This window comes from Scomber scombrus, chromosome 9 (assembly GCF_963691925.1).
Source record: "Scomber scombrus chromosome 9, fScoSco1.1, whole genome shotgun sequence".
Lineage (NCBI taxonomy): Eukaryota > Metazoa > Chordata > Actinopteri > Scombriformes > Scombridae > Scomber > Scomber scombrus.
In genome coordinates this window covers 22807085-22951263 of record NC_084978.1, presented here as the reverse complement: position 1 = coordinate 22951263, position 144179 = coordinate 22807085, and the positions used below count along the sequence as shown (strand labels likewise).

Sequence of the window (144179 nt, the reverse complement as noted above, 5' to 3'; positions counted from 1 at the left end):
TTTCTTTGTTGGATTTCATGGTGAAATACTTTGCTCCATTATGTATTGTACATGTATTAGGATGAATGAGCTAGGTTTGACATCCCGCTTCCCCTCTTTGCCTCTTCATCCAAACTGCAACTGAACATCATACCTGACCTTGTTACGTAAACCTTTTGGATTGTCTGTGCATTGCAGAATATTTTAAGATGCGCTGGTCTTCATGTGAAATTAGGGGGAGGGGAATTGTTTTATCTTTGAACACATTATTAGCTCATATAAATTATGGGTCCTGTATTAAATTCCATAAACAGCTAACTAGAGGCTTGTTGAAACACCAATTAAAAGCAGCCCAAAGACCAAGGTAGCTGCTGATGCTGTAGAGATCCCCTTTAGTTGTCCACATGGATCCATAAAACTGTCAACATAGTATTCAGCTCGGTCTTCTTAACAGACTGAATGTCGATGTTCAGATTTTAGACACTGAGACAAGGCTGAAAGCAGTTCAAAGGCAATGTTGTTTGCCTCTCAGTGTTGGTTTCTTTTTTGTTCTTTTATAACTAGTCTAGACCAGCTGATGTCATATAAACACACCTGGAGGTTATCACTGAAGTATCCAGGCTTTTCTCTTTCCCTCATCTGCTTTTAATTATAATGCATAATTTAACCCAATTATTTGTGGAATATATGTCATCTTTGCGCTGCAATGTTTGTTACAATCTAAGTTAGATAACGACCATTAGCATAGTAAATGGTTATTAGAGCACCTGTAAAGAGGAATGATACATGTTAGTTAAAAGTCCCACTGCTATTATACTCTATGTCAGCGCTCATGGAATGCCTCTTGTCCAATCAAATTACTTGATTGGAAGTAACTGTTGTATAAACGCCTTTTTTTAGGATAAACAAACAACATTATTTAACATTGCACCTTTTTCTCTGACACATTTGCTTGTCATAACAAGAAAAGCATTTGTAACATTGATTGTATGGTGGTGGGTCATCATGTACCCTGATCCTGAAACTGAAGCAGCTAAATGGATTTCAGCCATTTTTTAAAATGTATAGTTTAAATCTGCAACACATGTTAAAATGTCTTCCAATCATTTATCGTCATAGATTTCAGTTTTGTAAGGAGTTTGAATGTCAACATTACATTTTATTAAAGGATACAGTAGGTTCACAATATTTGACAAAGCCCACTGCCCCCCATCCTTACAAATATGTAGTTAAAAGTTTATTTGATTTTAATTGTTCAAAATAGTCAAATTAATTTAATATATTTCAATGTAACTGTCTTTTTAGCCAAATTCCCTCTTTTTGTTGTGTCTGGTAACTGTGGAAGATATCCACTCTATTTGACTAACTCAGACAGCTGAAGCCTCATATGATCTCCAGATAAAGTTTTAAATACTTTTTTGCTCAAAATGAGAACTGTGGATTCTCTCAGCCATCACTTACATTGTAAGCACATCTAGATAGTACACTTTGATGGTAAGTATGAACAGGAGGGATGATTACAGCAAGAAAAACCTGTTTCATTGTTTATCTGGGCACATGACAAAGACTTGAAAAATTGTGAACCTATCCTTTAATTTTTCTTTTTGAGAAATGACAACTTTGCATGTCTTTATTAGTTACATCAGGTATATATACTAACCTTTGTCTGCTACTCAAACACCTGAACTGGATGTTTTCAGATATTTTTTGGACAAGCAAAGTCACTGGACAGAAGTCCAAACCCAGGGAGGGCCACTGTTATTATTTACAAAAGGCAATTATTGAGCCAAACATGATGACACCTATGATCCAATTGTCTCTGCTACAGTGTTTGTGTAGATTGAAAGTCTGTTCTTGACCTTGGAAGAAACAGTAGTTGACAAAACAATCTCACCACGTTTAGTAGTTGGTCCGGAGCTCCCAACTGTGCCAAACAATCTTTCAGTTATCAAGGAATTGTAGATGAAATCGAATTTCTAATCTCCTCATATGACTGAAAATATGTTGTCAATTACTTTTTCCAAGGTCAAGAATTACCTTTCAATATCAACGTGGATGCAAATCCTTAAGGTGCTTAGGAAAATGGAAATGTACATTACAATTGTAGGATAAAGTCATAACAAACACATTTTAATCTGTTAGCCACTAACCAGCTTTCCTGGATAAGACATTATAATAAAGCAAAGTCTCACTTTGTGGCAAGTTCTACCTTTGCCTATCTTGCGTCAGTTTTCTCTAGCAGTTGCACCTTTGTCTTTTCATTGTTTGAGTGGTTCTGTGCTTTTCCCACTGTCACTTCAATTTCAAGGTGTGTGACATCACTGAATCCAACTAATAATGTGAGATAAAGACAGAGGACCCACTGAGCCCAACTAACCTCAGTGAAACCAAACCTAAGCCTCTGTCCAATTGTAACAGGATGTCGCCCTCCACATTGGGACGATGCCCAGCACTTTGATATCTAAGACTACGGTTCTCTTTTTGAAATAGATGATGAAATTGAAAGTCATTTTGGTGCAAGGACTACAAAATGTATCCCTTGCTGTTGTATCAGACCAGAGTGAACGGAGAGCAGAGCCGCAAAGCCAGATTCTCATTTTCCCACTCAATACTTTCTTCTGTTCCTCACCTCAAGTTTTAGACAATAACAGAAAGAATAAGATTTTAGACACACGTAAGCCAAAATGAGTTTTCTCCACAGGGTGATTGGCCTCATTTTCCATGAGAGCATGCGGATCTGAGAGGGCCTGACTGCAACTCCTTCAAACTAATAGGAGCAGGCAAGGTGGATCAGAGCCTGGGTAAAGACACTCCCTTTGGGAGGCCACCCCATGGGCAGAACCAGGCCACACTGGAGGGGGTACAACTTCCAGCTGGTTTAGGAATGTGGAGCAGCTGAAAGAAGCTTTTGTTGTCTGCTTGACACTAATCAGGACAAGACAGTAGATGGATCAATAAAGGATTTCACTGTTGCTACTGAGCTCAATATCGTGCTGATGTGAAGAACATGGAGCCAACACAGCTGATATTAATGCATGTCTGTTTTCTTTCTGCAAGTCACAGGGTGGTTGTATGTGTGTGAGTGTGTGTATTAGAGAAAGAGTTCATGCTTGACTGGGGCCTACAGGAGTGTGGCTCAGTGATACTCTGCTTATCTGCTTTGTCCACCATTTGCTAGCACATGGGAGACTCCGTATCTGGCTCCAGGGAAATAAAGCTGCAAGGGAAAAGGCCAAAATAGTTTGATTATACACTATGTGTATAGCACAGTGGCATACACACTCAAAAAACACTCACATACAGTCACCTGAAGGGGAAAATCTTTGAGTCAAAGTGAAGTTTAAAGCATGCTATTTCTCAACATGCAACACACACAAATCTGATTATACCCCTCCTTCCACATGCACATGCAACCACATACAAACACATAAAGACACACACACACACACACACACACACACACACACACACACACACACACACACACACACACACACACACACACACACATACACACACACACACACACACACACACACAGACACACACACACACACACACACACACACACACACACACACACACACACACACACACAGGGCAACTTTTATTGAACAAAAATTCAATTACTTAACCCAGCTTCAGGTTCCGTACCCTCTTTGCTCCTCCACCCGGGCAAGTCTGCGTTAATATCTGTTGACAGCCTATGGCCACCACGCACACGCACACGCGCACACACACGCACACACACACACACACACACACACACACACACACACACACACACACACGCACGCACACGCACGCACGCACGCACGCACGCACGCACGCACGCACGCACACACACACACACACACACACACACACACACGCACGCACGCACACACACACACACACACACACACACTCACACAACCATACACCTGATCCCCATAAGTCTGATTAAATGAAAACTGTGATGCCCATTTCTCCATCCCAGGGTCAATGAATACCAATGAGAGACAGATATCACAGTTCTTGGTATGAGTGTGTGAGAGGGAACTTCCATTTTCATGCATTCCAACAGTGCTGAATAGCCTATGTATCTTTGTGGATTTTTTTTTCATCATCATCTTTTTTTATTTTTTTATTTTAAATCTTCCCTGTTCATATGTCTCCATGACATCTGGATCTTTATTGTTCCCAGTCCATAGATCACTTATTAAGCCAAGTAATAAGGTGGTCATGCATAATTTCATTTGCTCTAGCGGTACCTGGGGACATTTTCTTACTTCACTAAAATCTATAATAGTTTCCTTTTGAAAGGCCATAACTCTCCTTCAGTAGCAGGCATTTGGGTCACAGATGCTAAATGGGACATTTATATATTCCTGGTTGAAGGAGAAAATTGTTTTGAATCATTTCAGACCTCTTATTGAGGCTATTTGACTCCACGTGGTTTAATCTGCTCCCGGTGATACTGTACATCTGATAAAGAATCAACCTTTCAAATCATTCTTGTAGCTTTCCTCCAAGACACACATACACACAGTCTCAGAGTGCAAGGCAGTCTATAACGGATGTTATTTAAGAAGAGCAACTTCAGCTAAGTAAATCGAATATCAATATTATTGTCCAATAGATATTCTTAGCAGCAGTGGCCCGTGGGGATTTGCAATGATTACTGGTAAATACAATTATATCCTGAGCAACGGGGCTTCAGCCAGTGCACAATTTTGAACACAGCAGTCCTGCATTCTGTTTTGCAGTTCAATAGATACAACTTAAAACCATTTCCATTTACACAAGATATCTGCAGGCATCATTATGATGCATGTATTTGGCTAGTGCATTAACTACCACCAACTGTATTGTTTACATTGGAGAAAAAGCCATGCGCAAAGCTATCATTTCCTTTGTTTTGGTTTGCTTCATTTCCCCTTGTTTATGTTATATACAAATATAATACATGTGATAACCCCACGTCGCTCGCAGACACACCACCCGACAGGCTTTCATATGGAGAAATATCAAATCACAGCAAACAAATAACATCGGCATGGCGCACGTGAAAAATTAATGTCCTTGGAGGCGGTTCATGTATGACAATCGGAAGGCTTTGAGAGATGTGGGCTGCTGTCTGTGTGATACGGCACGTGTTGTCCTCCTGTCCTTCTCAGCTTGAGAAGTGTGCCGCCACTGGTCAGTTGTCCTGCAGGGATGCTTGCCAAGCTTATTGGTCTGTTACAAATCAGGCAGAGAAATTGCAGCAGGAACATCTCTCCCTTGTCTGTCTGCTCTCCCTCACCAGGATCACCCGAGGGGATTGAAGTGCTGAGAACACAGCACACATCTCCCCTTCCCTCTTTGCCTTGCATCTACCTCTGATTTTCCTCCTCTTTCCCTCACATGTAAGCAAAGTCGCATGTCCATTTTCTGCAAAGTGTTAAGACGCTTTGATGATGCATTATATTTTAGATTAGATATTCAGTATTCAGAATTTTGCATAATCCATGTTTGAATTGTCTCAAAGGTTAAATATCCCCAAGCACTACGACCCCATTCCATCATCTGCATTTCCCCTTCATGACTACCGTGACTGTACTGATAGCACGTGAAATCAGTGTGCGCATATAACTTTCAGCAAATTTACCTGAAAGTATGATGAAAGGAAACCCAAACATTTAATAAGGTTGGGTAAAAAAATAGCTGTTGGCAATTTAACTTGGATTTGTGGGACAAATTTGTTTTAATGATGTATTTTCCCTTTTCTTGTGGATAATTGGCTTCATGAAAGAGGCAGATAAGAGGCAGAGATACCAATTTCTACACTGACAGTACCCTCTGTAGTCTATAAAGTAGCCACAAGAAATGTTATATCTTGTAGGCTAATTTAATCATATTATCAGTAATATTATTATTATTATGGATTATCATTATAATTATTATAATTGCACGTACTTTTGTCTTGATGGACAGTGGACTGAACGAACAGCTACAACCCCTGGTTAACTATTTGAGAAAATACTGATAAATTCCACACAATATTCGTTAAAGGTTTATGTAAAGCTTACCTCACCTTGGTCATGCATAATTGGCTGCTAAATGGAGTATCATACCTTTTAAAAGTCATACTATATATAACAGCAAACTAAGGGAGATGAAGCTGCAGCATGCTGAAGGAAAGTACACTACAGCCAAACGTATGCAGACAGGGGAGGGATGTCAGGACAGATACCTTTTGGTCTGGGGCTAGTTTTTATGGTTTGGACGAGGCCAATTACATCTAATTAAATTAATTTTTAATGCTACAACCTACTATTATATTTTAGAAAGGGGTCACGATAAATCTGAGGGGTGACAGTAGTATTAACAGTATAGATATGAGACAATGACAATATATGCCAAATAGACAATACTTTCTTTCCTGTTATTTCTCAAATATTTGCTTTTGTCCTGTTAAATAGTTGAGAATTTTACCCTTTAAAGACACTAAAAACTAATAAAATGAAGGCATCTGATTAGGGAACATAACACAGATTGAACCGCTCATACTGTAGCCCAGAGAAATATGTAAAATGTAACAAGGGGTCATGAGTAGGCATTGCTTCACCATAAAGGGTCACAAGCAAAAAGGAGAATTTAGAGAACTAGTGAGCTTCTAGCTGTGTGGCAGTTTGGTGATATCCCTTTCCTGTCCCAGCATGACAAAGTCCCTGTGCACAAAGCCAGGTCCAAAATGGAATTAGTTTTCCTGTTTAGTGTCAAAGAACTTGACCTGACCTCACCCCTATCCTGACCTCACTTTTGCTGTTGAGGCTGAATGAAAATTGCTGCAGCTAGCTTTTAAAATCTTGTGGTGAGCCATCCCAGATGAATGTAGTATATTAATGCCTATGGTTTTGTAGTGAGATGTTCAACAACACAAATCGGTATTGCGTCCATATACGTTTGGCCATGGGGTGTAGTTAGAACAAACATATTCTTCATACATGTCGTTACAAAGTAATGCGTCTGTTAAATTGCATTAAACATCTTAGGATGGTTATTTATATCTTATGCTTGTACATTTACAAAATGCAGCTTTACCATCATCAGAAGCTGCAGGTGGAAGCAGGTTTTTAGTGCCTGTTTTGCAGCCCCTTCATGTGAAACAGCTTAAGTAAGCACCATTTCCATATTTCTGATTCTGATAATGGACTACCTTGCCATCACCAAATTACCCCGACACCACACTGCCAGCCAAGTGAGTGAATTAGTTAATGTCCAAAAATGGCTGTGTTTCCCACTCCCTTTACACTTAATGTGTGTGCGCGTGCATGCGTGTGTTCGTGTGTGTGTGTGTGTGTGTGTGTGTCTGTGTGTGTGTGTTTAGAGTGAGTGAGCTTGTGCACTGGAGAGTGGGCTTAATGACTTTTTCACCTCTCACACGTGCCTTGAAGACACATTTCAGTTTACATTTGCCGTATTGAATTCATAATTGCTTGTTGGCCATATAACTTCCTGTATAATGAAATGCTTTCATAATAATCAATAAAGGAAATAGAGCGGGTCCGTTTAAATGTTGTGGCAATAGGAGAAACCCATCAAGCTGAACGGTGGCTCTCAGTGCTGCAGTGTGTTACCATATCAGTGAGTGTATACCATGTAGAGGAGGAGAAGTGGAGTGGATTCCATTTCAAAAATCTCCACTTGGGGACCGCTATCTTTCTTTCCTGAGTGATGACATGCAGAAGGCAAGGAAGGATGGATGTCTGTCTGCGGTATTGGAACTGGTCCTGGTCCTGGTCCTTCGGTGCCAGTCTCTAGGCAGCTCGCAGTGGATTGTGCTTACTCTCATTTAGTCAGGCCTATTTGTCTTCCTTCTAAAGTCCAACCTGCTCCAAAGATGTAATTCCATAAAAGCATGCAATCAATATACCAGAAACTGTACTCTCATTTATCATTTTTGATAATAATAAAAAAAAAAAAGTTAAAAAGCAAACAGGGAAAATTGTGTGGCTCTCTGTGTGAGTGCATGCCTGTTTGAATATGTCTATGTTGAGACACAAATATTACAAATAAATCAACGTATTGCAGGTCAAAGATGTTTGCTCAATCATGAGTGCAGGCACACACATAGGTGCATGGGGCAAGTCTGTCCACTGGATGGCACTGTTTTGAGTTTTGCCTCTTTTTTTGTCAAAGCAGCAACAATCAATTCATGTGTGGTGTACTGTGTCAAAAATGAGGAAATATTAATTTCTTTGCTTCTGGAAACCTTAACATTTCCAGGAAGATATAAATACAATATCCACACAGGCACACACACCCACACACACAGGCCTCATTAATCTCCTCTGTAACAGGACTCTATCCACTGGATCCAATATTACAGTAAATGGTGATGCTTATCTGCAAGCAGCCCTGCCCTTGAAATAGGTGCTGTTCCATTCCCAGCTAATTCCGCAGCCATTAAATGGTTGGCACATTTTTCACAGGTATATAAATTGCTTTAAGCTGCAGCTTACTCTCAGCACATTGAAATACAAACACGGATGTTCTCTCCTTTTTATCTCACTCTGCCCTCTGTCTCCTTAATACTTCCGTACCGCCCCCCCCCCCCCCCTCCCCCCTACCACCACCTTCCCATCCTTCTTCCCACCCTCTCTGCTGCCCCTCCCATCTCCTTACAAGTGAAATGAGCATGGATTGACTTCTAGCTTGCAGCAAGGTTGAGGTAATAGCTTATTAGCAGCCAATAAACATCAGTCATTTCCATTTAAGCTAACACTCCAGTGTTGTTCATAATCGCCAAGACATGAACAGGGCTGGAAATCAATGGCACATTTTAACGAGGCGTCCCCTGCCTGGTGTTTCATCTACCTGATCAAGAAATTGAGGAGCTGTATAGAGGGGGAAGCTTTTGCTCATCTGAACATATGCAGGAGCATAAATAAATCAACTCTAACCCTTGCAGACTAGATCAGTAAAACACAAAAGCAAATATTCCCCAGTTACTTGAATTTAGTTGTTCTGCACTGATCTACAGCCTCTCCTCCATAGAAAGGGAGTATAGATCAGACATTCACATCACACCTCTGCCCATCCAGACCTGACAGCAGGACACCTGCAGCTTCACTGATGAGGGGATGAAATACTCCTCCCTCCCCCCCGTACTCTCACATGCTCTCATCCATCCATTTTATATTCCTCTCTCCCTGTGTGCCCACCACCACAGAGCAGCTGGCTAGTTATTTGTGACCTGCCAGTCTGCGGGTGTAACAAGGTTTTGACGCAATTAAGAATACATTTCCCAGGTACCCATGCAACAAATCACAGGCTTGAGTCCCTGGATACGTGAACACATAAACTGTGCCTCACTAGTCACACAAATCAAACCGTACACAAATCGCAACATCAAATAACTAATCATTGTTGGAGAAGAAAAGGCAATTATTAATCGATTCCATTTGTGTCGGGCTGAAAGGGGTTCAAACAGTCCCATTCTTTAGAGGAAATATTTGCTGTGGCTGTGCAGTTTGGCTGGCACAATCACCACCTATTATGTGTGTTGATTTGAAAGTAAGAAGCAGAGTATTCAAATACATCACAGGCAGCCATTGTTGTGTCAATTCGCAGACAGAAAAACAATCCGTTGTATACGATAAATTATAAAGCACAAGGCCAAGGGAACTCTTCTCAACATGTTGATTTTACAATTTCAGAGGAAATGTGGGGCTGGTAGGAGCAATGTGTTTTGGTTTAACGTGGAAATGGTACACTGTCATATCAGAATTATAACCTAGAGTTTTCCTGTCCAGTGTGCTCCTCAAACCAAAGTGCAAAAAAAAGGCAAAGAGGCCAAGATAGAGAGTCATTTGCAATTATTAGATCTTTATTAGTTTTGTCTTGATTTTATTCAAGAAAGTTTGACAGCCGTGCCTCTTTTATTTCCAGTGTAACAAGAGAAGACAGGACCAGCTTATTTCAAGTTGCATGAATTTGAATTTGAACAGATCATTTGAAGCTTCTCTTATAGTTAGAAAATACATCAATTTAAAAGTATTGCTCCTGTTTCTTTTATCTTTTGGATAAGGGTTTGTATTTATGATAAACAAAAATTTCCATATAGATCTTTTTCACATTTTCATTAGTAGCCCATGCTGATAATAATTGCACATTTGATGGGGATAATGTATCATATCTCAACATTAAATTCAGCCACTGTCAGCAGAGAGGAATAATCACCACAAGCACCAATAAAGGAAGCACAGTAAACCATGTCATTTTGCCGAAATAATCTATAAACCTATCAATCCACTATCAAGTGTACAAATCACCCAGATGACAGATTATTATTACCACAGACTATACATGTCTACATGCGACAACTTGATTTTAACTGACGCTGATGCTTGTCTAGTGTCACATTATAATTTGCTGTTGGTTGATTAAACTTTCCATCATTTATGTTAATTACAGGATGGGTGATTTCTTTTTATACGCCGCTGTTTCCTGCTTGGCAATTTTCGGGAGTCTACTAAATCAAACTATGTAAAAAATCATAAATTCTGTCTCTTATTGTTGTTAAGAAAATACACACTAAACCACTTTTAAATTCCCCAGCCAGCAAAGAAAGATCCCTCTGATTACTGATTACACATTGTGCATCATGCAATTTAAAGAGGCAAGTTTACCCCTTTTAGATTTATTTTATTTATTTATTTTACTGCTTTAGGGCAGGGATACACATTTTCAGTTTGAATTCTCTGTCCTATTACGTTACTGATACGCTGCTCACACTATATACTGTCAAAGCGTGAAGCCCACAAAAGAGCACATTGATCATATGATGTGTTTTGACCGAAAACTGCTTGGAGGGCATCTCTCCCTCTCTTAAACCCCCCTCCTTTCCCCGACTATTCTGAACAACACAGTTGTCTCCACCTGATATGGTTTTGTACTGTAAGAAGCATATAATAAGCAAGCGTGCACCATTAGTGTAGGTGTGGGGATTTGTGTGTGTACGTGTGTGTGCCTTTCTCACAATCCAGACATGGTGCAGAGATGGAGGGGGGGCGAGTTCGACATCTGCAAATTGAATTCTGCCCAAACGTGACAGTGATGAAGTGTTGTTCATAGAAGCTGTGATTGTCTCTATCTTCACTCCTGTCCATGAGTATTACAGCAGGCCTGCCCACTCCACATGCCTCAACCCCAGCCCCAGCTAGCTCATCTATTAATGACAGTATAGGAGAATCAAATTCATACTAGATACATGCTTTATCAGCTAGAGCTGGCTGGAGCGAGAGCTGGTGTTTGTGTGTCTCTATCCTTTTCACTGCATGTTTTTCTCTCCTTCTGTTTCTCCTTGTAAGATCAGGCCTCCTTAGCCCTCAGGCCAGCTTTTAATAATAGGATAAGGTGCAGAAAATTGATCTGGCTTCACAGGCACAAGCTTTTAGGATTATGTCAATAATAAAAACAAAGTTTGGCCTTTCTGCATTTCTCTTCAGGCATGCAGAGGACCTTTGTGTTGCACTATGACTCTCTTTGTGGCTGATACCTTTCAAAAGAAGACAAAAGGAGGAGGGGGACACAGGAGAGGGAGAAGGAGAAGGTGAGGTTACCGGGGTAGATGAAAGAATTCGGAAAGGAACCCTGGTACAGGTATCTCAGCGGAGCTAGCTTTTCTCCGACAGGGTGTTAAAAAGCGGCCGTCACTTGAAGAGAGAGAAGTCAAAAGTAAAGAAGGATGGAGGGCAGGTCCTGGGGAGAGGAGTGAGTTATACACTCAAAACAGAGGTTGTGGTAAAAGGTCATGAATAAAAAAATGATTGATCAAAAGGGGAAAGGAAAAAATGGAGGTAGAAACATGGTTAACAGCTTACATTCAGCAGCAGTGCTGGATGCCCTCCAGGTGTGCTGAAAATAGTGCAGCACAGGAAGGATTTCAATACCTTTTCCTCAAACAAACGCTTGAAAAGGTAAAGTGGGAAAATATGACTCCCCATATCCAGTTTCTTGGAAATCAATGCCCTCTGATGGGCAACAACAAATAGTATACAGTCTCCTATAAAAGCATATGGTAGATCCTTCTCCATTCTCTGCTGACTTTCTTTTCTGTGGGTAGTTTTTTCCTTTTGGTATTCTGGACACAGAAGCACTCAGACCCAAGCTTCCTTCTGTGATATGTGCTGTACGGCTCTCGTTCCTCTTTTCTTCAGTGCCTCCACATCTCACTAAATGGCAGGCAAACACAGACAAGACTCAGCTGGTTGACTGACTCCTTCAGCTCACACCAACAATTGCAGGCAGTGGGAGACAGGGCTGCTTCGATGGATATAGCCCCCCATAAACTAGAATCATTCCTTTCTTTCTCTCTCTCTCCCTCTCTCTATACGTCTGTTCCTTTTTCTTTTCTTAGCAGAGAGAGCTGCCGCTGTCAGACTCTGAGTGATGTAAGGGTGAACTTGCACTGACCTTTCTTCTGGTAATAAGGATGGAGTGACAGAGCCTTCTGGAAGAGTTTGCGTGTGTATGCATGTGTGTGTGTGTGTAGGAGGGGCTACACAGATTTCTTAAAAGTTGGTGGCAGTGGCAGTCCCTGCGTCATGTTATATGAAGGTTAAGCAAAAATGTCTCTAAATTTCATCATTCTCAGCGAACGCGTAAGAGGACAAAACAAAGAGAAATAAACCTCTCAGCGGCTAGAAAGTTCTGCAGATTTAAGGGGAAAAGCCGCACGAGAGCGACAAGCACCCTGGGTAATTCTTGATGAGTATGGTTTCCATGGTGAAGTCCAGCCAGTCCATTCTGTCTCTGTGTCTGCCATTAGAGTAGTTGGAGTTTCGGGGTCCCCTGGTGGGAAAAAAGCTACTTAACATTAACGAAAGGCCCTCGACTTCACCACTCTGCTTTTCCCCTTAATTTGACTGTAGTAGCATTCTGCTGTCTGTTGAAATGTGCAGAACAAATTAGACCAGGCAGGCAGAGGGACTGAGCACAAGGATAGCCTACTTCAGGCCAACAATGGGAAACATTTTCATGTGTTTGTATGCCCCCGCTAAAGGCATCCTACCCCTCAGCCATTAGATTAAAATGAGGGAGAACAGCAGCAGCAGCACTGTCTCTTTCCATTTCCCTTTTATGATTACAAGTACACAAGACTAAAGCTGTAAACCAAACCATATCCTTACATCTCTGTTGAATAAGATGTACATAAAGACACTGCAGGACATTTTTGTAAATATGCATACTTTCTCGCCAAGACTTAGATTAGATGAATATCCCTGTCATCTAATTCTCATGTCTGTCTGTAAAATATGTAGCTGGAGCTAGCAGCCTTTTAGGATAGCATTTAGACTGGAGACACAGTGAAACACAAGCCTGGGCTTCCAAAGTGTGTCCAACTTTGTACAAACAATCCTTATGAAGTCTCCAACCCTCACAAAGTCTTGTCATTGTTATAAGGTTGCTAGGCAATCAGCTGAAACTTCCAGAGGCTACTGCTCCTAGATAAGAAATTGTTTTTGTTGATTTTAAACCATTTTGTTTAACATGTTAAACAAACAAGATATAATGTACTGTTGTATTTTCCTTACCTTGAATGAGACCTTCATATCTACATAACTAGCAGGATCTCTTCATGGAGTCCGCCATGTTTCTACAGTAGCCCAGAATGGACAAACCAAACCAAACAAACCTTTTGTGTTTTTCACAAATGTTGGTTCTCCTACACGCTTGGAAAGGGAGAGTGAGGGCTATTTAGTTGATTTGCAGTCTGCAACCTCAAAAAAAGATGCCACAAAATTATACATACTGGACCTTTAAGGCTAAATGATAGTGCAGTGTCACCAACAAGAACAGTGTGGCTGATGAAAGGTCCAAGTCTCTATTAGTCTAATAGTGCTTGTTGTGTTGACTTTGGCCTGACTTGTCTCTGTCCTAACTCTTGTTCCGGTGAAAGGAGCTTGAATGGCACACACAGTCATAATCACACACACACACACACATCTCCTCCTGCATGACAGGACATCATGAAAGCTTTTATCGCACACTCCCACTGGTCAGCAATAAAGAGAGTGAATGAGTCGGGAGTGACCTTTTCAGACACACTAAATACCTGAGGCTTGCTTATGCACATGCCCATGTCCTTATTTTTGTGTGCGAGTCGGAGAATGAAAGAAATGAGAAAGAGTGTGAGGAAGAAAGAGAGAGAGAGAGAGAGAGAGAGAGAGAGAGAGAGAGAGAGAGAGAGAGAGAGAGAGAGAGAGAGAGAGAGAGAGAGAAAGGACAGAGTTTTCAACAGTGGTGCAGCTATCAGCACCAATACGCATCAAGTCTAAAGCAGCCGAGTCCTGATTTCATGGATGACCTTTAGAAGATCAGACCTGCCACTATAGTTACAGATCAGTCCAGGAAGAGGCAAAGACACACTCAAACACACACACACACACACCTGTTCCCCCTTTACTAGCATCCGTCTACCCTCAATGTTCCCCACACATGTCCCATCTGTTGGTGTATGTCTTTATCCATGTGTATGTGCAGGTGTGTTAGTTTCTCCAAACCCGAACAATTCTTGGGAGCCATTTGACAATTTAAAAAGACAAATAGTGGCATTAAAAAGATCTACTTCAAGGTAACTGCAAACAAAATCAATACACAGAACACTTACAGCTTACGTCTGCTGCAAATGATTGTATAGTTGATTGAAGAAAACTATCATAGACTTGGAGTTAAGAGAAAGGAATGAGAATGCTTTCAAGAGTAGATAAGTTGCATGCTGCCTTTGCCTGCCTTTAGCCTTAAACGCAGGTGGTACACTCGCTTTTATCCATCACTTTGCTCAAGAAGCTCACAACAGCTCAGTGGCTACACAGGCATTACTTTGAGGTACCTTCCAGGGAGCTTTCTGTGATGCTCTTAGGAGATATAGGTTGGATCTGTTTTGTAGAGTAGAGAGTATGGTATATCTGCAACAAGTCAACCAACACAACATAGCCTACGGGGGATGTGAGAGTGAAGATGAAAAGAGGCGGAAATCAGAAGGAGGAACAACTTTCTTCCGCCTGAAAATAGCATGTGTAGAGTGAGTGACGCAGCAGCCTTTGAGATGAGGATACATTCCCCCCTGAGAGGGAGAGGAGACAGACAAGGAGGTGGGGGAGGATCAGAGGAGGCTGTAGTTGTGCTCTGCAGGCTAGCTTGTTGACAGGTCATTGCCTCGAAGGGCTCAGAGTTGCACATTGTTTCATTCCCATTTAAGCCTAATCACAAATACCCTGACAGCTGATTCCATTTTCTCGATTCGAAAAATCTTGTGAGAGAAGCAAAGCCTGATTTTCATTTTTATCTCTCCCTTTTCATATCCGGAGCCTGAACTCGTTTAGACTGAAAATCCTATTAGAATGGCTACAGCCAACAAACTTGTAAAGAGTCATGAAAGCGAGAGTCCTCGTTAATGATGTGAGATTGCAGTCCTATTTAATCATAATGATGAGAGATTAAGATGATAAAACATGAAACAATGGTTTTCTTGGGAAGTACAGTGGCCATATAAAAACATGATGGCAATTACAGTTAACGTGGGCAATCTACAAAGGCGTATTAAAGTGTTAACATGAGTCTGTTGTCTTTAAGATATTTTGAGGAAAAGCTCCCTGATGCCTTTTCTGGGCATTGTAAAAGAAAGCCATAGTCAGTTGTGTGGATTAATATTACAAGTGATCTACTGTTCAGTCTAGTATTATGTCCCAAGGGCAATTTTATATGGCATTTTCCATATGGCATTTTTCTCACCACTTAACCAACCGCAATATAGAATGTTATCATCCAAGGACCATCTCTCTCCTCTTCCTCCTTCCTCCTTCAGTCATTAGCATAAGCTATGCATAGCAGTGTTTACTGCATATGACATCAGCTGTGATAGCAGTGAAATTGATTGCTATTTCAAGCTCTGTCGTAGGTTCCTGTGGGTAATTTGTGTGACTTTCCAGCAGCTGATTTTGATGAAGTGGCTGCTGTTGGACCAGGGGACGACAGCTGCAGAATGTAGAATCACTAACTGGTGACCTGCAAGTGATACACCGCCTTACATTCTGTATGTGCATATGAGCCTTTATTTAATGAGGCAGTGTATAATATGCATACTGGAAACCAGTTAATGCATAGAGTATCTAAGACTGACCATTGCTGTGATTTGGTTCTGTGAATAAAGGATGAGCAATACTACAGTCATTGCAATGTCATTATCATATTAAAATACTGAGTGGGTGTGCCATTGTTCTTTAATAGTTCTCCAATGGAAAAACTTTTTTTAATGTTCTCTGATGGGAAAACATTCCTACAACGTTCTGCAATGGAAAACGTGTTTTTATAACATTTTCTAATGGGAAAACATTGTTACAATGTTTATCTAATGTTATCTAATGGAGAAATGTTTTTACAATGTTATCTAATGGGAAAAGGTTCTTACAATGTTCTCCAATGGGAAAATGTTTTTAAAAAGTTCTCCAAAGGGAAACCGTTGATTCAACGTTCTCTAATGGATAAATGATCTCACAGTGTTCTGTAATGGCAAAATGTTCTTACAACGTTCTCTAATGGGAAAACGTTACAACATTCTGTAATGGAGAAATGTTTTTATAATGTTCTCTAATAGAAAAAAAGTTGCATAATGTTCTCTAATATCATACAATAGTTCTCCATCTCAAGACGGAATTTCAGTGACAGCCCTGCAACTGCAGCTGAAAAAGTCCCTGCCTGGTATGTCACAGTTTGAGAAATTGCACACTGGTGACAATGATGTTGCTATTCTGTACGAACCAATGGTCTGACACATTTTAGTGCTTCTTGAAAAAATAATGTGAAGTTTCGATGGTTGAGCATTAATCATGTAGGGAAATATCTCTCCCTCCTGTGCCTGTGTCTTTGCCAAGGGTCCTGTTATTGGGGCAATAGTAATATTTTGATGCATCAAGGAAAGTAAAAAAACAGGTTAATAAAAAGAAAAAAAGATGATATCAAGCTTATCCTTGATTAAACAAAATCCCTGCTGTTTTGTACCCAGGTCAAGGCAGAGTGGAGAGGACTGGCAGCATTGAGGAGCACAGCACGACTGGCCACCTGAAGTACCATTAGTTTTCTCAATGAGTCCAGCAACACAAAAAAGTCTTTTTGGTAGTCTTCCCATAGACTGACCTGCCGGCTTGAATCTTTGTGTGTGTGGCAGGGTCATAAATTCATCATAAGCTACAGTCTATCTTTCTTCCATCACCACTTTTAGATTGTGCTGGTGTGCGAGCTTTTGAATTCCTCCCCAAAATATTAGGCTATATGCTAGATATGTCAGAAGCTAACCCTAACCCTAACCCTTTTTTTATTGACTTACAGTGATAGTTGTCTTAATACTATATGTGTATAGTCACAGTAAATGAAAAATACAGACATGTATTTGTATCATGACAAAATCAGAAATGACCTGGAGAAAAGAAATCCCAATCAAAATGTAAACCAGTTATCGTATCAACCAAACTGTAGCAAAGTATCCACAGGCTAACAAGCTAACAAACCCTTTATGACTATGAACAAATGAACATGATTAATATGAACAAATCTCGCAACCCCTTGGACCTTAGGCATTCTTCAGCATTCTTTGGCATACAGGCAGCAGATCAGCATACACAGGATGTGTCAAGGGCAGCAACTCTGTACAATAGCTGCTATCAGTACCAGCAATTTAGTTGAGTCAAGTCTAGTATATGAATTTTAGCACTGAATGTTTTCAGCACAGTAGCAAAAGTATACAGTTATGGTGATATCAAACGGACAAACATGTCAGTCAGTCATCGTTTGCAAAGCTTAAAGCAGCTAAAAGGGTTGTTAGACACCCCTTTAAGTAACCTTTTAATACAGTTTAGGTATAGTAATGCATTTTTCTGCTGACAGCTCATGTAGTGACACAAAATAAAGTAAGCAGGAGAAAGCAAGGGTTTTTTTTTTATTGTCGGACTTTAAAATGGGTTAGGGTTAGTACATGGCTACTTCCCGGAGGTATTACATAGCAGTGCAGACATACTGGGTAATATGTATTGAATCCTCAAATTAATCAGTACTTTAGATTTTCTAATTAATTTTATGCCAGCACTACTTTGCACTACTTAAACATATACACACTGAATTATGTTACATAAACTTCCCTGGTCAACCTGACGATGTTAGTAATAGTTGTGTGCCTTTTAGTTCTGTTTTTGGTCTCCACAAACTCCTGAGAAAAATGTTTTTAGCTGATAATGGCTCCTCTCTTTTCACCAGCTAGTCGCTAGCTGTTTGCTGCTGGACAGGTAGCATACAGTAGTGGATATTTAGACCTTTTTTTATTGACAACATCTTCAACAATTAAGTTGTGTATACAATTAATTTAAAGACTGTTAAAAGCTTGGTAGGGGTCTGAGGGGGTCAGGTGTTTATTTTTCTGTAGGTTTGTAATTATGAGGTAACCTGTAGTCATCCTTTGTTGATGCAAAAATATTTATAGCTTTAAACAAGGAGATAAAAATGTTAAGTCTCCTTGTTGTTAATAAGTTCTGATGTTGTGGGTGTGGGTTAGGGTTAGGGTTAGAGTAAAGTAAGTATGATCGTAATCATTAATAACACTGCTGAATAAAAATCCATCTTTTAGCATAAACCTATTTAGTGTAGATTACATTTTGTATTCTGGTCTTTTACTATATTCAGTACATGTACAATAAATGATGTCTGTATGGTTTGTAATCCATACACCATTCATTCTGTATGTGACCCAAGTGCAAATGGTGTAGACCCATGTATTTACACCCTTATACCTGCTGTATTTGATGCAACTGTATCTTGACATGTATTAAACATTAAACAAGATTTTTTTAAATCTAAATTTAGTTTACTGTTTATTCTGTGTACATGTATACATACTCCCCTTTGTCACTAAGTGCAGCAAGAAGAAAATAATCCCCCACTGGCTTACCACCAGCAAATACTGTCAATTTAAATTAAATCAGGACAATTACTTATTATACAGATGATATTGATGATTAAGACTGTACAGGGAGATTTTGAATTGAGGGACATCAGTCCTGAACAGCAGCAAGATAAAGTTCAGACGCTGACGGTGGCAGTGGCTGACGACTTCTGCTGAGACTGATAAGGCTGATGAGGTTGATGAAGAGATGAACTGATGAATCTGTGAAGACTGGGTGATGGGAGGGTGGTAGGGTGTGTGTAAAAGCATTGAAGCACTGAGGCAGAGAGGGAGAAAACATACTTTTAAAAACAGCCACAAGATGATTGTGCTGACAATAAAGGTGTGAATTTGCAATGCTGATTGGTCCGAACTGACACAAACACATAACCTGGCCTAGCAAGATGGATTCTCTTGCTTGAGATGTTATGATATCCAGCTACCTTGCAAGGTAAAATGTTTCCAGTCTGTCTGGGTAATGTTAAGTGGCCCCCATGGTGTAAAGAGCAAGGTTTAAAATATGACTACGATTTATATTTCAGCTGTGGGATTCATTAAATACCCCAATATTCTCTAGTGCTGTAGGTATAAAATCACCACACACTTGCATTTCAGTGAGGTGATTTCACATGCAGGTGTGAAGCAATGCAGCACATGGATTTAGCCTGATTTAAAATGTGTCTAAATCTATCTCAGTCAGAATGTGTGATCAGATACACCTCTCAATCCGTCCCGAGAATGTTAAAACTTTGACAGTGTTGTATTAATGTGTATATACCTATATGCACATCCTGTTTACAGTATGTGAAGATTCATGTATTAAGGTGTGTGCTCAAGCCTCCATATGTACACATGCATGCAGCCGTGTGGACAGCAGAGAGGGGCCTAGGAGCAGGTAATTACTGCACTGTGGTAAAACATCATCATTCACTCATCTGCCCACTAGCACCATCTGTCCTGCTGAGCACCATCTCATACACAATCAGCACCACACCAAGGACAACTCCACCCACACACATACCATCCATCTCCTCGAGCACTGGCTTATAGGACACCGCTCATCACTTCACCTTTCCCTCCATCTATCCTCTATCACTCTCTCGTTTTTTTAACATATGCAGTCGTTTCCCTTATACGCATGTAGCAAGTAGGTTATTCTATTGCTCATTAAGTAATTGAATTCACGACTGTTCTTGCCGAGTTTCATGCATCACTTTGATACATCAGGAGGAAACGCCATATTTCATTTTTCGCAACTTTCACCTTTTAGCGTGTGTTAGCCCAGATGAAATGACGAACAGTCGGCTTGTAAATCCACAGTGAAGCATCCCAGCTGGTGTTGGTGGGAGACTGTAAATAACTTGGATATGTGTGGTTGAAATTATGAAGGGGGAAAAAAGAGAAAGTAGTGATAAAGTAGGCAGAAATAGCACAGTCAGTTAAGACAAAGTGAGTACTCTGACTTCAGGAGCAGAGCGGCCAGTAAGAGGAAAACCACAACTCACACTGTGGGATACTCTTGCATGCCTGGAAAATTTGCAGGCTGCAATTAAAACCGTGAGATGGCTAAATCTATCCTAATGATGTGCCTTATTATGAGTGTCCATTACTCTCCACTTGCTCCCCATGCTGTAGAGGAGAAAAAGGAACTTTAATAGCAATTTGCAGTAATGTACCATGCCATAATTCTGACTCTGTCTGCTGGCTGCATCGACAGCCGGGTGTAATTGCCGTTTTACTCATAGCTGATGGATTAGAACATATAGTAACAAGAGAGGAACAATCATGTCAAGGAGATGGATGGATAGAAGTGAGTGTGTGTGTCTGTGTGTGTCTGTGTGTGTGTGTGTGTGTGTGTGTGTGTGTGTGTGTGTGTGTGTGTGTGTGTGTGTGTGTGTGTGTGTGTGTGTGTGTGTGTGTGTGTGTGTGTGTGTGTGTGTGTGTGTGCATGTCTGCGTGCATGCATGCGTGTCAGGTGCTATGGTGGGGGTGGGGTGGGGGTTGGATAGATAGATAGATAAAGGCAAGAGGCTTCAAGCTACAAGATTTGGATTGCTTCTGGGAATTTATCCCATTTCCCGACCTTCCTCACCCAGTGTCACTCTGATGTATAACTTGAACAAACACATGCTGACACACACAAAGACACACAGAGAGAGAGATACAAAGAAACCAATCAGCATCAAAAAGAAGCTTTCATGTGCATATTGATAATCTATTGAAAAGCCTCAGGCCTAAACTGGGCTTTTGTTTCCCGTTTTTAAAAAATGTCATTTGAAGCCAAAAAGAAAAATGTGCAAAGCTCATATCTCTATTAGATTATTGTGGTGTGATTTACATGCATGTAACTTTGTCCCTTCTTAAAAAACTGGACTCTGCACATCATGCTGCACTACATTTTGTAACAAGTGCAAGCTCATATATTCACCATTGTATTTTATATAAATTTAAAGAACGGTCCTCTCTATACCAGAGGAGAAAAATACACATGTTGTTATTTATTGTCAAGACATTGTTAGATAACAACTTACTTATATCTCCAGCCTTTTGTCCTATCATACCAGCAACTATAGCACTAGTCTACTAATCTTATTCTTTCAAATGTCCGCACTCCGAGCTTCTCTTTTTATACACCTATTGAATTTTTTAAAAAGCTATTGAATGAGCTTCAAAATACTATTACCTTAGAAGCACTCTTCTTTGAATACCTTGAAATGTCTTTTACAAACTGCCCTGAAGGAAACATGTTGCTGTTTTATGTAACCTTGACTTTAGATGGACTGTGTTATGTATATTAGTGGTATAGCCAGTATGCCTCTCTTCTTTTGCTCTTTTCCTTGTGTAGATTTTATGTATTTTGTTTTATCGAGTGAAAGTGTCTTATGTGACATTGTTTATGTTGCCATCTTGAACAGGTAGAAAAGATCCTGTAGCTCAATTAATAAAGGAGAAATAAAAGATTTCTTTAAAAGTCCCAAGATTTTCTAATTTTCCAATTATTCTTGTCATTTTTCAAAGCCACTAAAGTCAGATAGATTAAGGAGATGACATTTTTCAAAAGTGTAGGTATTTCAGTGCCCCCCTCCTTTCTTTCTTAAGGCCTTCAACTAAAGGCTAGTCTGCAGCAGAGCTTTTAAGTTGCTTCCCTGTCAAATAAATTTGATTACCAAGGTTTTCCTGCTTTGCTGTTTCCCCGAGGTCGGAAGGAAAAAAAGCGATGGAGGAAAAAAAAGGCAATGCAGTCATAAAATGCCACGCATTCAAGCATCAAGGCCTCATAAACCGTAATATTCCGTATTTTTCAAAATAGTCTAGCTGCGAAAGCATTGATAATAAGACAGCTATGCAGAGACTAGTAATTCATCACTGCCATAGATTATAAAAGACTGTAACAGTTCAGTAAGAAAAGACCCTGAAGCCTTAAAGAACATAGCAGTGACTCAATTATTATCTTCAATAAGCTTTAAATATTCTGCCTCAAAAGTATGCAGCACAAAATTAGATTTCATCACAGTGCAGGTAATTTCTTTTTGGCAAAGTCTAACTGAACGATCTACAGGTTTGTCTAAGCCCGTCTGCATCGAGTCTGGACTGACAATCGAGCCTGTCGATCCCCACTTTGTCCTGACGCAGCCAGACGATTAATGCTGCTTTAAAATCTACGGGTAGGTAAATAAATAAGAGGCCAGGGTAAATTAAAACTCTGATGCAATTACACCACCACTTCCAGTTAACCCCCTGGCAATTAACAAGCTGTCAGCTGGGATGGATAGGAGTGTGCGTGGCAGCACAGTGGTGTGTGTTTTGCAAGTGTGTGTGCGTGTCCATGAGTGTGTGTGTATCCAGCTGGCCATATAACACCCCCACTGCTGATTCAAACTCAATACGCTTAATTAAACTGCACAGAAACTCTATCAGCATACTGAGAAGAAGCGGCAGGGTCCCGGCACAAATGAAAAGTGTTCTTTCTGGTGCCTTCTGGAAAGGTCAAAGGTCATAAATACAGGCAGGTTGAATAAGAAGACATTTGAGATATAGAAACACACCTTGAAGTGGGAAACGCACGCTTTGAAATGACAAGAAAAAGACTGAATGAAATACAGAAAAAAATAATCTTGAGCGCTGATTCAACTGGAGCCAAGGATGAGTTGGAATCGTAGAATAGCGCTGATGCTCCAGCAATAGTCGTTTGCAATAGATCAAAGGCTGCAGCTATTTGGCTAGAGAAAGGGAGAGAATGAGCAAAAAAAGAGTGAAATAAAGAGAGGGGGGAGATAAGGGCAAGGTCTTGGCTTAGTTTCAGACACCCTGCAGTGTGTGTGTGTGTATGCGCACCCATCCCTAGGGCCTGGCTCTAAGGAGCCATTAAAAGCCAGATACGAGCCAGGCTGACCTCCTTGCACCCCTAACGATTTTTGATGCCAATGGAAAAAAGCAAAACATATCATCCTCCCTCACAGCCATATTGCTATCATAGCACTTTAATGAAAAAGAATGCAGGGTACTGTCCCAGAGGTCCAAGACAGATAGAAAGGTTAGAGTCTAGAGTTTAGGGGGAATTAGAGGGAGGGAGAGGTTCACAGGACATGGATGATGACATAGGACAACATCAGCTTCCTTAGGGAAGTCCTAGACAATATTTGACCTCCTCAGGCCAATGTTTAACACTGTCCAAACCAATGTCAAATGCCATTCGACACACATGCACGTACTGGGTGTATGTACACACTTTCACACTCAATCAATCTCGAGTACAGCCATGCAGAGAGCAGCAGATCAATCGTGAATCAAGAGCAAGCACAAGCTATTTGCAAAAGTCTCCCCTGCATAGACGGCAGGCAAAAAGTATGTCTTCTTTGTAATGTGCATGCAGATGTGCAAAAGTGCACACAAACACAAACACACACACACACACACACACACACACACAAACACACACACACACACACACACACACACACACACACACACACACACACGCAGTCTCTGAACCTGCTCTCCCGTCCAATCAAAGCAAAGCTAATTACTGTGTTTCAGTGGTGTTATTCCAGCGTGGAAGTAGCTCGCCTGTTGATGGCGTCTAGGCTTAAATTACTGCTTTAATTACTGATGCTAATGTTTTCCCTGCTATTAAACATTTATGCAAAGTGGCATCCGGAGTTGTTCAATCCTTATCTCCACGGATCCCGGGGGGCTGAGAGGCTGGAGGGGAGTAGTGACGAGGCCACGGACTGTAAGGAAAGTGCCATCGCTGCAGTTCTGCCCATGACTCCACAGCGGTTCATTGTAAAACGCCAGCTCTGGCCTTTGGCTCGGGGCCCAGGGTGAGAAGCATGACTTTATAGCTGCTGAAGAAGTCTGCACCCTCACAAGCATGTATGCGCTCTCAGTAGCACCAAGGAAAACAGACACAGGGGGTGGGAGAGCAGGGAGGTTGTGATGGGTGTTGGCTCAAGGCTGAAGGCAGTGAGACGAAGGGCAAAGAGTAAAATGTAAGGAGGGAGGCAGGACAAGGAAAAGGGATTTGAACTATACTTACTGTAGGGAAAAGAGAGGGACAAAAAGACAGAGAGAGATAGTGAGAGAAACAAAAAAAACATAATTACAGTAAGCCTGCTATTACCACAGTAAATGCTAATCAGACTTTTACAGACAACTTATCTTGGCCGGAGGTCTCCTGTACTGATACTGATGCTAAATCAATAACTCTGGGATTCAATTACTGTCCCCTACTGCTCACAATAGTCACCCCATTCTCCTTTTCTCTGTCTCTGCATAAGAAAGGCAGACAATTAATTCATCAGAGTGACATTGTAGCACTAAGGAAGCTACCTACGTGAAGGGCTGTGGCAAGTTTGACATTGACTTGATAAATGTGGGCAGACACTTCAACTCTCCAGATATCCTGAAATATAGTTTGCCACATAGACATTTTCTGACTCCTTTCTGTGAAAACACAAGAACAGCCACTGTTGTCTTGTGAATAATATATAAGAACTCCCCTGAACAAACTACTTGCGGAGATATCTGTACAAACCAGTTGACATAAACCACTAAAAACAACAAATGTGCTGCAATCGCCAGTGATCTCAAAATAACTTCTATATTGTTTCATTTTATTTGGGTCCATTTTCAGAAAGAATCCATTTGTTTTTTAAAAGTTCACGGCCGCGGTGTCTGGTTCATGGCTTATCTGTTATGATATGTCTCTGCTAAGATGTCTATATTTGAGACAAAAGCCTGTGAATAACTGGGGGAATTTTTATAGAAATGTTTTTCCCCATTCTGTACTCCTACTCCTAGTTTCTTTGAATTATATTCTACTTAATATAGAAACACTAGACTCTTCTTGATAATGTAACTACTCTATAGGAATACATAGTATCCTATGCTGTAGATTACATTGTTTGGAGTATTTTCACATTGCTGTATTGGTACTTCTACTAAAGTGAAGGATCTGAGCACTTCTTCCATCACTATTACACTGTGCTTTACATCCAGCATTACTGCACTTTTTCCCTTGAGTAAAGTTTTATAGGTGTGATAGCACCACTTACTGGTATAAACTTGATAATGATAATTTGTAGCCCTTCTAAACATATTAAGGACCAGTGTTTTCCTATAACTCATTAAACATTAACACATTGAATAGAATAACATTTTCCTAGCACTTCATAGTGTGAGTTAAATTTTGACATTAACATTCAGGATTTATTACCTTAATTAAGTAGCTCTCCATATAATTATCAAACCATTTAAATATACCATTTTGAATAGTGGTTTATTCTACTCACCACAGGGAGGACTTAGACATGTACCCGCTGAGAAATCCCTTAAATTCCTCAATCATCCTCTCCATCAACTCACCGAGCCCTCCTTTGCCCAAAGAGCAGCATTCCTTAAATCTGACACTATATGGTTGCTTGATGGATACTAGAATTCAATCTCAACTCTGTGTGCTTATGCAATGAATGATCCAGACGCAACAAAAACACAAGCATTGTGCTGACAGAAAGGAAATCTCTTTTGTGTTGGACTGGAGAAAATGTTTTCTACGTGCGTTAGGAAGTGCTGAATACAGAGGACTAAGAGGAAGCCTCTCTATAGAGCCTAAAGCATGCATAGCCATCGTCCTACCTGCCTGTATCTATTTCCAACACATGGACTCACAGCAGCATGACAGCGGGAAGTCCAGTCTAGTCCAGTCCTGACTCACGTGGCAGGGCCAGGGTCTGCAGTTAGATCAGCTCTGCACAGCATGGCAAATGAACAGCATGTCCTGCTCTCTCACTGTCTCACTAGTGCTGGGTCAGAACCCAACATGTTTGCATTGGATGAAAAGAGTTAGAAATGTGTATATGAGCAAGACTTTCTATGTTTTCTACAGTAGCTCTCTGTTTGTCTGAGCTGTGTGCAGATGTAGCTACACATATCCGCTGACTGTTGTGTATATGTGCGTGGGCAGAAAGATCAGTAAAGAAAAATACGTTTTAGACAAGCCTATTAAGACTGGTTGTTTATCTCATATTATATCACAGCCTGCAAAATCTGTCGCTTGTATTTTCTTTATTGGATTTTACTCGTGTCGCTGTTTCTCTGACCACCCCATCAATTACCCCCCAGGTATGATTAAATTGGATTGTGCTGTGATATTACATTATGTCCCAATGGTGTTTCATGTCATGTCATTAAATGACTGGTGGTCCTCTGCAGTCCTCTGTTAACCACTTATGAGTCTGCTCGGACACTTGAGTCTGGTCAGCTGAGACGTGGATCACTGGGAAAGAGGAGAGAGAAAGAAATAGCTTACGCCAATGGTACATGATCAGAATATATCTGTCCTTCCTGTCGACTGATCCTGAGTGATCCAATGAGGTTGACTTTTAATGAATCTATTTGCATCTGTGAGCTGTAAAGGTTCCTTTTGTCCAAACGCTTCCTTATTACTATGCACCATAGCAAACCTGACTGAATCCCAAGTCAGTAGATGCTGTAAGTAGATGTATTGTGAGAAGTGAAGCTTGTGCATATAGAATGAAAAGGGGATTTTTAAGTTATACTCCTATTTATATAGCAAGTAAATATGAGAAATAGAAAAGTTTGTGGGAAATAATTATTCAACAAGGCCTCTGTGCATCTATCTCCCCTAAATCCCTCCTCTGGTACTTCTCACTCTTACAGCTCACAGCTGTACACATACAGACACAGAGCACGTACACAGAGCTGTTGTGTTTGTATTTACCATATATTTCTGAGCACAGTGCTTTGATTTCCCCCCGTTATTCTTTAGAGTTATGTTTTCAGAGGGAGTGGAGTCAGCCTCTCAGGAGAGATCAAAAGTTCACCAAAACATCCCCAAACAAAGGAGCTCAAGACTGAGAAAACTGTTGAAGTACAAACAGGATAACAGAGGCGCCATAGTTGCAAGTAGTGAGAATCTAGGGCCTTAACAGAGGTAATACAGCAGATAAGACTTTTCAAATTTCATTATAAGCAAGGATGTAAGGGTTGCCTTGCTAGAGATATTTCCCTATCACAGTGTTCCTCAAAATGTGCCAGATCTATTTCAGAGGACATTTTTGCTCCCACCCACATGACTACAGTATATATCCTGCAGCTATACAGCCCAGTGGAATGGCACAGATACAGTCAAATCTGTCCCCCTCCCCATTCAGAAGTTATGAAACTGACCTTAACTAATGATTTCTAGTAACCTCAGGTAAATGTCACTAAGGGAATGGACTTCTTTTAGTGGCAGCTGAATCCATAACTGTGTCAAATGTCAGGAAAGGTACAAATACACACACATGAATCTGGTTGATTTGTAAGTGTGTGCGTGCGTGTGCATGTGTGTATGTGTGCTCTGTCAGACAGTGACCTCCTGCAGCCCTGAGCTAAAAGTGCATCCTCAGCACAACCACAAAAACGGCGCGAGAAGCCGAGTCTGCAGAATGCTCATAGTTTACACACACATACGGGCTCAAGATTTAGAGCATTAAATAACACGTCCACACGCTCTTGCACACACACATGCACACACACACACACACACAGACACATTCACACTATAGACACATAGGTCTGTGTTTTACACTTCCTCAGCAACATTTATCTCTGCTTTATTTCAGGTGATAAAGCTCCATGCTATAATTCAAAGGGAAGGGGCAGGCAGTAGGACAGCATGTAAATGCAGCCATGAAAATGAAAACTGGGCTTCTGCAGAATTTCAACTGCCCCCAAAAGAATCAACGTGCTCTTGAGGAGATATATAACTACTTCTCCTCTAAGTCAGCCTCTGCCAGCTTGGTTATGCAAAATGCATGCAAATGGATGTAGTTATTGCAAGCTCTTAAAATTGAGTGCTAATTGAGTATTAACACTGGACAACTGTTTTTTACTCATCATCTTGAGTTTGATTATAGCAAAATATAATGACACATTGGTAGTTAGTGCAGAATCGTCAAATATGCATCATTAAAATTGGGCCCATGGTTAATGATAACTATTGAAATTTATACTTCAACATCTGAGTTGTACTGGCTCAGGGGGACAATAAGGTCGCTGCTTTTTGCTATGTGTCACTGTCACGGACCAATGTGACTGACTCTAGCCTATCGCTATCTGCATGCAGCTCGTCAGGTTTTTGGATGCAGGTGTCTCAAGGACTTAAGTGTTTGTTTCTTGCAGCATATGTCACTTTGCCAACTGGAAAATGTAAAATCATGCAGCTGATGAGCTCATAAAATCCTGTTCCCACAGGTGTTCTATAAAGTTGTTGTTGCAGAGGCTGAGAGTTTTATACTAGGAGGTAACCTTCCATCAAGACAGTAACAGTCCCACAGCAATTCACAAGGACGAGGAGGTCACAAGAGGAGCCAATAAACGTTGTCTTATCTTCAGGTGAATGCTCAAATACAATCTGCTTGGCTGCATAGATTGTGTGATTTCTTAAGGTCATGACCTGTGTGTTTACACTTTTAAAAATGGGTTCACATCGCTGATTGGTTATAAGGTCCTATTTTAAACTACCCAATTATCTGGGCAGATTATGAGAGGCTTTGAAACATATCTGCCTTTCACTGTAACCTCTAGCTATAGGATTTATTAAATCAACTACTCAGTCACATGATGACACAGCCCAATAAAGCTTATCAAGTCCATTTATTGCACAGACTGCCAGGAAGTGTAACTAGCTGAATCTTTCTTTTTCTTCGACCACCTTCTAACCTTGTGACTGACCTACTGTCAACATAATGAGATGAGGATGAGGTAAGAAGAAAAATAAACAGCTGGAACCTGCCCTGATATGTTTATGGTGACCATATGACATCACCAGCTTTATTTAGATTTATTTAATACCATCACTCACAGTTATAGAGGCAAGGATAAAATGTGACGCTCACCTTAGATCCTGATTGTGATTAAAGATTGATGAGTGGATTGGATCACAGGGAGGCTACAGTCCAGATGAACATTTAAACATTAGAAAATGCAATGATGACAATAGCTTCATTTCTGGAAATTACAAAAGACAATATGCATGAACTTGTAGATTAATAATATACTGTATATGCAACAAATAATAATATACTGTATAAGCAAACAAAGGTCATAATCTATGGTTTAATTCTTTAACTCTCACCATACCAATATATTTAATATACAGTGACTACTGATTGGGGTCTCTGGGGACCCCAAGAATAAACTACTGTAAGAAACAACCATTATAGAAAAATATTATTTCTTCTCAAGATATTAGCAGTAATTGTATATTATGTAAAATATTATGTAATTAATGTCATCTGAAAATAACTCATTATTATTATTTAATGAAAGTTACAGTTGATTTGCATATTGTGTAAAATGAAAATATATACTTTTCTTGAATACAAATTGCAGCTTTTATCCCCAGTACAATCTTTCCAGAAAGCCTTCAAAATGATAGCGTGATCATTTAAATTAGAGCCCATGGCAAACATGAGCTCAATAAATAGTTCCATCTATTAAAACTGCTTAAGCAGAATTGGATGCTTTTTACTGGTGTCCCCCAGGACCCCAAGATATTGGTATTTTTTCAAATTAGAACAGAAAACAATGATATAAAGTTATTAGGAATAAATTGATTCACAACATCATGACAAATTGGAAGGACAGAATGATGCACCTGTGAGATATGACGAAAAGTATATCTCTGGGGCCTGTGGGTACCCCAGTTGCTAGGTTTGGAGTTAAAAAGGCATTTCCAGGAATGTAATGTTAATGTACCCCTAATCCTGTTTAATGATGAAACAACACTATCTATTGTGGAAGGCATAGGTCATAGTGACAAAACCACAGAGAATTATTAGCATCTTTTGGTTTTGCAGCCTGCAGCCAGCTCTCATCAGTTCTGCTTATTTTTTAGCAAAAAAAAGCTCTTATAAAATGTACTCTGTGTTACCTGTCCAGCACCAACTTGCAGCCATACAACTAGCATCATGGAGCATTTAGCCAGATGACCAAAACAAAGCTAAAAGGAAAGTGAAAACTGGACTTAAATCCACCAGGTGGCTCGACAGAACAAAACTCAAAATATAGCCAGATGTGCAAATGGGAATCTGTCTGCTAACATGTTAACTGTATAAAGAGATAATATATCAATATTATGTTTATTAAGTTATATTAAGTTATTATGCTGCCCCCAAGTGGCCAAAAAGTATTTGAAGGCAGGTTTAAATAGTGTATTTGTTAGGGATAATTTTCAGCTGCAGATTAATAAACATTCTGCGTGTATTGCGAGTATTAACAACAGAAAGTGCAAATTAAGTTGACTCAAAATTAAACTACAATGTCCATGTTTGTGGTAATGAAGAAACATGTCATCCAATGCAAACAATGTGGCTAAATGATGTTTGAATGTTTTTTGAACAGCAATGAAGGCACAGAGGAATAAATTGCCACAGGTTTTGTTTACACAAACTACAATCATTAGCAAAATAAATGTATTTTTGGTTTCAGTCTTTTCTTGGGATTTGTTGACAATGAGAAAAATATTTCCAGCCTTATCTTTTAAAGTGACTTTTGTCCAGTTCAAGTTTAAAGTTCAAATTTAAAAGCAAAGATGTCTTTTGTTCACTTTGAGAGTTCTTCCATTAAACCATTTAATTACCAAATGCTAAAATTTTAATGCTCCTATGATATGAAAACACAGGATATATACCCAAGTAGGAGGGATCCATCTCCTGCAGAAAATGGCCTTGTATTATTTAATTCATCTGTCAGACTAATGAGCAGCCAATGACAGCCAAGAGCACAACGCATCAAACAGTGTTGTCCCGGCACAAAATTAGTTTGGCAAATCCAACAGAGAAGGCAAAATAAAAGTCTCAAATTGCATGATAGGGACATCAGTTTTGTTCTTCCTAAATTTTAAATCTCATTTGCCAGAGATTACCCTTGCTGCACATGTTATTTTGTCACTGGATTGAAAAATGAAAAGCAAAAAGTTACTTGACGATCATCACTTTTAGAGGGAAGGCTCATTTAGTATGGTCTGAAGGCAAATGTGTCTGACTGTGATACAAACTAGTCATTTAACCTACACACAACATGAAAACTGCTTTTATTTTAAAAATGGACATTATATCATGAAAAACTTGCATCAATTTTTTTCTCCAAAGAAAAAATAACATTGCCAAAATGGGATGTGTTGTTTCTCTCAGTTGATGAGTCCTCCATAGAAGTGCTACTTTAGCATTTTCATTGTTTGACATTACACACCGCACACACACATATGCACACCCATGCCTGCACACAAACACTCACACATACAAACTGCTTCTAGAAAATTACATCACTTCCCCGCCGTTGAATGAAAATTACATCTGTCCCCCACCATTCCACCAATCACTCCCCAGGTCTCCTTTTTTCCCCCCTCTCCTCTATTTTCGCTTTGCCTTGCTATTTTAGGCTTTTCCCTCCACTTTAACTCAGCCCTAAATTGCCAGGCCTGAATTGCCCTATGAACAGCGTGGGGTGGACAGGCCGGCAGGAGGTGTGTGTGAATGCGTGAGTCTCCGTGTTATCACCATCTCTTTTCATTTTCCTCTCCAAGTGGTGCTGTCAGGAGCCAAACAAGATATCACTCCCTGCCCGCCCCCGACAGGGAGTCACAACACAACATCGAGGAAATGGAATAAAAGAATAAAGACAAAGGTAAACAAAATGGTTGCCTTCCAGACTCCAGCACCTCTACGGTACCCGACTAATCCCGTGATTCTCTTTGTTCCTTAATCCCATCAGCCAGTGGGGCCCGGCGTGGCTCTCTGGGTGCAGATAATGGCATCATGGTGTGTGTCTTGATGAAGTTCAGGACCTTATTAAAGAGAATTTGCACGCATGTGTAAATGCAGACATGCTCACAAAAGAAAAATTGCCTCCTGATCTCAGGATGATAGTATAGAGGTTTCTAACCTTTCTCCACATGATTCTGTAAGCGTACATTTCCAATTTATTGCCAGTATAGACAACAAAAACTTCTCTCTCTCTTTGCTTGGTTTCACTCTGTGTCCCTGGATAAGTGGCTCAATACAAAAGAAGACCTGCCTGATCTTTGTTTTCAAGGTAACTTTCTGAACACAACAACCTCTGACTTTTAATAGCTGCTGTGAATTTTTATTACTTAAATAAACTAAAGCCTGCGGTCAAGGAGAGATCTGACCATCACAGCACCAACGCTGTGAATCAGTGTGTTTAGTCCTGCGTGTCATGTTGTAATAGCGGCCTTGTGCGACACAAACAGCCTTATGCATAAAAGGCACCACTGACTTGTGTTTTAACAACTGCATCAATTGTAAATCTGAAACCACCTACGGTAAAAACATGCTACACTGTGCTGAGAGGCGGTTCAGGTGCAGCGCCTCTCTAACTATAAAGCATGTTGTCTTATTCAGTCTAGTGTGTCAGGGTGGGAAGCTAGATCATAAAAGTGTGTGATTTAAGCAGCAGCTATCAAGGTCCTGAAAATCTGGCCTTGTAACAGCTTCAGTATCAGGAAAGCTAAATGAGGGCACAATGATGCACAAGCTGATTCACAGAGCAAGTCTTGTCTCGCTTGGGAGTAAACACGGAGGAAGAATATTTTGAGAGAATAAGCATTGTCCAATATAAATATCTCACAAAGAATATGCCTGAATCCATTGTTTTGATAAACAGCAGCAAGCTACTGCATTGACTAAAATACAATCTAAGACAGATGCTGCTGTAAAGTATTCTCCGCTGCCCTGTTACATGAAGTTATAAAAACCATTGCAAGTAAAGCATGATAGGTTTTCTCACAGAGGCAAAACTGTTGTCATGTGTATTTTGGGAACAATGGTTTTGGAGATCTCTACGTGCCACCAGGAGGTTACAAAATCTGAAGCTCTCTGGTACCACAAACAGCTTGAGTGGTGTAATTTCACGTTCAGAGTAAATAAAAGCGTGTCTGAAATCAGCAACACCATCCACTAATGTTTCTGACTTGGCATCTCGCTTGCCATTTGCAGATGAGCAAACAGTCTCCACATAACATCCCCAGAATAGTAAAAGCAATGGAACAAGCTCTTCTGCTCTACTCTGTGTTTATAGGCACACAAATAGTCTGGTGCTGGAGTGATCACATAAAAGAACGGGACATTTTCAATGACCCTGAGAGGATTCTGCTCAGGGATTCACACATAAAGTCCATTCGTCCTCCTAGTTCTCTTGCAAACTAACAAAAAGACACATGCAGGTGTGTGTGTGTGTGTGTGTGTGTGTGTGTGTGTGTGTGTGTGTGTGTGTGTGTGTGTGTGTGTGTGTGTGTACATACACATCCACATGGCTAAGCATGTTACTCTTCTGCTGCTGTCTAAAGCAGCATCCATCTCTGTAACTCAGCATGCAGAGGTTGCTTTAGGGGCAACTTGCTCATTACTCCAAGTGTTGTTAGCCAAAGTACACACGCACCAATTCATCAGCCCACACCAATTTGTCAGAGCCACTCACTTTCGCTTGTTAGCAGAGTACTTCACGTCTGAGAGTTTGTTAACTGTAGTGTGCATACCAGTGTGTTTTACATGTGTGAGCATATGAATGTACTGTATGTGCCTGCCTGAGTATCTCTATTTTATTGTTTGTGAATCTGTGTGTCTGTATGGGTGCACGTTTTACATCTGCTCTTTGTACCTTCTGTAATTCTGCCCGTCCCTGTCTGGCCATTTCCAGCGGCCCACCATCTCCACACAGCAGACGATGTGTGTGCGTACGTGCAGACTGCTTAATCTGTTGCTGCAGAGCTATGGCTGGGGGACTGCAGAGAATATCCTTTATCAGTCTGATTAGAGAGGAGGGGAGATGCGATGGACGGTAGGAGGGAGAAAAGAAGGATAGGAAGGGAGATACAGGCCTCTCAGGTAAACACACCCCAGGCACTGTTCGATTCCAACATTTAAACATACGCATGCCCAAAGCCGCAATCCAATTATTCACCGCGAAATGATGCATTCTACACGCTCTAACCCCATTTAAGAGGTCTCCTCACCCAAAGGATCCTTTTTAATAAACACTAACAAACAAGTGTTGACCAAAAGGCAGTAAACCATTGCTCTGTGCTTTCTCTTTTAACTACTTAATTAATCAGGTACTTTGGCTATAATGACCTGAAGATCATTCTTCAAAGTAACTGTTTAGAAGTGAAAGTGTAAAAGAGAAGAGTAACTTGGGAAGCATAAAGAGAGACCTGGAGAAATTGTTGCAAATAAACACTGCAGCTTGGTTGTAATTTGCATAATGATGATATGGAGTATGAGGAAATGTGCCTAAGCTACCCAGGTGCTCACCTATTTAAACATTTTTTAACATTTTTGCTTCACAAAATCACAATTCATGTTAGCATCTGACATTATGTAAAAACAATCTCCTCTTAAACGCCCTCTTTTTTTGTGGGAATAAATAGCATCTATTGAGACCAGACCAGAGGGAGAGTTACTAGCCACCTCTCATTTACAAAAAACACTTACTGTTCAATACACAGAGAGCAGGCAGGCTAAAGTAGATTGACTCTAGTGTACCCATCTTATTAAACATAGTTAAAGCAAAGATGGGGTCTCAATGTAGGAAAACACAGTTAAAAAGCCATACAGAGAAACTGGAATAGACATTAAAAAAATAAAGATTGCAAGTCTATTTTCGAAAAGTGGAGGGAATTGAATTCCACCAACCTCTCCTTGCATCACACTGATATGTTGACAAGTAATGAATAGCCACAGTGCTTAGATCTCTCAATTTTCCTCTACATTTTTTCCTTTTACCCTTGCCAACAGCTCTCCTGTAAACCATGGCATTGTGAAACCAGGGCCAGAGGCCAGTCATCATCTTGTCATTATCTGATGGGAGCACCGATAACTTCCATACTGCTTCCTTGTTGAAGTGGATAGGGTCAAGAAGTCGGCCCGTGTCAGAAATGTAGAGGAAACTGTAGAGTTCGAGCTGTGGTATATTGATGGCATTGACATATGTAGCAGACTGTGATTTGAATTCGCAAATCCTCATTATAGCCTGAGCCTGTCTGAAGACAGCATTATTAACATAGTGAGAAGCACACATGCCCCCATGAATACTAAAGTCCTGTTTGCCTTCAGTGGAGGATTTGCACCCAAATCGATTAGGAAAATATGTACTCTGCATCAGTATGAGTTTGAGAACTTGGCATTATTGAAGTTAAGTCAGTGTTTTACACCTACTCAGCACATTAGCAAAAATGTCCAAGTCAAGGTTAACATATTCATATTGGCCAGCCTTTTTTTTAGTCAATAATTTATCAACTTGCGTTTTTTTTAGATATGTCTATTTTGATCTCTGCACTGTCAAAGATCATGTTATTTTACAGAAGATGATGATCTGGAAGTGACTTCCAGAATTTGAGTCAGCAGAGTTTTACTCATCACTGTTTAATTTTACAGAGATGCCATTATGCATGCACATTCATTCACACACACACACACACACACACACACACACACACACACACACACACACACACACACACACACACACACACACACAAACACACCCATGTGATCCCTTGTTTTAGCTTGCCCTTGCTCTTCTCACTGTTTGCAAACAGAGCTGCCCTGGAATCCTCAGGCTGCCCTCTCTGCTGCTAATCAGAGCCCCCACACCCTGGCCTTGGTAATGCACAGACACAAGCATCAAATCCAATATTAAAACATACAACCTTTCTGAGGAGGTCTTTTAAATATGTGGTGAATATGTTACGTGCTATTATTGTATTGCATATATCTAAGTCTTTTCACCAGGGTTTAAATATGTGCTTCAATATGTGGCTAGGAACAGTGATATTTTTGCTGAAGGCCAACTCCAGTCGCTCTGCTATGAGTGACACATGCACAAGCACGTCAGCTAGAACCCGTGCCTTGCATTAATGCATGACACAAAAGGGGTTGAACCAGGTGCTGACATGGTTAGTTATACGCAAAAGCAGCCTATTTTTCTCATATGTGTCCCATTCGCCCACCTTGAGAGAGCAACATCTTGGCCATCGATCGATCACAGTCCTGTTATGATGCTCCACCATGCCATCAAATTCGGGGTTCTAGGCAGTGGTGCATGTAGTTTTTATCCCCAAACATTGGCAGAGGCTGTGAATTAACTCCACTTCAAACCGACGACCCTGGTCGCTGTGCAGAACTTCCATCACCCCATGTGCTAACACATAATCCTCAAACACACAATGACCCACCATGTGAGCTGTCTAGTTTAGAAGGGCATACAGGGTAACAAACTTAGTGAAGTAGTCCTCTACAGCTAAAATGTATCTATTTCCTCGGGTAATCAACGGCAGCCCCAGGATGTCTGCAGCCACCTTATGCACTGGGCAGCTAACCTGTGACCCCTCCATGGGTGCTCTCAGGATTGCCTGGCCTTTTTCACACACATGATTAGCTGAAAAATGTGCATCAGCCAGCCACCCATACAACTGTTGATGAAGCTCCAGCACCATGAATTAAGGTAGCACAACCTGGATTTGGCCCTCTCCTGTGGGTACAGACAGCACTGGTTAAACTCAGTCCATAGCTTATGTTGGTGAAAAAAAGACAGTACTTGAAATGTGTTTTATGCAGGAGTTAATGGACATATCCTGAAAAATCCCAGATTTCTTAGTGGTGATGGAGGCAAGGGTTATGACATCAAATAAACTATATAATTAACTATACAATTATGTGCTTCCAAGGTGTTTAAGACACAAGTCAAACACAACACCTTCAGTTTTGTTGAGCAGCAGAACATTTTGGGTCATCTTTATGTCCTCGAGGTATGCTTGGAGTTTAGTTAACTCATGGTTTCATTTGACTTCATGGATAAATATAATTGGGTATCATCTGCATAACAATGAATATTTATGGAGTGTTTCCTAGTAATATTTCATAAAAGAGGAATATACAAGGTGAATTTAATTGGTCTAAGCACAGAACCTTGTGGAACTCTGTGTCTAACTTTTGCATGCTTGGAGGATTCATTGTTAACCAGTACAAACTGAAATTGATCTGATAAATAGGACTTAAATCCTCCTAATGCAGTTCCTTTAATGTCGATGAAATATTCCAGTCTCTGTGATAGGACGTGATGGTCAGTGGTGTCAAATGCAGCAGTAAGATCTAACAAGTCTAGTACAGACAGATGTCCTTTGTCCAATGAGGTCATTTGTAACTTTCACCAATGCCGTCTTTGTGCAATGATGTGCTCTAAATTCAGACTAAAAATAATCAAATAATATAAATACAAATAATATGTAAGTATTCCCAAAACTGATTGAAGACTGCTTTCTCAAGGATCTTAGAGAGAAAAGGAAGGTTAGATATTGGTCTAAAATTGTGTGGTGCATAGCCTGTTAATGAAGACAGATTCATTTTATCTTGGAAAAAATTACTAACAAAGGGTAAGACTTTCTTAAGTGGCCTAGTTGAGAAGGGATCTAAGAAACAGGTTGATGGTTAAGATGAAGAAATCGTTGATGTTAGTTCAGGAATGTCAATTGGGGAAAAAAACTGTCTAATTATATATCAGGTTTTACAGCTGTTTCTAATGTTTCTGGGTTTTGGGATAAGTTGGTGCCTGTTGAGGGCAGGAGGTGATACATTTTGTCTCTACTCATTAAAATGGTATCATTAAAGAAGCCCATGAAACCATCACTACTTAGAGCTATAGGAATACATGGATCAATAGAGTTATGACTCTTTGTCGGCCGGGCCAAAGTACTGAAAAGGAAGCTAGGGCTGTTTTTATTCTCCTCTGTTAATAATTAGTAGTACGTAGCTCTGGCATTACAGAGGGCCTTTCCTATGTCTTTTGCCAGACTAAGCAAACTTCTTCCAAATTCAAATCCTTTTCAAAAATCGATTTGTGGGTTTTGGAGTTATACCACAAAGCTAACAGCATTTGTTTTATTATTTTCTTTTTTACAGGGGCAATGCAGTCAAGTCATTCACATTTAAATTCAGCACTATCAACAATGATGATCAATTTGGGAGGGGACTAAAGTTAGCATAAGAGGCGCTCTGTTGTATTGAGACATGGCATTGAATTCAATGCTGATGGAAACACTTGCCTAAATTAAGCTACAGCACTGTCAGACAGACATCTGGTGAAGATATTTTTGTCTAATGGTGTGTAGTCCAGTAAGTTTTTTAAATAACAGTCAAATAGGATTTTGTAGAAAAACTATTATTTCAATGCCACATGTCAAAAGGAGGTCGAGACTGTGGTAAAGACAGTGAGTGGGTTTATTTACACTCTGAGAGAAGCCAATTGAGTCTAATAATAAGATAAATGCAGTACCCAGGGCTATCATTATCAATGTCCACATGAATGTTAAATCACCTACCATAATTACTTTATCTGTACTAAGGACTTTCAGATACAAATTCAGAGTACAGGCCAGGAGGACAGTACACTACAACAAATATAACTGGCTGTAAAGTTTACCAGGTTGGTGTGAAAGACTAAGAACAAGGCTTTTGCACAAGTTATAATTAAGTATGGGTCTAGGGTTGATTATTAGTCTTGAGTAGAAAATGGCTTCAACTCCACCACCTCAGCCTTTGTCTTAAGGAATGTGAGTATTAAGATGGAGTAGATTCATTTAGGCTCACATATTCTCCAGGTTTCAGTAAGACAAAATAAATTATTATGATAACCTGAGATTGGATAGTTTATTAATACAGCTTTAAATAAGATCTAATGTTTAACAGTCATTGAATGTTCCTATTTTGTTGTACTATTGCAGTGGTGGTTTTCATTTCTATTTCATTTTTATGTATAAATCCTCTTCTGTTTACTTTGGATTTAACTGATGTAAGTGGTTGGGAGCAGAAACAGTTTCTATGGGGTTTTGGGGGTAACTGATCTAGTGGAAGCACAGAGAAACATGTAGGACTGCAACTCTGCTTCCTGGTCTTAACTCTGGGTTGTCATGGTTTTGGTCTACTAATAAGCTCAGCCATAGTTCTAGATATGCAAGCAGCTTCATACAGAGTGGAGACCAGAAAGTCTGCCAATTATCCATAAAACACACGTTGTTCGCTGAATACCACCACCACAGCCAGCAGTTGAATGTTGACATGCATGCATACATGTTATCACAATTCAGATTTGGCAAGCGCCCAGAGAAAACTACGGAGTCCAACATTGTACACCCCCAGTCAACATTCATTTTAGTGACCTACAATTGGTGCAATTGGGAGTTGTTACTACCAACATATTTATGCAAAGGGAGGGAGTGGCCAAGTTCTCACCTTATCTGTATTCTGTGGGTTCAACTTGAGTCTATGTAAAGAAACCACTTGGCCCAGGAAGACATCATGGTCCCTTGCAAAGTGGCATTTCCTGGGATTGAGCTTCAGGTGCCCCAGCTGCACTTTGGACAGGACTTCCTCAAAGTCTAGGAGGTGATCCTTGAATGTGCAACTGTCGATCAGTATCAGTATCATCCAAGTATACCATGCAGATATGCCAAGGTAGGCCCCTTAGTATGAGCTCCATCATTCAATGATATGTGGCCAGAGAATTGGTCAGTCCCATAGGCATGGCCAACCACTGGTATTAGTCCGTCGTGTGTAAAGGCAATTTTTCTCTCAGTCTGCTTCCACCTGCCAGAAGCCATTTGAAAAGTCAAGTGTGCTGAACTGGGATGACCCTTCCAGGGCATCAAGGCTGTCATCCACTTATGGTAGGGGGCACAGATCTTGCCCTCAGTCCTCAGATTTTATCATACATCTCTTTCAACTCCACTCATGACATACATTCCTCTATTAATTTATCAAGAGCCCACTGGAGGCCATCAGAGACGGAGACAAAGACGGCACAGGTGGACTCTCGCCCAGGTAGGCACCTGCACATGTACTCACACAGTCTCTCGCCAAGGCCATTCTGGCATTCGCCACAGTCAAAGCCTCTTCAAGGTCAGTGGTGCCCCTGCTCGACACACTTGGCTTCAAATGCCGGGTCATGGCCACCACTGAAACTTCTCCTCCCTCTGCACAATGTTCGACTCTGCAGCCAGCCTACTCAGGTCAGCAGCATACACCTCCAAGCTCTCACCAGGAGAGTGTACGCAAGCCAAAAGGTTGGCCCTGAAGCGGTCCATTAACTGTCTCTGTCCAAATACCACTCTTTAACTAAAGCATAATCCAATTTGACTGCAGCAGGAAGGCTGTCCCATCGCAGGAAATCCAACTTGCTGAGGCGAGTAGGGAGAATCCTCACCAGCTCACCATTACAGTAACTACTGCCTCCCGTGGTCATGCTGACAGCCATGTACAAAGAACACAAACAACATCTTAGAGAAGACCCCTGCTGCCACCAATGTAACCAAGTGTCCTGGAGTGGACTTAAATGGGACAAGTGACGTTGTAGCGACTGTAAAGAGGAAGCCCTCTTTATTGTGTATCTGCCAATATCCTGCCCAACGGCAACTCAGAGGGACATAGTACCTTGCATACAGATTCACATAGTAATAGTGGATAAGACATCATGTTGAGACTTACATAGCAGTTATGACAGAAGTAAGAGAAAGATAAAAATATCACATTTCATTTTTTAAAATGATTTTGAATTGAATGTTTTGAATTTTTTCTCTCTAGACACTATTTTCCCCAATAAAAGTCATACTAGAAGATATGCAGGCTGAAGCTCACATTGATTTCTGAATTGATTCCTGTCTATAATGCAACTGTGACTCATGTTTTTTCTATTGTGCTAACTCTTGCCATCGGGCGGTTGCACATGATACAGCTGGACGCAACAAGTCCAGGCAAGCCTGTCAAAAGTCATCATTTGGAATTAATGGAAATTTCTTACTGAGGCATCTGGATTAAGTTACTCTTGGAACGCATTCATCATCACAGATTGATATGTGTACTACAGTGTCAGACAGAGCAAGGATACCATTTTTTCTTTTGTGTGTGTGTGTGTTTCAGGGTGTATGTGAGTCAGTGTTTGCAAGGGTGCTAGCATGTAGGTCTCTGTATGATCTCTTGCCCTCCGGGCTGTAATTAATTAGAGTTGCAACAAGGCCTGATTAAGATTCCTCTGTGATTCACAACCTCAGCGACCTTTCCAACCAGCCTGCAGAACTGATCCCAACCTAATGCCATAGCTCCTATTGCAATGTGTGCACTGCTCATTTAGCTGCTTGTCAAACATGTACTGTACACCTACAGGCCCAGTCACGGAGACTGCACATTTACTATTTAGAAATGTAGGACGTTCTAAAAAAAAAAATATATATATATATATATATATATATATATATATATATATATATATATATATATATATATATATATATATATATAAATGACGAAATAAGAATGACTCATCTCTCACATGAATGTGGTTTTGGTTTAATACATACATGGTTTATTAATGTGATTCAGCAAAAACAGTAAGTCCCTCTGCTTTGCAGTTGCCACCAGGGGATATCTTGAACACTACAGCCTCTTGTCATTGGCCACTAAGGATTACTTCCACTAGCCAGCTATTGAAATTGTTTTCTTTGATCTCACATTTCCAAATTAGGATTCTAATTCACACTATGAAAAATTAATTACCATTTTCTAGGGTTTCAAAGAGAACGAGTGTGATTAGATCCGCACACGGTTGTATTAAGTATGTTAACAGAAGCTTTCTTTTCTTTCTTGGGGACATTTTTGTTGCTTGGTCAGGGTGCGGAGTGTTGAATTAGTGATGACCTTCATGGCGTGACTCACTTAAAGAGACTGTCTAAAAGTCAGAGCCTAGGTTTAAGAGGGCTCTGCACTGCTAATACAAATGGTCCTTCAGCAATTATTCAGCAGTCTGGCTGAAGAACTAGATTTGAACAGATTTGTAGAATCTCCAGTCCTGCTGTTACACTTGAGGAAGGTTTTTTTTTATATATATATATATATATATATATATATATATATATATATATATATATATATATATATATATATGCATAACATGTTGTCAGGGAAGAGGGAAAACACAGTCATACTATCTGTTACTGTACATTTTACTCCTTAGAGAGGGAAGAATAAACTCAGCATACCAAGTTACACCCAGAATTTTAACATCTTCATATCATCCCATTCTGACAGGGGGTGGAAAAAACACATTTATACACCAGAAAGAGAATTTGGTACACATCCAGTGAAATGATGGAGATATTATTTGTTTAGCCTTTTCAAGCCAACACAATTTTTACAGTTTGACTGACAGGCAGGTAAACATCTACCAGCTACCTAAAATATGAGTCAAAATAAACACACCTGACCATTTACTTGAATGAAAAAGTGTGTCCATACTTTTGACTGTTATATATCTTTGTGGCCATGTCATCCTGACAATTGCACTACTGCATGTGAATGGGGATAATTGTACAGTTTGTTTGTTTTTGATGGAGTTGCTAATGTGAGTGCTTTTGTTTTATGTGAGAGAGCAAAGTTTCGGTCAACTTAAGAGCTTTGATCACTCGCACATGCCTTTACCCTTCACTGTACCCTTCAAACAACTACTCTTTTTGTTCTTGCTAATTAATGATGTTTCATTGAGTATTTAATTTATATATGACAATTAAATGCCTTTCTATCGCCAACAGATTTCCAAGTGTTCAACTCCTTTGTCTATTTCAATAAGCGATATGTAGGTATGTAATTAATTTCTTTTGCTGGAAACACAATTGATTCATTAAAAAGAGGGGATTCTCCTTATCATTTTCCCAGAAGGTTTGCACCCACAATTTCCTGTTCTATTTCAAGCATATAAACTGTTCATTTGAGGCCAATCCCAATCAGGACACATTTAATGATAATGGTGGACTCTCACTAAGCTATTCAAAGTTAGTTGACCTTACAAAATTGAAATGAAAGGAAATTAATTTTCATTGAAATTAACAATATGCTTAACAACCAATGGCAATTTAGCTAAGCTTGAAAGGTTTTCCATTGCTAATGGATTCTGAAAACACAAGACTTTTCACACTCATGTGTACATTTGTTGATTTATCATAGACAGTGAACACACCACAATTTGATTTAGAATTGTTTAGTGAAAAATAATGAATTATTTCATTATTTTTATTATTCAGCTAAATGAAAATATTTTTCCCCTAAGATGATCCATTCTGTTGTGTTTCAGAGTGTAATAGTTTGGGGTTTGGTGGCTTCTCTGAAGCCATTACTGGACAATAGATATTGATTCCTGTTGCACCACACATTGGAATACTCTATGGTGATCCATTTATCTGTTAATTTGTCTGCGTCCAGAGGTGGAGAGCCAAAGTGGACGAGAGACAATACACCAAAGTCTACACAACATTTTATAAATTAATTAATCAATGTTCGGCCATAGCAGAGGACAAAACAAACTGTCTGAGAACTGCAGAAGAGCAACACTGCCACCTACTGCTACTCTGCTCCAGTTCATTAAAAAGTAAGAGAGGCTTTGGCACCAACACTGGCATTAAGATGAGAAAACAGGCCTTGCCAAAGGCTGTCATATTGTGTTTTCTGGTTAAAAGAGACGACCACTGATTCAGCTGTTGTAAAGCTGAGGGAGATGAGCATATGGCGACAGTAACTAATACAGGATTCACCGAGCAATGATAATTATAATTCACAGATTTAATAGAGATGGAAAGTTTGGCTTGAGAAGCGTTCAAGGTTAGTGTATGATTTATGCTGCAAGCTTGGATTAAACCCTGTTGTTGGTAATGCTGAAATCAATTACCAGCAACCTTTATAGCAATCTGTTGGAATTATTCTTTTTTCCCATGAAACCAAATATAGAAAATTATCTGAACATATTTCAGACTTAACATACTGTATATTGAGCTGCCCTGGTTTCTAAGTACACAAGGGAACACGTTTAATTTTATGTTATATCTATTTTAATCTATTCTATTGTGTGAGTGTTAATGCTGATGTTGATGCTGGACCAGTCATGTTCAACATAGTCTAAAGAATTCTGGTACAATGCACATTGACTTAAAATGCTACATTTGAATAATTGTATAAATATCTTGAAGTGTTAAAGCATATTTTCTACCTTTGTGCACTATTCTTTATACTCAAATTGAGTCAAAATGTAACTCAATTCAATCTTGAGCAAATTAAATTTAAAATCAACTTTGTAACCCTTGTGTTTTATTGACATTGGCTTTTCCTCCTTATTGTTTGGAGTCCCACAGACCCCACAACTCTGTGTAATAAATAATAAGAATGATTGCAAAATCAACCAATTTTTTACTGTTTAAATATGTTTCCTTTCCACTGACATTATCAAAACCCAGTATGTGATTCGATAAGTGTGCTTGTAAATCTGATGGTGACAAAATACAGAAATTGCATCAAAAACATTTTTTTTTCACCTAATAAGGAGATAAAAAGTCACATGAGCTATGCTTGAACAAGTATATACATGTTCAATGGGGATGTGGAAAACGATTCTGGAGGCCAACTCAAAGCCAATTGCACCAGTTACCATCAAGTGTGTCATATACCAAGGTGATGCACTATCCCCACTGCTCTTCTGCATAGGCTTGAACCCCCTCAGCCAGATCATCACAATGTGTGGCTACGGACATCAGTTCCGAAGTGGAGCAATCATCAGCCACCTACTCTACATGGATGACATCAAGCTGTATGCCAGGAATGAGCAAGACATCGACTAACTGATCCACCTCACCAGGATCTACAGCAATGACATAGGAATGTTACTCGGTCTAGACAAGTGTGGTCAGATGGTATCAAAGAGAGGGAAGATTATCAGAACCGAGGAGGTTGACCTACCAGAAGGTAGCATTGCAGATGTATGCTACAGGACAGCTACAAATACCTTGGGATCCCACAGGCAAATGGGAACCATGAGGAGGCCACAAGGAAGTCAGCCACAGCCAAATACCCAAACAGACTAAGGCAGGTCCTGAAGATTCGGCTGAATGGGAAGAGCAAGGTCCTAGTCATCAACACGTATGCCCATGCTGTACACTAAGCGCAATCAGGGAGGCTCAGGACTGGTGGTGAGCGTTAGAGCTAACTGTCCAGGATGAAACAACCAAGATCTAGGAATACATCAAGAAAATGGCCCCCAAAGATGAGCTGCTAAGTGAATACCTCAGGCAGCAGAAACCTGATGATGCAGAGGAGGAGGATGAACCATCATGGAGGGACAAGCCCCTGCACGGCACTTACCACTGACAGCTAGAAGAAGAGGCTAATATCAAGAAATCCTACCAGTGGCTGTAAAAGGCTGGACTGAGAAACAGCACAGAAGCACTAATCATAGCAGCACAAGAACAGGCACTTAGTACAAGATCAATAGAGGCGGGGGTCTACCACAACAGGCATGACCCCAGGTGCAGGCTGTGCAAAGATGCTCCTGAGACAGTTCAGCACATAGTAGCAGGGTGTAAGATGCAGGCAGGAACAGCGTACATGGAACGCTATAACCTATTGGCTGGCATAGTGTACAGGAACATCTTAACATATGGGCTGGATGTCCCGAGGTCAGAATGGAAGGCACCTCCTAAGGTGGTTAAGATTGACCGAGCTAAGATCCTGTGGGACTTCCAGATCCAGACTGACAAACTGGTGATGGCATAACAACAGAAGAAGGCAGTGGTGATAGACGTAGCGATCCCGAGCAACAGCAACATCAGGGAGAAGGCACATGAGAAGCTTGAAAAATATCAAGGGCTGAAAGAAGTGCTCGAGCTAAAGCTATATATAGCTTTAGGAAGACACACCATACTCCAATAAGAAAAAATTCAAATTTTGGGAGGCAGCATTTGGTTGAGGTTGTGGTGTGTATAAAGCACTGTCCATCCATCCAATCCATTATAATATATAATTTTACATATGATATATATCATCTTTCAAACTCATATTTATAAGTAATGCTCATAATTCATAACATTAGGAAAAGTGATGAACTATTAAGCTGAGAAACATTGCTACAAATATTTTTGAAGCTTGTAAGAGGGCCGAGTGGTTCCAGGAACACAAACAGCAACATTGGGGTTAATATAACAAAAGCTCACCTTTGCCAGTATGATAGCTACTCAGTATTCTCCTACATATTTCCAGGAATTATACATCAGGAAATCCCACTAAAGGAATAATTCAAAGAGGTCCATTTTCAAAGGTAAATATGTCAGACATTAAAAGGATCTTTTGAAGTGAAATGAAACTGAATTTTAATGCAGTTCCATCCTCCACCTATTTCTGCAGGTTATTGCAGGTTAAATTGATTAAGGATCAGTGGAAACTTATTTGTACTTCATGTGCCTCTTGAAGCTGGTGGGAACTTCAGCAAATGTCATGCATCTTTATCAACAATTATGATATGATTACTTCTAAATCCTCAAAGCATTTGTTGATGTTGAAAGTGATGCATCATCATAATATTAACAAACCACAAAAATATATTTAGCTTATCCTCAGTCTTGGCATAGGTTCATGTATCACTATCGTAACACACAGGCCATTGGAAGTAGTTTATGTCCTGCAGCATCTCTAGCAGAGATTAAATGGCAAGTCACTCTTAATTAATTAATCAGGGATACTTGCCGTATTAGTTTATATACTTAAATATGGTGTAAAATGTTTTGTTAATATTTTAGTATTTTAATATTATATTATTTAATATTAACAATTTATGAAATTACTATATGGATATGAACGGCAGTGTTCTCACTCTCACCTCACGGTTTTATTTTCATGAGCTCCACTCTTATGAACTGTATGCTACTTGCCCAGCACCAAATGACAGCCAGACACATCTAGCAATGAGCAGGTGAATACAGTGAAGCAGCCAAATAGCCAGGTTGCGAAAGAGCCCATTGTTGTGTACTGAAAATTGTTGATAAGGTCTAACTATATAAAAGGTTGGCAGCAACCAAACTCCTTAATCTACAATGCAACGATTGCAACCTAACCAAGGATGATCATCATTTCAAAGTATACATTTGCCTTATTATTAGCAAGCTTGGTGGCCATGGTGGCAGCACCTTGATGATGAAGCTTGATGTGGTCCAACATAATAACACAATTATCTGCCAGTGCTGGAAGAATTTTGGTTATTTTGACATGAGAGACATCCTGTAATTATGTTTTTGTCTGTGCTCTTTGTACTGGTTTGAAATACGTTGGGTTCAGTTGGGAAAAAGCGATGTCACATACTTCAGTGCACCAATCACAGATATGTAACATCTGAATCAGAATGTGATGACAACTGGTGCTTTGTTTGCTTAGGTTTTCAGGCTGCTGTCAATCAAATCAGATAAAACCACACCCACATAGACCCGAAGAAGCATAGTAATTTAGTTTGTAAGAGTAAAACATCTAATAAATGATTGTGAAGGATGTTTTTTTTTCAAACTTTAACACTGATTGTTGTTTTTAATATTATGAAGACAACTTAAAGGTTTTGAGGGCTTTAAACACAAACATTTCTTCATGTACACATGTGGCTGAAAATATTTGTACTCTCAATTTAACACAAAACCCCCCAAAAATGACATTTTCTCAGTGTTAAGTTGAAACGGACATAAGTATATGTGGCCCATCGTTTTTTAACTCACATTGAACATAAATGAAACATTACTTTTCATTTATAACTTTAAATATGATTTAATACAATAAAAGAAATGAAAATGGCATGGCCCAAAACATTGGTACGCTTAACTTTGGCATCTATATTATAAACAGTGACGGATGGTGTGACTTGAAACTATTGTACCTTGAACTTGAAGATCAGCTTGGATCTGTATTGAAGTTTCTTTTGGTTCTGTCTCAATCATTCAAGCAATCCTACTGTTCAATCTCAGGCCAATTTTCCTCTCACAACCACGTCCAGAGATGTTGGCTACAGTTCCATGGGCATTAAACTTCTTAATAATATTGGCAACAGTGGTCACAGTAACATCAAGCACTTTGGAGATGGTCTTGTAACTTTTATGTTGACTGTGCTTGGTTATTTCCTTCTCTCTAATGTCTTCAGACCATGCTGTAGTTTTCCTTCCATTTGCCATGTTAAATATGATGCACACAGTGGCACAAAACAATAGAGTGAATCTCCTTTTAAACTGACTGCATGAGGGATTATACGATTGAAAACACCTGTGATACTAATTCAAACTGACTACTCTGCTTAAGGTATCACTACAAATCAATTATTTCTTCTAACTTCTGAAGGGTACCAATCATTTTCTCCAGACTATTTTAGACTGTCTTTGTAGTAAAAGCATGAGTTCAGTTATTTTCATTACCTGTTTTCCTTCCACTTCCAAACCAAAGACATGCATTGATAATAAAGTATCATTTAATGTCAACACTGTTGAGGGTGAATAGTGCTTTTTTTATTTTTTTATTTATTTTTAAAGGCAAGGGTACCAATAATTTCAGCCACGTGGGTATACATACTGTATTGGGTTAAGTCTGACCTACACTTCCAAAGACGTTGATGATGACAAATTTACAGATGAAGAAGATGAAGATGAAGAATTTTTCTTGTAGTATAGTATTGCTAGTATTTTATAGTCATCACTGTAAAACCACCCTCCTCAAGAATAATCCTGGCTAGATCTCCAATGGCAAGTCCACACCCTCCATTTCTTCTTGCTAGGGGCATCCATGGTGTATAAATGTCCTGTATCGTCCCATTGCCCATCAGTGAGCTGAAGCCCCTCTGACCAACGTAGTCCTTGTGTCTTGATGCTCTCCCTCTGTCCACTGGCTGTAAACACTCAAGCCTGAGAAGAGGTTTAGCATAGTGGCATCCTGTCCAAGCCTGACATTACTTTGCTTTGCAGTTTACTGTATTTGTACCTGCATGTATGTGTGACCAAGGGCTAATTGGTTAAAACACAGTGTTTTGCTAGCTTTGCATAAGAGTTATCAGCACACGTGAGTTTTTCTCATTTCCCATATTATTTGAAAAGACCAACAGAGAGTGAAATTGTGAGTAGGGAAGCAAGAAATGAACTAGTTTCAATCTATGAAAGGTCAAGACAGCCAAATGTTCAGCATCCATAAAGAAGCTTAACCCAATGCCTGAAACTTCCTTGTGCAAGGAGAAAGAGGCCTATACAGTATGCGGGGCCTTCCCACCCCTCAATTCTTTAACTATAACTTCTACTGAGGCACTGGTGTCATGTCCCAGTTTTTATTTGTATACTGTTGGATTATGTTTAAGGGTTTGAACATGAAGTCATGTGCATCAAATTAATATCAATGAGGGTAAGGCCAAGATTTTGGATGAGGACAGACAACCCTCATATAGGGAGATTGGAGGCCATATTTCCACCCCTTGAATCTATCTATTATATATTTTGTTTGGGTGAAAATATAGCTAAAATGTAGAGGCTCAATACACCTCCAACTTTAAATTTAAGTTTTATTATACAACCATTTATTTATTTACTTTACTGGATTGAACTTGTAGCTCAATGTGTAAGCTGTTGGCCCTGAACTGGAGGTGCCGACATTTATACGAGTGTTAGCATCTACAACATCGCATATGCTGAAGGCCTGTTAGACAGCAGCAAAGTAATATATTGGAAAGAAAGGTCGATTTTGAGAGAAATGCAGCTTAAGCTTTGGCAGTATACCAGCACCGATGTGTGTGTGTGTGTGTGTGTGTGTGTGTGTGTGTGTGTGTGTGTGTGTGTGTGTGTGTGTGTGTGTGTGTGTGTGTGTGTGTGTGTGTGCGCGTGCGTGTGCGTGTGTGTGTGTGTGTGTGTGTGTTCTCCTTTCTATGTGTGTGTGTGGGGGGGGGCTTTAATGAATCGGATGTCATTTTGAGAGTTTCTGTTTATGAGCGTCTGGACTGACGTCGGAGGTGGCGAGGGAATGTGGGGAATGAAGGAAAGAGTGTGAGCTACACTTAACAAAATGTGACAGGCGCAAAATGAGAGGGTTTGGCCCGGGAATCCGGATGCCGCACGCACGTACACAATCCTCACACACAGACGTAGGCAAACTTAGAACACACACATACACACGCCGCCATGGAAAAGTGGGTATAAGCATGAGGGGACAATTTGATCTGTTCCACCAAACACAAATCAATGTCTATGTGGCTATATTTTCGAGACATACAAACACACACACACACACAGTCCCAATCAGTTGGGCTCTCTCAGGCAGGGACAAAACAAAGTCATCTGAGCCTGCAAGTGTTTCAGCCTGGTTGTGACAGCCAGGATAGTTGCTATTAGACAGATTAACCTGAGGGATTTCTGCCCAACCCCTATTGCCTAGCAAGGACACAGCACTCTCTGTGCCTTTACATATTTTAGTTCTAAGACTGAAGGATACATGGCTCCAAAAGCGAGCCTGGTCTGACCTCCTTTAATCAGAGTTGACTCATTTAAAAAGCTGACAATCTTTACATTTTATGCTCCTGTGATGATATTAAAAGGGGGGGGGGGGGAATGAAATTGCACAAAAGTTAACATTGTCAAATGGTATGTCAAATCTTCAAATTGCACTACACCCACACACACACTACATCATACACTCAAGCTCAAGAGGAAATAGCTGGAAGCTTCTGTTCTTTATCATCTTTTTCACATAAGATTTTATCATTGCTTCAAAGACAGTAGAAGTGTACATGGGTATCAAGCATTCACCCCACACCTGCATTCAAAAGAAATCTGATACATATTCACCGCCAGGCCTACCGTACAGCACGCAAGACAACTCAGCTCACTGCTATTAATCTACTAATGCCATAGGTTAAAGGTCAAGGGATAATAGTAAGAGAACTTTACGTGCAGGACATCACCTCCTACATAGATGTGCTAACCCCACCTAATCCTCAAAACTCTGCATGTATCAGCATAAGACAACTGCGCTAAGACTCTGAACATGGTAACTTATGCAGTGACTCATCATCTATGCAGCCTACCTGTCAATGCAGGATTTGTATGGAATATTTATATTGTTCACTCTCCCTGACAGTGATAGATGAGAGTGGAGCTGACAGAGCGCTCAGTGATGGCAGTTTATCAGCGTCTGGTCCGCAGGGTCACTTCAGCTCCCTGGACTCCCTCTCTCATCTGTCTCCATCTCTCTCCTTCCTCTATCTCCTTTCTCTCCTCCTCCCCCCTCCACCTGTCTCTCACTCATGGCATTGGCAGTCCTGACAGGGCACCGAAAATTGTACAGGCAGTGAGTATTTCTCTAATATCCTCTTTCTCTCTCTCTCATGCTCCTACATAAAACGGCGTGGGAAAGGTGTGCACACAGACAGCAATTAAGACGGAGAAATACCACCAACAATCTGCTGTAACAATAGTTGTCAATAACCTCAAGGATAGATTAAGCAAAGACTTTATTGCTTTGGCATTAACATATTTAAAATGCCAGCCTCCTTGTGCGAGACCAGAGGATTTACGCTGACATCCCCCGGCTGATTAAATGTGATGTTTTGGGATAAAATACAGCCTTGGTGAAAGGGAGAGGAGAAAGTCAAGGGAGGCCAGGCTAACGCTGCATGTGTACGACACCTTAATTGCACCGATGATTATCCCTCCACATTACGCCTTCCCTGCTCATATTTATAGTTGTGTCCAATTTTCATTATACTCTTCATTATGGAGCATAAATAACCTGCGTAAATGTGCCGACACACCACGACACACCCCATAACATTGCCAAGTGATATCCATCTTGTCCCCAGTGATCCGACATTACCTGGTTGAATTATGTCTATTAGCTGCTCGTGGCCCCTCCCTCTCTATCAGGACAGCAGTCCGCAGATGACAGCATTAACTTTTAAGGCTTTATAGCATCTTCTTTACCCAACACATACCATTAATCCACTTAATGGCCAGCATGACCCCTTTCATCGTGTTTCATAAAATAAAAATATGAATAAAGCCCATTACAGTCTCTATTGTGAAGAGTCTCTGTGATAAATCAGAGTGGTTCTATTAGAAGGATTGCCTCTCTGACAAGTCAGGTTGGCTGCGCTAAATCACCCGCTCTGTTTGCTTATATTACAGCTCTTTTCTTGCCTGTTTTAATGCTTAAAGCTGGAATCTTTAACTTTCAGCACGTTCAGAGTCGTATTTCAATCCCTTTTTTGTACTACGGCCAGTTGTTAGTGTTAAGGCTTCCAAAACAATATTTACCCTCGTCTTTGAGTAAGTCCCAGTCTCTCTCACTTCTGGGATTCTGTGGCTGCCTTAGATAGATAGTTTCTTCTTGTTTACATCTGGTGGGGTGTGTTAGATCTGGCAGCGATTGCAAATGCTGAAACACGCTGCCGCATCCAAAGTGTTTTATTTTCTAATGTTGTTAACTTGAATATATAAAACTGTGGTTTGAGGACACTTTATTGGTGCTGTCAGCCATGAGGGTCATCACCCAGAGCAATGAAACTAGCATATTTTAACTAAAACCGTAAAGCTGCTTTAATGAATATTTTTTATATCAACAATGGATCAAATTGCTATATGCAATATAAAGGTTGTTGCTAGATGTGACAAACCCTCACAGAAGTCTGGGCAGAATTATCTTCAAACTCTGCCTTTCCCCTTAGCTCAACACAACTTTTTTGAGTCCTTTAACACATTGTTTTGGTTTTAAAAGGTGTCCAGCTCAAAACAGCAGACTGACAGAGTTAGTATCTAGCTGGTGACTATAGTGGAGTAGCTAAATAGTCAGACATTTCCCCTTTAAGAGTTGATGGAGACCAAAACAGAGCTAAAAGAAGAGGGAATATTCAGGTGAACAGGGACTCGTACAACTCTAAATAATGCTAATGTTGCTTGTGTCTGCTGGATGTGTAAAAAAGCCACTTTTTCCTATGTTCTCCATGACAATTTTATAAAGTGGGGGCAGTACAACTGTCAAGTATAATATCAATTATAATTACTAATTAACTAAATTGTCAGCTTTATGATGTGTGTTAGACAACTTAAAGAAATATTCTAAAAGGAAACAAAAGAAGAAACTGTTTAACTTTTCATTCTTTTTTTTTTGAAAACTTACTTCTACAAACCCACCAATGAACTACTGACTCAATCACAGGAGACGAATCAAATATGATATAGAGTTGAAAAGGAAGCCCTTTTAACCTCATCCAAAGGTTTAACTGCCAAACTCTATTAGCCAGGTCTACATTTTGGTATATTTGCCGGTTTTAAAAAGACCAAGATGCAGAATCTGCATTCAGAACGATTCACCTCCCGAGACAACCATCTACTGAGCCAGGGCAAAGGCCAATCACAGAGTGTAAAGGGTGAATGTGTGCGTATGTGTGTGTGTCTATAGAGGAACTATTGTGTGGATAAGAAGTTCTAGGTCCAGATACTGTTGAATTATAGAGTAAGCCTTTCCTAGATAGAATTAAGCATTCTTACATGGTTTCACAAAACCATCAGAGTCCTCTGTTTTCACCTCTCTCCATTCCCACTTTGCCTTCTGTTCCTTGAAATTCTTCTTTGTGGTGACTCAGAGGGGAGTCCTCTGCTTTAAATTCAAAGAATTATCTTCTTTCTTTTTCTTTAACACTAGGCAGAAATCTACTTCCATTAATGGGCAACAACCCTTGTGATTGAGTGTCACATATAGTTTGTTGTTTGGGTAATACAAACCAGTTCAGGCTAGGACACAGTAATGATAAATGGAATTATAGTTAACAAAAATGCTATCACTGGCTGCAGAATAAAGGCCTTTCAGTAAATTCTCAATTTGAGGATCTAACACTGCCCTTGAATTGTTTAGGCAGAACTGCGACGGGTGGAGGAATTAATTTTAGATATTACCAAACAGCGGGGTACACAGCTCCCCAGGCGCCACAGACAAAATCTTTCATCCCTGCTAAAAAAAAATTGAATGGGGATTTAAGGAGAACACAGATAATTCAATCTTTATCTGCGGCAAGCCACAATGAAATGTTAAGTTTCCATGGGATCCTCTTACCTCAAAGGAGGACTCTGGAATGAAAGGACAACACATCTGAAGCATCTCCCTCCTGCTCTCAAGCAAAAGAGTAAATGACTTGTGCAGACACACACCAGCACACATACACATTCTCGCACAGACACGCACACACAACATAAAAGGTGCTCATCAACATATCAAAGCTGTATTGCCTGCTGTTCAACATGCTATAAGCGAACCCGGTGGAAGCCAACAAGGCAACGCACAGCCCTCCTCTGCAACTACACGCCTCCATATATATATATATATATATATATATATATATATATATATATATATATATATATAATGCACTGACAGCTCCTGCAGATAGCAGACAGTTACAGATCGAGATAACTCTCAGGTGTCAGGTATACACGCGTGCACACACAAACATGGGCTTGCTTGGCATTCTGCTCCATAACTAGCGAGCCAGCACCTTTTCTTGCTCACATTTACACCTGCGCAATGCGAAAGAGAAAGTTTGAGAGGATGAGAGAGCAAAGGAATGAGATGAACAACTCTGGCTTAGTGGGTACCAAATAACAGCACACAGACACTTCTCCAGAGAGGCTCCACTGTAGCATTTAAGTTGTCAACATGCATCTAATCCACTAGTTTGGAGACTGTTACACTGAGTCAATATGCAATTTGAGGCAGGTTGGCAGAGAACATTGGATTGATTGATTCTGACCTTTTCATTGACAGTACCTGCTGTACACATTCTCCACAAAATAATGAAAAGTGTAGAAATCCACCTATCTTTAGCTTATGCCTCTTTTCTTCTCCCAAATAAGCGCCTGTTGTTAATCCCACTCATATGTCTGGCTGTAGGTCTGCTTTCTCTACTTTATCTCTAAGAGCAGTGGGAGACAGACTCAGGGGGGTGATACCAGCCCTATTGATTTGTGCAAACATACACACACAAACACACGCACATACACACACATTAAGTAAAAGCACAGCTTGGCCATAATCCTCACGATTCAACTCCATGTATCCCACACCGCAACTACAAGGTAAATCGTGATAAAAAACAAACACTCTTTCTCGTTATCAGCATACACACACGTTGACACGCAATATTATACTGTGTAATACTCTTATTTGGAGAGATACTGCTATTTTTAAGATGGACGCAACCATAAAAGTGATTTCAAATGCTGTCAACATCAGCAAGACAAAGACTGTATCGCACCTCAAGCTAGAGCGAATCAACACCTTCTTTGAGTGAGAAATGTAAGAGATCAATCACATTTCATGCTGATGCTACCTCTCATTGGTGCACTGAAGGGTTATAATACCCAGTCGGGAAGGTCACAATACAAAGAGACACAACATTCTTCTTCCTTCAGATGTGTTGAGAAAAAAAAAAGTCCCTTCAGAGAGGAAGTGAGGCGCTCTCATATCAATCCATCAGACTAAAGTCGCTTCACGCAAATTAGAAAAATGCCAATTTAAATGAAATTGTCTTGTCTCGGGCTGAGCTCGACTTGAAGAGGACGATCACATGAGGGTTTAAATAGAAATCTATTTTCTGGCTTGAAAATCAAACTGGCCATCATTCTGTCTTGACTCACCTCTCTCTTGGGGACTTGTCACATTTATAACATGTAGTCATTTTCTCAGCTGTCAAACCATGCTCTTACCAAGCTCTGTTCCCCAACCCAACCTGTCAACTTCTAATTCTAATCTGTTCAAATATCTGTGTGTGCGTGCGTGCGTGCGTGCGTGCGTGCGTGCGTGTGTGTGTGTATCAAGCATTCGGTACAGTTTTTTTAAAGGGTGTCTTTGGAATTACAAGGAGATTTCATTTCTCCTATGTTATTCATTATTAATATATGTATGTGTGTGTGTGTGTGTAGTGTGTGTGTTCTGTAAAGGTCCGGAGAGAGGTGGCATAGCAAAGTAGGTCATGACAGAGGTTAGTACTGCATTAGCGACTGTCACAGGCAGGACAGGAGAGAGCAGACACCAGGGCAGCCCTCTCCCTCTCACTCACAGTCTCACACACGCACACACACACACACAAACACACCAGCATTTTCTGAAACTCTGCGGCGTTCTGTCATGGATCTGAGCCAGCAGGCCATGACACACATGGAGGGCAGTGTCTGGAACAGGCGGACGTGTCCAGTCTGTCTTTTGTGTGTATGAGCGTGTTTGCATATGACAGGGGCACTTGACCTGCCAGAATCCAAACTGTTTGCCCTTGCCAAAGATCCACATAAAAAAAAAAGAAGTTCAACTTTTTTTTGGACACTTTTTCGGCCCGGACTGATTTTTTAAAGTCAGCTGTTCAATATTCAAAGATTTGCTCCGTCTAAGCAGATGTTTCTTGGTGGAGTTCTTTGTATCAGTATCCAGTTCTAAGAGTTGACTCATGGGAATCTGTCTCATTACTTCTGTCTTCTTATGGTTCAAACACTCACATAAAAACATAGTGATCCAAGCTGTTACTGTTGTCTGCTGCGTCAGTCAAATTTTTTTTTTTTTTTGATGTTCTAAGTCTCTTCAGTTTCCATCCACAGAAAGTCGGGGATAATTATGGGAGTAAAAAGGCTCACTATCAGAGCAGATTAACAACATCTCACTAGGCTGAACTCCTCACTCTCTTTTATCTCCTCAAATGCAGTAGAAGAGAAGACAAGTTACGCAACTCCCACCTTAGGGACCCAGCCGACTTTCCACCCAACTTCTGTCTGTCTCTGCATGTCTAGGGCGTCTGCGAGTCCTCTGCTATTTGATGTGTGTGTTTGAAGCAGCCATGCGACCGGGGCGAGAGGGATGTGCCTGTTGTTCACAGCTCCTTCTGCTGTGCTCTTTTCCCTTAGGAACAAGTTTCAAAGCATGGCAAAGTTGGACCTTTCCTGGTTCTACATCTAACACCTGCCTTCCTCCCACCTTTGTCTTTTATCATTCCTGTAAAGACCCTTCATTCATTAGCAAGCTTCTCCTACTGTCATTTAGCTAAAATGTCCCATTTGAAGGAAATGAACATCTGCCTCAGAGCAATTCTAAAGTGCCCAAAAGCCACTTTAACACACATGTACCCTAATGTGATGTGCTTTGTGTTACATATTAAAAGAATATCTTTCGGTTTGATAAAATGTTACACATCAAAAATACTATGAAGTTTTTTACTGTCTACTCGATAGAAAGCGCTTTCATTCTCCTTGTGGAAAATAAATGAACCACAAGTTGAACTTTGGGTTAATTAGTCTCGGTTCTGGGATAAAATTTGCACATGAAATATGTCTGGCTTGTTTCTGCCTTAAATTACAACACACAGTATATGATGAGGATTGAATCAGTGGTCAAAACTAACCAAAAAATAAATGAATTTATATTCTTTTATTTAAATTTCTACTATATTTAGGGTTTTCAAACTTGAATGTCTCCCTGTGCTCAACATAGATAAACATTATTCGTGTTTTCAGAGAGTTAAAAAAGACATCTTGAGCTCTTTTGAACTGAAAACAACCAACACACAAAAAATAAATAAAATGAAATAAAATATTTGAGTGAACAGTGCTGCTTCTGAATGAAAACTGACAGACATGACTGGCAGACACGGACCATCATCCAGAAATACTAGTACTGATTGAAGCTTGCTTTGCTCAAATGTGACAGACCGTATGTAGGGTCCTGCTTGATGTTTCAGAAATGTTCATTTTGCATTTAACTTCATATCTGTAATGTTTAAACTGATTACATACTCATCTTAGTGAGTGGTCAGAATGTAGCTTTCACAGAGTATGCACTGTTCTTGCCACTGTATGAAACACCCCAAGAATTTCAAATCTATCCATCAGAGAAACACGCCTATCCCTGCAAGCCTTCAATGAAAAATAAATAAAGATACAACAAACAACGAAAGTTCCAGTCAGAGAGACCTAGAGTATATATATGTTTGTAATAAATCAAAAGTCGCCCTGCCCACGAGCGTCGCAGTACAAAGAGCAGAAAACACAGAAGAATGCAAATAGCAATCTGCATAATTATACACAGTACACCAAAAATAAATGTAACTAATTAATTAATAACATCTCTCTCATACTAAAATGTACTTGACCATTGGATTTTTTTTTTCAAAGTGAGCATGCAGCTGGTGAATACATTGGAATTCAAGGTAGCAAAGACAGCTAAAGGAGAATGTGACACATTTATAGAAGCGACATGATTCCTACTCAGCTGGGACATTTCAGCCCATAATCGTGAACATGCACCTGTATTACCTTCAGCTAAAAACTGGTGAACTGACCCGACAGCCACTGAAAGATGTAACATATGCTATTGCTCCTTACACAATGAATGGGCTCCCTTATTGGCCTCAATCTTTGGCGCAGCCGCAAACTTTACGTGCCAGTGATATCACAAATTCACAGATTCTTAGTTGTAGTTGAGAGTGGTGCCAGTTCACACATATTTAATAGTATGCCCAGGGAAACAGCAATGGTGTGAATTCTGCAAATTACTGTCATTCTCCATTTTTGTGAATGACAGCCATGATCTGTGCACATAAGGTATGTCTCTTACCAGGAAATGTTTTTTCATCTGGTTAAGGTTTATATTTTATGATGATGATGATGATGATGATGATTTTTGATTTTTATTCTGTGGACGACAATCCCCAGTGTTGTTTTTGATCAACCACAAAACATAAAATCAAAGGGAAAAATTAAAGGTGCCTCAGAATCACTGATTCTAACCTGTTAACTGTATATTAATATGCTGATTCAGGACTGATATTGTCCACTAAGCTAGTCTCCTGCATCTTGACTATTTTAAAAAGCAGGTGCTCTATTACATGGCATCACAAGGATAACCTAGTGTCAATTATAAATATTAAAATTTAATTACAGTTAACCAGAGTGGCAAAGACATGATGGTACAGAGCTGTGCTGCTTCCTTGGGACCTGACAATTGAGTCATCATTTGATATAAAATTACACATTGTGTCACCTCTCATCTAAATTTGGCCCACTCTGATAGGCACTTTGAAATGATAAAGAACAGCTGCTGCGGTTGACATGAGATAAGAAAAAAGCTATGCAAGAAAAATACTTTAAAAAAAACAAAACACAGTGGCTTTGTATGATCAATAGGGACTTTTGGGGGGTGCTAAAGCTAACCAGTCAGTATTGACAACAACATGACAGGTTATGATACAGTGCATCATTAAACAAAACCCTCAGAACAGAGCTCACTCAATTATGCAGATTACCAACACATACATTCAGTGCATCCAATTAACTGTTAACTTTGCATTTAATTCGAAGAATGACTGTCTTAGACATGATGTTTGACTTAATGTACAGTATATATATGCAAACATTACAATTATACTGCATGCTGAAATGAAAAGGCATTTCTAATTTGCAATCACTATCTCTGATATCAGTCAGATTTATCAGTTAAAGACAGACACACAAATTATCCTCATGAGTTATTAAAGTCTGCATGAAATGACACTTTTACTTCTTTGATTTTATGTATTTCTAGTTGAAACAGGATGTTGGGATGGGACATAGTGCAGGGAGGGATCATTTGAAAATGTAAACCACTAAGATATCAGTGTTTGAGAGTAACACAATTTTATTTTAAAGGATAAATGAGCAAGAGGAGAGCATGTTCAAAGATTTATGAAGGTTTTATTGGTTGAAGTTTTAATTTATGCCTTCTAGTGCAGGATGATATTCAGTTTTACAGGGAGTATACACGAAGTCATGCCAGGTGATTTCATTGGGACTTTAATCTTGCACACAGCTCCATCTTTAACACACCACTAGTGGTCACTAACAAGCCTGAAAGTCCTCTAATCTACACTGTGTGATCAGAACATGACATATGGTGTTTATCCATCAGCCTGTGAAGCGTGCCAGTCAGGCCATCACGCAGCAGGGGCTGAACTGGGTATCGCTCCGGGTGACTGTCTTCTGAACTTTATCTAAACTCTGCTGTTAGTCCACACTCAGTAAATGACTTAGTAAGAGCTGATCAACATGCTTACAGGTCACAGAGTTAATGAGAGGACCTTAGCATTTTCCACTGAGGCTGACAAAGGCCAGGTGGAGGTGAGGCGTTATAAAGGGGAAAGGTAGCCAGCTGAAGATGTTCTCTGTACCGGTGTAGTCCAATAGGCCTTGGCCCTTTTCATTCCTAACTACCAGCTGCTCTGCTGCACTGAGGCCTCAGACACAGGTAAGCAACTTACTCTGCATTCCCTAATGATTTCAACTTTTAAAATGTATGTGTATAATTATAGAGCGCAAAAAATTACATTAGCATAAATGAATGAACAAATTAATAAATGTAGAAATACATAAATATCCTATTAAAAGTTTATGTACGGAAATGTAGAAATAAATTGACAATAATTTAGTTATGTACTTTTGTTATGTCATTACCAAGATGTATTTATTCATTAATTATTTATGAAATTATTAATTTTTGAATTTATTTATTTCTGCTTTCATTTATTCATTATTTATGTATTTCTTTATGCGTATGTAATTTTGTGTGCTCTATATATAATAACCAGGATGAAAGAAAACAGTAACACAAGAAGGATCTATAATTCAACCAATCTACTGTGCCAAGGGGCGTGGCACACAGCCAACAGGGATAAAAGAGTAGCCGGCCAAATAGAAAGCTCTGCCAATGTTGTAATGCCTGGCACAGGTGTGTTGTTAAAGACCCTGTTAAAATGATTCATTTTCAATCCAATAATCTGCAGTACACTATAAGATGTCCACAAAAAAGTCTATATAGCTTTTAAATGACTGCTAAATATGTTTTTCACCTTGAAACAGGATCTGAACTTCAAACCCAGGAATCTATCAATCTCAAGTGGGATTGAGCTAACACGTATAACAATTCTTTAATCTTGGACACATCATTCCTACTCTTGAGCGCTCGTGCTGCTAAACTGGACAGCAGGCTGACCTGACTGTCTGCCATGATGATTTTGAGATGATTTTGAGACTCAAGACATTCTTCTAGTTTGTTATGGACGTTGAAGCAAAATTAAGCTCACCTGAGGATAAAGGTAAAGCAAACGGAGTCAAAATGAAATCAATTTTCAATTTATTTCAATAGGGTTTGGACAGCAGTAACATTAAAAAGAACCTTGGATAGCTGATCCCGAGAATGTTTATTTTATGAAATGTCCAAATCAATAAGACAACTTACAGTTTTTGGGGTCAATTTTCTCTTTAAAACTATCCAATTATTTCAGGATTTCAGAATTTTGAAGTGTTATCACATCGCCCCAGCCAAAAACAGCTTGAAGACCACCCAGGTCATCTAGATGTGATCCCCCCCCCCCAGCTCCTCACTTTGCTTAATCTTTGGACTTTGTCTGCTGAGGCTCACGTTAGTTTGTAAAGATTTAGAGATTTGAGTCAGAATTCACCCAATGACTTTTCCACAGACCTTGTTTCATTGCAGCTTTTTTTTATCCTGGCCTTTGATTTCCAATGAAAAAATGAATTATTCAGTTTTCTACTGACTTCAAAGCCCTTATTATGACTTGGGGTTTTGCTGCGTGCCTCAGTGTTGTCTCTATGCTATTATACTCTCAATGCCTGGAGCTTTCTGGTAGAATTTCACAAAATATATCTAATTTTTTATTTTTATTTTTTTTAAAGAAAGTGGTCCTCTACTGCGTGAGTGTCATCAAGAAAGGTCTGATCAAATTTGAGCTTTACTTCATCCTCTAGCTTTCAACCGTCTGACCCTCAGGTATTAAGTATTGATAGGTGGTTCCAGTGCTAACATTTACCTAAGATATTCAAGATGATTATATCAGATGTGTGAGCTATATGTAACCTTTTCTTTGCTCTATCCAGGTCTCCATTCTATGGCCGGGGTACCATGGGCAGTGTCGATGCTGTTACTGCTGGTGCTCTGCTCTCCAGGGGTCACTTCTGCCCCCGCCCAGCACCTGTGCGGTTCCAGCCTAGTGGATGCCCTGTACTTTGTGTGCGGAGAGCGAGGCTTTTTCTACAGTCCGAACCGACCCAACAAGCGGGACCTGGAGCACGTGCTCGGTAAGGCCGCATAAAGTCTGGAACAGTTTTGACTTTTCTGTTTGACTTGTGTAAAATAACTTCTAATTGTTCCCTTGATGGTGGGAGTTCAGTAAGGAACAGCATGACATTGCCCTGAAACCCCAAGCTGGCTTTGTGTCTTTTACCCACCATGTTCAAAGTTCAAACTCAGACTAATGAGAATGCCAATTTGAATGCTAGCTTAAAGAAAAATGTTTAGGGACAACATGCTGGAAACTTTACTGGACTAAATCTATGTGTTTGACCAAACCATCATTAGTGTGCAAATCCTCTTTTGAATTCCAGGATGTGGCTGGGCTTTTGGTCTTTTATCGTTGCTTTCAACGTCTACAATGTGACAAATCCAATAATCACCAATCTTGTGAAATCCCAAAATTCCTCATTACACTATTCACAAAACATATTATTTGGATCTTCTGCCTCAAACATTCTATTGATGTTTTGAAGTCAACTTTAAAAAGTATAAGCCATGATATGTATCTGTTGGAGCGACATCATATATCTTCTTAGAAGTAGGGACTAACAAGACTAAATGGATTGGAGAGATCAGATTAGCTAGCCATTAAGTCTCCCTTAAAGTGTGAACGATGTAAATGCTAGTTTGGGGAACTGGAGTTCACACAGGGCTAAGGAAACTTTCTCCATTTCTAAGGGTTCCTGTCTAAAAGAGCCAAAGAGGAGCAGCAGCTGTGGAGGGCTCTTTCTGGCCATGATGAGCCCAAGGTGAAGAGAGGCATCGTGGAGCAGTGCTGCCACAAGCCGTGCAGCATTTACCACCTGGAGGGCTACTGTGACTGACTCGCCACTCCGACACTAACACCACTCATAGCTTGTAAAAAGGTCTGGAAGTCCATTTCTGGCCGAATACTTACTGGCTATGTCTTATCAACTGAAAGAAATAAAGCTTCCTTGCCCATAACCCAAGGCTCTGGTCTGCATAGAATGTGTGTTCTTTGTAGCTGGTAAACAGTGTAGAAGAAACATGGGGTGTATAATAGCCTTTTTTTCCTGTGCGCTAACCTGTGGCTACAATCCTAGAGTGCTCTCTACTGGCTGAAGACAGATATGGCCAGTGATATCCAAGCAACAAAAGCTTTGCACTCATTTTTTACACCAAAAATGGAAATATATATATATCTCAGCAATAATTTCGTAAAAAAACAGTATTAAACTTTATTTACAAAGTAAAAAGGTTTATAAAGAGCCAACCCACATGAAATGGTTACTGGTTTTGCTACCCTAAGTATTCCTATGGAAGTAACAAAAAAAGCAGTTCCTAAACACATAAACACATTTAACAGTTAAATGTATGTCACATTTTATGCTGACTACTCTGGTTATCTGAAATGTGAATATTTTAGACTGGCATTCATTCTATATCCTAATTATTTTTCATACTCTTTCTATACAAACACTCTTTTTTAAAATCGACTCGACAAAGCCTCTGTATGTGACAATTTGACAAGCAGTAAGACATCAAGATATAGATGCAATTCTTACATGAAGGAATGATAAATTACTGATAAAGAATTTAAAAATACAAACAGTGATAATTAGTTCAAATAAAGATTAGAAAAACTCCAAGTAAAAGGCTGAATCATTGCTTACAAGGATGGATGAGTACTCAAAGAAGACCAAACCACAGAAATGAAATTAGCCCGCTAGTTGTCAGTTCTTGTGTAATAGCTCCATTACAGATTATGGTTTCCTGACAAAAAGAAACAAAGAATTAGGCTTTGACAGAAATATTGCAGCAATTACATAAAGGTGAAAAAAAAAAACCTCAACTGTCTGCCCATTTACAAGTTTAGAATGATCGAGTGAGGTGTCAGGTTAGGGCTCACCTTCTTTAAGAGGTGCAGTTGTCTCACTTTGCCTGTTCTCCTTGTCATGTTGGAAAGCTTTGCTGGGATCAAACCTGCGGTGAGGAATACCGGGTAGCTTTGACTTCAGCTGCTCCAGATCACTCTTCTGCCGGCTCACCTGGGAGCGAAGCTTAGTCACCTCCTACACACACAGCCAGGAAAAAGGGGGTGAATTACAAGCTCTTATGTATGAGACAACGCAGTGCAAGGTCTCAAAACTGCTGCCTGGCATACAGTGCTGCTCTCCTGTTTTACCTGTTTCAGCGAGATGTTCTCATCTTTCAGCTTTATCACATGTTTGATCTTCTGCTTCTGGTTCTGGTGACCCAGCAGACGAGCGTAAGCGTCGGCCAACTTGTTTAACTCCTCCTGGTTTGCTCCATTTTCATTGAGTAGTGCACCTCGTTCTGCAGCAAACGCATTAAGCTGTTCCTGTAGGCACAACAAACAAACTCACTTAATCTAACTTTAACCTGCATTAATACATTTTGTCACTTGGGGGCAGCATAACTGACCATAAATACAATACTGACATATAGCACTTTAAAGTTGGCAAACATGTTGGCAAAAAGTTGTCCATGTACACATTAAGCATTAACGAGCAAAAAAACACCCTCTCTGAGACGTTAATAAAGGATAAGTCTCACATTGGATGCAAAATACATTTGTGGTTCAACATTTGGTAGAATGATTAATTGTAAATAAATGCTTGAGCCAAGTCAAAAAAAGACCCACACCATACAATGAGGGGTCAGAATATGAACAGTATGTAAGAGCTAATGAAAGCCTACACAAGAATGTAAAGACTATTGTATTTTTTTTAACTGATGTGAAAATTACTAACCTGGAAGGGTCTGACTTTAGCGAACAGCTCATCATATTGTCTCTTCCAGTGTTCTGTCTCTGAACTTGGGGAGCTTGGGTTATAAACAAAATAAAGATTAGTTAAAATATGCATATGCATATGTAAGTAAATACTTTTTTTTTTTTTTTTTTTTAAATAGTTAAAACTTTGCCCACCTCTTCTCCTGTGCTTCAGTTATTTGTCTTTGGAGTTCTTGTTGTTGCTCCTCCATCTCCCACTGCAGTGTCACCTTTTCTTGAGTCAGTACCTCCATCTGCTTCTGCAGAGCTCTTGTGTCTCGTCTTAGTTCTTCCAGCTCGCACTGCAGAGCCTGGGTCTTCTCCTCCGCAAGGTCTAATTGGGCCTGAAAGCTTGCACCTTCATGCTCGACTTCATCCAGGCGAGACTGAAGCTGATTTCTGTCTTGCTCGGCCATGTAGAGTTGATTTTCAAGTGCAAGCCTCGACTGGTCTTTGAGTTCTACTTGAGATAGAAGACTCTTCCTTTCCTTGTCCACCCTCTCGAGCTCAGTCTGTAGTGTGAGCACCTCTGACCTGACCTGCTGGTGGTCTTTCCTTTCAACGTCCAATGCTCCCCTTACTTCCTGGAGGTTTGTCTGAAATTGAACTTTCTCTTCTTTTTCTTGTAGAAGTTGTTCCTGTATTTCTTCTTTTTCGTGGTTGACATCCTCAAGCAGTTTCTGGGCTTTTTCCCTCTCATTTTGGAGCTCAGTAGCTCGCTGGCCTCTCTGTTCCTTTATTTGCTCCAGTGCCTCTTCTTTTTCTTTTGTTTGCAGCTGTAGCTCCTGCTGTAGCTGACTGATCAGGGCAGTGTGGCTCACCTCTGTGGCCTTCATCACCTCATATTTTTGTGCAAGACAAGTCTGCACCTCTAGCAACAGTCTATCAAATCAAGGAAAAAAGGAAGCATGAAAAAAAAAGGAGGAATAACGGCATCTATTATATAACAGACTGAATGTGAGTTTAAAGCATACCTTGCATTCTCCTCCCTGGATTTCTGTTGGTGCTCCTGCTGCTCCTCTAACCCCTTCCTCACTCCCTTGATCTCCTCCTCCTTCTGTCGAATCACTTTGTCCATCTCCTCCTTCATCTGCTGGGTAACTCTCTCCACCTCCGCTTCCAGGTTTTTCTGTCTTTCCGCTGCTCCCCTCATACCCTCTTTGGTGCTGAAAGGAAAGACAAGCGGTCTTTGAAGTTAACACATTCAAAAAAAACTTTAAGCTTAACATGAACTGAACTGACGTGCCAGGAATACTGACACTTCAGCGCTCACCTCTCCAGCTCTTTCACAGTGTCTGCCATTTTGCTCAGTGAGTCTGCGTGTGCGTCTTGGAGTTTTCTCATAGCAGCTAAATGTTCTTCTTTCACAGCAGAGACATCATTGCTCTTACTAAAAATGACAACAGAATTGATGACTGTTAAAGCAGGTATTTTGATTTTGTTGACCTAAAACACATGATTCACCATATCATAAGTGATTTAAGCCTCACCCTAATGTTACTGTTTACATCATTTTATTTTGGTCTCTAGAGATAGATACCACTCACATCTGTACACTTAATATGTCACGTCAGTTAGCCGCCACAGCAAAAAGAATCATTAATCACAAATTATGATGTGATATTATATCTCGTTAGTTCAATCCACACAAATATCTAAAGAGTAAAAATGTAAAACCATAATGTTTGGTTTTTACAATTCAGTTTCCGTATTGAATAAACAAATTAGATATGAAGTGTTAATTAGTGAGCTGTAGAGGAGCTGGTAGACGTATTGTGTTATGTTCAGAATGGATCCTCGCATCTGACTCTCAGCATGAAAACAAATAAGCTTTCTTTTTTTTACTAAATGTAAACTATTTTCTTTCAAACAGCACATTTTCGAAAAAAAAAAAAAAAAAAAAAAAGCTTTCCAATTTTAGCAGCCTCTATTCTCTGAAATACGGGTCCTGTAAAACATAATCACAAAATCTGAAGGTCTTTCATTGATGGTGAATTGCACAATAGAGCAATTCTTCAACATATACAGCCTTTTCATGAAATGCGATTATGTGTGGCTGTTTTTCTGAAGTTTTTCTTGTTGAAGTTGAAAAATCCTTTTTTTTCCTCTTTTTTTTTTAAAAGCAGAGCTTGTTGTTTGCTGTGTTACGCTCCTCAACGTTATCTTCCATCTGCCTCCACTCTCAGCCTGTCTAATAAAAGCAAAAAAGCAGTTTTTTTATGTGTGACCTAGTTCTCCTTATAGTCCAGACTGGAAGAAGTGATGTGACTTCTGAAACTTGAAACAGTTCACAAATAGAAATAGACTGTGACCCACTGACTGTGTCAAACCTGTGATGGACTGACAACTTGTCAATTATTTTTCTCCACTTTATGCTCAGTGTATGACGGGAGAGGCTCTGAGCTGTCTGCGACTCAGGAAAGAAAAAACAGATGCAAATGTTGTTTTGCTAGTGCAACGAGCATGACGTCTATCAAGATGCAGTTTTAAAGTCATCCTAACATTCCAGCTGAAAATGCAAGCTTGACCTTTTAGTTCTTCTATCTTTACATTGTCCTTTCTGCCATAATTCCCTCCCAGTGTATTTTGGTCTTCGGTTGCTCACCTGTCCAGATGTGCTCTGGTATCACTTAGCTGTCTCTCCAGCAGGTTGTTTTCCTCCTGAAGCCTCTGAGCCTCCTGACTCATATCCTCCCCTTCCTGCTTACTCTGCTCCTGTTCCTCTAAAACAGCCAGCTCTCCAAGCACCTCCTCCATCTCCTCTTTCAGTTGTCTAAATTGTTCGTCAGACTCCTCCCTCTCCTGCTTCAGCAGCACAGACAAGGAGTCTACAAGTGCCTGTAGAATTGTAGAAACAAGTAAGCTACAGGTTAGACGGCTGTCACTGCGCTGAATTTTGGTAGACATAAAAAGAGTGTGCACCATGTGAAACAAAAAATGTTCGAGTGACCTTTTCTTTTGTTAGTTCCTCAGTAAGAGTGGTATTTTCTTGCTGGAGCTGCATCCGTCTCTTTTCCTCATCTCTTTGTGCCTCTCTTAGTGAGTGGAGCTCTGTCTTTAACTCCTCCACTCTCCTCAGCCCCTGCTCCTGAGTCTTGCCTAAAACCAAACAAAAATACATGCATCACAAATGTCTAATTATTTTGCAATTTAATTTATGTTGTTAAAAGGATGCAGGTGAACATACTTCTCTCCTCCTCAGAAAACAGACACCTCTGTTCAAGATGTGCCACTCTCTCATCCAGCTCTTTCTCTGTCCTCCTGAGCACCTCCCGTAGTCGAGCAAGCTCTGCCTCTTGCTGATGAACTGTTGCTTGAGAGTCTTGAACCTCATCGTTGGCCATTTTTATCTGCGCCTCCAAATCACTCAATGACATGTGTGAAGATGTAAGCTCCAGCTCTTGGTTTTCCAACTTCTTCTCCACTTCCATTAAAGCCTCCTTTGAAGCTTGAAGCTCATGCTGGTATTTCAGTGCCTCCTCTTCTTTTTGTCCCAGCACATCTTGGGTGGTTTCAAGCCCAGTAGTGCATTGCTCTAGTTCAATCTCTAGTTGCCTGCACAGAATTAACAAATGAGTTTCATGCTCTATAGTTGAGATCTAACTTTAATGTTAACAATTAGGGATGTGCTTACTTTATTTTCTCCACCTGAGAGCCTGCAACAGTGTTCTTATGTGTCTTCTCTTGGAGTTTCAAGCGGAGATCCTATGAACGCAGAAATTGGTCAAGCATGTCTTTCACAAATTATGATTTGAAAGATGGAGGAAAAAAAAGTGTCACGTTTGAGGGCCTAGTTCTACCTGGATCTGGTCATTGGCGGAGTCCAGGTATCCCTGCAAGACTTTGACTTCTTCCCTCAGTTCTCGTATCAAACCTGCAATATAACCCATTATTCTAGATGGCAGCATAAAATTAGGAGGTTCTTTCAGGCGTCTAGGCCAGAGATGTTGAAAATATGTATTTAATAGCAGTCATGGGTCAACTGTACTCACCATGCAACCTAGCATTCTCATTCTCCAACTCTTCATTCTGGGTTTTTGTGACTTGATGGATGTCCTCTGTAAAAAAGGTAAGAACCACAGTGATGCCCTGATTATCCCATCTAACACATGGGCAGAGACATTCGTCTCATCTGTTGATGCTTAATCTTACCCAAGTCTTTATTTCTTTCCTTTAGAGCCTTAACGGTATCCCTGGCAGCATGGAGATCCGTTTCTAGTACCTTCAGTTTGCCATCAGTGTTTACATGCAGAACGCTTAATTCCTGGACACAAACACACACAATTCATAAGTACATTCTGCTGCAGATGAAAATGTGCTCATAACACGTTTGATTGTGTTAAAAACAATGACACATTTCACTGAATAATGTTGTGATGAAGGGAGTGAATGCACACAAGTCACCTTGTTTTTACTATCCAAATTGGTCCTTGCCTCCATTAGTTCCATTGTGAGAGAATTTATCTTCTTCTTTGTTTTGTCAGCAGAAACCTAAGAAAACATGCATTCAGTTACACTGTTCATGCAGCACTGCTAAGAAACAAAACAAATGTATCCAGGTGTAATCAATACAGATTTCTACATACAATCAAGCATAAACATGAGCATTAAAGCCAAATAGACCTTATTCTTTAAGAACTCATTGACTTTCTTGAGCTCGGCTCGTTCTCTCTCAAGGGTGGTAGCATTGGCAGCGAGGCCTGTCTTCTCCCTAACTGCAGCCAGCAGCTTGGCCTCCACTTTTTTTAATTCCTCTCCAAGGACCTGCAAGCGATGGTCCTGCTCCCCTCGCTGCTGAACCAGGGACCGGATCTGTAAGTAAGTAAGTTATAATTGAATGACATAAGTCACTGACTACAGAGAAATAACATTTTTGTTGTTACATTTTAGCACAAATGTATACCTCAGTCTCCAAGAGCTTCCGCTGCTTTGTTTCCATGGTCATGCCATTTTTCTCTTTCTTTGTACTTGAGCCCTCAGCCTGATTTCACAAGAGATAAAGAGGGACAGCTACATAACAGAAGTAGTTGTAACATGAGCAGATCTGTTACTGCGGAGCCGTCTGAATGACATTACTATGTCAAGTGAAAACTGACAACTTACAAGACCATCAACTGACATTGTCCTGCGGAAAGGTGACATAGGCACACCCCTGGAGGGCGATGGGGGTGGCATAGGGGACGCAGCGGCTGGAGACACAGGTAAAGAAAATAAGTGTATTAAAAAGTTAGGTGTAATGTTGTATTTTAAATATTTATACATGTATGTGCTTGATAAGTTCACCAACCTGCTTTAATAGGTCTGAACCGATCAGATTTGTCGAAGGACGCAGCTCCCTTCACTTCCCCGGGTTTAATCTCGTAGAGGCCGGGTGGAGGGGCACAACCTTCAGTTAAAAGCACAACGTTAAGACGATTAACAGCCAAGCGTTCACACTAAAGCTACTTCTTTGTCAGTTATCCATCTCACTTATGTTAGCCAGTTCGTTTCCATTTAGTCCCATTAGGTTTAGTAGTAAGAGTATCAGCATGCATTGTGCGTCAGTAAATACAAGCTAACGTACGTTACCGTTGAATAAATATCTTCCAACACGTGAACCGCTTCTTATCTGTACTTACCAACATTATCGTTGAACCGCTTTAAAGGAGCTCTCGAGAAAGACATTTCTAAACCAGTGTGACTTATAATGTTAAAATTCAGCCGTATATACTAAGCTGCAGTGCAGCTGCCTTGTTTGACAAACAGACGCCTCACCGCTGAAATTTCAAATTACGTCATACGTAGTTACGTACGTATGGCCAATAAGCACTCAGTCCTGGATGACGTCACCCTGTCCTCAGTATCACTTCCTCGTATTTCCCCCCAAAATAACAATTTATAATGCGTATATTTATTAGTTATTATATATTTATACAACCAGCCATAATTATCCAGACGCAGTACTTAGTCTTATGTCAGAACTCTGAGTTTAAATACGTGTTTATTCTTTAAACACGCAGTGTTATGCTTTCTATGTTTCTGCAAGATGTAGAATTTTCATCAAACGATAATCACACAAACTTTTCTGAGTTGAAATGTACGGAAAATGACAATAGATCAGGGATAAAAAAAACTTATTCCCTTTTTTTTTTTAGATGATACATTTCTTATGTTGTTGATAAGTAAACCTAAGTGTAGCCTACTAAAATAAATTGATTCACCAGGGCCTTAGCAAATGGCCCGTGGATATTTTTAATATTCAATTTTTTTATCCATCACATTTTTTAAGATAGAACCAGCTGGACACCATATAGATTTAAGGATCCAGAGAAACAATTAATTTAACTGTCCAATTACAGTAGATTGTCTGTATCTCCCTGTTGTCTCAATATTGTTCTACACTACTCTGGTGGAGAAGTAAGTAGCCTGTACTTTTTTTTAAATTTTTGGCCTATAACTATCAACGTTTACAATATTGAACCTGGAAATATCCTAGCCTACATGAAAGAACCCCACAATCATGCACACTTGTGCCATTGAAGCCCACCAAAATCCCCAAAATATTACCAAGGACATGGCACTGGTGTCCTCAGTTTCAGCTATGGGCCTGTATCCAAGTGTCGATGAGACAACAAACCTACCCAGCTTATTAAGGCGTCTACTACATTCAACATCATGAATACAATTTCAATTTTTTTCAGTTAAACATTTTTTATTTCATGGAAATACAACATAATTTCAAATCCTTTGCAGGACGATTGTTGTACATTTTATATTCATTTTTTGTACTTCAAAACATGGTCACTTGTACAACAATATCATAAACAAAGCCTCATGTCACAAATGGAGCCATTGATGACAATAAATTACACTTGCCATGCTAAGGTTTCGAGATGATACATTGGTACCTTCATTTTTACTAGATTAACCTTTAAATGAACAATAAGTTGGAGTTGAATAAATATGATAAAAAGACACTAGAATTACAAAAAAAAGTTTGTTCATTCAAAACAGAGCAGAAAAAGACCACAAGGCTGTTTGAGGAGGGTTACTGCTTAATAAGTCATTTGTTTTCCTTCATATGAAAAAAATAGGGACAATTTTGCATATTTTGATAACACTGCTAAATCTAAAGCAAAGTCCAACAATAGTAAATACTGACTATACTTAGGAAACTGCCCTTTAATTATGACTGACACTTAAGTCATGATTTTTTTCCTTTATGTGCAGAGTATTTCATAGGTCTGCCAGACCAACATCATCCATTCACACTCAAAACAGGTTAATCTAGTACAGCACTGTCTTTATACAACCTAGAGGTATTTTTTAATCTTGTTTCTTTTATATTTTTTAGTCGTGTTTTTTTCTTTTCAACTCTGAAAAAAGCAAACACATTTACCCAGATGAAGAACATGTCTTTTCCAAATTGTAAATAATATCACTGTATTCATGTACAGAATATAAAAATCTTTCCAACAGACAAAAGAGAGAGAAAATAAAAAAACAGTTGATGAGGTTTCCAGTCAGCAGAAGAGGCAAGTATACCAAGGATGTGTAAATTAAAATATTAATAATTAAAAACAAGAACAATTACAACACTCAACACTTCACTTAGTTCAACAGTGAAATTTACAGTGGAACTGGTACCCAATAAAAATGCATCAGGAGGAGGAAAGAAAACCGGATGTGTGTGTGTGTGTGTGTGTGTGTGTGTGTGTGTGTGTGTGTGTGTGTGTGTGTGTGTGTGTGTGTGTGTGTGTGTGTGTGAGGTAAATAAAAGCAAATTAAAACAGCAATGTACCATCATTCCTTTGAAAGCAAGCAGTCGTAGAAGAAGTGAGGAAGTAATGAAGACATACTCAAATGTGTGTATCGTGAACATTGGCGGACCAGATTATAACACAAATGAGTGAAGAGATATAAATGTATCACGATAAACAGGTTCAAGCCATAGTAGAGGACTGGTGTCCAATGCTAGTACGGTTAGTAGCTGTAATAGCATTTAGAGCACCAAGTTATGCAACCTAGAAAATTCGTTATTTATTGTTTATTTAGGGATTCAGTAATTCAATTAATTTCTTTGTTAGGTTTTGTCACAGCATTTGATTGCAGGCGTTCATGCCTCTGACCATGTGGAGCCAAATAGGGCTTCAGTTTAAAGGATAGAGACAATCTTTTGGCCTTGTATCAGTAATCCAATCCACAGGTGTGCAGTTGAAGGAGTAAGAGAAGGCATGCATGAGTCTGGGTAAGAGCCACACAGATAGTCAAATAAAAAGCAAAAGGTGTGAATATACAATTCCACCTCTGGTCTGGTCCACTTCTCTGCTTCAAGAATTCAAAGACAGTCACATTTTTAGATAAAGAAATAGTTTGAGAGGATTTGTCTTTAGATTCTTATACCAACTGGGGAGCCATCATGGTAATCTTTACCTCTATAAGACCAGCAAGAGGCCGGAATTATTATCACAGCTATGGGGAATGTGTGTGTGTGTGTGTTTGTGTGTGTGTGTGTGTGCACTATATGTGAAGGGTCTTTTTCAACAGGTGGTAGCCAGGGATTGGTGTATAGGAGGCTGGAAACAGCGAACATGCTCCACGGTGGAACTGTCCGTCTCCACGGCCTTCATGTACTTGTTGAGGATGGCAAAGATCTCGTTGTTGAGGATCTGGTACTTCCTAATGCGGTCAGCCATCTTTTTCAGGGGCTGTCAAGAAAACAATGAAGAAAGGGTGTATTTTAATCACATGACTTCAGAGAAAACAAGTAATGTAATATCTGAAGGTGTGTTTGTGCTTGTAAGTGAATGTAGTAGATTTTGTATACCCACCACATTTTTGATGATCTCATCTTTGCCATCCTGTCTTTGGACTTTGAGCAGGTGGTAGCAGAAATCAAAAAGGTCGAAACGACGCTGCTGTCCCAGCAGCACAATGATGGCACAGCCGGCCCAGTTCAGCCCGTCACCAAAGCACTGCCTAGAGGGCAAAGTACATACAACAATAGAATTATGTTTCTATTGAAGTGGAGTACGAATACACTTGAGAAAATGTAACAAGATTACACATCATTAATGTTGCACAGTAACGTGTGTAACTCTGTTTTAGCAGTTGATTATTTGACTTGAACCAAGGTTACTAATATGTTCCATAAGTCTACATTTAAAAAAAAAGTTTTCTCTTGCTTTGCTGGTGGTGTAGAGCCATGTAATGAGGAGTGGCAGCACGATACGACTACTTATGGCGCTCTTCCACTACACAGTTTCAGCACGACTCGGCACGGTTCCAGAACAGACCTTTTCCATTACAAAAAAGTACCTACTCAACGTGGGCGGGGTCGTCATAGCACGGCTCCGCGAAACTGCCGTGACTTCGTTTTATACGCGACAAAACACATAAACAATGGAGGACATTGAAGCAGTGATGTACTTGCTGCTGTTTGTGGCTTTTTGTCACACACAAAGCAAGAAAATTGAGCCGTATAGCTGTAACTATGGTTGTAACGCTGCTGCCGGTATTTAAAAATGCCGGGTTTGATTCTTGTGTGGGACGGCTCATGACTATTCCAGCGACAACTACCAATCAGCGGCCAGCAGTGTGTCGACGTCACATTTTAGTACCGGCTTGGCTCGCTTGGAACCTCACCAGAGCAGGTACTAAAAAAGTATCAGGTACCAGCTACTTTCCCTAGTGGAAACGCAAAAAGAACTGAGGCGAGTCGTGCTGGAACGGTGTAGTGGAAAAGCGCCATTATAGTCCTATGATGATTACATACTCCACTCTGCAGTTACTTACTCTGCTGTGAACTCATGTGTGCCCACAGGGATGCAGTAGACAAACTGCATGGCGCTCCACAGGCGGTGGAACTCCATACACTCATCAACATGCATCACACCGTTGGTTGGCGGAGGCCCGCGCCACACACCGTCCTGCAGGAAACTGCGGATGCGCGTCAGGATGACCTCAAACATGGAAAGGCCACAGCACAGACGCTCTTTGGTCAGCAGGTCCCCCTCACGGGCAATGGCAATTTGCTGTTAAGTAGATGGGAAAAACAGTGAGAAACTACTAGTGTTTTGTTTTTTGTTAAGCATAAATCATCCATAATAATATAAATGATAATAATAATAATAAAACAACAATAATATATACATAAAATACAATAGAACAAACCTGTGACAAACTAACAGACTACATTTTATTGTCTTTAATCTCACCTGTGGGGTTCCCAGCCTCTCAATTAGAGGCACAAGGTGGAGAGGGGCGTACTTTGCTTCCAGCCTTTTCATCCTCACCTCCAGACGCTCTCCCTCTGTACATCACATAATCATACACATGAACATACTGTACAAAATGAACACATTTAATGGAGGAATTACTCACCCAAATGTCTCTAATTCTCAACTGTGAGAACATGTTTTACCCATCTGCTTGTTATTGTTTCAGACCCCTTTTTTGTATACCTTTAATGTAGACTCTGGGCAGAATGTTCTGGAAGGGGGCGGCATGGAGCAGGTCACACACTTCCTCCTGTGACTAATATTCAAGCACAACACAAGATCAGGTTATTTTGCGAATCACCTACTTTGCTTTATGGACATCCTGACAGAGCATGCAGTTAGCCATGAGGTGATGTTGATCTGAAGAGCTAGTCCAATACTTCCTGCTGAATTCCGTAATTTAGTCTATCAATTAGGTGTTGACAGAATTGTTCTACAACTAAGATCTATAACTTTATAAATATGTTTTAAATGACTAATGAGTAATGACTAAATGAGCTAATCAGAAAACTGAGAGTTGTTCCATAGTAAATAAAGACTCTGATGGATTAGCTAACACTATCTCTAGCTTATGCAGAAAAGGAGATAAGATGATTAAATGAATGAGTGTGTGCATATCATGAGGCTATGTTTATCAAGCCATAATGACAGGCTAATATTATGTAGACATAATTCCATCTAATCTGGTTTAGCAGCAAGAAGTCTTAATAAACTTTCATCTTTCCGGTTAGAATATCAGCAGGTTAGTGGCATGTTGGCTATGTGAAGTTGAGACAACTCTTAGTGTGAAGCGTATGGAGTGATATTGTTTCCACAGTGATTGTTAATCAAGAAAACAAGCAACAGATAAAACTAAAAACGCAGAGAGGCAGCTTCTTGAAACTTCGGCTAAAATGTTGATGGATGATAAACGGGGAACCATGCACTGGTGAAAACAAGACACAAACACACACACACACTTACACACACACTTCTACAGGACGTCCAAACCAACATAAGCACAAACATCCTTCACACACACACACACACACACACACACACACACACACACACACACACACACACACACACACACACACACACACACACACACACACACACACACACACACACACACACACACAGACACAGGTCAGTGCAGTCAGACAGAAATGGTAGAAAGAGTGAGAAGTGTTATATAGACAGGCATTACAAACACCCAGCACCAGAAGAGCGTATGGAGTCAGAAGTACAGAGCTGAGCACATGACCGTACCAACAACCAACCAGAAATGTACTGTCACCTCTTCTTTGGAAGATAAGGACATTAAGATTCTATAATACAGAAGCCAAATGTATCATCTTCTTTTTTGCACTTAATGAATTGTTTTGATTAAGTGTCTTTCTTCAGATATATAAAAAAAATTCAAATGTGATTTTTTTTTTTTTTTTTTTACAAAGGATTCATTCTTCCATGGCTGATTGGAGGTGAAACTGTGTGTGCCACACTAACATAGAAGCATAGAAAACAGAAACACAGCAGCCCAAAGCGACAAAAGAGAAAGAGAGAGAGCGAGAGAGAGAGAAAAAAAACATTCAGTCTCTTTGCTACTTTGATACCAATGAACAAGACCTAATTCCTTACCACCTGTGGTAGTTGCCAGCGTGTAATGAAAAATAGAGTTGTGTTTCAGAAAAAAAACATTAAAGATCAAACACACTGGGGCACTATGACTGGGGGCCTGACAGTTTCTGCCTGTGCTGTTTGGTTTAGGAAGTGAAACAACAACTTAAACTGGGCAGAAACCTTCAGGCTCCCAGGTTATTGGTCACCCACACAAAAAAAACTCAAACATGACAATCAACACAACTACACAGTAGCAGTCCCGTTCACTGAGCGTGCTCCGGGATCAGAGGAGAAAGTGTTCGTGTAGAGCAGCAGATAAAGGGGAGACAACTCATGTGGCAAGAAGGTATAGAAATATACACAAGCTATCAAAACAACAAAGAAAGAAGAGGGAGATAGGGGCAGGGGTATAATAATAAACCACTTGATTGTAAATGGATACAAGCAGAGGAAATGTCTCACCAGAGCTTGCTCGATGAGCAGGCAGAAGAGGATAGCGTTTCCCACCTCCCTTAAACTTTGGAAGACATCTGTCTTCAGCTCTGCATACTCAATGATATCCTTGAGCTGATGGTGGAAGAATTCCAGGATACCTTAAAGTGAAAGAAATGTCAAAATACAGCCGTGAATATCACTGTATTCCACATTTAAATTACACGCTGCCGCTTTTATTTTTCAGAAGTGATTAAAACACCCTTTAACTCCAACAGCCAAACAGTGCAGTAAGAGCCTACTAAATTCCTCATGTCACTGACAATCTATTGCCACCAGGATGAATCAAGATGACGTCATGTGTGGCTGCCATGACGCACATTTGACGTCATCAGGCCCTGATAGTAAGATCACTGGCAGTAAGCCAGGTACAGTCCTCGAAGTACAGAACATCAGTAATCTACAGATTACTAAGCCCTTCTCATAGGGATATCCCATCTGACTGGCCTGTAATCTGCACACTCAGCCCCAGCCAAAGTGCCTTAAGACAGGTCAGGGAGTACAAAAAGATCCAACGTGAGTAAGTAAAAAAGGAAAGCATCTTTTATTCTTTATAGGCACACTTTTATATGCCTGATATTTTAAAGCTTTTTTTCAGGGTTCATTTTATTGAACTACTCTATAAAAGTCTACTATATCTGTTTCCCTTGCATATTACTACATATCCCCACCTTGGTTTTCATTGCAGCAGGGGTACCATTTCTCTCACTGAGCCCCCAACTGGCTCATTTATACCCCCTCCTAACTGTTTTACAGCACTGGCTGTTTGATACTTGTTGATGTGGCAGTTTGTATGTTGTCAGCACTTTCTTCTGCTGCTGCATGCTGCAAATATTTTTACTGCTGCTCCAAGTTATAGCTAAATCTTTACCCAGTAATGTGCAAATTCAAGACCCTGACAGCACCCAGAGAGGTAGCCTGTGCAGGAAACTACATAAGTGAGTAAGAGGTAAAAAGACCTAACTGTGTGTTACCATTTATCTGACTCAGGATCCAAATTTGTGAATGCATTTATTCATGTGTATGTATGTAAGGATGTAAGTATTATGCACTTTAGACCCCCTTTTCCCTGTTTGTGATGTCAATCAATCCACTTAGTATAAATGTAGCAATATAACATTTTATTTTATTTTAGTACCTGTACTTTTTGCTTCTTGTACTATTTCTGTTTGTGTGAATAGTCTACTTGTTTATATTGTACTATCAACACTACAGTAAAAGAAAAGAAAAGGAATGGATAAAAGGTTGTAAAATGATAATTGTGTCCTCCCTCTATATTTTTCTATAATTATTTGTATTTGTTTTTATTCCTATTTTTCTAACTAATGTTTTGCTTTTGATTTTGTTGAATGTGATAATAACTCAAATATAAATAAATAAAAAAGTTTAAAGAGAAGAAAGATTTTTTTCCAGTATAATGTATATTTCAATCATTTAACTAATATTCCCAAAACTACTTTAGTATGCATTAGAGCACGAAGGTTAAAACACTACTGATCTGAAGTAGTTGGGACTATAAATAACACAAAAGAGAATAATTCAGAAGTGACCAGTAGACAGTGGAAAGTTAGTTTTTTATAATAAGTTGAAATGTAGCTCACATTTTATAATCCGTCAATATCCCTGTCAGTAAAACATGAATTGCCATTTTAAATACTTTCATATTTTGTTTAACACTAAAATCACATCCAGTCAACATGTTTCAGTAAGTAAGAAGTGTTCTATACAAATGCATGAGAATGATCAATTGTTTTACTATTACAGAGTTCTACTTTAATTGCATGAAATTCAGTTGCAGTAAAAATGTTAAAAATATAACCGCACAGGCACTTGATTCACTGTGACCGTGGGGACTGAGAGCTCACCTGGGGAGCCGTACTCATGGCGCGGTAGGCGGCAGATTTTGGGCATGACTTCTATCAGTGTTTTAACATACTGCAGTATGGTGCCCTGTAACTGGAAAGTGACAAGGAAAATAAATAGAACACACAGCAGGCAGGAAGAAGAGGGAGCACAAAGATGAAACAAAAAATGTAACTATAGCACATTGAGAAGTGGGAACATGTTCAAAGATAAATACCAGACTCTTGACAATCTTGAGCAGCTCCTCCATCACTACAGCAATGCCTTGGTAACCAAGGAGACGGCAGATGGTCTTGAAGTGAGGTGGACCGACAAAGTTTCTGTAGGAGCTGTATATGTGGGAGTAGGCGATGTTCAGAGGCTGGAAAGAGAGGAATAGAGACCGCGTTAATATGTAACAGTAGGAATTATTTCCAAATACTGTAACTAGCTTAAAATCTCTCATGTCAAAAACAAGCACTTAATTGTACTATACCTTGGACCCATACAGGTAGTAAGGCTGCACATTGGCTGGCTTGTCTCTTTGAGGCTCCTGGGTGAAAGGAATGGCTGTACGTACAAAGCTGAGAGAGAAAGAGAGAAAAAAATGTTTAAAAACCGCAACAACAGCAATAAATAAATAGGCTATGAAAAAGTATCTTTCCAAACAAACCGGTTTGTGGACCCGTTGTAGCAGTAGTTGGGGAGGAAATCGAAGTTGAGCTCCCAGAAGACATGGAGCGTGATTCTTCCATAGGGAGCCGAAACATTGTGATTGGCTTCGCGGAACATGGCGTCAAAGCTGTCCAGTGTCATGTGCTTGGACAGGAGCCGGTGGGTGAGTCTGTTGATCTCCAGCAGCCACTCTAACTCCTGTCCGGAAGACACGCAGAAGTAGTGTGTTTATTTGAACACAGAGTTGGTTCGGGGGTGTGAGGCAGAAACTCAGCTTCATTAGCGCATCATCATATTGGAGGTGTGAACTTACCACTATAGAGGTGAGGTCCTCACTCTCAAAGCGGCTGATGGCGTGGTCCAGAGACTTGTACATGGCTGCAGAGATCCTCTGGGTGATCAGACGGTTCAGGTCAATAGAGCGACCTAGAAGCTGGAAGACAGAGGAGGAGCAGTTAAAAAATACATTATAAACAATACAAATTCTGTAAAGTGTGGGACAAAATGATGTCTCAGTCTGTATAGTTACATATGAGACGTAGACCAGAAAGAATGAAACCTAGATGAAATCAAACTGCCATTTTTGCTTAAAGTACTTTTATTTTTCCAGTACCTGTACATGTCTCTGTTTGAGCAGCGTCTCGTAGCGGTTTGATGGAGGGTATGGAATGATCACGCCATAGTTTTTACACTCTGCTCTGAAGCGCTTATCTAGGAGGACGCTGTGGAAAACAGGGCATGTGATTTAGAAGATGTATATGCCCATAACTGCAAACAAATAAACAGAAAGTCCCTTCTCCTACCTTCCAGCCATTGCTTTGTAGTAGGCAAATATCTGATCTGCTAGCTTGTAGACAAACTGATCAAAGCAGAGGTTTACCTGCAAACACAGAGCGCATGTTATGGTACAAAAGGTACTGTTATGGAGAAACACAGGTAAAATCAGTGCAACGGCCATTAGAAATTACCTCTGCCTCGATCTCATCATAGAGGAACTGTTTCTTGAACTTGGTGAGAGCGTAGTAGCCACTGTCATTGTACAAGTCCAGAGGATACAGCACATACCTGGAGGAGGGAGAACAGCATTACAATACTGTCAGTTCGCTCAAGGCACATACACAATCTGGCTTGTCAAAGGAAGTGTGTCTCACTCCATCATTGAGGGCTCCTTGGTCTCCAGGATGTGGTCGGTTAGGATCCAGGGCATGGACATCTCGATGGGGAACTGGATTCTGCGACCCATGGTCAGCTCCAGGAAGAACTCTCTAAACCACAGCTGGGACAGGTCACAGCACTGCTGCAGGGCCTCTGGACAGTGGAATGAATCAGAAAAGGACAGGATTAGAAGGAAGGAAATACATATCTACAGACGTATTTATTAAGAGTATGTCCAACATGATCTGTCGTTATGGCAACCAGGCTTTGTTGATCTATTCAGAAAGGTTCTCCTCACCGCTGAAGTTGAGCAGGTGTGTGAAGAAGAAGGAATGTTTGTGGAAGTCTTCTATGGCTACCACTATGGGTCCATCCAGACTGCTACGTAGGGTCTTCTTAGAGCCACTCTTGTCTGCTATCAATGACTCCAGCATGGTGCGCACCATGTACAGCTGCAGGGAGAACGCAAAGGTAAGACGATGAAGAGGGAAAACCTTTTATTCCTTTGAGCAGATCTTAGAGGGAAGACATAAGCACACACCCAATGTGATGAAAAATTGTTGATCATTTTGCCACTACGTCATGAAACACGGCTGTAATTTTCTGATTATGTTTTGCATGTAGCATGGAGATCGAAATGTGTGATTTCTAATCTTAGGAATAAAACACTTTCTCAAAAGGCCTCCAAATATATCAAAAAATAAATATCAAAAGCAGAGAGTTCAGAGAGAAACTACTTATCACATAACTGTTTGATTGATTCTGTTATATTTTAATCCAATCTTTCTCTAATCTGCCCTGGTGTCTACATGATCTACTGGAACTAGAGGAATTTTACGTATTTACATCATGCTCTATAACCCACTCTGCTCTCACAATGCATGTCAAATGATAAGTATTATTTGACACAGTATTTGCACTTCTTGTAAATGCATACTAATTTATGTAACCACAGGGGAGCATCTGAATTGGAGCTACTTTATTATGAGTGCAAGACAATGAAAATTTGTCTTTGACACGGCCCACACAGACACACATAAAGTAAGACATTTTAAGTGTGTAGAACATTACTGTGGGATCATAAAATTCATACCAAATTTTTAAAAATCGGCACTGAAGCATTGTCTTACCTGTGTGCTGGAGGGCCCTACAGCTCTGCGGGGCACTTTGATATCAAAACCACCTTTAGGGTCCTTCTCTCCCCTCAGACAAGGGTCATTTGGAGGTTCTCTCGCCCCCTCCCAGTCACAGACGGTCTTTCGAATGGCCTGGAGAACACTACAGAAAAAGAATAAAGGGATAGTACAGTAGATCTACGCAAGAGAACATCCCACAGTCAAATTGAATGAACTTTTGATCGGATCTTGCAAATGTGTCTACCTAATGAGGACGTTCTTCTTCTTGCGTACAGCCTGGCGCAGAGGCTCCCTAAGGGTCATCTGGGCAAAGTCCTGCAGCGCTGCGTAGATGGTATTCCTGATGGCCTGGTTAAACACTGACTCCATTCGGCCCATCAGAACCTACATAGTAGATTGCACAGCACCATCATCAACATTGTAGTTATAAGGACTGTATGCACAATTTTCCATGTTTGATATAATTTCTATATCTCCGTCGATCAACATTTGTAGTGCTAGTCATTTCAACACCTGTCAGGATCACCAGTTTTACCTGCAGCCCTTTGATCATGGCAATGACCTCCACCAGGGCAAACTTCTCCTCACTGGTGTAATTGTAACGCGTGGCCCGTTCATACTCCTCCGCTGTGCCTGGACAGTCCTTGTTACAGAATTTATCTGTAGGATGTACCAGCTTCCATGAGTACTGAAAGAGACAAAAGAGAGCTATAAATAAAACAAGCCTACAAAATTCAATGGCGAAAACCGCACACTTTTCATACCTCTCTGAACCCATGCTTATTGACTCGCCGCGCAAACGTTTTCCCCTCGCCACAAAAACACAAACGCAATCAATCCCCTCGCTTTTACTCACAACTTCCATGACGTGCGTGCTCCACTTGGACAGCAGCTGCAGACCCCTCAGCGCCAGGTCAAAAAGCTCTCTGTACTCCTCGTCTGACTTCTGGCTGTCCAGGCCCGAGCCCGTCACCACCTCGCTGTTGCTGTAGCGCGCCAACTCAGAGATGAAACGGATGTGGTCCTCCCTGATCTGCACCATCTGCTCACACAGGTTGTACTGTGGTGAGATGCTGCTCTGGGTGCACGTCCACCTGCACATAGAGTGGAGAGGATGGATGGTTAGGGGGCGCACGGGAGCAGATGGTGTGGTGGATGAGAACTACGAGCGAGCCTAAGCGGAGAGCAAATATTGGCTTGTCAAAGTTCTCTTACTTGGACTTATTTTCTTCATAGTGAGCGCTTGTCTCAATGTAGCGGGACAACTCGATCTGCATGTCTCCAAATAGTGGCACCACTTGAAGCTGAAAAAACCCCAAAAAAAGCATCAGCTCTTCTGGTCACGTACACAGAAACAACTCTGGATGAAAGAGACGCTGCAAAAGCAAAGGCCTTACTTTGAAGAACTTGTCAATCTTGCTCAGGTTGATCCTCTTTTTGGCATCTAGTTTGTAGATATTACTCACGTTCCCATCCATCAGGTACAGACCGAACCCCATCACCTGACACACACACACACACACACACACACACACACACACACACAGAGAATTGTTTTACATCAGCAAGAAAAAACAAAACAGCTTGATGTTTGACAACTTACTGCTACAGGTTGGCAGCAGGTAAAAATGTCACATGTGTGTACCTTAAGCAGCATGTGCTTCTCGCTGGGTGTCAAATACATCTTGTTTTCGTAATAGTCGACACAGATGTTTACAATGTCTGCCAAAAGTTCCTCGTACCCAGGAATCACCTCCAACTGTTGGTGCAGGCACTACACGGACACAGAGAGGAGACAACAGGTCACCTTCAGCTAAACAGTAATTCATTTACAGACAAAGGCCGGAAAGGTCTGACTCTACCCTGCATTATCAGAACAATACTGCATGAAAACATTAAAGAACACCACCATATGATCACGAATAAACTCCTGGTCTTTACACCTCATGCGGTTAAGACAGTGTCAAATGAGCACACAAACCTGAGTGATCCTGTTGTGGTTGGCTAAAAACATGGAGAGATTCTGGGACTCTTGGATGGACTGAGGGTCAGCCATCTTCCTCAAGAACTGAGCTGCCCTGGAGACAGATGAGGAGAGAAATTTTAATTTGGCTCTTTGGGAAAATAAATCCAAACAACACAGATTGGATTTATTTAGGGTACACTACCTTTTATAGGCAGAGTGATCATTTTTGACACTACACTTCATGTTCTTCAGTTCATCCAGTACAGCAAACATGTTGATGAATTTGCCCAGAGTGAGCAGATAGGCCTCAGACACAAAGTCTTTCCTTCTCTCTGCGTGGCACAGACGTTTCACTTCGCTGCAGAATCGTTCGATAGCTTTTCGCTAGAAAAGACAAAGAAATCAAGATGATCGTTGACACACAATGCGTTTGTATAACAAGTATAAAAAGCCACATTCAGATGTATATATTGTCTAAGCCTCTTGACTTGGATGGGTGGAACAGGGGTGGAAACCTCCTGTCAAGAGCCTGTACAGATGCAGTCTACACACCCAGTCCATTATTCATGAGTGCTGTGGTTCAACCAGTCATAAATTATAAAGCAGACGTCTTACCTGGAAGTACATGAATTTCATGAGCTTGGTCACTTCAGGTTCTAACACCTCAACAGTTTTCTCATAGATCTCCACTCTGTTGGGCTGTTCGTTGCATTTCACCTAGCAAACACAAGAGGGTGCCATCACACAGCTTGAATTTGCAGCAATGGCACAGTATGTTGAGTTCATTTCTTTCATGCAACATCAGTGTTGGGGAGTAACTAGTTACATGTAATGGCATTACGTAAGTTCATTACAAAATAAATGTAACTGTAATCCATTACAGTTACTGAGAAAAAAATGTGTAATTAAATTACAGTTACTGTTGACAATGTTGATGATTATAAATGAGGTTACATCTGTAACTTTTCAGATTTTGCTCAGGAGGAGGGTTTTTCCCTCATTTTTTGATATTTAACATGTTACAATTAAGTTACAGTACTTCGACTAAGTAACTGAAATAGTTACATTACTTATTACATTTTAAATAGGGTAACTAGTAATCTGTAACCTATTACATTTCCAAAGTAACCTCCCCAACCCTGTGCAACAGTACAGTTTGGTTGTATGCACGTACTGAAATGTATTTATGTTTAGATGCAAGCTATTTGTCTCTCTTAATATACATTTCCTTCCGGTTTGTCCAATTTGGAGAGATTTTTGTATGTCTAGTCAAAGGTTACTGATGCTAAGACACACCCAGACAACTAATTACCATCAACATTATGTTGATAACTGAGACGTGTTTATGAGTACCAATCCAATGACTAGATTTAGTTCTTGAATGTTTCTAAACCGGTGTGATTTGATTCATGTGAAGTAGTTAAGACAAGTAAATGCAGAGAGGCAGAGAACTAACAGATAAGATCCATGATTTGTGGCGTCACAGCTTGCAGTCACATGGTTCATGACGTTTCTCTGTGTATTCGTTCCCTAACAGCGTGCCAAGTTATGAGGAACTTGTGGACTGAAAGTGACGGTTTAAAGGGTTGAACTTAACAGTCTAAAGACAATGTGAGGACTCTGAAAGTCAAGCCTTTTTATTTTATGTAGACATTTTAGTTATGATTGGTTGATGATTATATCCTGTATTAATCATAAAATCTAAGTTTGATGGAAGATAGGATGGACAGGGGACGCAATAAAAAGAAAGAACGCATTTCATTAAGTGCAAGCGTGTGTTTGTGTGTTACCTGGGGAATGGCTCTGGAGCAGCTTCTCCAGGTGTAAAGCATCACAGCATACTCATGTCCTTCCTCCAGCATCTCATTCTACACAAAGAGAACAAAGACATAATTCATTGTTAATAGACAGTTATAGGCAATTTCTTCAACTGACTAAAGGCTTGGGTGTATGCACATATGTATGTGTATGTTTCCACAGCATTTAAGTGAATATGGAGCACCAAAACAGACAAAATGAAGTAAAAATGATCAGAAAAGGTAAAATCTGTAAATATTACTTTTGGTTAAATAATTAAATTGGTGGTAAAGGAAAAATATATATATTTAGTTATATTTCTGACATGTCTGATAACCATTTAGTACACTTTTCTACACCGTTTCAGTGCTTAGCACAGGCATTAGACAACACAAAATATACCAGACATTTCAGATGAGTAACATATTCCAAAATAAATGGGGCTTGATAAATATTCCAGCAGGGGAACATTTCTTCCATTCAGAAGTAGGTGAGACAGATTCCTCCATCGCACCAGCTCTGGAAGAGTGTCCTCAAATAGGCTGGCTTCAACCTCAATGGGACTTCCTGATTAAATAAGGTTAAATAAAGTACCACTTCCCCTATTTGCCAGTCAAATCACATTCTCCATTCATTCACCACGAGGGAAAAGAGGTTTAGTGGTACATTGCTTGCCTGATTCACCAGTGTGTGAGTGTGTGTATACTACCGTAAGCCTAGCCAAATTCTAACAAAGGACCCACATGATTATCAATTCACCAAAAACAAGGCTATCTTTAAGTGTTTGAGGCCGCTTCCCACAGTTGTCTTTGTGTTCACTAGAAGAGGAAGAGCAACTAATACAAATTAGCAACAACAAAAAAAACATACATCCAAACATAAAAATCAGTATCATGGAATGTGGGGTTTAAAAATGGAACATAGGTCTCACCATGCTGGAGTGGACTGTAGCTTGCTCTATATAACGGGCTATACCAGTCACAAACGCATTCCTGTCTTCAAAATTGGTGTCAAAATTGGCCTGCAGAAAGAGGGAGAGAGGAGTGAAAGGGGTACATTGAAAATGCTTGAATAACTGGGGATAATGGTGGATGGTGGTGACAGTGTGTGTGAGTGTGTACCTGGTACATAATAGAAGAGGGAGGGGGTTCGATGCATGGCTGCTGGTCTGGGAGGGGCAGCTCCTCCAGCAGGTCCACATTGGACAGGGCATCCTCCAGGGTCACGTGGGTCGTCATGGTAACAAAGCCTCACTCACACTGCACCACAGTCTGACAGAAAGGGAGAGCAAGAATATGTGATGAGGAGGCAGAAGAAGCTCCATCACAAAAAATCAGAAGGTGCAAGGCAGAACTGGATATGCTTTAGACGAGGGTACGAGGGGTAGAAAGACTGTGATCTGTATATATAATTGTGATTTGTTCCAAAAAAATATTTATGTATATATCCTGACTGAAATGAGTCCGATATATCACCTGAATACCAGAAGTTGAAGAGTGTGTAAAAAGCAAGCAGGCAGAGACGCTGAAAGGCTTATCTAACAGTTATCTATGAATGGCTACAATATATAAAAGATAGCTAAAAAAAAAATGGTTAGACCAGGCAGCTTAAAGTAATGGTTGAAATAAGAGCAATTGAAAAAGTTTAAGTAGGTACCTAGATGGCTAAGATAGCTAAGAGTAATGGATAAACAGCCAAAATATATGGTTAAAGTAATGGGTCAATTTTTGAAATAGTTAGCTAAAAGTAACAGATAAAATGTCAAAAGAAATAGCTAAAAGTAACAAGCAAATTGTGTAAATAGTTAGCTAAAACTAACAGATAAAATGTTAAAAGAAATAGCTAAAAGTAACAAGCAAATTGTGCAAATAGCTAGCTAAAAGTAACAGATAAAATGTTAAAAGAAATAGCTAAAAGTAACAAGCAAATTGTGCAAATAGTTAGCTAAAAGTAACAGATAAAATGTTAAAAGAAATAGCTAAAAGTAACAAGCAAATTGTGTAAATAGTTAGCTAAAACTAAAAGATAAAATGTCAAAAGAGATAGCTAAAAGTAACAAGCAAATTGTGTAAATAGTTAGCTGAAAGTATAAACGGTAAAAAAGTTAGCTTAAAGAAAAATATCAGTTAAAAAAAAGCTAACAGATAAATGGTTTGAAAAGTTTGCTAAAAGTAGCATAAACAGTTTGCTAAAAGTAGCAAACTAGTTGGTTAAAAGTAACAGGCTGTTGAAAAAAAGTTTGCTAATATTAACAAACTTAAAGTAGCTGGCTAAAAAACTAACATGGCAGCTGAGGGTACCTTAGTACGTAGATGAATAGGAAAGGTGACATTGCAATTCAAATACATGTTTTATTTAGACAGGGTTGCGTTATACAGAGAAAGAAATAGTTACACCAGACTTGACATTTCTCGAATATTTCATTTCCTCTTTTTAAAATCCTGTCTGGGCTTTGTGGTGCTGTATATCTTTTTGTTCACCCTGCACCTGTATCCTCTCCTCTCTTCAATATCAGACTAACGTTCAGGAAAAGTAAAGGGCAGGGGCCCCTCACTGTTTCCTTTTCCCCTTTTTTTTGACTAGAGGTGTATTTGAATTGTGTAATTCTTGAAATACCAAGATCTAGAAATCTCATTGATCTAAAAGTTAAGGAACACTCTGAAAGTGAATGACATTTGACAAACACAAAATGCAAAAGCAGTGGAAACCTTGGCACAACATCTGATGAGGAAACATTTTTATTATTAACTGAAAATATTGAGTGGTATATATGAACGCACCTCAGCCAAAAAAACCCTACTATCTATAAATATGGTAATACAAATAAATAAATAAATGTAGAAAAAAGTAGCTAGACCCTCTTAAAACTCTACAGTTCACTCTCATCCATCGTTCTCTTTATAAAACACCAGCCCAGCCAAAGCAGTGTATATATGTGCCCACCCATATATCATGTGGATCTCAGAAATGTGTGTTTTACGTCTGACCTGGCAGACAAGGCTGACAGGGCCAATAATCAGCTTAATATTCACAGCCAGAGAGAGCACACTGAGCTGTCGAGGCCAGAGGCCAAACACAGAGGAGAAGAGGTAGATACAACTAAACGTGGTTGTCTCTCTTCTCCTTGCCAAAATTAGACCGAAAGCTTCCAGTAAATCATGCTGTGAAATTGTTATTGGTTATATTTTTTTATGTAACATGAATTAAGTCATGTTATGGTGTCATATATATTGTCAAACAGGTTTAATTTGCACATTTGTGAACTGAGGTACTTCCAAACATAATGATCCCACACTCAAGCCACAGTCAACACATCTAAATGCCAGCATCAAATCTCATTATATACCTTCAATTTATGAACGTTGTCTCCATTGGGGTTTTTTTAACCCGATATCTTAATCTGACATAAGTATTCGTGCTAATCTTGACCAAGCATAACATTTTAAAATTGATTACTATTACATCTAAAATAGTGCACTCAGCAGAGAGCAGATCTCCCAACAGGCGTAGCATCATGTTTAGTCTCAGTTTTCTTTAAGACGCATAGAATAGTGTGAAGGTATCGTAACCAAGCGTCCTCCTGGGTTTACCTAACTGTATAAACGTAATAAAGTAAATGGAATGATTAGTCCAAACTTTTCAATTTAAACATTGTTATTTTTGTAAAACATTTTGTTGTTACACACCACATAAAATGAAATCCATCCCTAGAAGAGTTGAATCTCACCCAGCTCCCTTACATTTACAGATGGCTGAAAAACAAATATGGGAATTTATTCAACTTATATCATGCCTAACTTTAGTGATCATAAAATATGAGGTTAGAATTAATCTGCAGACACGGGTTGCAGTTTTTGAGCAACAGACTTGTTTTTAGCCTAACCAGCTGGTTACAGGCGTAACATAAAACATGTTTTAAAAATAAGCTTTTCAACAATTGTGAATCACTGCAACCACGATAAGTTCTTGAGCATACATATTGTTAATGTTCACAAACAAATATTAGACATATGGACGCAATCAAACATAAGATCTCCTCCAGGTTTACACCTGGGCGTCACAGAGATAACAACAATGTCTGCTTGCAGCCAGCAATGAACAACATCTATTACAACACATCATAAATACACTGAGACACACTGTTGTTGATGTGACATGTGCAGGCGCATTAATATGATCTCAAAGTGTAAAAGGAGACGGGTGGAGTTTCCTGTCACATCGAGTGATGGAGGTTATAGCTGCATGAGGTAAAGCACCAGACTCGAGGCCGAAATCAACAGAATGGCTGAGTCATCAAACGAACACTAATGACAGTTGGGTGTGTGCAGTCATTCAACCAGATACACTGATGGTAATCAAGAAAGGTATCTTGTCTGCAGTGTAACATCAATGTTATTCTTTTTTTCCTACCACTATCTGTATTATTGTTATTTTTAAATCTATTTTAAGATACTGTGGTTGATGATGGGGGACCATATTTTTCAAATACCACTGACACATTGAAAACTATAGTATTTTGACTCAGCTTTTGCTTCTGCATAATAGTCTATGGAATAATGAAGATTAAATGATGCTGCTATATAATAAGTATGAAATGAACATTTACAATAAACTGCAGATTTGTAATAATATTGGTGTATAGTGATGAAGACTTAAAATGTAAGTTCTTCTCTGCTGCCCTTCATGTTTGAGTAAAAGATGTTTGTTGCCTTGAAGACAATGCGCTGCACTGTTGCAACTTTACAACCTGTTTTCACACACACTCGGACTCTTTGAAAACTCGGTTGAACGCAATGGTTATTTTTAACTGTTCAGCTTATAGAGAATGAAACATGCAGCTTACTTCAAGGGAGGTTTTGTCAAGCAGACAAACATTCTCAGTGCTACTAAACTCCCATCTGTGCTTGGGAATACAGGCTCAGTCTGAATCCCTAGTTGGCTGAATAAACTTTCCCACCCTATACCAGACTCTGCTCAACAGTTGGTGTGTCTGTGTATTGTGCATCTTTACATAGCAAAGGGCCCCTTCATTCCCTTCTGGACACTTAGTAACCTAGCTGTAGGCCTGTATCACACCGGAACGACAACGTGAGACTGCACAAGACAACAACTCTCTCTTCAGAAATGCCGCAGTCGGATTCTGAACACACAGAACATCAATGCTTGTGTAAAAAGCTGCCGTATCATTAATGATGTGCATAGCAAAATGCCCTGTGGCACAATCTGACATTATGACTGAAGCCACAATACATCAAGACCATGGGTCACATCTCATGCCAGCACTAAACCATAGTGGCAGTATGCACGGAGGGGTTGAGGAAGTGTTCCAAATATCACAACAAAAAAAAGAAGAACAGAAATGGAGTAACAGAAATAAAACAGTCATCAAAAAAGAGGGACAATTATAGCTAAAATCAGCACTGAAACATTTGATAGATAATGTAGAAGACAATCCTTTATGTGTTTCTAGGCATTTGTGTACTTGCCTGAGAGAAAGACACAATGAGTGAAAGAAAGTATGTCAAGTCCAGGCTCACACCACCACACACACTATGGGATTTCCCCCCAAGGCTAGCTTTGTAACACACATCCATCCTCGCTCACAATGAGATACGGTCCGATCGCCGTGGAAGACAAGGAACTTTGCGCATTTAGACAAGCACACGCATGACCCTTTACTACACTTTCGCTGACATTCAACACGCTGGTAGTTAAATGTCTGTTCCAGCAGCGTCCGTGCGGTCTACACTGTGTCATCACGGCGCAGGACGCTAGCCGGCTGAGGTATTTGACGGGCTGATTGTCATTTCAGAGACCAAAACTGCTGTCGTCTCATGATCTCCCATGATGTCATGCTCTCCTTTTAGACCAACAACAATGGGCATTACATGAATATGCAATGTGGTGGGGGAAAAAAAGAAGAACACATGCCTGGCTCACATGACCAAGCTTTACAGGTAGAGGGGAAGGGTGGAGGTTAGAGTGTAAACAAAGCCTAAACGAACATCACCAGCCTTTTTATTTGCTAGATATTATGTCTAATTTAAATTCTTGTATAGATTTGTGGCATTTATGGTATTAAGTACTATCAAACTGAAACTTTAACGAAAATGTCTTGGTTTTGACAATATCATTGTTTTTTGTTTGCCATACAGTCATTTGACTTCAATGGCTTTCCGTCTTTGTCTCTCAATGTGCTCAACAGCAACATTACCACCAAACGCTAACAGCGATAATAATGATCGGAGTATGGTGTAATGTATAAATACAGTACAAGGTTCCCACGCAGAAGTCACGATGAGACTTTTCCAAAAAAGGCATATTTAAAGCAGATTTTACACCTCAAGATCACGTTACGGTTAAATGTAACCCTGATGATGTCACCAGGGATACATTGGCTTGAGCTTGGGGGCTCAAATTTAAACAGAAAGCCTATGTTACAGTTGGTTGATTTTGTTTGTGTTACAGTTTGGCATTTAGGAGGCCTGATGAAAGACGCTATCCAGCTGCATAACAGGAAATGTAGGATATAACTTATAACCCTACATGCCAGATGCTTTGTTACACAGAACCATCTGAAAAACGATCCCTGGAAACTGTTTGGAAAAGGGCAGACACTTAAAAAAAACTTGACAGGTGATTGGATGAATCTTCTGTCTATCACCACGTTACCTTGTAAGGCAGCTGGATTCGCAACCCTGATACAAGTGCACAACCTGTAGTCTGACATTCTTTCTCGTGTGATCTTGTGATGTGATGTCACATATCCATCTGCCTCACAAGGTAATATAACATTATGGAGGTACAACACTTAATTATGGGAGTAGCCCTTTAAGAAATATTACCAGGAATGAAACTGGTGATTATTTCTATTATCAATTCTGAGGATTTCGTTTGAATAATAAATGAGTAACATAAATGAGATGTAACAGCCCATTATAGTGTCTTTAAATTGCTTTTTTCATCCAAAAACTCAAAGATATTCTATTGATAATGATATTAAACAGAGAAAGGAGCAAATCTCCACATTTGAGAAGCTGGGACTAGTGAATCGTCATCTATCAAATCATTTTAAATCCTCAAAGTAGTAGCATTACTTTTCCTACATGTCAACTTAATCAATCGACTTAACTTTTGACAGCAAACGATACACTGATATCTGACAGTCACATCAACAATCTCTTATTGATATATTTAGAATCTTACAGATGTGTGGTGAGTTTTCATTTCGTACAGGTCAGTGTTTGCAGCAGCAGCAGCAGCAGCCTATCATTACATCACTGCTAGTGGTGAGGTTGCTGGCATTCACATTCACAAGTAGCTTAAGTGAGTGAGTCTGCAACAGTGCCAGACAGATGTCTACTCTACTCACACAGACAGGATGGAAAGATGATGATCACAAAACCTGAGCTAAGGGTAGAGACGGGGGGTCAAAAGGAGAGTTCAGCGTATATCCACAGCAGTGTTTAGACATGCAGCGTGAAACGGAAGTAGATGAACCTGTCGTGTGTGCATCAGTAACAGGCCTACGTGTGTGCGGCTCTGATCGCTGTGAAAACCTCACATCTCTCTCTCTCTCTCTATAACGATCCACATCTCGCCTGCTCGCATTTACATGCTCTGGCCTGCTGGCCGGAGGGATCAAGGGGGGGCGATACAGAATAAAGACGAAAAAAAATTATGAAAGACAGTGAAATGGAGCCATCCGAAGCATCAAATTCGCTCTTTTCTTTATCGTAGCCGGGCATCTCTCCTCTCTGCCTGGCGAGAAGCCCGTTATCAGCCCGTGAAATCGTTTAGCTTTAACGTGATCCATCATTCATCAGTGCACTTGCTACACAGCCACCCTCTCTCCTCACCCCACCCATCTCTGTGCCGAGCTACGACGCCGATGTAAGCTAACGGGGATCCCATTCATGTGTCAGAATAATCGGGGACGCTCAAATCCGGGTTCAGGGAGGATGATTTCTCATCTACGATCGATCCAACTATCATCTTGTTAGTGCAAATAATCATCAGTAAAGATGCACAGTGCAGGGAGCAAGGAAAGAAGGAGGAGAGGGAGAGAGAGAGAGAGAGAAAAAAAACAGCTCTCCAGTCTCCAGCCATCATCACTACCCAGCGCACATCACCAGCCCCGTTCATCTTTAACGCTGCGGCTCCATCCGTCGCTACATTTGCTACATACCTGTAAATTGCATGTCCGTCCGGCGGTACACAGTGACGGGCGGACAGTGTCGCGATCGGCGACGGCGATCCGATGTTTGCTCCGTTTCTTTCTTTTCTTTTTTTTTCCTCGCCTTCAGTGCCGATTGATGCTCTAGTTTCGCCCAGTGCCTACCCAGTGCTAATCCACCCCACACAAAGAGCAGAAAATGGCTGCAAGTGCATTTTCTTAAAGGGACAGTCACAGCAGAGTAGTGGGTGATGTTGAGGGGGCCCCTCGACATGTTGATTCAATTATTTTTTAGCTTTTCTTATTACTTTTTTTTTTTTTTTTTTTTAAAGGAAAGCTTCATTTTACACATGTGGTGTATTTTTAATGCCAGACTTGCATTTTTCCCCACGTTAAATGTAGTATATTTGTGTGTGTTTGTGTGTGTGTGTAGGGGAAGGGGTTATCAAGTGAACATTGATTCTTGGTATGATAGGTCAGATGTATTGACTTTAAACGAGGAAAAAATCATTCATTGTATGGGTTAGTGGATGTATAAAGTGTGTCTGTGGTGCTTATGGTGATATTTTGGTTGATGAAACTAAATAAAGGCCATTTTCCAACCCTGTTATTATGAGCTTGCTCCACTTGCCGCTTTATTTTTCATTATTCACACAGTTTAAGTTATATTTAGTAGCCTATATTTTCTTCTTATTTCAACTGTTATATTAAAGATATGTCATGCATATGCGTAGAAAGCCAACAGGAAACCCACATACCTGAATTGAATTAACATTATATGGATGTAATTGTTGTCTGGCTAGTTGACTGACAGGTTTATTGGTTATATGATTGGCTACGAGGATGTTCATGGGTGGCCAACTGAGATGAAAGCTGTTCAGCCAATAGCTACATTAGCTTGTTTTCTCTCTACTTGTGCCAATAATGCATGTGAATTAGTAGTTTTCTCTAGCTTAGCAGTAGTATGCTTAGTAGTTTTCTGTTTATTTTTGAAACTTGATACTTTGTGATTGTATATTAGGCGATTTTTTCAGCTTGTTTGAATGACTGAAAGGCTTCGTGACTGACTGACTGACAGTAGGGAATCAGGAATGGTTGATTATTCACCTTGTGATCCCACACACTCAACACATTGGATCCAGTATGTCAGTGGAAGTTTGTTCTTAACGTACTTCATGTTAACAACATAAAGTCTGTTATGAATATGTGTAACCATATCTAAAGTATATTTTTGTATCAACATTGAAGAAAACATTTATGTGCCATATTTTGACAAAGCTATCAAATTTAAGAGCATAGGAGCACACAGTGAGTGGATTATTCTGCAGCAGTGGTTTGACAGTTCCTGTGGACGTTTCTATGTTGTTAAAACTGTTCATTGGAATCCATTGTCCTGGTTTATACTGGCCACAACCACTGCTCTCTATTAGAAAAGCAAACCACAAACCTTTTACAGCCACATGTAAAGCATAGGAGCTGAATGTTTGAAGAGAGGTTTTTGAGTTTTAGATTTTCTTTATTTCTGACAAAGCAAAAAAAACCCATCTCACATAGTTAATGTACAGAGATCCTATTATATATTTACACCCCTTAATTTTATGTTACAACCCTGCAGCAATGAGCCGTCTAACACAGCGTATGAGCTATGATACAGGTAAAGTGCAAAATCCAGTCATCAAAACTGCCTGCGATACACCTTCACACGTCTAAACAACATTTGACAAGCAATAGGTAATCACTCAATAAATAAAATAAATATAGCTATTTTCATGATTTTCACAACTCTTATTTTGGTTCAGAGATCTGAGAGGGAGGCCAGCTCATGCAGCAGCAGAGCAAAGGATGGACGATCATCTGGTTTCTGAGAATAAAAACAAAAAAGGCATGAATGCAGAGCACTTTGTTGTCTACATATTTTGTTTTTCCCCAGGAAATATGTCAACTTCATAAACCTACCTCCTTCCAGGCCCACTCCATTAGCAAGTAGACAGGCTGTGGTGCCAAGCGTGGCTTCAGGAGCCTCAAGCCTGCATTGAGGGACTCCACCACCTCAGCATTAGAGCGGTTCTCATAGGGCAGGCGGCCCTCGTTGTACACCTCCCACATGAGCACACCTAAGCAGGGGTAAACAGAGAGATTTTAATTATGTTATGATGACATATGACAAAATCTATAGATAGATTGCCTTGAGGGTTGGATAACTTTTGAACTCATGTAAGGACATACAGAAACCAAGTCTTGTATCCCTTGAGGTTGTGCGATGCTAGCTAGCTTCAACATTCATTATTTTTGATGGATGCTGCATGCATTACACAAAGAGGACTGTTTTTGTAATAAAATGATTTTCAAAAATGTTAATAGTAAAATATGAAATTGAAATACTTATATTGCAGCTGATCTAGAAAGTATTAACTATGCTAGCATCTTTACTTAATCCAATTTAACCCAAATACATTATTGCTCAAACTACTATCTACTCCTGATTTTAGTGAAATCCAGTTAACAGTAGTTGTGATTTAATGTTTTAATTATGTAATGTTATATATATATATATATATATTTATTTATGGGTATATCTACAATAGTACTGTATGTATCTGTATCCCAATGCTTTTTACTTTCTTCAAAGTGTTGAACACAGACCATGTCCAGTTGTTAAAGCAAGCCTTCAAAGAAAACTGCATTTTTTTTAAGAATTTACAAAAATGTGTACAGTCTGTCTTCAAATTTCTTGCGTAGCTTTGGATTTCACAGGACAATTTTGAATGAAAAGGGGTTTTTTTTGTTTGTTTTTTGTTTCGCTTTCTGTGTTGGTTGCATAGCATAAACCACCAGACCACCACAGTAAATGAGCAGGTCGAGCTGGTGTAAATCTGTGAAATCTATATAACTCAAAAAGACATGTAGTCACAGAGATGGAGACATAAACACACCAAACGACCAGACGTCGGACTTGCTGCTGAACTTGCAGAATTTGATGACCTCTGGTGCCGACCACTTGACAGGAAACTTGGAGCACAGAGAGCTTGTGTACTGATCATCAAGAACAAATCTACAGTACAGAGAGTAGACACAAAACACACACCGTCATGCAATGTATCTGTATGCCAAATATAGCACACACAAAAAACAACATAACAAATATAACAAAAAAGTTGGATAAAAATTCCACACAATAGACAAACACACACAAAGACTTGGAAAAGAATATTCAAACTTGTTGGAAAAAGCGTACCTGGTCATACCGAAGTCAGACACCTTCACCTCATTGTTTCTTGAAATGAGGCAGTTCCTGGCAGCCTGTGGTAGAACAAGGAGCAGAAGAAAAAAATCTGTTTTAACACATGATATATGAAAGTGTATTATTTTTAAAAAAAGTTCTTTGTTTACCAGGTCTCTGTGGATGAAATTGGAGCTCTCCAGGTAAGCCATCCCCTCACTGACATCAAGACACATCCCCAACATCACATCCTGAGATAATTGCCCTTTGTTGGATCGCAGGTAGTCTGACAGACAGCCATACTCCATGAACTCAAACACCAGGCACATGGGAGAACGCTGGGTGCACACACCATAGAGCTCAACCAGCTTATGGTGGGACAATTTCCTGTTAAAACACACACGCGCGCACACACACAGACACACACACGCGCGCACACAAACACACGCGCGCACACACACACACACAAACATGAGCTGAGCTGATTTTACAATGAACAACAGGAAGGAACCGTGAATTGTACTTACATCATGACTCTTGCCTCTTCTTTAAATTCCTCATCGGACATGCACTCTTCTCTTATCGTCTTCACTGCCACCTTCCTCTCCCTCCACCTCCCCTCCAGCACCAGCCCAAACTGGCCGCTGCCTAGTTCGTTACCCAAGGTCAGCTCCTCAAAGTCCAACTCCCAGTGATCTGTTGAGCAGCAAGAATGTGGTGAACAACATCTCTACATGTGCTCAGTTAAAATTAAATAACCACAGGTGCATGTCATAGTATAGTCTGCAAATGTGCAGATTTGGATAATTATTAATGAAGTAGGCCTCAGCAGTGAAATTGGTTTTATTGTTTATAATCAAAGAGTAATGAGATATACTAGTTGCACTACACCATAGTCAGGAAGAAATATTCAAATAATTTACTTGAGTAAAAGTTGCAATACCACACTATAAAAACTCCAATACGAGTAAAAGTCCTGCATTTAAAAAAAGTAAAAGCCTATTTGCAACAAAATACACTTTAATCTATAAGTATACATCATGTCTCATATACTAATCATTTATTTCTTCATTGACTTGTGTGTAAAAGTATACAAAAAGTAAGTAGTAACTACAGCTGTAAAATACATTTAATTGAGTAAAAAATATTATATTTACTTACTTTCTACTTCTGTAGTAGATTGAATATCAGGGTGTACTGAACATACCCTGAGTACATTTGCTGAAGCATGGTGAGAGCCACCAGAGGTCAGCAAAAGCTTTGAGTTTTTATTATTTTAAGCTCCAGTTTAACCAGCTGCTGTCTATATACCACAAAACATTCTCCTACCGTGGGAGAGATCAGCAGTATCCTGGGAGCAGCCTCCATCTTGAGAAACAGCGTGTCTCAAACGTGTTATCAGGCCTGCCAAGTAAACACATACACAAAGACAGATGTAGCTCCTCATATAAATACATGTATAAAGCATCCCTATTGCGCCTTATGTTTCAATGTTTGAGAAACGTCAGCTGCTTTATCAGCTGAACTTCCTCTTAGCTTCTGATGGTTCATGTTGATACTGCTGCAAGAGTAAAGCAATGGTCATTACCGGCAGCATTGTGTTGGTGGTACTTGATGAGCTCAGGAATGGTGCTGAACAGGTACTTCTCTGCCAAGTAAAATGACTCCCCTGTTTCCGCCTGTCTGATTTGGTAATGTTTCACTCTTGGATTCTTCTCCCCGTTAGACCTAAAGGTGATGTGATGTGATAAGAGATGCTTTTATGCAACAAATCGCGCAAGTTACCAAAGTAAGCATTGAGTAAAAGTTTATCTGAAGTAAACTATTGTGAAATGTTCAGAGTGCATTATAATAAAAAGTATATGATAGTATTAAATTCAAGTCAAACAATTTGATCAGACACTAGGTATGTATGTAAAAGCTTTTATTAGTTATCCTGCCAACCTAACAATATAAATTGAGGCTAATAAAAATCATCAGAATTGTAAATTGACTTTATATTGCATCATTATGTTTAACCGTAGGATAGATAAGAACAGAATGAAACATAAGTGGGAAGCAGAATTACCCTGGTGCTTTTGTGAACACAGACACCGTGTAGACTCCTGCCTGTCTTGAGTCACGTACCATGAATGCACCTTCTTTACCCTAGAAACCGAGGGTTGAAACAAAACAAAATCATCATCAAACCTGACACATGTGTATCGATTGTTGATCCTGCAACTAACACCAATGTCAGCCCAGTACTCATTTTAAAACAGCAATGAGCAAGTAATAGCTGCTCTGCCTCCCTCTTGCAAAATTTAGCAAAGCATTTCATGGCAGGAAACTCAGCATTGTGGTTGTGAGGCATTTTTCATGTCCTATGTCATGTCAGACTCCTGTTGTGCAGGTGCATTAATTTTGCAAATGCAAGATTGCTGTGGGTAGTATAGTGAGAAAAAAATGCAGTGCATCACCCAGCAGCAACAGTCTGATAATTAAATATTATTATCAGAGTTAATAATGGCATTTTTTTGTTACTGTTGTTGTTGGGTTTTTTTGTTTTTGTTTGTGTTTATTGTAATTTTTTCAAACCAAGATTGGAAGAATAAACAAAATAAAAATTGGATAATTATAGGATCATTTAACACTGCCATTGTTTTTACCTCTTTCATTAACAACTCTTCTGCTTCGCCTCTGGTTATGTTTCTGTTGTACCATCTGCGAGAGGGCACATGAACCGCAAATTAAATCATTCTATAGAGAACAGAATTGATTTGCAGGTAAACAAACACATGTAAAAGAGAAATGTAATTTAACTCACTCGAATCTCTCAAAGTTGTTGCCAGATTTTTCAGCTACATAAGTACTGGGCACGAAGCCTGTGTTCCTGATGAGAAGTGGGACAAAATTAACATCAACTGTACGTAGACTTATAATTTGTAAATAAAAATGGGATGTGAATTTTGATGTGCTTTTTACCCTTTGTCATCCTGTATGGACCACCAGTCAGGGTGGGAGTTGTTTAACAGGACATACGCCTGGTCTTTCTGAAGCGGCAAGTCGTCGTCTACATATGGCGTGTAGTCCTGCAGAGCGATGACCATCCTCTGTCCTGAATCATACACTTGCATCTGATAGATGTGACAAAAAAAAAAAAACTTAATCTATACAATTTGATCAGTAATACTGTTGAGCTATATCTTTACCAAAGAAACAAACTGTTCTGATGAAGAGACCAACAATTATGCAATACCGTAAAAAGAGAAAATGCACTTCAACAGTTATCTTCAAAAAACATAAACTCTACTGGGAATTAGCTTCAAACGGTGAGCAATGACCTTTTTTAAATAACATTTTCTTAAAAAAAAAACATATGCAGTACACAAAATAGTGTACAAAATCCCATATATATACATTGTGTACGGACCATAACAAAATCATCCCAAAGCTGCTTAGGTGGGTTTAAACAGTTTGAATGATAAGAATATTATGTTTTACATCAAGCAGTGGTTGTCAGCTATAAAAGAGGCCCAACTATCACATCATATGTAATATCAGCAAGACAAGATAACTAATCAAGCTGCATAGATACAAATTAATGTTCTCCCATACTGCAGGTGCATTTATTTAAAGGAAGCAGAAACAAAACGCATTATTATTTAAGATGTCAAGGGGGCCATCCTTGAAAATAAAACAATAATAACATAAACCAAACAAGAGACAGATAAAAAAAAATATCCAAAAGATTAGCTATTTAGGTAGTTATTTTGGTAATTTGAACAGCACTTGATATTAACGCTTTAGGAAGTAATACCTCTGGACCTGGGATTTCAGGGAGTGGCCTTTTGGAAGCTGCAGAGAAATCAGAATGATAAAAAATTGGACATGTTATAGGCACATTTAAATTTACAAAGTAACGCTTTTACGCTGTATGTTGTAGCATGGGAAGTTATGTAATACTCCTCAACTTAGATCAAAATCAACTTAACCTGTTCATACATAAATTACCAAATACATAAATTTGGGTTACGCCCTCAAAGAAAAGAATATATATTTGAAAGAGAAATAAGAGAAGAAATAGTACGAACCATAACCAATGGGGTCATATTGTTGACAGCCCGTTGCCAGTTTCTCTGTTTGGAGGCAACATCTCCATTTTCCATCCAACCAGAAGTTTGGGTGGTATTTGGCAACCAAATTATTACATTTTGTCTCTATATAAATACCAAAAGAAATATAAATGTACAACCAAGGGTTAACAATTATTTGGTGCACTGTTATCACTGCTATCATTGCCTAAACCACACTGTACTGAAGCTGCTTACCCTCTTTAATGGCTCTGACCCATCTTTGACGGCAATCATTGTCTGGGGCAAAAACGTAGAGGTAATGGTTGTCATGAAAAACCTGTAGAGACGTTTGCAATTGAGAAAACACCATGGTTAAACCACATACACACAACATTATGTTGCACTAAGTTCATTGTAATTATTCTACTTTTGTAGGAGTTATTATTTGAGAAATAGTGAAACTCACCTGAAAAGGGTACTTATAATTGCATGGTATCGGGACATCAGCACAAACAATATCCACACACTTAATTTTGGACAACTCGATGCAACCTTTCACCATGGGCTTTTTCTGAAACAACACCATCTTTACTTTACATGTGCTTTACGCATCGTGGATATGATTCAGATTATCATAGGTTCTCTGGAGGCCAAATTACCAGACCAAAGCTCATCTGTATCATTTCAATGAACAGCCAGTGTATAATTCAACATGTGCACACTTACCCCCGGACGGCGTTCAGAATACTTCAAGTCTTGGGTGTCCAATACAAAAAGTCTTTCTTTGTAGTTGCTTGGTGATGTTCTTTTCTTTTGCTGAGATTTTTTGATCATCATTCCCTTCAAAATCACCCTGGGGAACATGGTGACTGCTATACACAACACAATGAGAAACACTGGCGGGTTTTGGCTTATGGAGAGAGTACCTCTCAGTGACAGAGAAAAAACGCGATGGATGATCACTACAAGCCGTATAGTTTCCGGTATGAAGTTGTTGCACTAGGTAAACCACATCCTTACGGCAAGAAATGGGTTGAGCTACAAACACACACACACAAACACACACAAACACAAACACACACACACACACACACACACACACACACACACACACACACACACACACACACACACACACACACACACACACACACACACACACACACACACACACACTGTACATGCTCTCACATACTTTCACTGACTGTGTTGCAATAAGCCAGTGGTGCAGTAGTAGGAGGATGATTCATTAATCTCTGCACTTTAGAACATTTTCCATAAAAATATGAGTCTTGATGACAATAACTGTGAGCTGATAATGAGACAAGGTTTTGTTAATGACGTAGATAATGAGGAAGGGCCCCCCTTGGGTTAGAAATGTTGAGCATAGTAGTATGTACAACACTTGAGACCTGAAGTTTGTTTTGTGTTTGTGTTATATAATTATGTTTTGTTGGTATATCCTCATCATTTGCCTTGTTTTTTAAAAAATTATTTCTCACTTTTTCCTCACATGTTGTCTGGCATTTCTAATCTCTCTTGCTCTCTGTTATAGTTCTGTTGCCAGACACAGAACTACAGACAAATGTAGACAGATGTGTGCAGGGAATCTAAAAGAAAAAGAAAAAATCATGTTGAGTATAGCTGTAAGCAGCAATAAAGTTGTGACATTTAATCTTGAAGGGAAAATAATGGTGATTAAAAAAACGAAATGTAGACAGCGGTCAGTTATAATGCACAGCCACAATAAGGGTTTTTCTAAACATGAAAGATTGAGAGGAATGCTACAGCACCACCCTCAGGGAAATGATTCATGTACCTTTAGTGTGAATGTTGGAAGAGACAGGACTACCATCTGGTCCATGTGGATTTTCACTCAAGGCAGTTTTATTTTTTCAAAACAGATACATTGAATAAAATTAAGACAAAAACATGAAATAAAATAAAAAATACCAATCTGTCACAAAATCGGTATTGAGGAAAATGTTGACATTGTCTGTTCAGTATTTCTATATGTTACTTTTTCTACTGTGCAAAAAGTTTAACTTGCATAATCCACTGCTTATTTCATTCTATTGGAACTAATTTGAAATTTTTCCAAAAGTTTCCAGATAAAATAATAATAATAAACTCAAGGTAAGAAGAAGAGAATAAGAATGCTCTTAATTTAAAATACTGTTGTGTTATGGATGTTGAGTTTTGTTTTTGTCTTTCAGTTTTCACAAAATGAACAACAATATATTTATTTGTTTTTGATTTCACATAATTATTTTACAGTATTATTATATTATTATGTCAGGCAGCTCTTTTATGCTTTAATCCTGCTACTCATTGTCATTGTGCTTCTTGCTTGAGAGCACCTCAAGCATACTTGAATGGTTATTATTATTTATCTAAGCCAGTGGTTCATTATGTTTAGGTATAAAGCTTTTACCTAATTCAATTGTCATGTTAGGTATCGTGAACAAACCATTTACCACGCTTCCAACTGTTACGACCAATTAGCGTTTAGTTTGGTCATCCAGCGCTGTCCAATCCGCAAGATGGAAAAATGTCACGTGCCCAAAGTTCAGCCAATGGGATCAGAGCTCAAACGTATGTAGCAGCGGGCCCGCCGGGAGCTAATCGACCGATTGAATATCTCTGATACATATCTAATTTAAAGTCTCCATTCAGCTGCACCTGACGGGTCTTTTAAGAGGTGTGTAGAAATATAACCGCTGACTTTTCATTCTGCCTGCTCTGTTTGCTTTAGAATGTCAGGTTCCCGTGTGGCTAGGTAGCAGCGGGTTAGCCACATTACTGCTAACCCGAAAACAGTAGTCGCTAGTTAGTTAGCAGCGTTTGTATCTAGCCTAATCATGATTCGGTAAAATCTAGTTCAGTCTGGCGAGTGGAGAGAGCAAAAATAAAATGAATACTGGCGACAAATTAGGAGATAGATACTGTAACATCTGCGTATCAATTATCTAGGCAGACAGCTAACGGAACTAGCATTGCTCGCTTGTTTCACTTGTGTAGACAACCAGTTGACCCACATATAAAACGTCACTGGTGAATAATAACTTGTGTAACTTAAGTGGAAATTTTAGGTGAGAAAATGTTGCCGCAGTCGTGGACAAAGTGCATAATAGTTATGTAAGTTATTCCCAGAGGTGAAAAGTAACAAAGTATGTTAATGTCATTACTGCATTTATAAGAGTTTTGAGAAAGGGAAAGGATTGTGCTGGAGTATTTAAACTATGGTACATGCTAACTACATTTTAATCCACAACATTCAATGTGGGAAATGATATGCTCCTTATTCCACTGCGTTTATTTGACCTTAGATGTTTAGGTTACTTTGCAGGTAAAATATTTTTACATACAAAACGTATGAGATGTAAATGTGCCAATGTAAAAAAGTACACACTTAAATAAAGACATAACATAGTTAAACTAAGCAAAACTGATCAGGCTTCACCATTAATACTAATGTCACTAACACATTAACGCATCAGTTGAGACTCTGAAAGGATTTATTTTTAGTAACTATATTTTCCAGGACTTAAGTAACCACGAGCATCCCAAGTGTTGCTCAACTTGTGTGGACTTCTGTAACACTGGTGTGCTTTTAGTTAAGTAATTTTCTGCAGCATTTCTCATGGAGTATTTTTACATGGCAGTTTTACGACTAGTTTATATTTATTTATTGTTGTCTCTATTAAATTAAGAAGTGATACATAAATTATATTAACATATGTCTCATTAAAAAAACGTTCTGCAACTGTTGCCACCGCCTGCCACTGTGTGTGTTTTAGATAGTGAAAAAATCAATCAATATTTTACTTTGTTGTTTCAGGTCAGCATCATGGGTGAACCACAGCAGGTGAGTGCCCTGCCCCCTCCACCTATGCAGTACATCAAAGAGTACACAGATGAAAACATCCGCAAAGGTCTGGCTCCAAAGCCACCTCCCCCCATCAGGGACAGCTACATGATGTTTGGCAACCAGTTCCAGTGTGATGACCTCATCATCCGGCCTCTGGAGAGCCAAGGCATCGAGAGGCTCCATCCTGTGCAGTTTGACCACAAACGGGAGCTCAAGAAGCTCAACATGTCCATCCTTGTGAACTTTCTGGACCTGCTGGACATCCTCATCAAGAGCCCTGGCAGTATAAAGCGAGAAGAGAAGCTGGAGGACTTAAAGCTACTGTTTGTTCACATGCACCACTTGATAAATGAGTACAGGCCACATCAAGCTAGGGAAACACTGAGGGTGATGATGGAGGTGCAGAAGAGACAGAGGCTAGAGACAGCGGAGAGGTTCCAAAAACATCTGGAGAGGGTGGTGGAGATGATCCAGGGGTGCCTTGCCTCCTTGCCTGATGACTTACCACAGATGGAGGGTTCAGACAGTGCTGGTGATGGAATAAGGACTTTGTCCGCAGGAAGCAGTGTTAGTTGTTCCTCTGGGCAGGCCCCCAGGCTGAAAACTGAAGCTATGGATGTTGAGGACGCAGGGGCCAGCTGTATGGCAGGAGCTCACCAGGACAAGAGTGTTCCTGCTACAAAAAGGGACAACATGTGGGACAAAGATGCTGCCATGTGCAGTATTATTGATGAAATTGCTTAAATTTTGTGTTGAGTGGATGTGTTAATTTTTTTGTACACCTAAACTGTAAGTGTTTTTAAATGTATGTCACACTTAGTGTAAGTATGAACAAGTGGGCTGTCTTTTCACTGGGCCTCAAATCCTATCTTGAGCTGAAATGTGTTAATTAAACAAGCTATTATGTAGATCGTGTCTAACAGCTTCAGGGAAGACATTTGAAAAATGTAAATATTACACATCAATTGGATTGCCAACTTTCATCTTTTGTAATAAATCAAATCAAATAAAAAATCCAGTTGCGGCTGGTTGCACAGTGGTGTTCATTTTTTAAGCTATCAATGTTTGCAGGGAAATGGCATAAAATCATAAATAATGTTTTTAATCCATTATAAATATTTCAATTTCATTATGTTTGCAGTGTCCTGTCATTGTGACTTGCACACTGTTTAATCCATCAAAAGTGGTCACAGAAAGATCAGCACATATACTGTGTGGTTACATAACCATATCCTCCCTCCCCCAAGCCCACCCCTCAGGTGCTAGTAGAGGCACTTAACAATACAAGCAGTTTTTTTTTTGTCTTTGTGTAACAGTTTCTTACAGCAGGTTGTTACTGCATGTTAGATCGTTGGGAAGAGGTGCAAACCTGCACCAGACTACTTGAATGGCTTTTGCAAATTCACTTGTTTAACAATTTAACCTCACCACATTGAAGGCCCATCCCCTCAGAAGGATCATCATTTCCTTATTGCAACACAGAGACAAGTCCTAAGGGGGTACATTTGAATATTGAATGTGTGCTATGTTACCTTCTGTGAGACTATGTAGTTTCACTTTGGTACATTAACCCAGAAAAAAAAGGCAGCGAGAGCCCACGCTAGCCCTTGTATAGCTGAGTTTTCATGTTGAATAACAGGCATTTCAAAAGACTTCTGAAATCAAATGTTTTACTTCATCTTCATGCTATTAAACACACTGTTCACATTGAGGGGTCTGTGTGACCCTCTCAGGTAGAGGCTGTAATAATGTGGATCTAAGACATGTGTTAGGCTAGCTGCAGACCTCAGTCCAGCCTCATTTGATTGACCCAGAATGGTTTCCAGGCTTCCACCTTACATACTCTCACACGTGCAGAGGCTTAGTTACAACACTGCTCTGCCCTACAGCATTACCCTGCCATGCCTTAAAACTGCAGAAAGCAGCCCGGAATGTGTCCCCTTTTTTCATAAACATGCACTTGACCTTCCTTCGTCCAGTTTTTTTTTAATTCATCATGATTCAGTCATTAACCCTTCTCTTACATTTGGAGATAAGAATTTACACCTGGCTCAGATTTTAGGGTATATAAGAAAAGCTGAGGATGAACGTTATGTCACGCTGCTGCCACCCCGCCCCCTGGCTGCTGTTATTATCCTGTGTTGGGATTCCCTACACTGTGTGGAGGGGTCATTTCAGGCCTTATGCGCCATTTAATTAATTTAATTAATTGATCAATACGCTGACTAAACGCACACCACAATCAATTCATTCACCCCTATGTGTTTTAATTTAGTCGCATTCAAAACGTAACAACTTTGTTGCAGAATGTATGTTATGAAACTCGGCATCTTTGGGTTTCACAACAGGGCGGAAAGCTAACCTTTTAGCCAATCGGCTTGCCCGCTGCCGCGTCACGTGGTCTTTATTTATGTAATGTAATGGTGTTACACAGTAACCTAGCTTCGAGGCTGTGGATACGTCGTTACAAGGGGTTAAACGCGGATACACGGATAACCAAGAAGAATGTAAATTAACGTGAACATATTCTGGTCCGGTTTGTGGGGCGTGTATGGAGTTTGGAGCACCGGAGGAAGCGGCGTGTTGGACGAAGCTGAGTTTCTATTTAACCTGGATGAAAAGGGAAAGACGTTCAGCTACAGTATGTGTCCTAAACCAAAGACAAAGTTAGGAGTGACAATTTATACATTTGCTACGAAAAGGAAATGTGTGAGGCGAACATACGAGAGCTTAAATTAGCTGTGCCCTATAGCTGGACAAAAAAAAACCGGTGCAGTGAATTTACTGTGTATCTACCTAGCTGTCAGTGTGTTATTTAAATGGTCCGTGCAATACAACCACACAGCAAAACCTCTACGTGTGCATTGATCTAAAGAGTAAGCAGCACTCGCTTTCCCCCGGTGACATAACCCATCCACCATGGATCTGCTGGAGTGTCCGCTTTGTCTCTTCCTGATGTGTGAGCCGGTGACCATGTCGTGTGGTCACACATTTTGCCGGAGGTGCGTGGGGAGCTGCCTGCCGTCCAAATGCCCGACGTGCAAAGAAAGGTTAAAGCAAAGAGAAGTGAAAAGCATGAAGAACAACGTTTTGCTCATTAGTGTGGCTGAAAAGTGCTGCCCCGACGAGACAAAGATGAAGTGCCATATACAGGAGAAGCTCAAAGCCAACGAGTTCCTGGAAGCTTTACGCGCCGCAGACGAGGGGATAAACATAGGTAAGGCACACAGCTGGCGGACAACTCACAAAAGTTTGCCTGTTGCTAATAATGATGCCCTCATGTCTGCATCTATGCAAGGAGTCACACGATCACACCGCAAGAAGTCAGGGGAGATTGGAGCCCTAGTTTTTACGCACTGTTCCCATCCCTGGCAGGTACCCAATGATGGCGCAGCCTGTCCACTAACAGCAGTGAGATATAGGAGGTGCACTGACAGAAAAAGACAGGAAACTTGTGCGGATCTCGATGCCATAGGATTTATTGTATCTGTACTGTGTAAGGTTATTGATTATTGAGCTGACCTGAATGTGTAACTGGGTCAGTAAATAGTCCCCAACTGCTTCTTCTTCATTGTTTTGATCATGGCAAGGATGTTTTCCCCCCCTCTATGTGCATATTGAACCATCTTGACACTTAAAATAATGTAAAGATATCAGTCTGATTTAGCATATTCCCTCTGTCTATCAGTCACACTCAGTAGGCTAAAGAAACTAGAAACTCTTGAGAAACAGTAATTTTAGCTTTAGTATCTATTGGACACAGGCTGCAGGGATTGCTGATTTTACAGAAAGTTTTTTAATATATTTCTGCTCTTACCTCTGACACAGAATTGTTGCATTAAAAACACTGTTGAATCTTTCTCAATCATTTTTTTAAAATCTTCAATATCTGTATCATTATTATGCTCTGCACCTGTTAGTGCAGTTGTCCTTGTTTTCTTCTTGCAGCAGGGAGGAAGTAAAAGGGACAACTTCTGCCCTAGATGAGATTGTGTAGTCAGTAGGCGTCCTGGGGATTGCAGGAGTGTTTGTACTACAGTGGATCAGGGTACTGTTAAATTACCTACATGCTAGCTATCTCTGCCAATCCAATTAAATACTGCGGCTTCCCTCACTCCAGCGCTATAGGTTTTTGTGTAATGATCTCGTGGCAGATTTAAGTATGAGAGTTTTTTCTTTGTTGACAGTGTCTGTAATTAAAACGTATGTTGTGTAAATAAACTCAGTAAGAAATAGAGCAGCGGTTTTAAGTTATAATGAGGCTTTGAAACTTAAGGGCCTCAATGTTTTGGTGTAGCAGGTATACTGAGTGCTGGTATAGTAAGGCCAGTCAAATTCCAACAGAAACATCATTTGTGTATAGTTTTTGTGTGATTTAAAAAAAAAAGATAAATTATTGGGTTGAAACATACCAATATCGATATATCTGTGGTAGGCCAATATTGGCAGACCAATATATAGGTCGGGCTCTAATTGTGCTGCTGTTTTTATGTTTATGTTTGCAGCACCAATCAAACTTTTACTTCCCTATACAGATTGTATTACCTAATATCAAAGTGTTGGCTGATATCAAGCACAGATCTAACTCCCATTGTTCTTCTTAGTAGAACTTATTGAGGTGAAGTGATATAACAGGTGGAACCACTTGTTATGAATGCTCATTGATGCCTGTCAATGTTAGTTAGTACTTCAAAAAGTGTGTAAAAGTCTAAAAGAAGAAAAAAAATCACATCTCTTGTTTTTCTCCTTGTCTTGCCTTTCTCTTCTGGTTTTTTTTCTTTGTGCCATCTTTAGTCCCAGATGACCAGAGTTTCAAGATGTATAGAGCCGAAGCTAACTGTGGCCTGATGCGTTTCTCTGATGCTCTAACAGACCTTGACTACCTCTGCTGCCTTCATCCCAACTGGACAGGGGTGAGAGACGGGACAGTGTTGGACACACACATTTTCCTTCACAACACACACATAACTGCCTGCATCTCTATTGTTTCACTTCAGTTGATCCTGGGTTTATGCTGAATTTAACCTCACATGCACTTCATTGGTTGGTTTTGTAACATGTATGAACTAATACGTAACCACTGGATGTGTGCGGCCTACCTTGTTTATGTATCTTTTTAGAGTCCGCCTTGGTGTCCAAAGCTTGACCCCTTTTCGAGCGATTTCCTTTAGCTTTTATTGGTGTTATGTCATTCAGAAAGTTATGCAAACAGCTACTCATGTCATAAAGTCATTTATCACTTTGTGCCAGTGGGTGGCTCACTGCTAATGCAGGAATGCCTACTGCATGTAACTGGTTATCTTGTTTAATGCCATTTCTACTACCGGCTATTTCTATTACAAAAAACAACAGTATAAAATCATATCATAGCATAAACCACTTGTAATTTAATTCAGATGCTTTTTAATAAAGGGGTGCAGAATTTTTATGTTGTCAAACGGTGGTTTGCTGATTGCACTGTTGTGTTTGTGCAGGGCTTTTTTCGTAAAGGGAATGTACTGCTGGAAATGGGTCAGCAGACAGAAGCCCTCATCCAGTTCCACCATTGCCTAAAACTACAGTCTGACTTTGTTCCTGCAAAGACCCAGATCAAGAAGGTTTGTTCACCTGACTAACCGTGTGGGATTTAATATTTAGAACAGAGGGTGTATCATTTGTGTAATTTTACATGTTGTTTCTTTAAATGGCTGTTTAAAACATCAAGGATCAGCAGCGGAGATATGCTGACTGTCATGTAACAAGTGTGCTACATGAGAGACTTGTAGAGTAGAGTTAATGCAGCAGGATAGATTACTGCACATAAATATAAATAGCTGCACATATCACTTATATATAATTGAGGTGATTTTAAGGGATGGAATCTTGAACTACGATGGGTCATATCATGGTTCAAGTTCAACTTGATTTATTTGTCATTTGAACCATCTGTTTAATACATACAGTGGAGCGAAATTGCGTTTTTTGGGACCAGAGAGTAAAATAAATAGAAAAAAATAATTAAACATAGCCAAGAAAAACATAAGAACAATTAAAAAGACAATAAAGCAGCAGCAGCAGCAGCAGTTAAAAAACCAGTGGTGTTCTAAAATAAAGTGCAATCAAGTGTTTTAAAATCACAATAAATAATAATAGAAATCATTTAAAAGGTGGCTGTTGTGTAGATGTGTAAAAGTGCAGCATTACACATTAAAGAGACTCATGGCTTGAGGGAAAAAGCCGTTTCATGTTGGTTCTTTTGTTCAGAAGCCAAACTTGTCTTGCATGAGCGTCTGCTCTGATTTAAAGACTTGTTTCCAGTAAGTGTGGGTGCAGAGGAGGGTTATTACAGTTTGAGGTTTTAGTTTAGGTCCTAATTTAAAAATGCATTTTCCTTTTTAGATTTTAGTTTGTGAGGATTTTTGATAGTTTGGATTTATTATCTATTTTTTTCTATTATTGATTATTATGTCTACTCATTGCAGAAGTAGTGATGATAGAACTAGTAATAGTGAGATAGTTTTCAGTGAGACAGTAAATCAGTATATTGACTTACACACATTTTCTACGCAAATTGAATCCAACATTTGCACTTTTCATCTAGAGTTAAACGTCCTTTTTTGAGTTTGTCTTCTTATTTGTGACATAACATGGGTTCAAATGGCAGATCCTGGAAGCAGAGGGCAAGGCGGTGCCGGAGGACGTGTCGTGCATCTTGCAGATGCTATCCGATTACCTAAAGGAGCCCTGCCCCATTACCAGCCTCAGTGGCTCCCAGGGGCCAACGCACCCTGAGGCCCTCAAACATCCACATGGGGATGAGGGAGAGGCAAAAGGGAGGAGAGAGGCCCACCAGGTAAGCTGTGCCGATCCTGTGAGGAGAGAATACACTTCAATGCTTGGCTGTGAGGTGTTTTAATGTGAAAAATATACATTAATGGATAAAACTGTATGTCTTTATGGGCTCCAAGGTGAAGCATGACACAGGTACTGAGTGCTGCCTCAGCCTCTGCCAAGCTGTTTCCTTCCTCCCCACTGCTGAAGAAGATGAGGAGATGATGATGAGGAAAGGAGATGGGCATGGCAGGGGTACGCTCGCTCACACACACACACACACACACACACACACACACACACACACACACACACACACACACACACACACACACACACACACACACACACACACACACACACACACACACACACACACACACACACACACACACACTTGTAATGATTTGACTGTCATTTTACAAACAGATTTATCATAACAGCCACCAGATGGTTTGAAAATTGCAGAATAATTGCAACTTCTCCTTCATTGGGACAGTCATTTTTGTTTTTTTTTCTTCTTTGTGCCCCCTTCTCTTTCCCTGTCTCTCTCTCTTCCACTCTCTCTCTCTCAGGTGAAAGTAGTCGCAGCAGAGAAAAGACTCTGAGTGTCCTCACTGTGTCAGACTTTGAGTGCCCTCTATGCATTAGGTCAGTGTCCTGAAGTACTCTCTCGAATTAATAATGCATCACTGTCTGTACTTTGTCTGCTGTAGAGTCATATTTCAGGCTGACTCCCAAGCTCTGGTTCATGTTCAACACACATACAGTGCCATATGTACACAAATACAAAGATTACATACAGCTGCTGTACAAATAAAAGCATGAGTGACTTTTCTCAGCTAGGCTGGTTTAATCAAGGCTTATGTCTTTCTCTGTCCTCTCAAGGTTGTTTTATGAGCCAGTCACTACACCCTGTGGTCACACCTTCTGTAAAAACTGCATAGAGAGGAGTCTGGACCACAATCTACGCTGTCCACTCTGCAAACAGCCACTACAAGAGGTGACCACCGACAGACATTTGCCCTTTTTAAACTGAATGTTTTTCAGATATCATTAAAAAAAAAATGTAATACTTTGTCATTGCAAAGGCTTTACAGTCTTAACATACCAAATGTAGCTCAGCCAGGGTGAGCTTCATCACTCTTCTGTTTTAACTTTGTGACAGTGTGGTAAAAATGAGTTTATACTAATCATACCTGATTTCTGATGAATTCCCATGAAATTTCCTTATTTTGGTTTATTGTAATAAGTTTTGATTATTAACATTATTATGTATCATTGCTGATAAGATAACTTTTCTCTTCCCAGTACTTTAAAAATAGAAAGTACAACCCCACAGTTGTGCTTCAGGACATCATGAACCGGCTTTTTCCCTCACAATTGGCTGAGAGGAAACAGGTCCACGAGGCTGAGATGGAAGAACTGTCCAAGTAGGCACCCCTAAACAAAACATCACACAATCTGCACTTTTGATTGATCCTTACTATTCCTGTGCTCTCTTCTAACGTTTTTGGTTTTTTTCTCCCCTCTATCTTTTATTATAATATCATCTATTTCTGCCCCACATCTGTCTCTTCCTTTGTAGTCTTACTAAAGACATCCCCATATTTGTTTGCACGGTGGCCTACCCTGGAGTGCCCTGCCCCCTGCACATTTTTGAGCCTCGATATCGTCTCATGATGCGTCGCTGTATGGAGACAGGCACCAGGAAGTTTGGCATGTGCAGCTACGAACATGGCAAAGGGTACGGAAAGCAAAGAAACACACCCTGCATTGTTGTATATCTTTTAAACCAATGTGAAAGCCCTGAGCTATTTTACTGTCTGAGCATGAGGTTGAGGGAAGTAACAAGATAATCAATATAATAAGATCACTCTTTCACAAGAACCTCTGTTGACACTTAAGGAAAACAAACTTCTTTAATAGGCCAGTCTTGAGGTTGACTTAAGGTGTGATGTTTAACTATCACACAGCACCACTGCTGCCAACTGGTCCACTGGCCCCATCTGCAGCTCTCCTCTGGCTTTTAAACACCAGGCCTTGATATTTTAAATGATCACCGGCATGATACACCCCCTATTGCAGAAGTAGCGAGAGGGAGGGCGAAAACCTGGAGATACACAGGAGAGAAAAACACACCCACAGACACACACACACACAACGTTACGGCTGTAACACCATGTTTGACATTTCCCTACCTGTCAAACACGCAGCAGTCCTGTTGGAGCCTGATGAGATTGTTGGTGGGGCAGCACAAGCAGACAGCCAGCGCAGTGGGCAAAGTTTAAATCAGTCATATGTGACCCCGAGGGTGTGGGAAATAGCAGCATGGTGACCAATCTGCCGTGAGATCTGTTGTGCATTTTCATTCCCCACCTAATGTTTCCTCCCTAGTTCCACTGTATGTTGTCATGGTATTCAATTATCCCACGTGATATACATTCTAAATCATAATCTATTCTAATTATTATTTCAGTTATGCAATTCATGATGTTGGTTGTGTAAGTGTACAAATGTTTTGTCTAAGTCTGCCTCATTTAGGAGTATTGCAGTATTGCAGTGAATCCCCTTTTATGTCCATATAAAACTCATTAGCTCTCATACTGTAACATATGAACACAAATGATAATAAGAAGACACATTCCTGAGCTCATATCAATTAAAGCATTTTATGTGAAAAGTGTAAATAAAAAACAATTAATAAAATGTTTGATAGGAAAGGTATTAACCCTGACTTTTCACAGCCTTTGGCAGAGCTACAGTTGTTGTGAAGGTTAACCTCAATGATTTTGCAGCAGAGATCTCACCAGTTTTCATTTTGGCTACTATAGCAGATACAACATTAAAAGCTATATTAAAATGGTCTTGTCTCATGTGCCCTAGGTTTGCTGATTATGGCTGCATGTTGGAGATCAATAGTCTGGAGCTGCTGCCTGATGGACGATCTTATGTGGACACTGTGGGTGGCAGCAGATTCAGGGTTCTAAAGAGAGGCCAGAGAGATGGCTACCACACCGCTGACATAGAGTACCTGGAGGACCTCAAGGTCAGAGTCTCTGAGGTCGGAAACAGTACCAACATTTGGGGAGTTTACATGTTAAGATAATGCTACAGTACTGGACAACTGATGTACAGAACTTCCTCTTTATTTGTGTTTTCTCTCTCTCGCAGGTCGATGGTAGTGAGATGGAGGAGTTGAAGGGTCTTCACGACAGCGTATACCAGCAGGCTCAGGATTGGTACCAGCGCCTTGGAAGCCGCATTCGCGAACAGATTGACAGACAGTATGGTACCATGCCTGATATGGAGGAAAACTTTCAGGTAGGGGCCTTAATATCTCAAGCAAGCCAAAGAATTCCACTTTGTTTGAAATATTTAAATTGTTTTACCCTCTTGGCTTCCACTGTTCAATCAATCAATCTTTATTTGTATAGCGCCAAATCACAACATAGTCATCTCAAGGCACTTTACACATAGAGCAGGTTCTAAACCGTACTCTTTAGGTTTTAATTTTAAAGAGACCCAACATTCCCACATGAGCAAGCACTTAGCGACAGTGGCAAGAAAAAACTCCCTTTTAACAGGAAGAAACCTCAGGCAGAACCAGGCTCAAAGTGGGCGGCCATCTGCCTCGACCGGTTGAACTGCACTGTTGGATTCTTCACAGTATGGAATGAAAATGAACTTGCAGATGTAGAGATAGGTCATACTTAACACAATCTGTTTTTGCCAAAGTTCACTTGTTGCTTTATGGTAATGCAGTGGAGACAAATCAATCTGCACTCAGAGCTCCATTAGTGCTCAGAGACAACATTAACTCTGGCAACAATAAAAACAGACATTGTGCTCATCTCTGTAAGCTGAGATTTAGTGTAATGAATGGAAATCATTAGCTAGCTGGAATGGGAGAAAATCACAATTTTATTTATCTAAAGCATACAAAAACACTTGTGTGGCTCTAAATACTGTATGTTAAATACACTCTGCATGCATGCATTCTCATTATCATTTTTATCTGCCCTTCAGGCCTCATCCAATGGTCCAGCTTGGTGCTGGTGGCTGCTGTCTGTCCTACAGATGGATCCTGCCTATCAAACCACTGTCCTGTCCCTGACCTCACTCAAAGACCGCCTGGGACACCTACGCCTTGTCCTTGAGTATTTCTCTCAGACCTAGACCCTGCAGCACAGTGGTATTGTGGCCACGATTAGCCGAGTCAAAAATTGCGCGCACAGAAAAATGGAATGAAACCAATGAATGCACTCATACCACAAAGTTTGGGTTGGGGTTAGGATTACTCTGAATCATGGAGAACCTGTCTAAATGTCTTAGCTCAAGGCCAAATCATAAGGTCAATAGTAGAAAAACAGTGATTCTATTACAAAACTCAGTGTAGTTGTACAGACTTGGATTTTTGCTGTTTGAGTGTGCAAATGTTATCTTTCTAACACAGTTTTCTTCCCCTACAACCAGAGGTTTCAGAGGAGTTTCTGAATACACTTGGTACTTACTATAACACAATACCTACAGGGCTGACAAAAGATGCTTCAACTTTAGGTCCATTATAGTCGAAAATAGACACTAGGTGTCACTGTTTTTTTCTCAAGTTTTCACAAACATGAAGAGCACACATAACAGCATTACCCAAGCTAGTACAGTACACTGTATTGCCTCTTCAAATCAGACTTGATCTGACCATTAACATAGCTACGTTTGGAGTGAGAATAAAACTGAACAGCATAAACACTTTGTGGTGAATTTTAAGTACTATGCACAAGTTCACATGTTGCATGTTATCATTTTGGATACTCTGGAGTCATTGCCCCTTGCTGAAGGGCATTGCATATGATGCTTGCTTTTTATTTGCATATATTTTCCTTGAAAGCCATTGATTATGGCTCATTTTATACTATTGAATAATCTGAAAAGATCCCTATTCACTATTAGTAAATATTGCAATAATTATTTAAAGTATCATGTGATGGTGCCCAAAGGAGGGTCCTCTTTTAATGAATGAATGAAAGCTGCTGACCTGGCTGTGGTGGAAAATGTTTTATGTGAGATTATGACAATGAGGAGGTGTGGTCTCTGAAAGGAAGACAGAGGCATATGAGCCCAGTTTTACAGTTTGAACCTGTGTGATTCTGTATGTTATATCTGTGGATGTTCAAGTGTGGATGCGGAGCTGTATGTATGCGTGTCCGCACTAAATAAGGAGTCCTTTTTGTCTGTCACCATTTTTGTTTCTTTTTTTCATTAGACGTGGCATGGTGTCAGCACTGAAGCTAGGTCCACTCCCTTTAGGTGCAGAGCTTATAAATGATGCATCAAGACACAGTGATTACCATCTTTTGATGAGGGACGACTATAAAATAATTTTGCAAGGGTTTGACTAGGCCCTAGTGTAGGCCACAACACCTACCTCTGCCCCCTACTGTGTCTCTCAGTCTGGCCCCTCTACCACCAGTCATGGTGCCTTTGAGTGCCTGGGCCGATTCATCAGGAGACCTGCAAGTCGTAGAGATTCTACATGACATAGAAGATGGACTTTTTTTTTTTTTACCATGGATTTTTATTGATTGATTGCAACATTACATGGAATGTCAAAGCTGCAATATTGTGTAGTTACTTAGCTAACAAAGAAACGGGCTTAACTGGGTGAAACAAAAGAGCTTGTGTTGATTTTATTTTATTTTTTACATTGACAATGTGCCATAAATATTTCCATGTTATGTGTTTTATAGTAGTGTTTCTGTTTGTCTACATCACGGACTCTGACGTTAGGCTTTAACCCTCATGCCTTTTGTAGTATCAGTTAACGTCAATCTTTTCATGGCCAACATATCACTTCAAGCAGTGAGAATTAATTAATCAGCAGTCCCACTTCTAGACAATACAGTGATACAGTAGCCCTGTAATTGTGATAATGTAGATATAGCTTTGATGCACAGAAATGTCCCTATAAAGGATGAACCAATGGCTAGACTGATGGGTTCTGGGTAAGCATGGGTTACCAGACGACCTCGGGACTTTGAGCTGGGGTTAAGAAACACTATTTTTTACCATTTCTTAAGACAGGTTGATCGACCTCAGTTAAAATGTTGAAGCCATCTGAAAATAAGATGTGCCAGTTATCATGACATCACTGAAAAATGACATGAATCACATCGTAAAGGTCGGTTTCCTGCTACCGGGAATGATTAAAGCCAAACCAAAAAGGGATTGAGGTTCTTCTACATTTTTTTTTAAATGACCAGCCTCACTAACCTTTGTAGGAGACACTTGGCAGCATCAACAGTATGAGTCCATTAGCTATTGAGATGATTTTCACTTCCCTGTCCCACTTTTTATCATAGAAGACCAATGTTTGCACAGTGTAATCGTTTTGTGTATTTTTTTTGCTGACGCGCAGCTTAAGTTTCTGACACTTTATCAAACGCGTTTCTGTTTGTCATTTTTACTGCTTTAAAATGCCTCCTTCTCACTGAATATGATATATTTTAATTGGCAGCAACCACACACTCACACTGAACAACTCTTAACAACCATTTTGTGATTTAGGTCATAATAAAATACTATTTACATATTTGAAAAATACATTATTTCACCCCCTGTAATTTGATCCAACTATTTGTCAGCCTAATGTTTATAATCCTTTAATAGGTTAAAACTTTGCGCTGCCAATGCATTACAGAGCAGTCATTTTCCTCTCTTCTCATTTGGACTGCAGCTTGTACCCCCTTTACACCATGGCAGACCTCCATTAGCCATAGTTGCAATGTAATTGGGCTATCAGGAAAATGTCCTCCAACAGAGTCAAAAGAATTTGCACAGAATCCACATTGTCTCTAAACACAGAGCATAATAAGTGACCTGTTCTTGGCAGCAATTCCCTGTGAGAACGAGTCTCACACTTGTGTACCCAGGAAAAAGGCTGTGAAAAGGAAGACCGTGATATGTACAGCTTACAGGAAATGTTGGCTGTTGTGGTTTGATGGTCAGTGGTCTGTGGTATGTGCAGACTAAAGACATGCATTTAGTCTTTTCTGCAAACTGTGGTCAGTTACCTCCAAGTGAGTAAATTTAAACACACTGAAACTACACAGCAATATTCTGTCCGATTAATTTGTATTCATTCCTCCACCTCCAAGCCAACAGGAGTAAATTATCTAGATCTGATTACTGTTTATTTGCTTTCCCCCCCTGGATGACTTTTTAAATGTTACTATGAATAAAGCTTTTCAAGGCAAATCCTGCATTATCTTCATTTAATGCGCCTGTTTTGTGTCTGAATGATTTGAATGTTACGCAGCCAATTTTTTGGTCATTAAAGTGACATTACAAGCCAAATGGAAGTGGCGGGATCTATTGCGATTCACAGCATGACAGAAATTGGTACAGAAGAGGGATGATGGGAGGGGAACATGCCTCACATACTGAAAGCAAGACAGTTTGGCGTGGAAGCAGTTGTAATTACTGAGAGAACTGAAGTGCTGCAGCTGCAACAGAGTGAAAGACGCCTCGGGTTTGTTCTTGTGGTCGAAATAAAAACTAGAATGGGTATTCCCAGTGAAGTTCAATTGATTTTTTTAGATTAGCAGCCTAAACCTTGAATGTATAGTTGCAGATAAATTAAATGGCATGATAGGGAAGTCTATTTTTTATACTTATTAATCTTATTCTTGCATGAACACTCGTCTGAAATAGATGATTATTATTGACCCAGATGAGATTTAACCAATGTGTTATCAAATCGAGATCAATTGTGTAATCTGAGAGGTAGCAACAGTAGAATGTGATCTTTACTACATCACTATCCAAAAGTGCATGACACACAAACACATGCTATGAATAAAACATGCCACCAGGGGGCAGTCTGTAGCTGTGGAAGAATAGTGGAGTGCATCACAGATGGAGTCATTCTTTATAAACAAGGAAGACATCTTATAATAAGTCTAGCTTTTCCATTTGATACAGTCTCAAAGTGATGGTGTTTGCATCCCAAATAGGGGTCAGAAGTGAGATTTGGGCTGGCAGGAAGCAACGCTCATATGAAACAAGCAGGAAGGAAGTAGTTGTTTCCCATGCGGCTAAAAAGAACATAAATTAGCAAAAGTAAAAGAGGACGTGCGAGTGTAGGTGTGCATGAACCACACTCCCTCTGTGTGAAACACGAAGAAAAACAGCAGAGCACAAATGAGGCACGTTTCCTGCCAACGTCCTCTGCATAGGAAGCAGGCAGATGAAAAGAGGTTTCACTGGCTTCAGCAGGGTTCTGTAATGCAGCTCAGCGTCTACATCAAAGCCCATTACATTTGAAGAATGCCACAGCTTTTCTGTACTAAATTGATCCATCGGCTTGCGCTGACTCCCTGCTTGTATATGACTGAGTAAGGATGACAGGCGTTTTGTAGGAGTTATGGCAAAGGGGGAACCGGCTGTGGCAGTGTGTGTGTGTGTGTGTGTGTGTGTGTGTGTGTGTGTGTGTGTGTGTGTGTGTGTGTGTGTGTGTGTGTGTGTGTGTGTGTGTGTGTGTGTGTGTGGATGTGTGTGCTCTTGTATTTCTGCTGTTAAGTAGACCAAATTTCCTCACAGGGATATGAAGATGAAGAAAAGCCCCCACAGACAGAATATTTTGGCTATAGGGTTAGACTTTAGGTTTGGCATATGTATGTTAGGTGAGGGTCAAGGTTAGAAATGCGTGTGTAAATCTTTAATAATTATCCTCCATAATTATGGAACAACTCACTAGGGTCTCCACCAAAATAGACTAGCCTGCACTCCGTGCAATATAGAACAACAGCAACAGAGAGTCGGAGGAGGAATGCTACACTGTTGTCATAGGAACAAAACCCAGCCTGGTGAAGCTCAATGTCAGGAGCAGGATTATCAATTAGGAAATTGAGAAACTTTGTCTTTGAAGTGAAAAGCTTTTTTCGTTTTTTGTTTACCTTACACAGCATGAAAGACAACACGCGGGGAGCTAATTTCTGCAAATATAAGTGTGGTGAATTGAGGCAGAGTGAAGGGGAGAAGAAGATAGTGGGAAAGAGCTCAAGTATCCAAATGTGTGTGTGTGTGTGTGTGTGTGTGTGTGTGTGTTTGTGCACGTGTGTGTTTCTACAGTGCTCAACACCCCTCTTCTTTGGAGGATTAGAGTTTTTACAGGGTGGTGGGTGTGTGTGTGTGTGTGTGAGAAAGAGAGACAGAGAGAAAGAGAGAGAGACAGAGTGTGAGAGAGTGAGTTTCCGACTGTGTGTGTTCTGCTTTGGGTCTGATAAACCTTGCTTGTTTCTGTCTTTGTATAATCCCCTTCGAGTGTCAACACATTGATAAACCCATGAGCACGCTCTTGGGTGACAGTGCCTCTTAGAGCCAAAGTAAATATATCGGCCACCTGTCTCTGTTAGCACCACGGGACACATCGTAAACACTGTGATATGAAGAAACACCGGCATCCTGAAAAAAAAAAGAAGAAAAAAGAGAAAGACACCCGGCCCAGAGATGAGCATTATGTCATAAGATTAGACACCAACAAGTCTTTCCTTTCTTCTTCGAAATGACCGAAGACACTTGATAATTCAAGCCTTAAACTTATGATTTATGAGGTTCATGAAGGAATGTGATCTTCCATGTCACATGATTGACAGTTTAACATGTCAAAAAAGATGGATGAGATATCCCTTTGCCCCACAACAAATACATCTCTGAGGCAACACTGGCACACTGGCACAGATCAAGCAGGTTAGATTAAGAAAAAAAAAACATGGGTGACCTTTTATATTCTGATGATCCATTGTAGGAAAAAAAAGCAAAAAAATACGGATAACAAATTAAGCTTGTCGGGATTCCCTGCTGGGAGATGGAGGACTGAAGAAACAGGAAGCAGAGGGGCGCTGCGGGAGACATTATGTTATGCAACTGGCTCACTGATTCTATGAGTTACCGCCTACGGAGACACACACCTGGCTGTGTGGCTGCTTATGGTCCTCACAGTTGTATAAAGTGGTGTGTGCATGCTTGTGTGTTTTAGCATTTGTGTATCTGAAGGTCAGAGAGATGGCTCATGTAGTAATAGTAATTCCGAGTGAGATTAATGTAAATGTTTGTCTCTGAGACCTTGATTTTCAGTTCTGTCTCCACCAGAAACACACCACAGTGTAAAGGAATATTCCCACCCTTCACTCACTCACACCTGAATACTGCGGAAACAGCCTACCTCCCACCACCTCCACCAGACAACCCATCCACCACTCACAACTCACAGTCCAGACATAGGTTCCATCCTAGCAGTTGGACTACGGTCAAACCTTTAACATTGATGTTCTTTGTGTTCTGTCCCTCTCCAGTGTAGTCCGTGTAAATAATAGATATTTGAAGCTGTGTTGAATTTTTAGGAAATGACTCTCTCTCTCACTCTGTGTAAACATCATGTAGCTTCAGTGAAGAATGGAACAAGCTGATGATACAGACAGACATCATGGACAAAGAATATATGGGAATTTTATTCATATAACCCATAATCACAAATGTATCTCGAAGCATTTTACAATCTGTACAGTGAGAGTTATTCCATCACTCTGCATCTAGCTGGTGAAACAAAGCCATCTGAGTGACAGTCTGTCTGCCAGTTTCTTCCTGCTTGTTTGTCTGTGTCTGTATGTTTCGTGTTACCTGCCCCCATCCTCTGCCCTCTGTCAGCTCAGCCAGCTCTGCCTGCCTGCCTGCCTGCCTGCCTGCCTGCCTGCCTGCCTGCCTGCCTGCCTGCCTGCCTGCCTGCCTGCCTGCCTGCCTGCCTGCCTGCCTGCCTGCCTGCCTGCCTGCCTGCCTGCCAGTATCCACACCTGTTCAGCCTCAGTAATCAAGCTCACCTGGTCATCATCTCTGCATCACCCAGTCAGCATATATACCCTGCCCTGATTTCCAGTCTCAGCCGGATCATCTGCTGTGTTTGTTGTGTCAGTGACTCTGTCGGAGCCTTTTCGACTTTAAGTCGTTCTTCCTCTCTTTGTGACTAGTTTTTGCTTATTTGAGTCTCATCTCCCTCAGTACAGTTCAGCCAGCCAGCTTGCCGGCCACGCCAAACCACTAGCTCCCCAGCAGCTCTCCAACCCTGGACTCCTACGTCAGATCTCCCATCCACTCAGACCCCGTCTGACATTCAACATTACTTCATCTTCCAAACTCAATAAACTATTCTCTCCCTTGCAACCTGTTGTCTGCATTCTGGATTCGTTCTGCATAACTGTGACAGCTAAGGCATTTTAGCACCTCATTGTTGTGGTGTTACAGCCCACAACTTTACCATACTGGTTCAGTCTCACTGAAAGAACATCAACTGTTTTTCTATTAGTAGCAGGCAGCTGACTTTAGCCACAAACGCTCTAAAAACCTACCCACTATTGTACGCTATTGTCCAGCACCCAAATAGCAGACAGACAGAATTACTTGCTTGTGAACACTGTGGAGAATTTAACAGCCAAATGGCCAGTTATTTCACGCAGGAGCTGGAGACTAACACCAAGCCAAAAAACGGAGTGAATTTTTCTAAGTTGACAGACATGACATGGCACCGAATGGATGGTGATGTCTGCTGGAAGAGTAAGCAGGCTGTTTGCTAGCATATTAGCCAAGTTAACTTCATAAAGTTGTTATAATATACCAATGTTGCGTTTGATCTGCTTCCCCAAAGTCTGCAGTTGCTAGCAGTGTTGTATTTGAAAGGAGCTCGAATTTCCTTTTTACCCGTATGCCAGAAAAAGTCAAACCAGACACAGATAGATTTCTGCTTAGAGAAAATGATGACAGGAAGGTAGCTGACACATGGGAGAGATAACTTCTGAGTAATGGCCATCTGAATGATGGAAAACAGTGTGAAAGGTCATACAACATGGTCCCAGACAATGAAAAGGATAATGATGAAAGAGGGAAATAAGTAGCTGAAGAAAAGTGAGGTGATGCAGAAGAAGTGGGTTGAAGGGAGTCCTGGAGGAAAACGAGATAAAGGGAGTGATTCACAGGCCAGTTCCATTTGAGTAATATGCACATTTCAGTAAATACACTCATATCAGTCTATTTAATCTCATCACCTAGTGGTCATAATTTTCCCAGCGGCAAGTCATCTTGGCATTCTCATAGGAGAGCGTCTCACCCCGGGTGAGTTTGGGATTTAAGTTTGTTGCAAAGCAAAGGTGTGCTTGGAAGATAAGGAGACGTATGAATAGAAACTGCAGAAGCCAGAGCTGTGGACGAGATCACATTTACTGTTGAGCCTTTGGCTCTTATCATCACAATAAGTCCTGTAACAAAGGAGGAACATACAGCAAACAGGGAGAACTGAAAAATCAGATGGGATGTGGATGAAAGAAAGAAAGAACGAAAGAAAGAAAGAATTTGGAGTCACAGATAGCGACATATTATTATCATACCTCCAAAAGAAATGACTTAGTGAAAAAAGAAACTAATTGAAAAGCTTCTGAATAGGCAGTTTTTTCCCTTCTGAAATATAGGCACCATCAGCACGACTGCTTTGATATCTCAGCATCACTGGGACTTTCTCCGATTTTTATGTTTGGTTGTCATGGAGGCGAAGTGGTTGGCCTTGGTTACCGTTACATTGATAATCTGCTCACCAGGCATTTCTTAATTGGATCACTGTTGGACGCTGACATCCTGTGTGTCCAGGGACACACATCCTGTGTTTGTGTGTGTGTGTCTGTGTGTGTGTGTGTGTGTGTGTGTGTCTACATTTGCATATAGTCTTCTACTAGTGTGTGAGCCTGTGCATCCTCTGTGTCTCACTTATTTTACAAACCTCCCTGAGGCTGCCGCACAAATATATATATGAAGTCAGCATCTACTGAAACAAACAGACCTCTCATTTCTTAAATAGGCACTTAGTGCTCGCAATGAAAGTCATTTGTCAATATTTCAACTTGTTTAATATCCTTAAAATGACTCACTGTTTGGCGAAACTTACTAAATTGATGAGTTTATGCAAAGCTTTTCAGTTTCAACAGTCCACATAAAAAAGTGGTCATACTTGATAGATGAGGCACAATCCGTCCTAATGCTGAGGGACAGTGGCTTGGATCACTATGACATACAGTCACATCTGTCTCAGTTTGAGCCATGTGGTCGCACTTAAAACACAGCAGGCACAAAGTTAGAGGGCTGGATATACTTCGGGAGATCTATGTGTCCCGACAGGTGACCGCAGTGCACTCAGTTTGAATATTCATTAGATGAAGTTTATCTCACAGTTTTTTTTATATTAAGAGTTTTATCGTGTGGTGGAAGGAAACTTTAGGAGGCTATTTTGAGGGAGAGCCTCAATAATACATGCTTTCCAACATCTGAGGAATATCTGTCTTTTATAGTCCCCCACAAAGAGATATGGAACTGCTGCACTTCACACTGGGATGAGTGAGAAAGAGGAAGCTTGCTCTCTTTCTTTGTGTGCATGTCTGTGTGGTTGTAAGCACAGTGTGTGTGCATCTGCACATTTGTGTCTGAATATTCATATGCTGCTGCATGTTTAGTATCTGTTCTGCTTGATTGAAGACTTACAGAGACACATGACAATACTCACAAAGACCATAAAGCACAAAACAAAGATGCTAAATTATTTTAAAGCCATGGAAGAACTCAAGAGGAGACATTCAAGCACACTTGTAGCCATATACAGAATATCATTATTGTACATGAGGCGGAGCATATGCTTATGCTTATACATTTGCGTACACACACACACACACACACACACACACACACACACACACACACACACACACACACACACACACACACACACACACACACACACACACACACACACACACACACACACACACACACACACACACACACACACACACACACACTGTGTTGAAGCTTTGGGGATGCTGCGTGTGTCTCCTGTGAGGGATTTACAGAACATAGCGGTGAACATTGCTCAGGATTTCTGTCATCATTGAACACACGCGGAGAAGACTCTGCCCAGACAGCAGCATTGACAGATTGCATGAATAATTTAGGAATAAAGTGTGAGGCCTCATAGACCTCTGAATCACTAGCAATGGCAGCTGCCTGCTCTGACTTTGGCTTCTCTCTCATCTTTTTAATGCATATTATTTCCATGAATTCCTTTCTTAATATCTCTAAGCTGTGTCCGGACGCAAAGGGCATAGTGCTGAATCTCTGACATGCAAGCTATGGCCTGAGGGACAAGTGAAGATGACTTTTAGAAAACAACAGAAGTGATGGCACTGCAAGATTTCACTTATAACTTTCTTGAAGCAATTAAATCCATAGTGCTTTATCCTGTTGGCGGAATTTATTGGGAGGATGCACAGGAGAGCTGGACTGGAGATAAATATCTTTACAATGTCACCGTAGATGACAAGTGGGACTATACAAAATGATTTCTAAGGATTCACAGTTAGATCGTCAGCAGCATTTGGGCAGGTAAACAGTCTATTGATTTGTAATTTCCAGTCAGATATAATTTGGCGGGTGATGATTAGTAGACTTGTTGATTTCAGAGAGGGAGAAAGAGAGAAGGTTTGGAGGAGAGAAGGAAGGAATCAAAAATTACATTTATTAGAAAATGCTTCAAATAGCGGTTGCTGCATTGCGGGGGTCCAGTATCAGTCAAAAACAAGCTAAACATCAGTGGTGTATATAAACTTTTAACTAGATGAAATGCCAGAGGATTACCAAAACGAATTCATCCTGAAGGGGTCATGAATGTCTGTAACAAATTTCATGGCGATATTCCAAAAATGTCAACCTGCTGGTGGCACTATCAGCAAAGTTAGCATGTTTCATCCTCTAGTGATCATGAATGCATGAAGTGGTGGACTGACTGCCTGACCAATAATACCATCTTTCGTAAATTATAAGTGTAGTCCTAAAATTACAGATTACTGATTTTTTACATTTAAAGAATCGTCATAACTAAAGAAAAATAAATTTTTATCATGTCGTTATCTGGCCAGTATGTGCTTTACAAGGAGATTAAACTCTGAGCTGAGCTGATCATATAATATGGAATATAACTCTGCTCGACACACCGTTCTGCATAATGACTTTTAATTTTCATAATGTAAAAGGACAGGTTTGCAATTTTTCAAGTATGTCTTAAATCCATAGCCAGTTGTCCATATGACCCTTTGAAAGAGTTTTCTTTTTTCTTTTTTTTGCTGTAATCATTCCTCCTGTTCATACTGACCATTAAAATAACCTTCAAAGGTGTTTGCAGTGTAATTGATACGGGACAAAATCTACAGTCCTCTTTTTGTGCAAATATGTACTAAAAAATTGATCTGAAGCTATTGTAAGGTTTAAGCCATCCATATTAGCCAAATCGAGTGGATGTCTTACAAAGCTACAGCCTTTTGAGTACAACATTCCTTCTTTGTGCGTCCGCGACCTTTTGAGCAGCAGTGGAAGATAATTTCAAAAAGAGGTGAATTTGGACTATAATGCTTAAGGCCTGGAAGTTATCCACTTGATTTGACACATTTGGATGGCTAAAGCCTCATATTAGGTTCAGATGAACATTCAAGACGTTTTTGCATGGAACAATGACTTTGAATTTTATCCCCCATCATTTAAATTAAAAGCACATTAAGGAGGGATCTTTCTGTGAACAGCATGGTTACAGTTAACCCAACCTGTCTCAATGTTCTTATGGGCACATAACTGTTGTTTTAAGACAGACTTATGTGAACCCATCCTTTAAGTAAAGCATGCTGCTGATACTTTTTTCTTCTTTTACGTACAGTGCCAGCTCTTCCCATTCACTTGAATGAGAAACTGTGTCCAAACTTCTGATTGGTACTGCATGTAAGATTTTGAATGCAGGACTGAAAATTCAATTACACTGTGGTATTTAAACTTGATATTGATATTACTTGATATACTGTGAACTGAGAAGAGAGTAAATGAATGCCCTTTAGACATTCACAGTGTTGGTAATTTAATACATTTAGTTTATTGTCCGGCCCTAGTATACACCCAAATGTTGAGGTTGTTAGGCAGGCGACAAACTGGCCCACTTCCATGTTTGAATTTAAGCCAAGCTGCAGGGGTTGATATATTCACTTGAGCTCATGATTAAAGAGGGTTTAAAACTCTGTCTGGAGTGTGTGTGTGTGTGTGTGTGTGTGTGTGTGTGTGTGTGTGTGTGTGTGTGTGTGTGTGTGTGTGTGTGTGTGTGTGTGTGTGGGTATTCAAATAGGATTGCAGGATGCAGCATCAAGGGGCTGTTGCCTTGCTCCAAAGTGTTATGCTTGATGTTAACTTGCCTGAAGAGCATGGACTTTAGAAATGTGCTCCAGGTCACTTCTCCAAGGCAACCAAAAACAATCAAGGTACACACAGCCTAAATCCAACAAGGTACTCTATAATCCCCATAGCTTTTATTAAAGAGTGACCTTTTTAAACATGGATTTAAAAAAAAAAAAAACCCAAATCCAATGATTTTTTTATATGGCCTTTTTGCACTAGCAGTGATTAGAGACAGCATCCTTGTTCCCTGTGTCACGTACAGAAGGGCTGGCAGACAGACCTACTGTAATCTGCATTCCCCCCCACCCACCCTCTTTCAAAGTGGAAGTTGAAGGTTTATTAGAGTTGGTGGCCTGTGATTGTGTTTTAATGAGAGAATGACTGTGGAGGGGAGATAAGGCACCCAGTTCAGGCTGAGAGGTCCTTGGTGGGATTAAAATAATCATCAAAAAAACGCCATGTCTTTAAAAAACACACAATGAAACAGGGCTGCTCCTGTCATCCTCCACTCCTTCGCCCATTCATCCCTCCATCCCTCCACCCCAACACCAGTCAGCCAATTGACATTCCAGTGTGATGGTCCGCTGCTTGCAGTGGAATGTGACATTTCCTCTCATCACTCTCTGTACCACGCCAAATGTGCGGTTTTACAGATTAGAGAAGGACAGTGAGGAAGTGTGGAGGGGGGGGGAAGTGTGGACAGAAGATGTGAGAGAGTGAGGGACCACAGACAGAGAGAGATAGAGAGAAAAAGAGATGGTAGATGGAGAGAGATACAGAGGCATTTAGGTACTAAATTAATGCAATCTCATGATAATGAGGCATTCAAACACAGGCAGCAGTATAAGCCTTCATCATGTCAGTATTTGTGTCTTCCTTTATTTCCATGTTCCTTATTTAATGTCAACAATCAACCACTGCCTTTGAGTTGCATTATGGAAATCAGCAGTGTGAGCGGGATACATATTAGAGAACTTTAAATTTAGATTTCATGTAAATGTCACATGGTAATATGACATTAAGGCTTGTTATAAACGTGCTTTTATAAGCAATGCATTCACATAGACAAGGCTGTGACAAAAGGGCATTGCTTATTTACTTACCTGAATATTTTGTGTATACCTGGAGAATTAAAAAGTATATTCATCAGCTTCTGTAACATTTTCCTCAAACATCAAACATTGAAGACAGCATTTGAAGTATAATGCAAAAAAAATACTGGCTGGAGTTGGTGCAGAGATTAATCCACAAGTGCAATGCATGGCACACACACTGAATCTGGCCTTGCAAAAAATCCCTGATGGGATGTGGATTGTGGAGGAGGATGTGTCAGAGCTTCTGGTGAAAGTGAGGAAGGTGGTAACTTTTTTCAAGTTCTATATGAAATTCAGGCCCAGTTACACCTGCCAAAAATCAAGCTAGTCCATGATGTTTTCAAAAGATGGAACATTTTTTCTTGATGTGGTGGTGTATTTTTTGAAGCAGCAGCCTGGCGTGTTGAACACTCTGCTGTCAAGGAAGATAAAGAGGGGAGAAGGCATGGCCAGCCTGATAGAGGAAGACATGACACTGGTCCAAGAGGTCATCAAACTGACATGCTCTCTGAAAGTGGCAACTGCCATCCTCAGGGGAAAAAAACCCACCATCTCAATCATCTCTCTGTCACTCTCATTTACCCGTGTCTTACTTAAATTATGTTAATTAGTTCAGTTTAAGGTAATCTAACAGCTATTCTCTGGATTATACTGATTGTTGTCAAGCCGGGGGTTGTTGACACACTGAATGAGGGCCAGACAGCTGAAACAGAGAGCCCCCACAGAGAGGAAAAGACAAGTTTGTTCTGATTATAAGACATGCATGGGTTATTATTGTATTGTATTCTCTCTCTCCTCTCTCCCTCTTTTCCTCCCATGAAGAAGAATATGGCTTTGGACCAGATGTTAGGGGACTTCCACACTCAAATCTTAAAGTAAAGAGAGAGGGATTCTTTAGGTCCGAGTGGTGATGTGTTGCAGTGATGGAAAAAAACAGTGGATATTTGCTTTCAGCAATGGCAAAGAGCAATCTGTCCATCCCAGCAACAAGTGAAAGAACACTGAAAGAGTGTTTAGCACAACTGATGACAGAGTTACAGCACAGCACAGTTTGCCTATCCTGATCCTGTCGATCAACTAATATATCTGAAGAAAAACCTTAAAGTAGGACACATGAATTAAATTTAGTATGTTGGGTGTTATGACAGTGAGGCTGGTGTTTATAGCAGTCTTTTTTAAATTATTCTTATAGAAACTGCACCACTGCATTCTGCTCACTGCTGAGTTAGCCTGCCTGCTGAAAGAGTGCTAAGCACATCCATCTGCTGGCAGTAGTTAGCCTTTGGCACATTGCTCTATGCTTTATTGTTAATCCTGAGCATCCTTTTCCACTCCCCGAGGATGCCAGTGTCCTCAGTCGACATTTGTTTTTTATATGCTGTGCTCAGTTTTAAAGCTACTAGTAAAGATACTGATTTGATATTAAACTAGACTCTAAGTCATCCATTGGTACCAACCATGTCATACTACCTATAGGCGCCCATGACTCTCCCCCTTTACAGCATCCTCAACTTTATGCTAATCCTGTGCAGTTTTTGGCAAAGATCATACTGCTTTTTGCATGCATTATAAAAGTCTAAATGTGATGTATTTGAATAATTCTGCATGCTAGGGTCCCTAAACAGTCCTGAATTGCATAAATAGTGTATGACTGGAATGCTGAGACTCTTGTGGATTCAGTGAGCTGAATTATATTCATGTGTGATGGTGTTAGTACCCACAGTAGCCATTTCACTCACTGTATTTCACTGTAGCCTCATGAAACTTTATGAAACTAATTATAGACCTAGAGCATTCAGAGTATGTATTGCTTTCTTGGGTATATGTGACAATAAAGGGGGTTTCTGAGCAATTTCCAAAACAGAAGTGCTTGCCATCCAATTCTGGCAGAAGTCTCCAAATTTTAAGTTTTTTATGCCAAATCATAGCATTTTTAACTATAAAGAAATGAATCTCTGTATGTCTGTGCAACTGTATGTATGTATGTCTTTAGTGTATTTTGAGAACTGTTCATCTGATTGACTTCACACTTGGCAGGTGTATTGCTGAGGACCCAAAGAAGTGCAGTGTTGAGAGTGAAGCTGTTTGGATGAGTGGTTCTCTAGAAATATACAAGAAATACCTCATAAACAATCTGCTTCTTATTCTGCCTGTGGAGTCAATGAGGGGAAATACAGACAGCGCCATTGCAACCCACATTGTGGTTGGAGAATTACCATAAGAGAATTAATTGAAAACGTTTAGAGAGTTGAGCTCTAGTCGGAACTCGTTGGAACTTGGTATGTATGTTAAAGACATAGTGCAGGATATCCTAAGTACATTTTGAATTTTACTGTCTACCAATAGCCTGCACTAAGAAATCCACCCATTCCGGAACAAACACGTTTTAAACGGGCGCTGCATTAGTCATAGAAAAAAAGCTCCAGTTGGACTTCCCCAGCTTTGCTACTGCACAACTACTGATGGAGATGACCTGATGCCAAAGAGAAAATTAACCTGTACTGGCATCCTCATGAACATAAATAAATAAATACGAATTTCTAAAAAAACACAAAAAAACCCTTACCTCTGAATCTGAAGAGCTTGTGTGGGATGAAGTGTATGAATATAATTATGTGGTTACCTTGTGCGTGTGAGGGAGATAAAGTTCAAGAGATGTCTGAGAGCTTCCACTTTTATATATAGTAACGCCTGCACTGTACATGTGTCCTGTTCCCAATCTGATCTTACTGTGCACCCACATGGAAAACTGTGGTTTGTTTTTTAATAATATTGTCCCTTCTGAGCTTAGCTTCTGTCATCGAAATCTGTCTAAAAACCAGAGAAGGATTTCAAGGTGTTGGCAACAAGTCATGATTTTACACAAAAAAGGTGTTTAACAGTGCTACTGAGTGCATACAAGCCCACACAAACAGCCACAGTCACACAAACCAATATACAAAGATGCAGTGTGTAACTTTCATTCCAATTATCAAACAGAGTGAACATGGTTGTGATAAGGTGACAAAACCCTGCAGGGGACGGGGATATGTGAACTCTGCTCAACTGGAACTCTCTTATTTACTGCTCTTTAAATGCTGTTTAAATCAGAACAGCTAATCTGAAAAGCTTTACCAGTGTTGATGTGTGTGTATGTGGCAGAGTGTGAGAGAGAGAGAGAAAGAAAGAAAGAGAGAGAGAGAGAGAGAGAGAGAGAGAGAGAGAGAGAGAGAGAGAGAGAGAGAGAGAGAGAGAGAGAGAGAGAGAGAGAGAGAGAGAGAGAGAGAGAGAGAGAGAGAGAGAGAGAGAGAGAGAGAGAGAGAGAGAGAGAGAGAGAGGGGAATGGATGGAGTGAAGGATAAAAAAAAGAGGGAGAGTTAGTTTGTGGCCTCTCTCTACAGGGAGAGGGGATTATGTTTCACTGCTGTCATGTGTTCTGACATTCAGAATGTTATTAAACTTCAATAGGCTGAGCTCAGGGTTCACTGATTACTCTTACTGGGACTGAATCCATTATTCAGGGTTTACTTCACACCGTGTGTTTACCAAAATCACAATCATACCGGCACGCTTTACACACTGATGCATATACACCTGCACGTGCGCTCATGTATGCATATATGCATTCTACCTCCAGATGCTCACACACACAGAGTTATACACACACTCAGATAAATGCATTAGAGTAAATGTGCCATTACTGCAGTAATGCATTTTAGGTAATGTGACTGTCTTGGCAGATTTGATTTGTGTGCCTGCTAAATATGCATTGGGCCTGCGGGAAGGAGAAGGCTGAAATTTAGAGTTAAGAATGTTTCTGTAGTGATGTGAGTGTCTTTCAAGTGACCTCTGACACGGAAAATGAGAACAGAATAACTGTCCACTAAAACATAAGAGATTGCCTACTCACAGCTTCCAGCAGCTACAAAACCACACACTGACTGGGAGAATGAAAAATGTCATCTATAGCCAAAAAATGGCTTCTTTTCAACAAATGGAAATGGCAATTGAAGCATTGCCTTGCAGTGGATTGATTTAAGTGGGCAATTCTGGCCTATTGAGTCGAATATTACATTGAAATAGAGGGTATTTCCTGCTGCTTGGATTTTGAACCTATGCACCCTGGAGTGATTGGCTGGAAGTCTACCTGGGTTGTGCAAGGTAGGCTCCCTAACTTTGATCACTGTGGAAAGTAGCCCTGCTCCATAATCCCCTCATCTGTCATTCTGTCTAAGGCGATGTGTGCTGCCATACATCTTTCCCTCACTCCCTCTCCTACTCTGCTGTTCTTTCTGTCTCCAGCATCCATTTACTAGCTCCATCCATCTTCCCCTCAAGGCCATCACCTGCCTCCATCCACCGAGATGGACAGATGGGAAACAGAGGAAGAGAAGCAGAGTTTCAGGGCAACGGCATTCCCCTCTTTCAAAAGGCCTGGCACCAGTGCAACTTTTCTGTTCCCCCAACAATGATGAGGCCCATATCTCAAAAGGGGGCAGTTAATCTCGAAAGCATCGGACTAACAGGCTCTGTGTCATGATTGACTGTCCCTTTCAGCCAGTCCCTGGGTGACCCTCTACACCATAGAGACATGAGGGGACCAATAAAGCCTCGGCTGGATAATAACTCATCATAACCTCATACATTTTCATTTATAGAGCAATATAACTGCATTAGTAGTTATAAATCAACAGCTAATGGGATAAGTGAGGACTCAAACTGTGAGCTTTGATGTGTGTACTGACCACTGAAGTGATGAAGATATATTTAAGACGGTCCTGCATCAGGCCAGAGTATTTGTATCTGTCAAATTGTACAGTGTTGAATGCATTTTATACATTGCTATTATCCAAAGTACTTTTTTTTTAGTTTGCCTCTCATTCACTAATTCACACACACATACTTTGCACTCATTCATACACAGAAATGGCAGCCAACTACCATGCAAGGGCCTGACCAGTGGGACCTGACATTTAATGCAGGGATAAATGATCAGAACATGGAAAAAGGGTATTACATTGTGCTTAAAGGTTAACATATGTAATATTTGTCTTATAACAATAACTAAAAGTCTTTGACCCATAGAGATAATCAGATGCTCTTCCTGGTATTATCCCGGGTAGTTGTCTGCTGTGTCTGTACTGCAGCTGAAGTTGTTGTAATGGTTCCAGGGCTTTCAGTCTGGTTATTAGCAAGTAAATAGATGGAGGTCACAAAGTTAGTCAGACTTTGTGTGTTAAGAACATTCTGTTTACTGCCAGAATAATTCCGAGGCTTCTCTTAAGTTTTCAAAATATTGCTCTGGAGAGAACAAAAACATGACATTTTCGCAAAGTTTGTGGCCCGGGACGATCCAATAAAAATCAATCTACAGGCTGAAATATACCACCAACGAAGGTTACATGAATACCCATTTACTCATTGGCAATAAAAAAAGATAAATAATAACACCTTCATAATACTTGCATATAGAACTGAAATTAAGCACTTTAATCTTTACCATTTTTTTTTATTTCCAGTCCAATGTGCTGCAATGAAAGGCGTAAACAATTAGAAAACATTATTTTGTGCCTGTACTGTGTGTGTATATGGTTAAAAAGACATGCATGTTTATATTCTGTTATATGTGTTTGAAAATCAAGGGAGTACTAAGACTGTCCTGGGGCGATTTCTGTGTATTGTCAATGTGTCGTTAGATGCTGTGTTCAGATCTCATCCTGCTGTGAGTGCCAGTCACTCAGACTGCTAGAAACGGCCTGAGGGCTGGATGGAAGAGAGACGAGAGGTGCTACATGCTATTGAATGAGGCCTCACTCTTGTAGCATCTCTGTGGGCGGTGTGTGTGTGTGTGTGTGTGTGTGTGTGTGTGTGTGTGTGTGTGTGTGTGTGTGTGTGTGTGTGTGTGTGTGCCCATGTCTGTGTCTGTGCGTATGTATCTGCTCATGTATATGAGCGGAAGAAAACACCCACACACAACTGTGTGTAGCCGCTGCCTGCAGCTGCTTGTGGGTGTATGCAACACACATGGAGAAAAGAGGGGCATGCACAAGAGAGAACAGAGGGACACACTTGAATTACAAGTGACTTAAAAGATAAAAATAATGAGAGAGCCCCAGCATCCACGAGTTTATGTGTTTCTCTGTCCTTTTGCTACAGGCTGAGGCAGTTTACTCAAGCTATTCCGAAGAGAAGCGAGCATTTCCTCTGTGATGGCTGCAGGACTTCACTCCATCCCTCCAACATGAACAAGCAGCAGTTTTTTCACCACTATTGATTTCCTTTCCTCCTCCATTTGGAGAAACATGTCTCACATGCCATGAGGAGACACTGCAACAAAGTTAGACTACCTCTCTTCATAAAAGCATTATTGAAATACAAAGGAGGAGAAGAAGGGAGTTTAGGAACAGACCTAATTTCAAAAACAGATCGCCCACAGCAAAAATCCATAGAAAGCACCAGCATGACACACAGACAATATTTTTAGCTTACCTTAACCAATTAAATGAATTAATGAAAATATGGGCATGAGTACACACACACACACACACACACACACACACACACACACACACACACACACACACACACACACACACACACACACACACACACACACACACACACACACACACACACACACACACACACACACACACACACACACACACACACACACACACACACACACTATGCAGGGGAACAATTATAACTTATGACAATATCTTAATGTGTTGGCTGGATCAGCTTCATAGCCCATCTGATACAATGGAGTTGATTGGAGCAAAATAATATCATAGCATCCTTATGCAGTTGAATCAAAGTCCTAGGTATCAATTCATAAGCATCATAAAAATAAATAATTTACACATGTGTTGACATTATGTTGCTGTTGTTTAATCAGATAAAGGTGCCATATTTGGAAGGTTCACAATTTCAGGCTACAGGTATAACTATGACCACACATGAAATAGGAAAAATGTGTCAGGTACTGTATCTGCTCAAACATACACTGTAAATGTTAGCATCTCTATTCCAAGGCTAAGAGTTTCATACTACATTATTTTGTGCTTTATTTTTGCTTATGTGTGTGTGTGTGTGTGTGTGTGTGTGTGTGTGTGTGTGTGTGTGTGTGCATCCACTTGTGTATGTATGATGTTGCTGCTCATCATCAGTTCCCTAATGAGAAACAGAAAGGGTGTGAGAAATCTGCACCTGGAAACAATTAAGCCAATAAGACACTCTTGGTGTGCTTTCCTTTTTTTCTTTCTATCTTTCTTTTTGTTTTCTCATCAAAATGTCCTCTTCACTCTAACATGCTATTTGATATTTCTGCTGCCCTCACCATCAGTGCACCTGCAGGTAATCCTGAGAATCTTCATTATTTCGCTGTTGAAAGCAGTTCTTTTTTTTTGTACTGCTGAAGACATTATAGTTTCAAAAATACATCATCATTTTTGGATGTGATTTTCTGGTCGTCAAAGATCCAGGATAGGTGACGCATTCAGATTTAATTTTAGATAGACTGATGAGTTGGAGACATAATTGCATTGTCCCTGGTAATAGAGAAATTCCATCCAAATGCAAACCCTAAAGCACAGTCCTGGACATTTATAGTCATATACCAGACAAGTAAAGAGGATGGAAAGTTAGTGCAATACTGTATGTCTGATGTCATAATAAAGAAGTGATGGTGAAAATCGCAGTGTCCTCAAATACCCTGTTTCCAAATGAGGAGATGTTTCTGATATTGGGTGAGAAGACAAAACAACAAATATCCGGTGACTCTAGAAACACCTTGCAAAAGAGAGGACAGAACGACAGATAGAGGGAGAGAGAGATATGTTAATTATACAGTAGGGCATTGCCTGTCACAGTGAGAAAGAGTGGGGCCTCTCTGGTAGTTGATGTTACTAATCATGGGGTGTGACACAGCATGGCATCCTGCTATCTTTCTCTAACGCAAACACACACACATACATACACATAAACTCACACGTACACAATGAGCGCCACTGCATACAATGCCACATTCTATATTTGTATCTTCATTATCAAATAATTCTCTCTTTCAGCCAGAATAATATAAGATGACAGATCAGATGACATTTCACGTTTCTTCAGGGTAATGGAAATTATTTTCTGTTTTTCAACCCTCACGTATGCAGATGGAATTTCCAAGTCAGAATTTATGCAATGCAATAAATGGAAACATAACTAATCATAATAAATGGAGAAAAACATTACGACATTATGGTGAATGTTTTGAGGTGCAGTTTTGACATAACTCAAACTAACTGGTTCAAATTGGCAAGGCTTCATTCCTTTGACTTGTCCTCTTTTGTGTTCTAAATGTGAACAAAGGTACATTACAGATTTCTGAGCTTGAAGGACAATTTTGAACACAAAATACACAGAGCTACCGGTCATTTCTGCATCATTGAAGCGAGGCCTGCAGGCAGTCTCAACTCGCAACTCAACATCCACCCGCTACACTCACATGGCATACATTTTTAACTGTACAGTAACACATATCCAGTGCACCTTTTTATCAGGGCTGTGTGCTTAAGCCATCGGTGCTTTGCTCTCTTCTTGGCTGTGATGCCTGCTGCAACACCGCTCACCGGAAAGCTGTTCATATAGAATTTCACAAGCCTCACCTCCTCCGTCGTACAGGTGGATCGACCCATGGATCCACATAATACTCCATTCCACAACATTGCCTGACTGAACTAAATGAATTCATGCATTACAGCTGGACAGTTTGGAGTTTTATTGAACAGAAATGATAAAGGGATAGAATACATACAGTCAGCCCTGCCGTCAGGGCCTGAAGGTCTATGGTTGACCATTAAATGGGATTTATTTACTGACTTATATAAATAACAATACAATTTATATGATTTAACATGATAAATAAATGTATTGTTATCATTAAAATACATTTTCAACATGTCATCTGATACCCCACCTCCTGCTGTTATTGTGAACATTGTGTGTTGGGAACATTTTGCCAGATCAGATGGGCAGACCACACGTGTCACTAATGTAAAGCAAACTGCAGTCAAATTAGCTCAGTCAAAAACACCTCACCAAAAAACCAGAGGCTCAAAATAGAAAACAGGGTACAGAGAGAACAAAACAATGAAAGCAGCAGAGTGTCACTGGCCAAAAGAGGCACCAGGTATGATGCGTGAAACTGAATGTGGCAAAGTTGAACAGCAAATAAAACCAATACTGTTATGTTGCAACCTGCTGGTATAACTAATCCTTACAGCAAATTATTAAATCGAAAGTCAACAAGAAAATAATCAGACTGTTAACTGAGCAAGGGATGAGTACCCACATGCAGACCAGGTCCATCCACCCAGCTCCTTCTGCAGACTCAGATTCAGAGTCATACAAGATGAGGCAGCACAGGAAAAGAAACAAATAGGCCTAATGGATGGCCCTGGACTATGGAGATTGAACTTTATACATGAATAGTACATTTATTCGCTCACTCTTGCTTTGATCTTATGATTTAATGCCTTGCAGTAATTTCCTCAATGTTTGATTTTACTCTCCTCTAATCACTCATTCATTCATCCTCTTGTTTTGGTTGAAGGAAAGAGGAATATAACTGTCACAGTTTAATTTGACAGAATTTTTTTCTCTGTGTTTTGAAATAACTCAATCATATTGAACATGTGTATGCAAAACAGAGCATGGCCTGGATGGGTCTATACCACGGGATTTTTAAATGGTTGTTGGAGTGTCCATCTGTGTCACTGCAAGGCTAATGGCCAAGAGCTCATTTGAAATTGCTAGTCTTTGTGTTAAGAGCACAGTGTGGGCGGGTGGTGGTGGTACTGGAGTGGGGGTGAATGACGGCCCCCAGTCTATAATTCCTAATGGCTTGCCTGTATTAAATTACAAATATAATAAAGGTGGGTTACTATTTTGTTAGTCTCAGTGTGAGTCAGTATATTCAGGTACACATTTGTTGATAGGTGAAACAGTTAAAGCTGCTTTAATCCATAGTTTTATATTAACAGTTGATAAATCTGTGCAGAAAGTATTGTATGCCGATACAGCCAACAGAGCAGCCACACACATACAGGCCTATGTCCTACAATACATACACATTGCGAATCCAATGTAAGGCCCCTATTACGCAACAGTACTTAATCGACACCAACATGACAGCTGATCAACATCCACAACGCATCAAGACACCAATGTGCAGCATCGCCATCAGATCATCTTCCCTTAGGTCACTGCCCACTTTACAATATACCATGATGTGACACAACATCAAAAACAGCACATACTGCCCAACTGCTCTTAGAGGAAACTTCTAAATCACTTCAACAATAAAATCAATTTCTATAACAGACACAAACATGATCCAAAAACGGTTCTAAATTTACTTCACAAAGAGAGAGAGAGAGAGATATTAGCCCAACAGCAGCGCCAATCTGGTCCAGAGAAAGTAAAAAAAAAAAAAAAACTAGCACTCACCGATGACTTGTAGATTACATCCATGCTGCGATCCTTCATGATTAAAAAGGCACCCGAAACAGGTCCGCAATCATATCTTTATCTACCGATCTTGCCGTTAAATCAACCGCCATCACCTTTCCAGAATAACAGACGTCATCACGCACCTGCCCATGGGCCAATCAGCCAAGCTCATTTGATGACGACGCCCAGGCCAGCACTAGAAACTCTGCTTGACTTAGGGCGTTCTGTCAATAACACATCAACATTTGATTGGCTGATGATACGGTCACGTTACACATCCAATAGCAGCGTCCAGCTCGATCAGAGGCCTAGCAATGCAACTACTGCTGGCCCCAGCAGAGGAAAGGAGCTGTGATGCTTTTATAGGACATAGGAGATTTGAGCTCCACAAAATATAACCATTCGTTTTCTGGATAAAGTTGCATACTGAACAAGTAATTGACTCCAGATACATTTCAGAATGACCTTTTAATATGGAAAAAACAGAAAAAATACATTTTTGACAAGGCTAGCAGTGCTAGCCTTGCTGCCCCTGACTGCACACCACTGTCTGTAGGTAATATGGAATGATTCACTGGTAGTGAAGAACCCACATCAGTCATCATCTGACCCCGCACTTCCCTTCAGGTTTACACCGTTTTAGCATTTTTCAGTCACATGTTTCGCAACTGTTTTGTTTTAGTTCTGCCTCAGCGCTCTCATCAGCCGCAGCGGACAGGTCTCATGACTCACACATATAAAAAAATATACTTGTTAGTAGATGACAACATTAAAGAGCTAAACATTTTAAGTTAACTTTGAACTGATGGGGATACTAGTAGACTAATATTGTCCCCAACAGGTGAATTCACATTTCCTGGATAAAACATACTACTTCAATGATTATTTTCAATATCTATGAATCTATTTCTAATATTTTCATGATTAATTGATGTTTTGTCCATAAAATGCCAGTAAATACATGCGTTTCATATCAAACTTGACATTTTCAAATGTCTTGTTTTGTCCAACAGTCAAAAAATCCAAGAGATATTCAGTTTGTTTTTATATATGAGACAGAAAAGCATCAAATCCTCACAATTGAAAAGCTGCAACCAGCAAATTGTGGGCATTTTTGACTAGAAAACGTCTAAAATAATCATTCAATTATAAAATAGTTTCAGTCGATGGACTAATCAATTAATGGTCTAATCGTTACAGCTGTAAAACATGACTATCATATCATTTCACTGCAGGAAAAAAGACGTATGGAGGGCAATTGATCTCTGACGCATAACACAAACTGTAAGGTCCCATGTTTAAATCTCAGTTGGGAATGAATATGATCACCCGCTCTGCCAACACAATTGATTAAATTAATGAACAAAAATACAGCACCAAAGCTGTAGCTTACACATGATAAGGGGTGGTCCACTATCTCTCTGCCTTCTTATCTATGCAGGTTTATTTTCTGGCTTTTATACTTACAAATTATGTATACATACAGATGCAAATGAGTTTGACTGGAATGCATATGAAGGTGCTGCTTAATTAAATGTTGGCTGTACTCATTAATCTGTTTGACCCTGACGAGGACCATTAAGTCGAGTCTTTTTTTTAAATTGCATTGCAGCTCTTGTAACAGACTTTTTTTCTTCGACTGCTTTCATGTGAAACAGACTGCTGGAGATTATTTTCTGGATCACTGCACTTCTTTCAGATCCAAACAGTGCTTTATAGTCCTCTGTCAGTTCACCCAAAGCATGAATTGAAGATACATGACTCCTGTGGGAAAAAATACAACAAATATACATAGTTTATTCCTTTATTCGGTTACAAAAGCATGATGACTTCCTTCCAGGACACTTTGGTTAGAAAAAAAAAAGTATATTTCTCAAAAATCGGATTCCTAATAGTTGTATTCTTTTTTAAACTCATTTATTAACCATTGTTTTAATTTTAAAACTCATGTACACACCTTCCTTATTTAAAAAAAAAACAAAAACAACAATAATGATGTTTCTGGTGAATGATTAGATTCCAGTAGTAAAATACTGTGGAAAAGGACAACGACAAAGAAATATTCAAATGGTGCTAAATTTCAAGCACTTAAAAAACACCAACAGGAAATCCTCTTTGAAATTGCAACAAAATCAAATCAAATCAACCCAAAACTGCCTTTAAACAACATTAGCGTCTAGAGATTATTCAACATCAGTGTATGTGTGTGTGTGTGTGCGTGTTTTATTTTTTACAGTCTTCAAAGTGTATGACACTTTATGGCACCCCAACTCTCCTGTATAATACAAACATTGAGTGTCTTTTTTTTTTGTATTTTTTTTTTTACAAATCTGTTATGGCATATAAAACATATTTCTGAAGGTAAAGCCTCCACTGAAGAGTGCTGTGCTGTGTCCTAATTAATACAACATCAGCAGAAGAAGACGCATCGATGGAGGAAGAAAGGAAAAGTACTCACATGGTAACTAATTCAGGTACACTTAGGCATGATTGGAAGGAGAACACACATTTTCAACAGGAAAGCCTTTTATATACATAATAGGTGGAGATATGTATGATTTCGGTAAACTCTGACAGCCCATTTTCCTTGCTTGTAAGACGATGTGGAGAAAAGAGAGGGCAGATATTAGATTTGGTACCGTATTTTTTAAAGCAGACAATTTAAAGGTAAGAAAAAAAGAATACACGTCGTGTTGTGGAAGCAGAAGATGTCTGCTGCCTTTGAACAGGCGCTTAGCGTCTGCTGTGAAATGAGAAGTCAGCTATAGTGTGCAGTACATAATCTGAAGCTGACCTCTGACATCCAACAGCAGTGGAAATCCCATTTCTAGCAATAACCTTCCAGCAACCTTAAAGTAAAAGCACACCTCTGGACACTGTTAGACTCTGGGATATTAACAAATACGTGTGATGTTCAGTGCATTTCAGGACTGATGTTGTGAGGAATTACTGTAATTTGTCATTTTGATGTACCCACTTTTCCCACAACCGGTTTCATCTTGATCATTTCCTATATTTTCTTGAGTTATTTGTGACATTTCAGGTGTCTGAAGTTGTTGTACTCTGAGTGGAATATTTCTGTGAGTGGAGAGAGGGAAAGTAATAGGTGAGTAAGAGGAAAACATGTTGGAAGGTCTGTTATAGGTTTATCGCCTTACTTGACATTTTTTACCTAATGAGCTTTGAGGATAAGCCTAGTGACTTTTTACATTTATAGACCTAAAATAACATTGGACTGGTCTTTATGTGCACTGTTGTTTATTTTGAGTAAATCCCACATCATCCTGCTGTCAAAAATACTCACTAGCGCAACAAATGTGTATTATTCCGCAGCTGAAAGTAGTCCCTGGCAAGCGCATTATGTACGCCTCTTTTTGAAGTCAAAAACTTCAGTACCAAGCTTTTTTGCGGGTTTTAAAGTATGAAATTATATATTTGTGAGCCTTTTCAAGAGCTTTTCACATTCATGATCAGGAGGTAGGGAAGTTTCTCCGTGCTCACCTTAAATCTGAGTTTAAAATGTGCAGATATGAGCATGAATCAACTACTCTAAACACTTTGTTCTTTAGTAGGAACCAAATGGGTGTGGTGCTGTGGAAGGTATTGAGAGATGGACCAACACTTGTCCTTTCATAGAATTTGCTGACAGTGAGAAAAATATATAATCTTGCAATTTTTTTGTGTCCTTTAATCTGTTCTTTGATACCAAATCACAACATTAGCTGAATAATTTTTATCTTCTGCTGTCTGTCAATCATGAAAATATAAAAAAAAAAACACTATTACCAAGCTGAATGGGTCCAGAAATGAAGAGTACATCACCAAAATAAAGTTTGTTAACAGTATTCAAATGTTTCTAGGTGGAATTTTCCTTCAAGGCCTGGTTGTTAAACACAGGCTGCCCTTTGTCATCTCTGCCCTCTACTGTTCAGGGCTTGCCACTCTAATTCTTCTTTATTTCACATGATCTGAAAGGGAAAAAACTGTCCAACCGAGCAGAGAAGTGTCC

At 40.0% G+C, this 144179-nt stretch overlaps 6 protein-coding genes across 7 annotated transcripts; 3 read left to right on the top strand and 3 right to left on the bottom strand.

The window, feature by feature from the left end:
- The first annotated feature begins 62214 nt into the window (after positions 1-62214).
- insb (preproinsulin b) lies at positions 62215-63308 on the top strand. Its single transcript, XM_062425775.1, has 2 exons — positions 62215-62489; positions 63163-63308. The coding sequence occupies exons 1-2, from the start codon at positions 62249-62251 to the stop codon at positions 63306-63308; spliced, it is 387 nt and encodes a 128-aa protein (XP_062281759.1). The 5' UTR covers positions 62215-62248.
- Positions 63309-64156: 848 nt separating this feature from the next.
- Positions 64157-70979, bottom strand: hmmr (hyaluronan-mediated motility receptor (RHAMM)). The gene is made up of 20 exons (XM_062425709.1): positions 70858-70979; positions 70527-70625; positions 70343-70428; positions 70143-70220; positions 69863-70051; positions 69644-69730; positions 69392-69503; positions 69232-69297; positions 69040-69113; positions 68874-68944; positions 68427-68794; positions 68190-68338; positions 67845-68077; positions 66513-66629; positions 66214-66405; positions 65396-66121; positions 65220-65292; positions 64631-64807; positions 64355-64517; positions 64157-64218 (listed from the first exon to the last, which is right to left on the bottom strand). Exons 1-20 carry the CDS (start codon positions 70901-70903, stop codon positions 64202-64204), a joined length of 3123 nt encoding a protein of 1040 aa, XP_062281693.1. The 5' UTR covers positions 70904-70979; the 3' UTR covers positions 64157-64201.
- Positions 70980-71944: 965 nt separating this feature from the next.
- On the bottom strand, positions 71945-94495 carry cyfip2 (cytoplasmic FMR1 interacting protein 2). The gene is made up of 30 exons (XM_062425487.1): positions 94355-94495; positions 87288-87437; positions 87098-87187; positions 86160-86237; positions 84985-85086; positions 84572-84753; positions 84385-84481; positions 84049-84177; positions 83801-83905; positions 83619-83707; positions 83260-83497; positions 82939-83091; positions 82648-82787; positions 82398-82545; positions 81566-81719; positions 81264-81420; positions 81081-81177; positions 80916-80992; positions 80726-80834; positions 80426-80545; positions 80111-80310; positions 79934-80021; positions 79676-79819; positions 79461-79551; positions 77566-77696; positions 75682-75754; positions 75436-75530; positions 75014-75252; positions 74050-74197; positions 71945-73926 (listed from the first exon to the last, which is right to left on the bottom strand). The coding sequence occupies exons 2-30, from the start codon at positions 87402-87404 to the stop codon at positions 73759-73761; spliced, it is 3759 nt and encodes a 1252-aa protein (XP_062281471.1). The 5' UTR covers positions 87405-87437; positions 94355-94495; the 3' UTR covers positions 71945-73758.
- A 1398-nt stretch (positions 94496-95893) lies between these two features.
- Positions 95894-102481, bottom strand: itk (IL2 inducible T cell kinase). Its single transcript, XM_062425360.1, has 17 exons — positions 102344-102481; positions 102084-102188; positions 101873-101954; positions 101636-101761; positions 101362-101399; positions 100527-100678; positions 100369-100434; positions 100211-100265; positions 99631-99710; positions 99151-99290; positions 98892-98966; positions 98090-98258; positions 97733-97949; positions 97578-97642; positions 97276-97394; positions 96299-96456; positions 95894-96203 (listed from the first exon to the last, which is right to left on the bottom strand). Exons 1-17 carry the CDS (start codon positions 102479-102481, stop codon positions 96138-96140), a joined length of 1851 nt encoding a protein of 616 aa, XP_062281344.1. The 3' UTR covers positions 95894-96137.
- A 1719-nt stretch (positions 102482-104200) lies between these two features.
- Positions 104201-106499, top strand: med7 (mediator complex subunit 7). Its single transcript, XM_062425844.1, has 2 exons — positions 104201-104318; positions 105459-106499. The coding sequence occupies exon 2, from the start codon at positions 105468-105470 to the stop codon at positions 106230-106232; it is 765 nt and encodes a 254-aa protein (XP_062281828.1). The 5' UTR covers positions 104201-104318; positions 105459-105467; the 3' UTR covers positions 106233-106499.
- Positions 106500-107932: 1433 nt separating this feature from the next.
- Positions 107933-119541, top strand: lonrf4 (LON peptidase N-terminal domain and ring finger 4). 2 transcript variants are annotated; one of them, XM_062426007.1, is made up of 12 exons: positions 107933-108705; positions 110283-110401; positions 110963-111085; positions 112132-112320; positions 112436-112553; positions 112874-112949; positions 113187-113301; positions 113610-113731; positions 113887-114045; positions 115185-115347; positions 115473-115622; positions 116328-119541. In XM_062426007.1, exons 1-12 carry the CDS (start codon positions 108408-108410, stop codon positions 116475-116477), a joined length of 1782 nt encoding a protein of 593 aa, XP_062281991.1. In that variant the 5' UTR covers positions 107933-108407; the 3' UTR covers positions 116478-119541. The 2 variants fall into 2 exon arrangements, with proteins under 2 accessions (XP_062281991.1, XP_062281990.1); XM_062426006.1 differs by having other exon boundaries at positions 115185-115362.
- Positions 119542-144179: the final 24638 nt, after the last annotated feature.

Excerpts from the sequence above, each read along its gene's own strand:
- itk (XM_062425360.1), bottom strand. The coding sequence starts at position 102,481 with ATGTTCCCCAGGGTGATTTTGAAGGGAATGATGATCAAAAAATCTCAG. Across the intron at positions 101,955-102,083 it reads ATTATAAGTACCCTTTTCAG|GTTTTTCATGACAACCATTA; the intron begins GTGAGTTTCACT and ends ACGTCTCTACAG. Across the intron at positions 96,457-97,275 it reads GTCCGACGTCTGGTCGTTTG|GTGTGCTCATGTGGGAGGTG; the intron begins GTGTGTTTATGT and ends ACCCCTGCTTAG.
- lonrf4 (XM_062426006.1), top strand. The coding sequence starts at position 108,408 with ATGGATCTGCTGGAGTGTCCGCTTTGTCTCTTCCTGATGTGTGAGCCG. Across the intron at positions 112,554-112,873 it reads AGGAGATGGGCATGGCAGGG|GTGAAAGTAGTCGCAGCAGA; the intron begins GTACGCTCGCTC and ends TCTCTCTCTCAG. Across the intron at positions 115,363-115,472 it reads TCAAGGTCAGAGTCTCTGAG|GTCGATGGTAGTGAGATGGA; the intron begins GTCGGAAACAGT and ends TCTCTCTCGCAG.
- cyfip2 (XM_062425487.1), bottom strand. The coding sequence starts at position 87,404 with ATGACGACCCACGTGACCCTGGAGGATGCCCTGTCCAATGTGGACCTG. Across the intron at positions 87,188-87,287 it reads CCTCTTCTATTATGTACCAG|GCCAATTTTGACACCAATTT; the intron begins GTACACACTCAC and ends CTCTTTCTGCAG. Across the intron at positions 85,087-86,159 it reads GCTCCAGAGCCATTCCCCAG|GTGAAATGCAACGAACAGCC; the intron begins GTAACACACAAA and ends TGTGTTTGCTAG.
- insb (XM_062425775.1), top strand. The coding sequence starts at position 62,249 with ATGTGTGAGCTATATGTAACCTTTTCTTTGCTCTATCCAGGTCTCCAT. Across the intron at positions 62,490-63,162 it reads GGACCTGGAGCACGTGCTCG|GGTTCCTGTCTAAAAGAGCC; the intron begins GTAAGGCCGCAT and ends TCCATTTCTAAG.
- med7 (XM_062425844.1), top strand. The coding sequence starts at position 105,468 with ATGGGTGAACCACAGCAGGTGAGTGCCCTGCCCCCTCCACCTATGCAG.
- hmmr (XM_062425709.1), bottom strand. The coding sequence starts at position 70,903 with ATGTCTTTCTCGAGAGCTCCTTTAAAGCGGTTCAACGATAATGTTG. Across the intron at positions 69,731-69,862 it reads ATGAGTTCTTAAAGAATAAG|GTTTCTGCTGACAAAACAAA; the intron begins GTCTATTTGGCT and ends ATGTTTTCTTAG. Across the intron at positions 65,293-65,395 it reads ACTGAAGCACAGGAGAAGAG|CTCCCCAAGTTCAGAGACAG; the intron begins GTGGGCAAAGTT and ends TTATAACCCAAG.